This window comes from Cupressus sempervirens, chromosome 6, assembly GCF_028749045.1.
Source record: "Cupressus sempervirens isolate cs-2001-9-10 chromosome 6, ASM2874904v1, whole genome shotgun sequence".
In the NCBI taxonomy this organism is placed as follows: domain Eukaryota; kingdom Viridiplantae; phylum Streptophyta; class Pinopsida; order Cupressales; family Cupressaceae; genus Cupressus; species Cupressus sempervirens.
In genome coordinates, this window is record NC_143123.1 from 47,873,906 (window position 1) to 48,003,200 (window position 129,295).

Genomic DNA, 129,295 nt, shown 5'->3' on the forward strand with positions numbered 1-129,295 from the left:
ACTGCATAGGTTTATTCATCCTTATATATGCATATGATTAACCTTTTCAATATTATTGACCTTCAAAGATGCTTAATCTCTGCCTTAATTCTGTACTAGAAGTTATCACATTGAACTTAGAATGTAGAATGTCCTTATTTCTTTTCCTTCTAGTTAATGCTAGTTCTTGTCCCCAATGGGAATACTTTATTTATGATTAATGCTTTTTATATCTAAGACTTCATGGCTATTATTTGCTGGAATGAATCAATATTAAATAAATGCTTGTCTGCTCTTAGTGAATAGATGAAAAGGAGATGGCCCTTACTCCTTATTTGATTTGCAGAAATAATAATCTTCATTTTTATGATTCGATGCTCTTGTATAATGCCAAAGTTTTATTAGTGTTTGCAAATGACAAAAATGGTCCCTGTTATTGCTATTGGTTGTCTGTGTTGATTGTATCTTGCTTGATATTTTGGAGTTACTATTAATATTAAATCATGTGTTGGATTTACTTGCTAACTGGGAATTTATAATATTTTAAAACAATTCTATTCAAAAGGGAGTAATGGAATTGAATAACTATGGTTTTTCTCATTGTGCTCTACGATAGACTATAAAATTCCTATCTTGGGTGCTTTCTCTCTTCCACATGAATTTTCCCTGACTTTCTTTGTAATTGTTGACTCAAATTATTTTCTATCTTTATGTTTGATTTTTTTTCCAAAATCCCAAATGGAGATCTTATTTTGTTTTTGACTCTTTCTTATGTTGAATTCTCTCCCTTCTCATTAATGGACCCTATTGGTTCTATCTACTTCCTATTCTGATGTTTGGTATCGTTGGTATTGCTAACCAATATATTTAATCTTGCTTGATGATTTTCTTTCTACTAATTGAAATAAATTCTTCACACTTGATCAGATAGGTTGTTACTAACTAGAGGTTATATCCTTTTGGTCTAATTATTCTAGATCCTCATAAAATTTGATGGGCTTTTACAAATTAGTTTCCCTTTTGAAAACAAGTGATCTATGTATATCCTACTACTCATTGAAATGAGTTTAATATTTTATTGTATAATAGAGAAAGCGTTGATCCATCATGTAGGGATTGGCGGTATCTCTTTATTTGTTTCTTGAGTGAATGAATTTATCTTTTCAACCAATAATTGGTTGTTGGCTTGTCTCCTTAATTTCTTTCTTCTGTTTGAATGCTATCTGCTTTCCCTTCCTATTTTCTAAGGAGAATCAATCAATATTCCCCTTTATATGCCATGAGGAAAAATGAGGAGTTGTGTTTTAGAGGACGTGACTTAGTTTTGGTTATTATATACTTATAATATATAATATAGTTTCTATATAACAAATTTGTTATATATTTTTAGATTGCATTTATATAATAGTATACATTTAGCAATGATAATTATATTTGATATATATTTCAATTTATTATTGTATGTATTTTACATTATATATATTTCAAATTATATATAATATTCTATTTATTTATTTAAATATTTTTATCATTATTATTATTTTCTGTTTATTTATTATCATATTATTATATTAATAATATAGATGTAATAATAGTAGTATATTTATTTATTAACATATAAGACTACATACTATATTACTAATTAATTAAAAAATATTATTTTAATTATTATCATTTATTTAGTAAGATATTTCAATTTATTATTTATTCTTACATTTATTTATTAATAATTTTATTAACATATTTAATTCAAATTATTATATTTTATAAGGTATTATTATTTATTTTATTTAATCAATATAATTTAATTATAATTATATATTTTTCCTCACTATTTAACTATTAAATTCTAAAAATGAGACATTATATTGCCTTCGATCTTCTATTGAAGTATTGCATATGCTACTCTTCCCCATGATTTTACTTTTCTCTTCCAACTCTGCTACTTTCTACATCATATATATTGTTCTCACATTGAAGACTTCTCTTTTCCCCTCCACATTGCTACTAATATGAAAGATTTAGCATTTCTAACCATTGTAATATGTTGTTCTCTTGGCATCATCTGTCGTTCCTCTCTAAAAGGAAGCAACTTGAAGGAAATAGCTATCTTTTGATGAAGGAAACTGATTTTTGATTTTTTTTCCAATGTTTCAGGTGATTTGAAGCTTTTGGATCTTCCAGTGAAACTATTTTACCCACAACATATGGCCAATTGCAGCCTCCTTTAGGAAAACATCATCTAAAGGTTTATTCTTTTTCAACATATTTGCATTAGTTGTGATGGACACATAGCAATACTGAGACTATTTTGTGTAGTTGGGGTAGTGAATCAGTATAACAACAAACTTCACTTTTTCAACTTAATATCATAAGCATATAATTTAATCTCAAAGCATGTTCATTGTTGCATATTAACTCACATGAAATCTAACTATCATGTAACACTGACGGGGCATGAAATATGTGTGGAAACATCAATGGTAGAAAACCACAGTAGATTAAGGCTTTTATATAAAATTTACGAAGTTGGTATGCTCAACTTACTAGAGGCACCAACACCTCATTCATTTCTTGAGACTTTTCCTCTCTAGAGGCACCTCCCTCATTCTATTTGTGAGCACTTTCCCACTAGAGGCACTAATCTCTTGTTATTTTAGAGGCACCAACCCCTCATTGGGTTAGAAGTGCTAACCCATTATTCAACTTTCCACCTTATTAATGTTTCTCCTACAATAGATGATGGATAACTTTTTATTTCCGAATTTTTTTTCTTAAACTGCTATTATGGTGACAATAATTTGCCACAAAAATGATTACAATCTACTCAAACATTTATAAAGCTATCATTTTATTTCTCACAAAGTCTTAAGTACACTTCATGACACTGCTCCAAATTCTTTTTTATTTCTGCATGAGATCCTCCTCATTATTATGCTCTTCTAGAATATGATATATCACATATATTTCCTATATTTGGTCAAAAATCTATCATAATCTGCACATACAATCCTTGATAATTTTTCATTACTAGTCTTTTGTATATTCATTATAAATTTGTATAGTCTTTTATATGCTCCTCATATATCTGTCCATACTGGCCTTCATGAATCTGCAATAGTCTTCTATATCTTGTCTTCATTAGATCTACTATCTTACTTTTTAGCAGTCTTCTTGGTAGTATTTGAACTCACACCACTATTGCTCACACTTACTTTGATCTCTATTTAGCTCTCTTGGAGTAATCACTTCAATCTTAATCATTAACTTGGGTGATTCCATACATAGAATATTCTTCTTATTGTGTGAAGTTGCACCTTGGGCTTGCCCCCCCCCCACTCGAGCCCCTCTCATGTTTACTACTTTTATCATGATCATTTCCTTTTTGCTAATCCCTTTTTCTTTCTAAATAAATTGAATCTTGATTACTTTTGTTTTTCTAATCATTTTCATTATTAGTTTTTGTAAGGCAAATCACTACCTAAGGGGGTAGCTCCCTATATAAAGGTAGATAATATAGAAGATTACAGAGAGGATCAATAGCTAGTGAAAGAGGAAAATGAGTCCTTCAGTTAGCTCAAAGATCCTATCCAATTGCTCAGTGTTGAACATTGTATCACTCCCTGCTAGGAAGTAATGAAACTTTCCATATTAGGTTTTATAATTGCCTTCATGAAAAGGGTCTATGCTTTGCCCATTTTAACTTTCTTCTTTCCACTTGCAGGATGAATTATAAATCATTCTTCTTTTATTATTTTTATCCACCAATAATCACTATCTCATAATTGGTAATCACCATGCATTTATTCAAGATGACTTAATTGAAAAATCCATGTTAGTTTGCCAACTTTTTTTTTTGCGAATTGCACTTCTGTTTCTTATATTCAAATATCAATAGTTCTTTTTCAACCTTTACCTTGTAATAGACTAAAATAATAATATAATTTACATTATGTTAGTTAGGAATAATAGATCAATTTTTTTTCTAGATCACTACCCTTATGTTGCTTCTAATTGTCTTTGATTGTTGCCTTCTAAAGTTACTCTTTATGCAAATTTGTTGCATCCATGACGAGTCTTTGCTTCTCTTGTAAACATGTCCACTTATACTACATAATGTTTGTAGTTGATTCTTTCTTTATTCTACTTCTTGTGCTTGTTCAACTTCACTTCACTTTGGCTTATTGTCCTTCACGTCATGCAAAGATAGTAACTAAGATTCATGTTAATGTGGGAACTTTCTAGATGCAAATTATTTTCACTCAATTTTTCTTTTCATGATCATATAGATTTATTTTCTTTATTCACTTGCATTTTAATATTCATTATTCTTTTGCAGGAGGAAAAGAAGCTACAAACAGGTTAGTGATCCTTAGTTTTATTCAAATAATCTTGAAGAAAAATTAAGAAGATTGCAATGCAGTCTCTTTTTTTAAACTTTAGCTATATAAGGATAAAAAATACATATTTGATATAATAAATCATGAAGACTTTGTCAATATATAGATTGTAGAAAAGGAATAACTTAATAAGTGTATGATTCTTGAAAACTTTTAAAATTTTATAAGTTGTGCTTCAAATTTCATTTCTCATTCTAATGGGATTTATGATCCTCATTATTAGAGTGCCAACAAGCTCAGTCGGAGAAGAAATTATGCTACAAAAGAGATTGAATTTGAGGTTGAATCTTGACCTACAATGTTGCAGCAAGTGGAAAAAATTTCAAATTCCATGCAAGAGACAATAGGACCTAAGGTGATCTATGATTGAAAGTTATAGTGATTTAATGCTAGTGGTGTTGTTTAGCAGGGTTAGATTGGAAATATCCATGCTAAGTATTGTGTCGTATTTCTTATGTATTTTGTTGACTGATGAAGGGCTAGATTATGGTTATTGAACAAAGATATGGAGCTCTAAAGATTACAAATGATGACAATACTATAAAAAAAAGTATTGAGCTCAATTACAAATTAAAAAATGTCAGTGCAAGTCTCATGAAGCAAGTTGCAAGTACAACAAATGATGTTGTAGGATATGGTAAATTTGTGTTTTGGGATTTTATTTATTTATTTAGTAAATAATATCTTGTAATATATATACTTGTTGATTTCATATCTAATAATTATTTTTGAGTTAGGGATTTTTTAGTCCTATTATTTAGAAAAAATAAATGACGGTGAGGTGCAACTAGTTGAAAACACTAATTCATTCTAGTATTTAGCCATAGTCTAGAATGTTCCAAGGACTTTCAACCTATAAACACAAAATATCATGTCCCTTTCTTCCAAATGTCTATTTTGGAATGTTCAACCATTTTTTTGCTCTATGGATAGGGACAAGAGGTTCCTCTATTGTCTTGAATGACTAGAGAATATTTTTCCACTATGTCTTGGAGATGTATGGCTTTCCTTAGGTTTTAGACACTTCCTCCATTGTTAATTTATTCATTTCTTTTATTAACCTATTAATCGTCATGACAAGCAGATTCAAACTAATATTACAACAAGAACATCACATTATGACAAAGAAATATATCATCAAAGGTTGGAAAAATTATTAGGAGGGGTTGTTCTTAAGGTTTTAACATTGAATTTTCAAAATTTATAGCCCTTGAGATGTTTTCAATCAATTCAATTTTTTAAAATTTTATGTTCAAGAACACTTTTTAATACACAAATAACAAGAAGTTAATGTTATTTATCATACACATTTTTTTTTGTGTATATTGGTGAAGCCAATGATGTAGAAGTTGGGGAGAATAAATGCAAAGTTAAAAATGCTTTACATGCCACAAAGGAAGCAATAGAAAAGGGTACTTTGGTAGGTGAACATTTTCCTAATTAGGGTATACAAACATGGCTACTTAGAAAATAAAACATCTTTTGAATAAAGTGGTGATTACTTATTTCAATCATTTCTACAGGTGGGTGTTTCCCTTCTTTACGCATCTAACGAACTAGATAAACTTCAAACTAGGTAAAAATCACTAAATAAATGATTCAGATTAACTCAAAATATAATAACCATGACAATGTAGAAAGTTACACATTGTATGATCATTCTTTAAAGGGTGCTAGCTTAATGGAAGAGCACCTACTTTACAAGCAGATGGATGGTGGTTCGATTCCATTGTGCCCTATTATGACCAAATACACTATTAAATATGCTACTAAATATTTGATCAAGTATACTACTACATATGATACTAAATATACCACTAAACATGTGACTAAATATACTAAATATGTGACCAAATATACGATTAAATATGCTATTAAAAATATTGCTAAACATGTGAATAAATCAACTATCAAATATACAACTAAATATGTGATTAAATAAAATACCAAGTATCTGACTAGCCGCATGATTAAATATACTACTAAATATACCACTAAATCAATGATCAAATAAATGACTAAAATTGCTTCGTAGTAAATTTAGTAGTGTTATAAATGACTATATATTAACTACTATTAGTCATGTGACTAAGTTTAGTCACATATATACAAGTTTTAGTGGTTTTTTTAGTCACATATTGTTGTTTTTGTAGTAGTGACCTAGCAGTTCGCACCTGTATTAGCACATGGTGAGGGAGAATTCCACTTTAAGTAATGATAGTTGTTACCACATTCCACTTTACATGTGAGATCCACATTTAGTGTATATGTCATATTATCATCCTTATCACATGACACACACTCCATTTCATAGTGGAGGATGATACTATACCTTTGTGTTGCGATAATGGGTGTTGCACACATTGCATAATATTGTAATATTGTATTATTTTATTTTATTATATAATGTTGCACCTAGATGGATGTGCAACATGTAAAGATTCTTATTGGATATATTTGATGAGTTGTATTGTAACATTGTGATAATATTTCATGTAATTATTTAATATTGGGGAAACAAAATTAAATTTCCAATGATAAATGTGGGGTCAACGGGTTAGGTAGCACATGGTTTATGTAATACCACTTGGTGGTTTTGTGGGACTTGCTACTATACAAGCAGCCACAAGGGTAGTTGTTGTAGTAAGACAAAAGGTAAAAAGGGAAAGAGTCGAGTGGGACAAGGCTTGATAGGTTAGCCAAGGGAGCATTTGTGAAGGTTGGAAGCATGGTATGGGATGTGCGGATTCATGCTTGTTCACATGGATTGCTTGGTTGTGGCTATGGATTTGAAGGCTTCCATGGTTGTATTGCAATGGTATTTTTTGTTGAATAATTCATGGTGATGGATGCTTTTGGAGGCTAGGTTTTTCCCTCAATAAGGGTTTCCCAAGGTATATCTTGTGTCACATTTTTGTGGGTATGTTGTCTATTCTTTTGCATGTGGATTTCAATTACATATTTATTTCAGATCTATTATAGGTTATGTGAAAATAGTTATGTTTTTGTTGCAAGTTTCCTTACAAGTGGTATAAGAGCTATGGTTTTATTATTGTAACCCTAGATTGAATCCATGGGAATGCGTGAGAGGATGAAAGATAGGGCAAGGTATATGAGTTGTTTATTGCAGATCTAAGGATTTTAGGTTTGCTGTTATGATGGGATATTGGTAGATTTTGGGCATGTGAAATTGTTGGACAAATATATTGTTTTGGATGTATCATTTAAATGAGGGCTTTAGGGGGAGCTTGCAGAAATGACCTCTTGGGTAAAAGAAAACCTCACCATTGGATCCGAGTTGATAATTCCATAAATTTGGATATATAATATGCCCTAGATTGGCCATGTTCAAAAGAAATGAAATACTTTTTAGTTTCAGCCTGTAAAGGCTGTCACATTTAATCCCATCAGAATTTTTATCACAAAAAAAAAAAATTGTAGTGAAAATGGTAAAAAGACTGTCTTAGTAAAATGACCATAACTTTCTCTCAAGATATTAGATTCCAGACTTCTTATATGCATTGGAAAGCTAATTCAGAGCACTACAACTTGGTGTGGGTTTGGTTCTATGATTTTGAGATTTTTGGCAATTTTTAAGAGCCCAAAAGTTAGATGTTATTTATTTTGAGCACAAATTAGGGTATAACTTGGGCATGTTGAGTCAAATTTTTTTACTTCAAGTAAACAACAAAAAGCTCTTGGAGAACTCTACACATTGGTTCAGATTTGGTGTAGGTTTGACATGATTTATTTGGTGATGTATTAATCTAAACAATTTATAGTATATATTGACTACGGTAGCATCATGAGTTTATGACATAGTATGTTTCTAGATTTAAGATTTGATGTCATTATACTCAGTTCATATTTTAGATTGGTCTCATGATGATATGGTTATCAATGTTTAGTTTGAATATGTATGATGACTTGTTGGGTCTACAAGTTGTGTAGTGTTGTAAGCAGTCTATACTTACAGGTTGCATTTATGGCTTGGATATGGGTTGTCTTTGCCCATTGATCTTTCATTATTGATGCATATTCAGATTTGTGGCTTGGATTTGGGTTGTCTATGTCTTAAGTCACATGATTTGCTAATTTTTCTTCATGAAGAAGGGATGAGATGTTGTTACTAGGTATAGTCATGTTGGAGGATTGTGGTTGACTATTTTATGCCAACATGTTGGACATATTGAGAGTTAGATGCTCGGTTCATGGATGTGATCATGGTGCCATGAATTTTGGTATGAATTGGATATATAGGTACATCCTTGATGTTCATTGGTTTGGATTCTTGATTTGGTTATGGTGGTATATCTTCTTGGTTGAGGATTATGGTTATTTGGTGGTTTGATGTCTTAGTTGATTCTCATGGTTAGAGGATGGTTTTTTCATCACGATTTCATGGATAGTTTGGATACACAATTTAGTGGGAGCTTGTGATAGTGATGAGGTGATAATGTAGGATTAGTTCCTGGTTTGGTTTGTATCTTCTTGGTTTGGAGATCTTGGTTTCACTTGGTACTAACACATTGGTTGTGTGAGTGTAGACCTGTGGGATCTTCATGTAGGAGATGAGCTTTATGATGCCTTGGTACCATGGTTGAGTGGGATTTTTTTGGGGCATTGATATATTTATTGAGTGTTTGCAGATGTTGGAGATTTGTATTAGATCCTATTGTTGCAAAAGCATCTTTGACATTTGCCTGGTGCACTTGTTATCTTAATGGCATTTGGAGATGGTTCTTCATGGTATGTGGAGATGGTTTTCTTCATGGTTGCTTCTTGAGGACTCATGGAGTGCTTAGTAAAGGTGTTGTTTATGCTTTCATTTGGCATGTTATCCTTCATGTTAGGACAATTTCATTTTTTATGTCATAATATATTCTTGATACATGTTCAGAGTTTTGACATGCTATAGTATGTTCATATGGAGAATTTTATTTCTTTGGTTAAGATGGTTAGATCATGTTTTCATGCTTATGTTCCTAAGGCCATGGTTGGAACATTGACAATGATCTTGGCTTAGTTTCTTGATATTGAGTACATTGATCATAAGTTGGATACTTCATGATATTGTTATGTTGCATTTGGAGTTGGCATGGATTGATTGGTTACAAGTTCTCATGGATACTTAGAGATAGTGGTGATGTTGATTTCTCTTGGATTAGAGAAGTATTTTTTTGGACGGTTGATAATTTCATCAGGAAGTTCGAGGGGCATTCACCTAATATAGACTTGAGAGGAGATTATTCTTAGATGATTCTTGGTTGGAGACTTGGATATCTTGATAAGCATTCTCCTTCCCCACTCTTGGTCTACTCGACAGTTTGCTACTTGAGAAGTATAACCCATTTTTTCTCTCAGGTGCATTATGCTTATGCTTGTCTTTCATGTATATGGATCTTGAGCTATGGTACATGAGTTAGTTTTGGAGGGTTCATTTGAGAGATGGTTTAGCATTGGTTATCTCCATTTGCATATGTTGTTATGTTGGTTGAGTTTGGGAGATGGTTTTATTCTGGGCATATTCCTTGGATTAAGAATGGTTTATGAGTTTGATCTTCTTGTGAGAGGCTTACATCCATGATTAGTTATATGGTATGGTTTGGGTATTGTTGAGGCTTCTTGTTGAGGTTTTATGGAGGAGATAATACTTGCAAAGAATACATCTAGAGGTGTGTTTAGAAGGACATGAAATCGGTTATGATTTTCATGGTTTCTCTTTGGTCTTGGTTATCTTCCTAGATGTTCAATTTCACTTACATTGGATTTGAGATTGGTTGGATATTGTGATCATTGGGTTGTGCTCATGTATGTCACATGAGAGATGATATGGTTATTCCTTTATCTCTTTCCTTTGTTGGTTGTGGAGAGCTTGGAAGACTGTTGGAGACATGTTATGAGAGTTGTTCTTGTAGTTTATTGGTTTGTGTGTTGTGGATGTCCTTGAGACTACATGGATTCACTTCTTTGAGATTTTGTGAGTGGATTGGTTATAGATTTGACATTATCTTTTGCAGTGAGAGTTTTTTTTTATGTATGTGGCAGGTATTGCTCTTAAGGCTTTTGATTGCAAGTTATAGATTAGATATGTTGATGATGTGAGATTCACTTGATATGCCTTTGGAGGTATGGATAGTTGGATGGGTTTGACACTTGTTGTGGGTGCTATTTCAACTATAGATATTTGACAAATACGGATACATGTGATTACCTTTAGATCTATTTTTTGTGCTTGTCATTTCAGTTGATACAGGATTTTATAATCTTCTAATGTTATAGGTTGGGTGGCTTTCTCTTTGGATGACTTCTATGTATGTTCGGTGGTAGTGGCATAATAGGAGGTAAGATCATACATGTTTGAGATGTTGGATACTTTTATTTTGTTGTGGGTACGAGGATGGAGCACTTCGTGTACTTTGATCCATGACAGTGGATGTGCTAGGAGAGATTGTTTCCTTGTTCATTTATGTGGCTACAGATTAACCCTATGCAATGTATACAAGTGGGAGATTGTTAAGATAATGGGTGTTGCACACATTGTATAATATTTGTTATATTGTATTGTTTTATTTTATTATGTAATGTTGTACCTAGATGGATGTGCAACATGTAAAGATTCCCATGGGATATACTTGATGAGTTGTATTGTAACATTGTGATAATATTTCATGTAATTATTTAATATTGAGGAAATGAAATCAAATTTCCAATATTGAATGTGGGGTCAATGGGTTAGGTAGCACATGGTTTATGTAATACCACTTGGTGGTTTTGTGGGACTTGCTACTATATAAGCAACCACAAGAGTAGTTGTTGTAGTAAGATAGAAGGTAAAAAGGGAAAGAGTCGAGTGGGACAAGGCTTGATAGGTTAGCCAAAGGAGCATTTGTGAGGGATGGAAGCATGACATGAGATGTGTGGATTCATGCTTGTTCACATGGATTTCTTAGTTGTAGCTATGGATTTGAAGGCTTCCATAGTTGTATTGCGATGGTATTTTTTGCTAAATAATACATGGTGATAGATGCTTTTGGAGGCTGGGTTTTTCCCTCAATGAGGGTTTCCCAAAGTATATCTTGTGTCACATTTTTGTGGGTATGTTGTCTATTCTCTTGCATGTGGATTTCAATTACATATTTATCTCAAATCTATTATGGGTTATGTGGAAACAATTATATCTTTGTTGCAATTTTTCTTACACTTTGGTGGATATGTAATTTTGCCTTGTATAGGTGATAACTCGTTTGCTCCTTACCATTGTATCTTATTGCCTTTCCTAAATGGGAAAACCTATTATGAACATTTTAATTATGTCCATTATCAATAATATCATTCTTACATCTTAATGTAATTGTCTTACCATCTCATTTAGACGTTATCGTGGTATTTTATTTGATCCTAAGGGTATTGTAGTGTCACCTAAAACTCCAACAAAATTCAATAAAACTTTGGCTTAATACATATCACCAAGTTTCTAGATAGCTTCTTTTTTGAAGACTTTTCATAACATGATTAAAAGAGATATTACCTAGCCTAATCTAATTAGACCCTTGGATTTTTGGTCCACAACGTAATATTGAGTTGTGCACTATGATATATAGGTTTAAATATATTTTCATCAATAACATCTCATGAATTTATTAACAAATCCTTGATCTTTAGCTTTTGCAAGTCAAACTTATCTCAAAAAACTTCTCCTCCTCTATTCACTTGGATGAACTTGTCATTTAAAGAAAATTATACAAAAAGGTCACAAAGTACCTTCTACACAATTTACCACTTAGGTCTTGATTAATTCAAAACATCAAACCCAAAATTGAAACCAAAGGTGATCAATCACTTAATCACTTATACCACTTGTAAGGATGTTAAGTGATATATGAGCATCCAATGGAGTAAGGGCAATCCTGTATCATCCAAAAAAATATGATGTGTTAGTTTATGTTTAATATGTTTGCATTTATGGATACCCATTTGGGCCAAATAGGGATTCCAACTTCATATTCCACTATTACTTTTATGGGTTAGTACTTTTGTGCACCTCGAGATATGTGCAAATACAAAATTTGGGGTCATTTGCTATAGAGACAAAATTACAAAGAGTTGGATGGGGAGGTTGTAATTATAATATCAAGCACTCCAAAAAAAAATAGTTCTAAAGGTTTAATGGTTTGCAAGTTATTGCAGTTTAAAGTTGCCTAGAGACCTCTTAAGAATGCTTTGGAGCCCAATTTGAGGCACTAAATGGCCTTGTACAGTCCTAAAAATGGGGTACAAAAATAGTTCTCCCATTGACATATAGAGTGCTTAGAGATCTTTCTAGAAATATAAATGGTTCATCACTCGAAGTCTGAAATCAAAAGTTATGCCTCCCGAAAGTTGGATTACCATTTTTGGAACCTTCTAATATTGCACCAGCTTCTAATGTGACTTATAAACCCTTCTATTTTGGAAATGGTTGCCAAATGACCTAAGGTAAAATGTATTCCTAATCCTAAACCTAATTTGGGTTACTTAAGGTCAATTCTTGTGATGTAAAGGTAGTTTTTGTGGAGTTTGGGAGAAGGTACTGGGAGAAGGGGTTTTCTCCATAAACTAATAATATTGTAAGCCCATAGGGCATGCAGTTGAGTCATATCACTTCTAATAATAAAAGTCTCATTTCCTATTGTGTCTATTTTGTCTTGGGTTGTGCCCTCATCATTAAGGTAGCAAACAACATCATACACTAACCTTGAGAGGAGGGTTATGGAAAACTATTCAAATCTTACTTAAAGTTGTGAAAACTTAACATAACTAAACATAAATAGTATGCATACCACAACACAATGATATACATGGGAAATCCTTTTGTCAGAAAAACCTCACACTCCAAAAGTCACCCAATATATTATCAATAGATTAACAAAATGATATAATATAAATTAGCATGAGAGTTTTGTTAAGATGAAGAGAGATTGAAGAGATGTTTAGGAAAATCACAAGATAATATCTAAAGAGCTCAAATGAAGTGAATAGGTTAATTTTTAAGATACTAGATCAAATCTTAGTATTGATTGGCAATGGTAGGAGATACTACACTACATGGGTGGTAGTTATGATGTTGTCTCAATGAGTCAATGTACATATATATATTAGTGGGATGAATGCATGTTGTATAAACATGTTCGTGATGTAGATGCATCCTATGTTGACTAGATTATATGACCAAGGATTTGAATAGAAAAATAGAAGTCAAATCATGGGGAGTGGAGGCTTATATGAATTTTATCTTTCAACTAAGGTAGAAGCATCAAATAAAGGTAAATTATATAAATCTATAAATTTATGACATTGCATAAGGTCACTTCTATATACAAATGATCTCATCTTAACTGCTAAAATAGCCCATTATCTAATAGAACACTTGAAACCTTTTGTCAAGAAGTTGGCATGCAAGTGAATACCAACAAAACCAAAGTGAAAATATTCTATTTATAGGAAAAAATAATGTGGAATCACTTTCTTTTCTAAGGAAATTAGTTGAAGGTTGTGGATGAGTATAAATAACTTGAAATTGATTTTCACAACAAGGTTAATTGGGAAACATGGAGAGAAAAAACAATTCAAGGGGGATAGGAATCATTATATTCTCTACAAAATAGATGGAATGTAGAATCAAATTCTTTTTGGTTCATTAGTCACCTTGGTTATGAAATATGGGTCAAAAGCATGTCAAATCAAGGATGCAGACAAGTAAAAAGAATTCAAAAACATCTAATCACAAGTGACTTCAAAATTAAAATAACTATTTTGTGTGGGATCTTATTGATGGAAACATGTACCTTCCCTTTAGAACCATCAACAATGATTCAATTAGTAAGTTACCTATAGAAGACCTAGAGAAATGGAAATGGAAATACACTACTCACATACGAGGATTATGGAGGAAGAGATAAGTAAAATAAATAATATATGGATGAGATGAAATAATAAAGAGATAAAGAAATGTCCAACTATTAATGAGGAAATAAAAAAGTTTGTGAGGGAAGGCAAAAACCTACAACACAACGGTAACTTGCGAGCCCCTCATGTGGGAGATCTTGGGTTCGAATTTACCTTGCTTAACATATATAATAATTAATAATTCCAACAAATAATAATAATTAATCTAGGCTTTGGTCGTTTACTGATCAAAACAAAAAAAGTTCGTGAGAGGAAAATGGCTAATAGGCACAAAAAAGCTCACTGTACCCAAAAAAAAATTAAAAATTGAGGAAAATATACATGTGAGACAAAATATTAAATGGAAAGCAACAATATTGATAGCCCAAGAAATGATGAGTTCTCATCACTTGAGATAAATGAAATAGGTAGATGGATGATGCCTATAGTTTAGTGGTTAGAAAGATATGCCTTATTTTACAACATAACAATAGAGAAAGAATGACAATTTATTGGTGTATGGTGATATTTACATTAGCTATGAGGAAATCTTGAATCTAAGTACATAAGCCTAGATTATAACCCAAGACCTCCTTAATAAGAGGTTCTCAATTTACCATTACATTGTAAGCTCTTGCCTATAATTTGTAGTGTTCTTATATTTCATAAAAAAATCTACAAACAATTTTAATAATTTTACTAATTTTATTTTAAAATATAACTTTACTCTAGTTCTAAATTTAATTATTAAATTTATAGATCTGTCTTGTAACACACAAATTCAATCTTACAAACTAGGGGAGAGGAACCAATAGTTGAGTGGGGTCCAATAATCAATCACCCTCTTGTGAATATATTATCCAATCTTCCAACACATTTTATTATTATTATATATTGTAATTAATTGATCTATTTATAAATATAAAAAATTCAAATGTTGATAAAAAATAGACCAATACTTGAACACATGAAAAGTTATAAATGTTATAGAAAAGGTAAATAAATGAATTCATTAATAAGTGAAATAAATAAACCTTTGTCTCGAACAAACTATCATAGCTATCTAATATATGTGTGTCACTTTAAAAATAATATGCTTACTTGATAAAATAAGATGTTCACTTAAATAAACATTGATATCTTAGTGTACAAATACTATTCTTATGTGTACAACCATTGGGGTAGCAATGTATATGCATAGAGTAAATCATTTTAATAATATGCCTCATCTCAAATAGAATAGGTGAATACTAATAAATGCTTTGTATTTTCTTATGAATGTGTGAGATTGTCAAAAACTTTTAGTGTTCAACTACTAGTCCTATTGTGTTGGAACTAAGTTGTATTTTATATAATAATGTATTATTTTTATAACATCAAATATATATTTTTTGTTGAAATATTTGTTATAAAAGTTATATATAACAAATATTTATGAATAGTAATAACTATTTGGTCCATGTAAGTTGCATATATGTTTTTTTTTAAATCATTAAATGATGGAAGCATTGATTATATTAAAATTAAAATAAGTTGCATATATGTTACATTTCATATAGTTATATAATATTCTATTAACAAAAAATGATATTTTTAAATTCGATTAGTAGAGATTTTTAAGTTAAGCTTTAAACAAATGTTTAAAGAATCATTTTTTGGACACATTTCATTGGGTGCGCAATTTTAACAAGTTGTGTGATGAATCACTAGTTCGTCCACTTTACATATCTTAGAAAAATGAAGATCTTACGACATCTTATATAACAACTACATGTTGACAAAGTTAACCACAACCAATAACCCCTAAATATCATTAAAAGTGAGTGTGAACTCGTTAAAAAGGACCATTCCATATGACCCAAAGCTGTATAACTCCTCCATATTTCTTTCGTTATTTCTTCTATACAACATGCTTGATGACCCAAAGCTGTATAACTCCTCCATATTTCTTTCTTTATTTCGTCTATACAACATGCTTGAAACAAAATCATATGACCCAAAGCTGTATAACTGGTTCATATTTCCTTCCATATGAACCCCACGACAGGCGGGAGGAGATAAAGCTCTAGAGCCTTGAACAAGGGACGGAAGCGCATTGATAATTCGCCAATTATATCGCTAGCCACTAGCAACAATCGAGGTAATTAAAACAGACATGTATCTTGCACTGAGAAGAATTTCTAGGCTTTCCACAGTTAACTTGGAGAGCACCACCAAAATTTTTACTGCTTCTCTTTCTTCTTCCTCTGCAACTTGCAACAATGTCGTCCAGCCTTCTTCACGCAGCGTGGAAGTGTATGGTGGAAAATGGATGAGATGTGACTTGCATGGTTTGGCAGAGGGAAAAATATTGCATGCTCCTATTCGAAAGGACCAGATCAAGAACACCCAATTCAGAAGGGCTCTCATTCAGCAAGTTATTGCTGAACCTGTTACAATGAGACGGCTTGCGGACCCTGATACTGGTAACTACTTTATTTCAGTAACTTTTGTTTGTTGATTGGTAAATTTTTGGTGAGGTTGTGGGCTGCCTTTAATATTCGGTGTCATAAGCTTAGACTGCGTCCTTAAATTATATAACGTTTGTGTGCATGAATGTCATCGCATTACACCACAATCCTCAACATATGTCTGCCGGAATCATAATTGGACATCTCAACTTTGGTGGAAGTGAAGAAGCTGTTTGGTATGGGGCATGTAACTCATCGTTAGAGCACCCCATTATGGTCACTTAAGGTCCTAGGTTTGAGTCTTTCTTGGTGCAGGAAAAATAACAAATCTCAGCATATTTGAAAGGAAATCACAATCTGTTACATCCTAGCCTTACCGCATTTTGAGTGGCATTTTTTCGATCCGAAGTCGTCATTTATCACACTCTAGTGTTTTATAAAAAAACAGAAGAGCAATATACATGAATTTGGAACAGAAATAGAGATTCAAAAACAAGAACAAGACACAGCACAAATTTATAGTGGTTCACCATAAAAGCTACGTTTACTCTCAAACAGGGCAATATATTATTCAGTTGTTTTCAAATACATACAATAATCAACAACCATGATAGCGTTATCTGAAATGTGAGGAGCCGAGAGTTATTAGAGGGAAATGAAGAGACTGTTAGCTTTCACATTCAACAATCTCGCACTTGAAATCCAACCGTAGTGCTATGAAAAATAATTATCCTTGCATGTTCATTCTTATTGTTAAATCAACCTCAGAGAAAATATGTGAAATTTTAACTTCGTCAATATCTATTCATAAACACTTGGGATCAGTATTTTCCATGTTAAGTCAGAAACAACAATTTTCTTGTCCAAATTATATTCCCCGAAATGATGGTTTCCCTAAGTAGAAAACACTTCAAAACCAACTTCAAACTTCACAAACCTGTCTCTCTGCCCACCTTCCTCAATAGCGCTCCCTGCCCCAAAATCATTGGGCAGTAAGGCTGATAAATGACTCTGCTGGATTTCGTGAAAGTCCCTTCCTTTCAGCTGACCCAACACAAGCTATATTCTCTCATCATTGCAATCAATTCCAACTGACTGCTTGAATTTCAATGTGCGTTCTTCTCTATGAATTTCTGAAACAAACCCGTGGACACTTTTATCAGCAAAAGCGTCACCTGTTAAGTATTTTATAATATGAACAGTACTGGCGTTCAGGTAAGACTGCAGCAAAGGATCCAATACCAAACAGGGATTCGCTACCACCATATCCAAATTCTTCTCCTCTGCCCACTTCCATGCAGCTTTTTCCACCACTATTTTGGCATAACAGTACTAGTTCTTCATTTGAATGTAGCAAATCAAATCACCCCAACTGTTTTCATCAATCACGAGGTGGGGATCTCTGTTGGGCTCCGTTGAAACCATATTTGACTGAAGACATCTCTATGAGGCACTTTACACCTCATTCTGTGCAAGCGTCCAACACATCTGCAGTTTCTTTGACAGCATATTCTCCATATAATTGCCAAATCTTTAACACTTTGTCTTCATTGCTAAAGGAACCATTGTCCTGAAGAGTTCTTGACAAAAACTCCCTTGAGAAAAAGGACAAAACTAATATGTTGCTTTCATTATACAGATGTCTTTCTCTTTCTGCTGTAAAGGCTTCTTGCAGGTTACAAGTTCAAACCTTGGTAGAAAACGCATGGCTTGAACTCACTAAGCATTGTGCCTTGTTAGTATTATTGGCATTCATCCTGACAGCAATGTGAGGCTGCTTGGACATTAGGAATTTCAAAATGGCATTGTGGCCCTCACCATAAATGAAAATCAACCAGCAGGACATCTTTGTATGGCTTCAGTTTTTTATTGTCTATCTCTTATGCCCTTCTCAGTGGTTTCAACTGCACAAATTTTCCGCTTCCCCATGTGGATAATTAATTTATGTTCTAACTTGCAAGAGAGGCTCTCTCAGATTGAGGCTGAGCTGGGAATGAAAGAGTAGTTGTGGGATGAACAACTCCCACTTTAGGATGACCCTCTACAACATACAAGGTGCCTTATTTGCTACCCCAAGTGATTACCAAGGTCCCCTTTTTCACTTTATATCTTTTGGATTCACTAGTTGAAATCAAATTTTGTTTCAACTGAGGAATCACATCTAACATCCCTTACCAGCTAGCTGTTTCCATCTTTTAATTTTAGGAAAACATCTCCTTTGCCAATAACACCATAAGAATTATTATTACCAAGAAGTACCTTACCAGAGTCACTGATTTGCAGATTGTTAAGAACTCTTTGCATGGGGTGGCTTGAAACAATGCTCGTGAATCAAACACCTAAACATCAGTTGTAATTTCTTTTGTAGTTAAAATAAAAATACTGGAATCGTCTTCCTTTGCAACATTGGCTTCATCTCCTTTTGACTGATTTTCAACTTTGAAGGACAAACAATTCCCCTTATAATGGCCTTGCAACAATACCAGCAACCAGTTTCTCTATATTTTGATTTTGATCTTCCTTGTGATTTCCCACGACCGCTTGGGACTCTTGTCTCTTTCTTTTGTTCTTCCCCCATCTTCTATTTTCAAAGCATGGCCTGGTGTTGGAGTCTCACTTATTCTCTTCCTTCACACTTCCTCACTTAGGTTAACACCAACAACATTGACAACTTTCAACGTATTTAAACAAAAAACAGATTTTTTGAACTACCATAATCAAGCTTTTTCAACTCTCTGGCAAAGAACACAAAATTGTAAGATCCTAAATCTCCTCATCAAAATTAACATTTATTGAAACTAACTCACTGGTAACTATATTAAAACATTAAAATGATTCACTACAAAATTACCCATAGCCATTTTCATATCTAACAATCACTTCAATAGAAAAAACTAATTTGACGCCAAGGGCTTTTCATAAAGCTCACTCAACATGCTTATCAAATCAATAATTGTGGCTGCCTTGGATATTTTAAATGCTAAATAAGAGATAGGCATAACTGGATGGCTCCCAATGCTTTTCTACCAATATATCTCATTCTTCATCTGATATGACTGTTGGTTTCTTTGCTTTACCATGTAATGGTCGCCACAAATCTTTCTAAACAAGTAGTCCTCCCTTTGCATCTACCATAACTGATTGTTATGGCCTTTGAAGTATTTGATGTTTCCTTCTTCAAGTGACATTGCTCCCACTCGAACTTGAATCTTTCCCACTGTCCGATTGAACACCACAACTTTGATACCAATTGTTAAAAATAAAAGAGCAATTAATAGGAATTCGAAACAGAAATAGAGATTCAAAAAACAAGAACAAGACACAACAAGAATATATAGTGGCTCACCATAAAGGCTGCGTCCACTCTCAAGCAGGGCAATATATTATTCAATTGTTAATTTGTTTTCAGATCCATACAATAGGCAAGAACATGCTTTTTATAAGCAAGCATAACACTGTTATCCGGAATGTCAAGAGCCAAGTGTTTTTGGAGGGAAACGAATTGAATCTTGGGTTTCACGTTCAACAAATCTCTCCACATTTCTGCTGCAGTTGAGAACCTCACATACATCCCTTGGACAGTTCTAGTTTAGGGCATCAATTTGGCAAGGATATGAATCCTGTCGTACATTACATTTGTTTTAGATAAATGTTTTGGTGCTGCAAGACATTTGAGTTTGGGTTACTCTTAGGCATTGAGCACTGATTTCAATCAGATCCAAACCCTTAAGACATTCCTTTTATCTTTTTATCAAGCAAATGTATTGCATATTATGTTATTGGAGATGGAAAGAAATGTATTTACAAGTTTAGACGGAAAATAAAAGAAATTCATGATAGATTGTGAATAAGAGAGATACAGTAAAAACTACTGGAGGGGGGAGAATATGCAGGTATACATACATATGAATGGATCAACTGATTGCTACCTAATCTTAGCTAATGAATGTTAATGTTTTCCCCAGAACTAAGATAAACAACAATAAACAAAATAAAGAACACTATGACACAAAAAGATGGAACAATTTGTGAACTAAAGGCAGAAATAGAAATTACCTAATAAACTAAAGACTAAATAAGACGATCATTAAAGAAACATTATAATATTCCAAGAATTTTTAGAGAAATGAATGTCTGATTTATATCGTTGTGGAAGTCTTTCATAGCTGAAGTTATTTATCTTTATGCTGGCCGCATGTAGTCAACTTCTTTGTTATTTATATATATTAGCTGGAGGATGCCATTGTTTTTATTGTAGAGAGTATTGAGATGATTTGGTGGTTGTAGATAGTTGAAGTGTTGTAGATGACTTGTGGTTGACGATATTGTGTATTGCAAGTAGAAACAACATCTAGGGCTTTGTAGGTTGTAATGTCCCTGAAATAATTGAATAGTTCAGTTAAAATTAATTGTCTGTATGGCCTCGAATTTAATAATAATTCTTTTCGGGACCCCCTTTTATTGATTAGTTGTAAGTTATTGTTTCGAACCCTTTGGGAAACTTCTCAGAGCTCATTTGTAAGGCCGAGTTTGGTATAGTTGTAGGTATAGTGAAACTTATGTTTTCTTTTTATTTGCAAATTCTACTTATAGTTCAACTTGTCTGTTGTTTTGGAGGTGCTAGATCCTTCCTACTCACTTATTGCAGTTTATTTGGGAATCATCCTTCACTCAATTCTACCTACAAATCTCAACTAATGTAATCATAGATATCTTTTGTGTGAAATTATATATTTGTTCTTCTATGCGATTATCTCCATTGTAATTGTGCAATTTATCAAACATTGTGTTCTTGATCTGGCATAAATCGATAGCATTAAGTTCCTTACCTCAATTATGTTTGAATGGTGTCATGTTTGCATCTGAAGGTGTGCCTTGTCCATGTCTGAAGGTGTGCCTTGCTTGCATCCAAAGGGTATCGTGTCCATATCTGAAGGTGTGCCTTGTCTGTATCTATGGGGTGTTGTGTCTGCGTCCATAGGTGTACCTTGTTTGCATTTGAAGGTGTGTGTCTTGTACTATGGGCTAAAAAGACCATATGGGTATTGCAAAGACTGCAAGACATTCCATCGAGCCAAACAAAGTTGGTCATTCACAGGCGAGGGTTCTCAAAGCCACATGCCAACAAGGTGACATTACAATGGTATTTGAGCTGGAGATCCTGCCAGCCTATCGGGTAGTGGATGCGGGTATACATCAAAAGGAGGTATAGTTCTGCAAACAGAATGGGGGAACCACATGATCCTATTGTTGGAATCATGACACAGTTAAGAGAACTAACTAGAAGCCAAGATCATCTCAATGAAGCCATGGTCAAAGGAGAACAACGACAATAACTCATGGTAGAGACGTTGAAGGTAGAACAAATGAAGAACCATTGGTGTGATGATAATTCAATTACAAGAGGATCAAACATTTAGCCTTTACATTTTCAACTATTGATGTCGACATTTCCCTAGAGAATAGGAGCACCTCATAAAGAGCGAGAACCCACTTTCCAAGAATTGCAAGAGCAATTGAGACAAGAATGGAGGGATGTGGATCTTGAGGGAGATATATCCTTAAAGGATTATGTTGATCTTTGAATCAAATACACAGACAACAAGAGTTGTGGTTACTACAATGGTGACATCAAGTAGAAGATAAGCAAGATAAAAAAATATCACCCTTTGATGGGACGAAGACAATACCAACATGAGCATTGATATGGAAAGCAAATACCTACTTCCAACTTAATCTGATGCCGAAGGATGAGGCAATCAAATTTTCAACACTTCACCTAGAAGGAGTCACTCATGGATGGTGACATCATGGAATGGTCACCCCTCGGCCACAACCAAGCAACTGCATATGTTGAATTCACATAGGGGCTTATAAACTACTTTGACAGAAAGATTTCTAAGCTCAACTTCAAGGAGTAGGCTCAACTAATACAATCTAGTCAAGTGGACAGTTACATAACAGAATTCCAAAATTTGTCCATGTTGGTGACAAACATCTTGGAAAGGAGATTGGTTGTGTTGTTCATGGATGGTCTGATGGAACCCTTGAAGGTTTTGGTAAAAGGATTCAACCTCAACAGGCCCATTGAAGCGATTAAGAAGGCATGTGACATGCCCAATCTTCCAAAAATTACACACATTCCCAACCACCTCTCACTTTAGAAGACAAAAACAAGGAACCATTTTAGAAGAAGCCTTGGATAGATGAGGCCACTCGTAGGAGCTCTCAAGGAGGAAGTTTTGTTTTTGTTACAAGGAACTTTGGGAATCAGGTCACTGTTGTCTTGGTAAGGGGAAGACTGACCATCTCGAGGTGGTACCTGATGAAGAGGAAGAAGGTAATGTACCCAAAGTGCAAGAGGAAGAGACTAATCACATCGAGAGGATTACCACACTTGTGTAAAGGGAGGTTCCATTTCTACACTTTCTGCAACTTTTAGATGTAGCATATTTTGGGTTCGTAGCACACTCTAGGGGGAGCAAGTCTATTATGTTTGATAGTAGGGCTACACTCAATTTCATCAATTCATCACTTGATGCTAAGAGAGCTTTACACACATGGTTAAGCATGAAGAATTTGAGGTCAAGGTGGTAGGAGGAACTTTACTACCCTATACTCGTGTGATTCCACAACTAAGTATTACTATGAGGTACTACACAATGATAAACAATTTCTTTGCAGTAGATTTGGATTATACAAATGTCATATTGGACATTCAATGGATGGAGACCCTTGACCAATACCACAAAATTCCAAGTAGATGGAGTTCTTATTTGAGGTGGACGACAAGAAGGTGGTGTTGATGTGTGTTTTATGACTCACCAAATAGTAGAACAAAATACCGAAATATCTTATCCTCTCTTGAATAAAGTCTTGTGTATGCTAAGATTGCTAGAAGATCATACAATGACTTCAAGGTTCCTTTAATGCCAGGTCTTGACTGTGGATAAGATCAGTGGTTGATGTGATTTGCTGATGATCACAAGGGGTCTTACGTGTGTATTTAGATTCATTTCAAGCCATACTGGACGTGGGAGCTATCTTAAGGTTTTGCAATGAAGTGCTTTTTGGAATCTTCACAAAATATGCAAAAATTAAATAAGATGGGGTTCAGGAATTCTATTCTAATCCTAAGGGTAGTGATAACAACAAATAGTATTCTAGTGGACAAATTCCTCAATTTACCGAATTCTGCTTCGCCAAGTTATACTACAACTAAGTGTGAACTGGTGCAATCTTCAAGGGTTATGCCAAGATTTTCATATCACCGTATACACCATCATAAAGAACAATGTATATGAATGATAGAAGTTGAGCATATGCATAGAAGGGGTTCAGGCTAACTTTACACAACAAGTTAGAATCCCTAAAACGTCAAAAGTATGAACCAAAGGAACTCATCAATACACCATCATATTCTTCATTGTAATCACCACACATTGACTATGCTAAACTTAATCTAATTGAAGAAATTTAGGAGAACAAGCAAGCACTAAGACACGTCAAGTATTCACCAAACTTCAATGAAAACTTTATTATCTCAGCAGCTCATAGCAACAATCTCATAAAAATCTCCCTTTACAAATGAGAAATGAGGCCTTTATATAGCTCCTCGATTACAACGGGTGGCCCGGATGATCACAATAACCGATGGCCAAGATCGTGCCACATCAACCCTAATTAGGGTTAGGGCAAAGGAAAGGAATCTACATTAATGCTACAAGGAATCCACTACTGTAGTGGGTAATAAATGCTCACTATGCATGCTCGTTTAGGAAGGAGTGGGGTGTAATAAATGATCCCTAAGCACACCCACTATGCATTTAATGCATCTATCCTTGATTTTTTCGCCTGAAGGATCGAAATCGATCTAACACTGTTTCCAACTCCTCTGTACTGATGCTTGGTGCAGATTCTTGCATGAATTCTAAAACTACAATTGCTCTTTTTGCTTTTCCCAAGCTTTCATCCCAATCTGGTAGTAAGTCCTTGGTAGTGTGCATTGTATTTGAGAAGATGGAGAAGTTCTCAAAATCATCTCTTCCATATACATTTAGTTGAAAGAATTCCTCTAACTTGACTTTCAGATTATCAATTGTCATTTCTTCTTCTGCCAATCTCTGTGATAACAAGGATGCAACTGCATTTGATATTCCTTGCTTGATGTTATCAACAATCTTCTTCCATCGACTGGATTCCCTGGTAAAGCTCTCAAACATTTCCTTAGCTATGATCATTGCACTGTACCATCGAACAAAATCATAGACATCCCCCTCGCTGATAACTCGACCATCAGTCAATTCTTGCTTTGGAGTATCCATCAGATTCTGAATGTCGGCAATCACCTCTTCTTGGTAATATGCTCATCCACCCATGATTCCTCCATGCACTGGATCCTAGAGATTGCACTCAATGCCCTATTGTGCACTTGTACTAATTCTTCTGCATGTTTGAAGGCTACCTCCTGAATTCCTTCGATCCAAATCTTTGCACTCTGAGCAATCCGCTTGATTCTGTCAATATCACCTACCACTTCACTGGAAACACCTGTTGGAGGGACAAATGATGGACCTTCCTCTCTTATTGGATGAGGCAAGTTATTGATGTACTGACATAAGGCCCGAATTTCTCTTTTCTGCTTTTCATACCCTTCTTCTACTTTCTTTAGCCTATCCTTCAAAGCCTGCGTGGAGTCATCAAATTCTTCCAATATTTTCTCTCGGGAGGCCCGACCAAGATTTACTTCCGTAACATGATATTCCTCTGGAGCAATCTGATTTTTTCCTTTGTCAACTGTGGGAGTCGCAATCTGCAAGATTCTGGATCCTGATTCTCCTTTGATGAATTTAGTATATCTTTTTGCTTTCCCTTGTTCTTCTAATCGGTTTGATCGGTCCAAAATTTCCTGTAATTCAATTGCTGGATCAACCTCCCTTTGTTGACGCAATTGAATTCGTTGCCTCAACCACTCTGGAATGGGTATACTTTGGTCCTCTGGAATTACCAATTGTTCTTTCTTTTGGACTGCTCGAATGTCAATCTCCTCTTCACCTCCTGGACTATCCATTGTAACCTCAGGAACTATGGCCTCAGTACTTGGAAGATGTATTGCTACTCTTGGAGTTTCTTCCTCTAGCGGACCATCTCCATCATCAATCATTTGTCGCTCTAAGATCGTAGTGAGACTTTCTTCTGTAGCAATATCTTGATCTCTCCCTCTTTCTTGCATGGACTTCTCATAGGTATTTATACTCAGCCTATCATGAATTGGCCTATCCAATTTATACTCAGCCTATCATGAATTGGCCTATCCAAATTCTCTTCTTGCTCAAATCTCCTTATACTTGTCCCTACATCCTGCCTTTCAAAAGTTTCTATCTCTTGGACACTTGGAGTTTGACTAGGAGAAGAGGGAGCATCTCCATGTTTCTGCTTCTTATTTTGAGGTTCCTGGATGACTTCCTCAATCCTAGGATGCTTTTTCTCGAGGTACCTCTTTCCCTTTCTTGGTTCCTACATCTTCGGATGGAGTTCCTCTTTCCTCAACAGTCCCTTCAGATATTTATCCTGATCTTTCATCCCTAAGTGGTCTGTGGCCAAGCAACCTATATGTGAATCCATTAGCTAGTGCAACTAATTTTTCAAGCTTACGCTCTATCCACTACTTTGTAAAATCTAAGACTGGTTTTGAAAAAGCTTCGAGATCTGTAATTTCTTTCTTCTTCCAATCATATGGTTGAGCTGTCATTTCTGGATTGAATCCCTTTCGCATCACATTTGGGTCCTCCTCCATTTTATCAGGAACCTTGAATATGTTGCATGTTCTAATGATGTTCAATGGTAGTCTTGAATGCAACCTTTTTCTAATCTCGTTCTCGTCTACTGCATTTGCCCAAAAGTCTTCAAGGTGAACCTTGTGTCGGTACTTTGATCCTCCTATTGATGAGATCTTGTTGTAAGGATCAAAATCATTCCTCTTTGGATAAAGCGGAAGGTGGAAGAAGTGGAGCTCATATGATGATTTCTCTGCAGCTTTTAGACATGGGCATACCTCAGTTTTCCCTTCTCCTATGGAAATTGGAAATTGCAATCCCAACTTCTTCTTCCCTTTCTGAATCTTGTCATAGGCTGTAAGTTGTCGAGTAAGCTCTAACAAGACCATCTTATCTGTTGGATACCTGGGAAGTTTGTATGGCTCTGTGGAGAATCCTTGAACTCGGATGTATGAAAAGGTAGGAAACTGAATGAACCAAGCGCCATATTCCTCGACCAATTTCATTGCACCTATTGACATTCTTATATGTGGCCTCTTTAGTAGTGTTCTTACTATGCGCATGGCAAATATATCATTAACCCTCATGTAATCATCCTTTGAATACAAATGCAACTCCGGGTAACATTCATGGACTTTGAGGTGTTGGCTTCCACTTCCAATTGGTCCTTTGCATCATAGTCCATCATAATTTGTCCTCCGTGCTAGCATGTAGATGACATAGGAGCTCATGTAAAATTCCCTTGTATGCTCTAGATTCATCAACTGTTCATTTAGATTATCACTTATGATCCCAGCCCAATCTATTCTGTCGCCTTCCTCCATTACCTACTCAACAAAATACCACATCCAAGATTCAAACCTATAAGAATAAGGCATGGCAAATATGCGACTCAACATCATGACCATGTCACTATATTCCCTCTGCAAGTCAAGCCATACTATTTCCTTAGGAATCTTGGAATGATGTGATCTATTCTTTTTCAACCATCTTTTGTTGATTATTTCTTCACAAAAATTGATTCCAGACGTGTAGATTCTCAGTGCTTGCTCCTGTGTCTTTGTGACCATCCTTGGGTGAGAAGGAATTCCAAACGCTTCAGAAATGGATGCCGGAGAAAAATCTGCCAAAACATTTCGTTCAGAATTCCTGATGGTTCTATCTTTAGGATTGTAGTGTTTGGTACATTCCACAACCAACTCTGGATGTTGAAAAGGAGGGAAACTAGCTGCAGCGAAAATTCCACTTCTCACAATTCTGGTGGCTAGGTGTGTCGGGTGATAGTCACTATATCCGAGCATTCTCCGGTTAAAATCTTTCAAATCAAGGCCGCCAAGACTTGTATCTCCGATTTCTGCCCACTTTGATACAATTTTGGATTCATGATAGAATCCTCTCCTTTCATTCTTTATTAGTTGTCCTCGCGTTTCTCCTGTTCCCCTGGGCTCTGCCATTCTCCTTTCCTGCAAAATAGAAAATATACGCACATAAGACTATGCAAGGAAAGTATAAAAAAACAATAGATACAACTTGTCCATAAGACAAAGATTTTGGATTTTTACCAAAATTTCCATACTCCTTCAAGATTTACTTTTCAATACTTCCGCGAGAAATATGCAATTTTCACAGCTCACTGCAAAAAGAATTCCTTTCTGATAGGATTCAAAATCCTCTGTCGTGAATTCCCAAAAAATTCCTCAACAATTTCAGAAAATTTCCCAAAAATCCACTTCCTTGAACTCCTTGAATCTCACTCCTATTCTCGACTTGCTCTTCAAATTTCTGTGTGAGCTTGAATGAAAGAGAGGGTTTATTATATAAATCATCCCTCAAAAAAGATGCCTTTAAAGCTGTAGACTAAAATTAGGCAGTTGCTTTACTTAGCCATCAAGGTTTCCATCTTTGTGCCACTTGTCGCTTTTTTGCTGTTTGATTCAAAAAGTTGCTATTTTGATGCTCTTAGCTTCAAGATGAAGCTAAGTATTTCTTATCCCATTTTGATTTTTTTTTTTTACTTTTATTAATTAAATATCAATTAAAAAATCAATATTTAATTAATTTCCATATTTAAATGAAAAAATCAAATTTATTTGCAACTTTTTTCTACTTTTTATTTTTTTGGATTATTATTAAAAAAAAAAATCAAATTAAATATTAGTTTTACCAATATTTAATTTTTAATGTAAATCCAAAAAAACTTTTTTGAAGGAACATTTCTTTTTTCACTTTTCGCTGAACCCAATTTTCACTTCACAAGGAATTTCATTCTTTTCGGATTTTTTCTCAAAATTTTTAATATTCCCGCTTTTCATAGTTTGACAAATTTTGTGCTCCAATCATTTACGAGAGCGTGCTTTATAATGAGTGAAGGATTTTGAAAACTTGCAAGATTATGTGTTGTCTTCAGTTTTCCCATTTGAAACCATTCTGACTGTCATATGTAACCTTACTCTGTTTGCCCTTCTTTGATTTACTCTGTTCATACAAGGCCCCATCTAACTTCTTACAGAGATTTATCAACTAGCAAAAACTATTTGAAGAGCTGGTCCTTGGATTTGAATCGAAGTATGTTGCCTTAAATTGCCTTGCACGAGCATTGACGATTTCTTCTATTCGGCTTTCTTCTCTTTCAACAAAACTTGATTCCAAAAAAATAAAAATCATCTGGAACCTTTGTTATACGAGCATAACTACTTCTAGACAAGGATGGAGGAGTATTTGTAAGGGTTCTGTGGTATACTTTAGGATGGCCTTTAGGCACACCGATTGATCTGTTTGTCCATAAAACTTTTTGCTTCTTTGTTTCCACAGTGACCATTCAACATACTTTCTAGAGGTGTGCCTTTGGAGCTTGTAGCAAAACCATCTGCATTGCTTCTAGAGGATTTGCTCATATCACTGAAAGAGCTATCATTCTTGTCGCTGGAAAAGATGGAAGAGGTTGAAGAATGGCTTTGTCTGTGAAGAGTTGAAGATTCAAACGCGGGAGCCATTGTGATGGTTTATTGAATGCATAGATGACCACTTCGAATTCCCTTGCCCTGAGAATGTTTTCTTCGGAATAGAAGAAGAATGGTCTCGAATCATCTGCGCTTCAAGTGAATTCTTCTTTGGGTAATCACTCCCTCTTTTCGAAAAGAATTGGCCAGAATGTTTTGAAATCAAGCTTTTAAACCCCATAAATAAAAGATTTCACAACAAAAATAGCAAGTCAGATTTGTCAACAGCTGAAATCAGAACTACATCTAGAAAGAGCGCCCCAAACTTGCTGGAGCGGTTTTTTTTTTTTACAAACTGAAGGATTTAATTCTTTTTCACAATATTTCCCTGCCAAACTAAAACTGTGCTCCATGATTTGCGGGTCGGGCTTTTTCAGACTGGAGGATTTTGCCCTGAAGTCTTCTGTTTCTCATGCTTGCCTGACTACTAGAATTCCTTAATCTTCTTGCCATCTTCTCGACACTCAATCAATATTCTTGCAAATATGGTGATTTAAACTCGAAGAAATACCAACTACAGATTCCAAAATCACACTTGTTTCCACAGTTTGTCCCGATTTCTCCTGTTTATTATGCTTACCAGACTCCTGGAATTGCACTCCACGCTTTATGGAAAGCGGGGTTTTGATGGAATGAAGGATTTTATTCTCTTCAAAATATTCCATGACTCCCTTAAAATTGCGCTCCAAGATTTGCGTGGTCAGGATTTTTCTAAAATGAAGGATTTTGTCCTTTTCCAACATTCCATGACTATCTCAAAATTGCGCTCCACATTTTTCAAGGTCGGGGTTTTTCAAAACTGGAGGATTTTATCCTTTGCAAAACACTCCATGACTCCTACTGACTTGCGCTGAACAGACTGTTGACATCACAGTTTTCAAGGAGTTGGGGATTTCATCCAATTGACCATTCCTAGCAAACAATTGACTTGTGCTCCACAGAAAAAAGGAAACAGCTGGCAAATTAAAACAGAAGGGGGGTCCCAGGCTTGGGCGTGTTGTGACTGGTGGTCACAACATCTGGCAACTCCACGGGTGAAATGTTGCAAACATTTCCAGGATAAAACTTAATCCGAACTCAGAATCTTTGGTTTCTCAATCTTACGTCACCAATAAGAGAGAAAACAAGCTCAAAAGGGGAGAATAATCATATATTGGATCAAAACACATTTACTTTGCGACAACCTGAGTGTGTGCAAAATGTATTAATTCCAACTTGACAAGACCATTCAAAAATCCTAGGATTGATCATGACAAGTTATTGGTTCCTCTTGACTTCAAAAGCATCCTGGACATTGCCCCGCTGCCAGTCAGGCGTCCATAGCCCCGACGGAGTTATCGCTGTAAAACCAACGGAGATTGCTCCACTTCCGGCGAATTATTCTTTAGAACACCTATGGAGATTTTTGCGTACCCCCAAAGCCAATCTTATTATTTCATCATTCTCTTTATTTTTATTTTTATTCCTTTTGAATTGGTATATCAATTCTTTCTTTTCTCTTGGCTTGTAAGCAATGAAGCTTACCATGGGTTTAGGAGTTACAGTGGCGCTGAAGCAAGATTTTAAAATTTTCACAAGTCATGACCTTTCCTAAAGACACATAAATGGACTTAGAGCAATAGTTAAGAGTGTGAAATATGTGGCAACCTCAGAGTTCACGTGTCAAGACACGATGTATGATTAACCTTCCAAGTCAAGTATGTTTTCTAACCCACTAAAAATATATGAAGGATAGCCAAGATTCTAATGCTCTTCATAACAATTATCCAAGAAATGAAATAAACAATACTTGGTGAAATCTTCAGATGAAGTAACCAAATCACTACACCACTCTACTTGCAAAAAGAGATTCTTATAGCTATGAGCCACCTAGAGAAAGCCAAAACCTAAGACAAAACCAAAAGAAGAAAGAAAACCAAACCACCTAAGGAAGACAACTCAGGAAAAAAGAAAACACAACAAACAAGGGAAAGAAATCTAAACTATGCAAAGCCAAAACTCCTGATCAGGAGAGGGGAGACAGACCAAAACCCCCACCTAACTAAAAGGGAAAAACAAAAACAAAAACACACTACAAAGGATAACCTAAACTAGTTTAGGCTTCACAAAGAAAACCTAAGGGCAGAAATAATGCTTGAGGAATTGCCCATTGACGGGCAATTGGACTTCCTTTCCTATTAGAGTCTTAAGCTTGAATGCATTATCTCCCAAAATTTCAGAAATTTGATAAGGACCTTTCCACAGATTATCAAACTTGTCATGTCCACCTTTCTTTTCATGTGCCTTATCCCAGCGAAGTACCAAATCTGAAATTCGAAATTCTTTAACCCTTGCCATTTTGTCAAACCATCTCTTAACAACTCCTTGATGTTTAGCAAACTTTTCCAATGCTTCATCCCTCTTTTCTTCCAAGTGCAATAATTGAGTCAAACGTGTATGCACTCTATCTTCTCCTTCCATAAAATCTTGCATGAATCGTAGTGTTGGAATCCTCAATTGGATAGGAAAAACTGGATCTTGTCCGTAGACCAAATGATATGGAGATGTCCCCAAAGAACTCTTTATTCTGATCCTATTTGCCCAAAGTGCGAATCTCAGCTGTGTATGCCAATCTCTAGGATTATTGTCTAATAACTTCTTCATTGCACTCAATAAATTTTTGTTTGTTGATTCTGCCAATCCGTTCCCTTGCGGATAGCGATTTGATGAAAAGTTTAGTGTGATCCCATAGTCAAATGCCCAGTTTGAGAACTTCAAGGATCTAAATGATGGCCCATTATCACATACAAATGCATGGGACATCCAAACCTGGTAATGATAATTTTTTCAAGAAATTTGATAACAACCTCTGTTGTGCAATTTTTTAGCGATTGAGCCTCCGTCCATCTGGTGCAATAGTCTGTAGCAGTCAGGATATACTGGTGGTGTCCTGATGATGGCAGATTGATGGGACCAATGAAATCCAATCCCCATTTTGCAAATGGTTTTACTTCAATAACAGGTTGTAGTGGCATAGTAGGGTTTCTTTCACGTGTCGCAGCTATCTGACATGTGTGACAAGTCTTCACGTGTTCATAAGTGTCTTTAAACAAGGTTGGCCAATAATACCCTGCTCTTGATATTTGATGAGCCATAGCCAAACCACTTCCATGACTGGTTCCATATTTACTATGAAAATGCTCGATGATGTGTCCAACCTCTTCCTTTCCAACACATCTCAAATAAATGCCATCATGGTTCTTTCTATATAGCACAAATCCTTGAAGCATAACATTTTGACTCTTCATTCTCAATGAACGCTTTTGAACAGAATTCAAGTGTGATGGAGACTTATGGTTCAACAAATAATGAACAATATCATCATAACACTCATCCGGGGATACTTCTTCTAACACATATACTTGTTGCACTAACCCAGGACCGGTTGTGGACAGGGTTTGAGCTAGAGCTTGTCCTTGTACCAACTTCATTGGTTGTATCTCCATGTCATATTCTTGAATAATTGCCATCCACTTTCCTCTTCTTTCTCCCAACTCATTTTGCATTAGCAAAGTCTTTACTGCTGCATGCGGAACTATTGCATAAACCTTTTGCTTCTTAGGATGTAATGTTGGAATTTCTTTATTGCTTTCACCAAAGCATAAGCTTGTTTTTCAACATTCGGATATCTCAATTCTGCATCTTTCAAGGGTGAACTCATGAACTCAGATTTCTTCTATTCGACTTTCTTCTCTTTCAACAAAACTTGATTCCAAAAAAAAAAAAAAATCATCTGGAACCTTTGTTATACGGGCAAAACTACTTCTAGACAAGGATGGAGGAGTATTTGTAAGGGTGCTGTGTATACTTTAGGATGGCCTTTAGGCACACCGGTTGATCTGTTTGTCCATAAAACTTTTTGCTTCTCTATTTCCACAGTGACCATTCAACATACTTTCCAGAGGTGTGCCTTTGGAGCTTGGAACAAAACCATCTGCACTGCTTCCAGAGGATTTTCTCATATCACTGAAAGAGCTATCATTCTTGTCGCTGGAAAAGATGGAAGAGGCTGAAGAATGGCTTTGTCTGTGAAGAGTTGAAGATTCAAACGCGGGAGCCATTGTGATGGTTTATTGAATGCATAGATGACCACTTCGAATTCCCTCGCCCTGAGAATGTTTTCTTTGGAATAGAAGAAGAATGGTATCGAATCAGCTGCGCTTCAAGTGAATTCTTCTTTGGGTAATCACTCCCTCTTTCCAAAAAGAATGGCCGGAATGTTTTGAAATCAAGCTTTTAAATCCCATAAATAAAAGATTTCACAACAAAAACAGCAAGTCAGATTTGTCAACAGCTAAAATCAGAACTACATCCAGAAAGAGCGCCCCAAACTTGCTGGAGCGGTTTTTTTTTTACAAACCGAAGGATTTAATTCTTTTTCACAATATTTCCCTGCCAAACTAAAACTGTGCTCCATGATTTGCGGGTCGGGCTTTTTTTCAGAATGGAGGATTTTGTCCTGAAGTCTTCTGTTTCTCATGCTTGCCTGACTACTAGACTTCCTTAATCTTCTTGCCATCTTCTCGGCACTCAATCAATATTCTTGCAAATATGGTGATTTAAACTTGAAGAAATACCAACTACAGATTCCAAAATCACACTTGTTTCCACAGTTTGTCCCGATTTCTCCTGTTTATTATGCTTACCTAACTCCTGGACTTGCACTCCACGCATTATGGAAAGCGGGGTTTTGATGGAATGAAGGATTTTATTCTCTTCAAAATATTCCATGACTCCCTTAAAACTGCACTCCAATATTTGCGTTGTCGGGATTTTTCTAAAATGAAGGATTTTGTCCTTTTCCAACATTCCATGACTATCTCAAAATTGCGCTCCACATTTTTCGAGTTCGGGCTTTTTCAAAATTGGAGGATTTTATCCTTTGCAAAACACTCCATGACTCCTGCTGACTTGCGCTGAATGGACTGTTGACATCGCAGTTTTCAAGGAGTTGGGGATTTCATCCAATTGACCATTCCTAGCAGACAGCTGACGTGCGCTCCGCAGAAAAAAGGAAACAGCTGGCGAATTAAAACAGAAGGGGGTTCCCAGGCTTGGGCATGTTGTGACTGGTGGTCACAACAGGTGGTACTAAGAGGGATGCTCAATAAAGGTCCAAGAGAAGTTTCAGCAAAGAAAGATGGAGGCAATTTTCAGACAAGATAAGATTCAAGCATATAAACTTGACACTGAAAATGCAAAAGGGAAGAAGACTATCTCGAGGTGGTACCTGATGATGAGGAAGAAGGTAAAGTACCCAAAGTGCAAGAGGAAGAGACTAATCATGTGGAGAGGATTACCACACTTGTGCAAAGGGAGGTTCTATTTCTACACTTTCTGCAACTTTTAGATGTAGCATATTTTGGGTTCGTAGCACACTTTAGGGGGAGCAAATCTAGTCATGTTTGATAGTGGGGCTACACTCAACTTCATCAATGCATCACTTGTTGCTAAGAGGGCTTTACACACATGGTTAAGCATGAAAAATTTGAGGTCAAGGTGGTAGGAGAAACTTTACTACCCTATATTCGTGTGATTCCACAACTAAGTATTACTATGAGGTACTACACAATGACATGATTTCTTTGCAATAGATTTGGATGATACAAATGTCCTATTGGACATTCAATGGATGGAGACCCTTGACCAATACCACAAAATATTAAGTAGATGGAGTTCTTATTTGATGTGGACAACAAGAAGGTGGTACTAAGAGGGATGCTCAACAAAGGTCCAAGAGAAATTTCATCGAAGAAAGATGGAGGCAATTTTCAGAGAAGGTAAGATTCAAGCATATAAACTTGACACTAAAAATGCTAAGGGGAAGAAGACTATTGCGACCAATGTTTTACCCAAGATTTCTACCATATTCTACTTGTTTCAAATATTAGAGGATGGGAGGGCTGATTTGTTGGTTAAGTTCTCAAAGAACACCTTAGCTCATCAATCGATGGACAGATAGATTGAGGATAATAGGTACAAGGTGGTTGATGATGTCATCTACTACAGTAATAGAATCTACTTGGTACCTGACTCAAATTTGAAGAAACCAATCATAAGAGAGATTCATGATCCACCTTGAGCAAGATTTCCAGGATCAACTTTGCGATTGCTTTATAGCAAGCAATCTCTAGGCGGGGAGGACTGTAATGTTCCCAATATAATTAAATAGTTCAATTAAGATTAATTGTTTGTATGGCCCCAAATTAATAGTAATATCTTTTGGGCCCTCCTTTTACCAGTTATTTGGTGTCAGGCCCGTTTGTATCCCTTTGGGAAACTTATCAGAGCCCATTTATAACGCCGAATTTGGCATAATCGTAGGCATGGTGAATCTTATGTTTTCTTTGTATTAGGGAATTCCAATTGGAGTTCAACCTGTCTGTTGTTTCCTAGGTGCAAGATCCTCCCTACTCTGGCACTTTGCAGTTTCACTGGGAATCATCCCTGACCCTATTCTGCCTGCAAATCTCAGCTACTGTAATCACAAATATATTTTGTCTGAAATATTATATTTGTCCCTCTGTGCAATTATCTGCATTATAACTGTCCAAATTATCAAACGGTTGTGTTCTGTATTAGGCATAAATCAATAGCATTAAGTTCCTTGCCTTGATTGCATTCAAGAAGTGTCGTGTCCGTGTCCGAAGGTGTGCCTTGTTTGTGTCCGAAGGATGTTGTGTCCATGCCTGAAGGGTATTGTCTCAAGGTATGTGTCTTTTACAGAAGGCTTAAATGATCATATGAGTGTATCACAAACTACAAAACATCCCAGCTAGCCACACAGGGGAGTGGGGGGTTCTCAGAGCCGCACGCCAACAAGGGGACATTGCATAGGCTCAGACTTGTACTGTATTATCAGAAGTTGAGGTTACAGTTCGAGGATATGTTTATATGTTCAGATTATATGCAATACTTAATTTGGATTATCTATTTTATATGCATAATGTGATAACTTATCTAAAGGGTTGAAACATTATTGTTTGGTTTGTGAGATTCATTGTGAAACTGATTATATTAATATTTCAGTCATTAGTTTTTATCTGTGTGCTCTGTTGAATGCATTGCATTGCCATAAATTTTCAGTCATCCTCATTGTAAAAAGAAGAAACAAAAAGCTAGAACAAAGGTGCCTATTATAGGTTTGGAGAACCCAAGGAGGTTAGGGATAGTGCCCCAAACAGGGGTCAGAGGGCAACACCCCTAGTGGGATCAAAGGGGAACAACTCTTGTGGGATTCTGGGGGCAATAATCCTAACAAGGTCAAGGCACAACACCCTTTGTGGGGGTTTGGGGGCAATGCCCCCGATGAGGTAAATAGACAGTGCCCCTTAGAGACCAAATTAAGGACTCTACTTGTGAGTTTTATAGGAATAGTCACTGTGATTGTTTCAAAAACTTGTCGAGGAGTTTTTGGACATCGAACTCACCTGACATTTTGACTTGGGTATACTTGAGATTTATACAAAAAACTTGGTGAGTTTTCATCTATGGTTGCAATTATGTTAGATGCAAGATGCAAGAGTTCAATAGTGATTGCTTGACCTGTGAAATTGAATCAGAGGCACTCTATATACCAAACAGTACAATTTGTTTGGACTTTTGCAAAATTTGCTTTGATTTTAAAATTTTGTTTGCACTAAAATGACTTATTTTTGCAACACTTAAAAATCATAGAAAACTCATATATGAAAATAGTTTTCGGATTTTCCTCCTACAAATTTAAAATGACTTAATTGAATATTTTTCAAAGTTGGAAGGAAAAATACTGCAGCTCCCCTGAAAAAAATGAAAGGAAAACTTATCAATTATTTGCAAAACTCTGTATAAATGTGGCAGCTATGAATTGAAAATTGCAAACCAGAACACTCTACTACACAAATGACATGCTGTAAGAGCCATGAACTGAGTTGGGATTTCTCGCAGGGATGCAGTTTTAAGGCAGAGTGCATATATCAATAGGGAACTCACTAAATTGAGTGCAGAAGTTACAATTTTTATAGTCAGATGGTTAATACACAGATGATAGGTTGATTGTGCACAGAGGACATGTCAGGTACACAATTTACAAGGGTAATGGAAAATGAACTTGAAAACATGCTTCAGCACATGCAGTTAAATGCTAGGGCATGGGTATTGTGGGAAAGGATGAGTTGATGGATTGAACCTTTGACCTTGCTGTGCTGAACAGCTGTTTCTGAAACCCTGGTTGCTGGTAAAAATGTGTTATCTTTTTGAATTAAAAATGTAATGTCCCCAAATTCATAATAATATAAGATTTAATTAGTTTAATTAAATGAACTGAACCTTAAAGGAAGAGCTTACATTGTTCGAATGAGCTATCAAAGATTTAATTTGTTTATTTTGAAGATCATAACATGTTGCCATAATACTAATTATGATTAAAATATTGACACTGGAAAATGGAAAAGATTCATCAATTCTATACACAGCTTCTTTATATCATTATGTAACCTCAATTAACAGTGGGTAGGATAATATTGACTAGAGTTTATAGTCATCTTAGTTGGGATCACATCGGGTAACAATGAGACATTGGTTCCAGAAAACTTGTCCAAGCGATTAAGGCATGAATGAAAGTATCGAGTCATGAAGACCACTGATGTTGAGACTATCAACACCATATTGTGCCTAAAGCCTTTGTCCAACAGCAGATGTTAGTGGGTGAGTCATCAATATCATTGCTGACCAAGACTACACTTGGAGGAGACCAGTGAAACGGTGATTAAGAATATTGATACAATCATAGATGTAATACCCCCTCTTATATTAAAATCTTAAGGAACATCCCTATATAAGCATTTGATAAATTAAATAAGCAATTGATTAAATGTGTAATAGCATCATTAACCAATTATTAAATAGATAAATTATTAATCATAGATATATTATACAAACCATATTAATTAGTAATTAAATAATTAAATAAAATAACTAAAATTATTATTAAATTGAATAACTTGATATTACATAAATAACCAGAATCATAAACTAAGTCCTACACTAATCAAAATCATTGCTTAAAAGTATTATTGATTAATATGAAAAGGTGGAGAACCCACATAGCCGACAAGGTGGCGATTCCTAAGTCGTGCCCTTAGAATATGATTATATATATTCAATGGGGTAGAATATAGGTTTGGGGAGAGTAGAAAAGGAAAAGTCCAATCAGCAGTCCAAAATTGTCTACATGAAAATTCAAACACTTATAATACCAGTCACCATTGATGTTCGAAAAACATAATATTATTATATAAATCATGAGCATTTGGGCAAATTCTAAGGGGAGTGTATTATATAAGATAAAGGTGGGAAATATGGAGTCATAAAGGATCACCGAATATGAAGGAAGTAGCATTGAAACCCGAAATTATAGGGGGCAAAATATGTGAGGTATGTAATGTAAAGATAATTTGTTTTATTAATTAGAAAAGTTGTGTTTATTTGTCAAAGGAATTTATCATGTAACATTTTCTTTATATTATCATATGTATAATATATGAACATATTTAAATGTGGAAATTTATAAAAGATATATAAGTTCTGATCTTATTTATATTAGAAAAATGATTTATAATAAAAAAAATGATAATTAAAGATATGATATTATAAGAGTAATGAATAAGTTATAAGATATCAATTTAATTTTCAATAGAATAAATAATTAATATAATGTTTTAGATCATAATAGATATTTGGAATATTAAATTAATATAATCTTTATGATCCAAGTAATAGTTGGTGGATGACATTTGTTAGGAATGTCATGACATGATCCAAGCATTATTGGCGGAGAACATTCATTGCGAATGTTAATTATTCCAAGTTCAGAAATTAGAGAAAGATTTGACGACCTTTCAAGTCTATATATATATATTGATAAGTAATAAATACATGTGCACATGTAATATAGATTAGAATAATTTAGATAAGATTTATTATTTTGCAGTTGTTACTGTCCCAATCTGACATTACAATAGGTTGGCATCAATATACTTGTAAAAGTTAAATTGATAAAAGTCTCTTCGATAAGCAGTTAGTAACTACGTCTCCAAGAGATACAATACTATTGATGGAGTATTGCTGCATTTCAAGGTGGACTAAGAATCGATAAGGGCAAGTTTTCTCTAAACAATGTACAGAACGATATTAAATAATATTAGAATCACCTGTGTAGACGAAGGATGGTGAAATTGGTAAATACCATGACCGTAATTTATTAAGGAGAGTTATCATTGATATGATATAAAAAGGGTGTGATTAACAAATAGATGTGATTAGAAGACCAATGACTATCATCAATTTACAACATATGCGCATTGGTTACTCTTCTGAAGAAATGCAATCTTTGGCAGATGTATACAAAGCAATGAACAGACATTACTTTTGATTTCTAATAAATGCAACCATTCTGTAATTCAAGGTATATAAAGAGGTTGGGATCAATCACTCAAAGATGATTGATTATAGATATGAGAATTTAAAATATCATTGTCCCTTGTGGATCACTCTATTTAGAGCAACGGGTTGCTTGAAGCAGTTGAAGGTGCATATCTCTCTCTCTCTCTCTCTCTCTCTCTCTCTCTCTCTATCTATATATATATACATATATATACGAGAGATGGCTTCATTGTCAGTTCATAGAGATAAAGATTGATCAGAAACAGCCTGTGTAATATCCATTTATTATTGTACCATATAATTTCTGCATTAGAGATAACACTGCCATTATATCAGACAACCTGTAAATCAGCTTGGATAAATTGCATATATCAGAGACAGCATTTGAGGTTACTGTTGACACAAAAGTCTGCACCCTTGCTTGAGGTACGGCCCTCAAGCGACCTTGTGTAACATGGAAACAACTTCCAAGTTTGGGACTTGCGCTCTGAGCTTGAATCTCCGGAGAAGGCCGGCTTCCTTACAATTAGGATGCACCTAAACTAAGACTTGGAAGGAAAACGGAGAAGGAGAACAGAAATTAAAATGCTGAAAGGGAAATATGGTGATGCACCAAAGTAGCTTTTTGATCTACTCCTTCCAATCATTTGCACTTAAATTCAAAAGAAAACCGCAAACTATACTACCGCTTGTAGCTTATCAGCTTTATCCGATTCCGATTCTTGTTACTTTGGCTTTAACACAAGATGAAAGTTAGAAGACAATACAATCAGGTAAGGAACACAGATGTTCACTTAACAAATTTACTGAATGAGATTAACATAATCATAGTGATACAAATGATTAAGATACATCCAAACAAACAAGGCAAAACAGATTGCACAAATTTACTTTAAACAAGGCAAAAAAAATCAGAAAAGAGACATCCCGAGAATAACTACAAAACTTGCCTTTATTGGGTGCAGGCATAACCCAGATCTAACTTTGAGTTCGAACTTCATCCACAATGGAGTTGAGGTTACAGAGTACACAATAAATGAAAAATTAGATGGAAATCTGATTTCCATTACCATTTGATTCTTGGAAGTGACAGAAAGGGGCCAAAGAATGCATCTGATGGCTGAAAGGACAACCATTCCTTTGCATAAAACATTAAATGAGCATGGAGAGGCATTGACATTAGCGTTACAAGGTTCAAGAAGCTATTCTGCATTAAATGGATAGTCGTTGTAATGTGTTGTGGCTGCAACAAGTCAATTCGCACCGCTGTCAAAAGACACAGGATGGGATAACATGCACATTAACCCACCCACATACACCTATACAGTTGACCCGCGTGGAAAAGATCATATTTGCTCAGAAGAAAGGTGGACCATGGATTGAGATTTCTCATTTGAAATGGACGGCCCAGAGGCTGCAAAAATCTCCCCAATGAATGATTAAAACACAACCATCGATGTAGATCCTTTCATTTCAAACAGACGACCGAGATGCATCAAAGAGATCCCTAAGATGAGATTAAATCCAACGGCTATTGCATCTTCGCAAAAAGTAAAAAGTAGTAATGCGAAATGCGGATAACACGCAACTCGGCAAAAGAAGAAATTGAGTTTACTCGGTCAAAGAAGAGACCAAGCTAACTTGATCAAAGAACAAACCGAGCCAACTCGACAAAAGAAGGAAACGAGCTCATTTTTAGAGGATTGGATCCTCTTCTATTCATTTTTAGTGATTTCTATTAAACAAGGCAATAACATCTACAAAAGAGATTTCTGTAGAAAAAATCAGAAAAGAGAGATCCGGAGAATAACTACAAAACTTGCCTTTATTGGGTGCAGGCATAAACCAGATCTAACTTTGAGTTCGAACTCCAACCACAATGGAGTTCAGGTTACAAAGTACACAATAAATGAAGAATCGGATGGAAATCTGAAAGGGGAAGTGACAGAAAGAGGCCAAAGAATGCATCTAACGGCTGAAAGGACAATTATTCCTTCGTATAAAACATTAAATGAGCATGGAGAGGCATTAACATTGGCATTACAAGGTTCAAGAAGCTATTCTGCATTAAATGGATAGTCCTTGTAATGTGCCATGGTCGCAACAAGTCAATTCGTGCCGCTGTCAAAAAGTGCGGGATGGGATAATACACACATTAACCCACTTGCATACACCTGTACAGTTGATCTGCATGGAAAAGATCAAATTTGCCCAAAAGAAGGGTGGACCATCGATTAAGATCTATGATTTGAAATGGATGGCCGAGATGCTGCAAAAATCTCCCCAACGAATGATTAAAACACAACCATCGATGTAGATCCTTTCATTTCAAATGGATGACTGAGATGCAGTAAAGAGATCCCCAAGATGAGATTAAATCTAACGGTTGTCGCATCTTCGCAAAAGGCAAAAAGTAGTAATGTGAAAATGTGAAACGTGGATGACATGCAACTCGGCAAAAGAAGAAACCGAGTTTACTTGGTCAAAGAAGAGACCGAGCCAACTCGGTCAAAGAACAAATTGAGCCAATTCAGCAAAGTAAGGAAACGGGCACTTGTCACCAAAACAAAACTGTTACTTGGCAAAAGAAGGAACCAAGCCAACACAAAATGTTAACTGCCAACTGAGTGTGTTAACCCACTGCAAAGAATCCAGCCCATTGAAGATCTCTTAGACTGGTTATCAATGATGGGCTGAATGGGGGCAAAAATAGCCAATAGTTACCAAGGATATATTTCATTGCAATACAAGATCCAACTCGTCTATGACTATTGTTACGTGATAATTCTAATTGATTGGAAGTGTATGCAGTGGAATTAATACTATTTCCATTGTATTTAGCATATGCATTTGGAATTGATATTCATTCGCATTGTACTTAGCATTTGCATTTGGAATTAAATATCAAAATAAAGCATTTTATCATCTTCAAATTGAGTTAGAGTTATACAATTGTGGAAATTCAAGTAGTGTCTCAATTTAGATTGAAAGGGACAGTACAAATTGGTATCAGAGATAAGAACCTCCCAGCTTGTAGGATGAACATTTAGATTAGTAGAAAGCGGAAGTGTTTGAGGAATTAGTTTAATAAGAAACTTCAAAATATGAGAAAATATGAGAATTCTGCAAGCACGTGCTTCAATGCATAGTCAAGAAACACAGAAGAAATTAGATCAATTATTGGTACTGCGAATACCATCCAAAAACAATCACAGAAAACAAGGAGAAAAAAGAGAAAGGATGAATATTCAAAACATCATCTCTTAAATTTAGACCAATGCTCCCTACCTTCCTTCCAAAAGAAGAAAAACATGAAAGCAAAGAACCCATTATAGTCAGCCTATGAGATCAATGTCATTAGATTGGTTGAAAGGAAGTCATCAAGATGATATAGCCCTAGAGGACTACATAGGGATATGGCGTGAGACTCAGCTTTTCAAATTCAGGATGAAACAATAACAGCATAAGGATACACTCATATGAATGAATTAGAATTCAATTTTTTAAATTGGGATCCAGAAGTCTACATGACTAGTAAATTGCATGAGGAGTTCAATGACATCCAGGTGGAGTTACAGATATCTGCAGAATTCTTCCACATTTTCCCTTGGGATTCAGGAATCGTCACATCAATATAAGAATGCTATTGGGCAAGCATTTTCCAAGATGGGCAGCCTGTAATGTCCCGAGGACATTCAGAACAACATAAGATTTAATATGTTTGATTGAATGATCTGACCATAAAGGAAGAGCTTACATTCTTTGAATGAGTTATCAATGACTTAATGTGTTTATTCTGAAGACCATAATGTGCTGCCATTATGTTAATAATGATTATGATATCAACGTTGGAAGATGACATTGACTCATCACATCTATACATGGTTTCTTTATATTATTATGTCAAAACCGCAATCAATGGTGGCTACGATATTATTGACTAGATGATATAGCTATCTTAGTTAAAGGATCATGTCGGCTAACAAAGAGACACTATTTCTAAAATTCTTGTCTAAGCGACTAAGGCATGAATGAAACTATTGAGTCATGAAGACTACTGATGTTGAGACTATTGACATTGTATCATGCCTAGAGCATTTGTCTAGAAACAGATATTAGCGGGCGAGTCATGGATATCATCGCTGACCAAGACTAGACTTGGAGGAGACTAGTCAAATGATGAATAAGAATATTGATACAATCATAGATTGGCATCGATATTCTTGTACATCGATAAAAGACTCTTAATAAGCGGCTAATATCTACGTCTCCAAGAGGTACAATACTATGGATGGAGTATCGCTGCATTTCATGATGGACTAAGAGTCTATAAGGGAAGATATCACTAACCAATGTACAGGATATTAAATAATATTATAATTACCTGTGTCGATGAAGGATGGTGAAAGCGGTAATTACCATCACCATAATTAAGGAGAGTTATCATTGATATGATATAGAAAGGATGTGATTAACAAATAGATATGATTAGAAGACCAATGACTATCATTAATTAACAACATACGCACATTGGTTACTCTTATGAAGAGATGCGATCTTTGGCAGATGTATATAAAGTAATGAACCGACATGACTTCGACATGACTTTTGATTTCTAATAAATGCAACCATTCTGTAATTCAAGGTACATAAAGAGGTTGGGATCGATCACTCAAAGATGATTGAATGTAGATTTGAGAGTATAAAATGTAATTGTCCCTTGTGGATCACTCTGTTTAGAGCAACTGATTTCTAGAAGCAATTGAAGGTGCAAGCATATATATATATATATATATATATAGCAGAGATGACATCATTCCAGAAGCACAATCATTTACAGATATATCACAGATGTCTTAATTGTCAGTGCATAGAGATAAAGATTGATCAGACACTGCCTGTGCAATATCCATTTATTATTGTAGCAAATAATCTCTGCATTAGAGACGGCTGCCATTATATCAGACAACCTGTATATCAGCATGGATAAATTGCATATATCAGAGACAGCATTTGAGATTACCAAGCATATATTTCATTGCAATATCAGTAAAGCTCATCTGTGATTATTGTTGTGTAATCATAATAATTGATTCGAAGCATATGCATTTGGAATTAATATCCATTTCCATTATATTTAGCATGTGCACCTGGAATTAATATTCATTCTCATTGTATTTAGTATATGCATTTGGAATTAAGTATCAAAATAAAGCAGTTTATCATCATCAAATTGAGTTATAATTATAGAGTTGTGGAAATTCAAGTAATGTCTCAATTTAGATAAAAGGGACATTACAAAAAAAAAAACATGAAACACGAAACTGGAGGACTATTTTGTAGCAAAAATGGAGTATGGATAAATGAAGAATCTGTGCTTTGATTTGAGTGTCAGGCCATCAATGGATAGAATGGGAAACAAAAATTTAAAAAAGCAGAAGTATAAACCTGAAAATGTATTCATCACTTTAAAATCAGATGCAGTCACATATTTAACAACATCAAGTGACTATTCAGGTCATCTTCAAGATAGTGTTCCAATTCCACAAATAAACAAATGAAAAGAAAAGCTATAACTTCAGGATGATTTACATAATTTTCATATTATGAAAAATTTAAAAACACAATTTTTTCTATTTTCCATTATGAAGAAAGCCCCAATTCTCATATGCTAACAAAAAGACTGAGATAGTTGAATCATATATTTGGGAAATTATATTAGAAACTATCATTCAAGGATGTTGCCAAGAGTGATTTTAAATCATTCTTTGTTCAACTGTAAAGCACACGTGGAAAAATAACAATTTTTATTTGTCCTATGACAATTAGCTCCCTTGTGATAACCTTTTTGGTAATATCATTGAATTGATATTTTATAATTCATTATGTGCAAACTTACCTGGGCTCTAAAGATTAACTCTAGAAGTTTCTAATATTTTATAGAGATATCAATTTGATTCTACATTGTTGATATTTTCTTTTTCTTAAGGGAAGCCAACATCTTTTCCTTCTATTGATAATTAAATACGAATGCATATGTTTGTGTTGTTCATCAAGAATCTTTACTGCATATTTAATTATTATTTTTGTTTGAGCTATAATTAAACTTACTTCTAATTTTGCTCCCATTTGCTATGTATAGATTAGTAATTGTTACATAATCATCTGTCTTATTCTCTTTATACATGTGACAATTCATATGATTTGAGCAGTAATGGGATATTCTAGAAATTTATCTAATGGCAAAAATATCAACTTAGATCTTATCACAGACTATAAACTTAGAATCAACACTTACAGTTGTCTTTCTGATTATGAGCTATCACATCAGTTTTCAATACAAGTGATGTTTTTGCAGTGAATCAAATTCTGTAGTATGATTTTTGCATTTTGGCTGCATGGTTTTAAGTCAATCTGTGTTAACCTATATTTCATGAGTAGTTATTTACAAGAACACATCTCATGATTATGAATGGTCCACTTTACTTTTTTTGGATTCAGATAATGCTGACAGGGACAAAGCACTAGGATTGGTGAATCACTAGCACTAACACACTTAACTATGGAATTTTCCCCTCAAATAAACCCGTAATAATGAAGTGTGGGTTAAATTGTGAGTTACACTCCATGGTTGTGCTGGAGTACTACCAGGATGGTGGATCACTCAGAAAGCTCCAATGCTTGAGCCTTGTGACCATCAACAGGACGAAGTCAGTGCAAAGGATACTTTTAATGATCAGCCAAAGGATAGGGGTGAAGCACTAGCACTAGCACACCTAACTATGGAGTTGTCCCCTCAAAGAAACCCACCATAATAATGGAGTGTGGATTTAATTGTGAAGCAAATTTCATGGTTAAGCATGGTTGAGCTAGAGTACCACCAAGATGGCTGTCACGCAGAAATTTTCAATGCTTCACCCCTGTGACCATCAATTGCATACAGTGAGTGCGAAGGAGACTAGAAATGATTATGAGATGTGTTCTTGTGAAAAACTACTCAAACATTTATAATTGAATCCTGAAGATCATATCATATATATCAAATTTTATTGAGTCTCCTATATATAATGTGTTCATTCACAGTCCTTGGTTGGACTCATAATTGTCTTGCATGCCAAATCATGGGGTCAACTTGTTCTCTTGAATTGATAAAACTTGGAAAACATTGCGAAAAGAAAGCTTATTAATAAAATTTGGAGCAGTGTTGTCCAAAGTGTATTTTATTTTGTTTATGCAAATTAAATTGTGTTGCTGCCGATTATTATATTAATGATCTTTTGAACTTAATTGATATGTGGTAGGGATCATTGAGGTGACTTTGGATAGGCCTGCAGCCATGAATGCTCTAGGGAATGATTCAGTCAAATGTTTGCAATGCATCCTTGAGACCCTGAATGAGGATATTTCTGCGCGTGCAGTAATCGTGTGCAGTGCTCTTCCTAAAGTATTTTGTGCAGGTGCTGATCTAAAGGTACTCAAGGTTTTAGTTGACCATTGCCCCTTATTTTATATTCTACTCAATTCCCTAGAAATAACTGAAAACACTATCAAGATATCAATTTTGGGTAGCATAATTGAAACAAATACAAAGTTTAGTGGATAGACTTGGTTTGCAAACTTTCCAACACCTTGAGCTCTATGGTTTGCATTGGATGAAAGGAAGCACACAAATGTTACTTGATAAGCAATGTAGATTGAGTTTACTATTGGTTCTATATATGATGAGATTGTGCTAGATGCTGGTCTTACAGATATTTGTTGTCTTTTACAGCCCCTAGTACAACCAAAAGATGTATTACAATAATAGATAAGACGTCTATTATTAGTTAATGGTTATCTTGTAAGTATCTTTAGCTTTAGTTTGCTTTCGTTTTTTGCTTTCTCTGGAATAGAATGTTTCTATTCTTTACGATCGTTTCCTAAGGAAACATCATCTCATTCTTTTGTATAAATTGACCTTTCGGTCTCTGTTATTGACAAGCAAGTATTTACCAATTACCTCGTAATATGGTATCAGACCCTGTTTCTTAATTTTTTCGAAAATTATAATTTCTTTTCCGAAATTATCAACGCTAATTTTCGAAATTATTTTGTGATTCTTGCTTTCTAAAAAAAAAAACCTCTGCTTCTCAAACTATCCGTAGCTGATGACCAGCTTTCTCAGATTCCATCCGGCAAAACAGCTGCCGAAATCTGGACACATCTCAAAGGTCTTCATGAGACTTCCGACAAGAGCAGAGCCTTCTTTTTGAAAAACACCCTGTTTTCTATTGTCATGGATGAGCGCACCTCGCTCCAGGCACACCTGAATCGGATTCAGGAAATCCGTGATCAGTTACTTGCCATCGGTCGCAAGATGGAGGAAGAGGATATTGTGGTAATCACTCTTCGGAGTTTACCAAATTTCTATGAGCATTTTATCGAGACTCTCAACATCACATCTACTGGTGTTGATCTAAAGTTCACTGATCTCTGCACCCTGCTGCTTTAGCAAGATCAATGGAAACAACAGTTCGGTAGCAGCTCCAATTCCACCTCCACTGAGCAAGCCTTTGCTGCGAAATCCTTTCAGAAGGATAAGGGCAAGTTTCAACAACCATCTCAGCAGAAGTCTTCTGCTCCAGCATCCGATGGTACCAAAAAGAAGAACATTCAATGCAACTACTGCCACAAGTATGGTCACATGAAGGTTGCATGTCGGAAACGCTTAGCTGCCCAGTCTAAGCAATCAGGTTCGCAACCCAAAGCGAATAGTGCAGAGCACACTGAGCAGGCGGAATCTGCCTTTTACGCCTTCATGGCTAAAAGACCCGCAGATCATGTGCAGTCATCTACCTGGTACATTGATTCAAGTGCCTCTCGACATTTCACTCACCGCAGAGACTGGTTTACTGACTACCAACCTTATTCAGATTCTGTTATCTTTGGTGGTGGAGAAGAGTACACGGTTGTTGGTAAAGGAAACATTCAAATTCAGTCTGTTGGGAGGAAGCTCATATTCCTTGATGTGTACTACGTTCCAGGGATGGAACTAAATCTACTCTCGATCAGTCAGTTGCTGCGACATTCTCCACACTTGGCAGTCACCTTCAGTTCACATCAGTGCACCATCACTGATCGGGCGACTAAGTCTACTATTGCAGTTGGTCTTGAGGATCATGGTCTTTTCAGACGTACTGATTCTGGTAATTCTCAGGACTTAGCTATGGCTGCTCGGCGATCTTCCATCAGCACACTTTGGCATCAGCGATATGGGCACTTAAATGTGCATTATCTCTCACAACTTGCTCGGGATGAGCTTGTTCTTGGTTTGCCAGAGATTCAAACCCAACACCTTGGAGTTTGTGACGCATGTCAGGCTGGGAAGCAACATCGCACACCTTTCCCCAGTGGCGATTCTTGGCGAGCTTCTCAAGTACTTCAGCTTGTTCATGCTGATATCTGCGGCCCTATGGCCACTCCTATTCTTGGGTACAGGTATTTTCTGTTGTTTGTAGATGATTTCAGTAGAAAAATGTGGGTGTATTTCCTTAAAAAGAAATCCGATGCATTTACTGTATTTCAGAAGTTTAAACCCTTAGTTGAAAAAGAGTCTGGGAAATCTGTTATTACTCTTAGATCAGACAATGGGGGGGAATTTTGTTCTAATGTTTTCTCCAGCTTCTTGGATACACATGGTATCCAACGCCAGTTCACCACACCCTACACGCCACAACAAAACAGTGTAGTTGAACGTCGGAACAGGACAATCACCGAGATGGCTCGTTCCATGCTCGAACACAGACATGTTCCGAAGCGTTTTTGGGCAGAAGCAGTTAATACTGCAGTTTATCTGTTGAACCGGTCACCCACAGTGGCGGTCAAAGGTAAAACTCCGGAAGAGGCCTGGTCAGGTCGCAAGCCCAAAATCAGTCACCTGAAGGTTTTTGGCTCTCTTGCTTTTGTTTGGATCCCTAATGCTTCACGCACCAAGTTGGATGCCAAGAGTCAAAAACTGATGCTTGCTGGATATAGCAGTCTTCACAAAGCCTACCGCCTTATTGATGTTGAGACATCTCGTCTCATATACAACCGCGATGTAGTCTTTGATGAGCAGCGAGGACCATTCATGCCTGTTTCTGCTGTTCCTGATCCAGCAGACCAGCCTATGCAGGTTCATGATTTGGGAGTTCGGCTTCCATTAGGTCCACCTGATGGGAGGGCTCTAGTAGCTCCTACAGCTCCAGTCCTGCCAGTGATACTTGTACAGACACCTCCGGCTTCTCCTGCAGGATCACCTCGTTTTGAAGATGCTTCAGCTGAGTTTGATCCAGATTCTTCTGATGAGGATCCTGCTGATCAAGCATCTCCTAGTACTACTGTTGGTCATTCTCCTCTCCGGCCTAAGTGGTGGGCTAAGACACTTGCTGATCTTCATGATGATGAGCTCATTGATGGGAGAACTACTCGAAAAAAGAGCAAAACTACAGATTCTGTTAACTTTGCTCTTATGGCCAACATTCACAGTGTGTTTGAACCTCAAACATATTCCAAGGCTAAAGGAATTCCAGAGTGGGAACAAGCCATGCAATCTGAACACCAGAGCCTGTTGAAGAACAACACTTGGGTCCTTTCTGGTCTTCCCCCAGGGAAGAAACCCATTAGCTGCAAATGGGTCTACAAAATCAAATACAAATCAGATGGTACTTTGGATAAGTACAAAGCTCGTTTAGTGGCAAAGGGCTTTTCTCAGTGTCAGGGCATTGATTATGAGGAGACCTTTGCTCCTACTGCAAAGATGAGCACCATCAGATTAGTCCTAGCCATGGCAGCACAGTTTGGCTGGAAGGTCCATCAGATGGACGTAAAGAGTGCTTTCCTGAATGGTGATCTCCATGAAGAGGTCTACATGACGCAGCCTCCTGGTTTCAAGGTTGCTGGTAAAGATCATCATGTTCTCAGATTGGTAAAAGCTCTCTATGGTTTGAAGCAGGCCCCTCGGGCATGGTACATCAAGATTGATACGTACCTCAGTGATCAAGGCTTCAAGAGGAGTTCTTCAGACTCAAATCTGTACATCAAGACTACTGATAGTGACATCATCCTTCTGGTTATCTATGTGGATGATCTAATCATCACTGGCAGTTCGACATCTTTGATTCAGGGAATCAAACAACACTTATGCCAGTCTTTTGATATGACTGACCTTGGGCTCATGCATTATTGCTTAGGTGTTGAAGTTTGGCAACAGTCTTCTGGTATATTCATCTCTCAGTCCAAATATGCCAGGGCCTTGTTAGACAAATTCCGAATGCAGGATTGCAAACCTGCATCTACACCTATGGAGAAAGGTCTCAAGTTATCAGCCAAGTTTGATTCTCCTTCCATTGATGATACTACGTATAGGCAACTAGTAGGCAGCCTCATCTACCTATCTGCTACTAGGCCTGATATCAACTTCGCAGTCAGCTATATTTCACGCTTTATGACAACTCCTAAGGCTGATCATTGGATGGCAACAAAGCGTGTGCTTCGTTATGTGAAGGGCACTTCTGATTATGGACTTCTGTTCTCAGAGTTCTAATCCTAAACTCAGTGGGTTCATAGATTCAGATTGGGCAGGCTCTGTTGATGATAAAAAGTCAACATCTGGATATGTGTTCAGTTTGGGATCCGGTGTAGTCACATGGACCAGCAAGAAGTAGTAGGCAGTTTCTCTCTCTTTTACAGAGGCTGAATACAGAGGGACTGTTAAGGCAGGATGTGAAGCTGTCTGGCTTCGTCGGATGCTTGGGGATATGCAGATGTCACCAGCAGGACCGACCACTCTGTTTGTTGATAACGAAGGCGTTATCAAGTTAGCATGGAATCCAGTCTTCCATGAACGAACCAAGCATGTGGATGTTCATTGTCATTACATACGACAGTTGGTTGAAGACGGGACTATAGATCTGCAGTATGTTCCTACCACAGATCAGACTGCAGACATTCTCACCAAGCCTCTTGGTCCTGATAAGTTTGTCAAATTCCGAGGACAGCTTGGTGTGTTAGATAGATTAACCATTAAGGGAGGGTATTAAAATAATAGATAAGACATCTATTAGTAGTTAATGGTTATCTTGTAAATATCTTTAGCTTTAGTTTGCTTTCGTTTTTTGCTTTCTCTGGAATAGAATTTTCTATTCTTTATGATCGTTTCCTAAGGAAACATCGTCTCATTCTTTTGTATAAATTGACCTTTCGGTCTCTGTTATTAACAAGCAAGTATTTACCAAATACCTCGTAATAAGATGGTCTTGTGTAGTAGGGAATAAATTCTGGGTTACCAAGAATGGAAAATCTTTTATTTTGTATGATTTTCATGGCAGGAAACAATTTTCCAAGATTTGGAATCTCCATGTGAAGATGAGTGGCAACATGGAAGTTTAGGTTGAAAATTTTACTCCATGTTCAAGCAAACTTTCGTGGTATCTTTTAGAGACTTGGGAGGAAAATCTGCACTAAGGATTGCATTTGTATTGTGGTGCAAGTTGACATGGTACATGTGGTTTCAGTTGAGGGTTCTTCTACACTCATCTTTGTAGTCTTTGAGCTTTTGGGGCCAAAAAGCTTTTCCAACTTTTGTGAATTGCTGATTTGTACAAGAAACTGTATAATTACCATGGTGAATTCCTCAGCTACTGAGACAAATTCACATTATTGTGGTAAATGAATGATTTCCCCCCTAGTGGCAGTAGTGAACTTGAAAATGCCTCTCGACTGAAAACAAAAAATTCAACACACTTAGTCTTTTGAGTCTAATGATGTTCCGGATCTCAAGATTTTCTACTTTTCCTTAATGGTCACTTCAGCTTCCAGAAGGCAAGGGAGTCTATTTGATTTTAACATTTTAATTGTCAAATTTGGTATGTTTGAGTCTTAATTCTTTTGGTTGAGATTCTCTCTTGTATTGTCTCGTGTTCACGACTATTGTAGAAGTTGTGAGAGTGGAGTTCTTGTGGAGTTTTTGCTTGGTTCTTAGAGAGTTAGACAAATGGTTGGAGCTAATGGGCAATGGGCTGTGGAATCCATCTTGTGAGCCATTGTGAGCACCGAGTGAGTATTGTTGAATACAATTGTTCAATTGTGTGTTGTCTTTTATGTTACACAAATGTCATATCAGTCATCAAATAGAGTCTACCGAGCTCGGTCAACAAGGAAAAAGACAGAGTCCACCGAGCTCAGAAGGGTAGCAAAGAAGGTTTACAGTGTCTACCAAGCATTCTCAGACTTTACCTTGTGCAGACAGTTGTTACTGAGCTTTCAAGGTTAGCAAAGAAAATTCAATTGTTACTGAGCTCACTCGGTCATCAAAGGAAAATAGTGCAGAAAATAGTTCTTACCAAGCTCTCATGGTCAGCGAAGGAAATTCAATTCGTACCGAGTTCACTTAGTAGCCAAAGGATTTTGCAGATTTTGCAGTATTAACCGAGTTGAGATGGTTAACTCAAGAAATTGTTTCTGGAAGTAGTGCTTACTGAGCAGGGTCGGCCAATGAAGGATTTCATTGTTTTGTGGAATAAAGTTTATTTGTTTAATGTAATATTTGTAGCCGATTGATGTATGGTTTATTGGTAAATGTAACGCGTGAATGAGTCGACTTGATAATCTAAATGGTATATATATAAGAGGTCAAGTTGCCAATTCTTAGTGAGTGGTGGATTTGATGTGATGAAAATGTGAAGGAGGACTGATTATTGTGAGAGCGAATTTTGAAGGATGATCAGAAATCATTGAGGAGCAGCAAAGCTATATTTGATCGAAGAGGATCTAATGGTGCAGAATAGAGATCTGTAATTAGCAAATTCACTTGCATCATATTCAGGTCAATTCATTGTTACTTTCTAACCATTGTAGCAATGATTTCAAAATCTCTTAACAGAGTTGGTTTAACAGTCATTTTTTAAATCCTCTAACAAGGTGACAGTTCAGTTGAATTGTTCTAAAGACCTCTAGCAAGGCCACTCCTAACAAGGTGATTAAATCCTCTAACAGGGTCACGCCTAACAGTGTGTATTGTAACCTTTAACAGGGTTGGCTCCTAACAGGGCTCACTTCAGAAGAGTGAAAATTGGTAGCTAGTTACTTGGTGGTTTTTCTCATATTGGGTTTCCACATTAAATATGGTGTCTCTTGTGTTCATGTTATTTACTGTTGCATGCATGCTAACAATTATGAATGCTTAAAAATCATTAACCAGTTAATCTACCGAGTTACAGCATTTTTGTAAAGTGTTTACCGAGTGACAGCAGTAACTAGTTATTTAAGACATCTAAGGGATCAAGATTTGTTTTTGTGGTAACTGATTCACCACCCCCCCCCCTCCTCTCAGTTACTTCATCTATAATTCCAACAAGTATACTCACATTTTAGCTGTAGTTTTGACTCACAATGGGTTTTTTTCCAAGGTATCTTGGTCTCATGGTTATGTTGTCCAAATCTCTCATAATGTCTTGTTTTATGTTCTGTTTGCTTAAATATTGCAGTGATTCTCCTTCCACTTTGTAAACCTAGTTATGTTTATCAGTGACTGTTTGTGTGGCATAGCCATCCTAGCTTATAGATCATTGATTCTCAAAAGCAGTCTTCAATGATGATACCTAAGTAGTTTCTATATGGACAAAAATACCTGACTTGGATTCAGCAAGCCTCTTTGGACTTGGATGCAAAGAACACACTGATGACTTAGATAGTCTTATAAATATAGTATGTTGTAACTAAGAGCACAGGCTCTTCCTTGGAGGTCATTTATTCTTGGCCTTATTTCATACACTTTAAAATAATGATCTTATCCCTGAAAACAATCCTCAAAAACTACAATGGAGATCTCTGCGTCAATGATATGTAAGAAATCGAATGTGTAAAAAGTACAATCAGGTTTTGGGGGTTTGTAATGGTGATGGAAAGGAATTTTTGTGGGGTCCAATCAAGATTCTTCAAATGTGATACCAGTTAATAAGAAAGGAAAATCCATCTTTTCAGATTCTCAAGTTGATATTTTATATCACAGAATTGGATGAATCAGATTACAACAAAGATTTAGACAGAAAAATGTAAGGCAAGAGAAGAAGAATGATATGACAGTGAAATCTAAGATTTTTTATGAAAGAAGTTCTGTTCATCATTTTCTACCTATAAAATCCTTTGTAATTTCATAACACGTTCATAGACAGGTTTGACCTTCAAAAATCCCATATTTTACCCTCTTCCCTTTTCTACTTGAACCTCATAAAATTGGTCAAATGAGAAATAACATGGGAGAATATAGAAGAAACTTAGAAAGCTTCAAACACCATGATGAATTTGCACAGTCAAAATGTGGGATTTAAACATAAGAGTTTGAAGGGAGTTCAACCGAATCCAATGACATCAGTAGTAATGGTCAGGAGAAGGATCTATTGTTTGAGTCCTTGGGGATTTTTCTAGGGATGCAATAGATCATCATTTTTGAAGTTAATATGTGAGAGAATGTCAATAATGTGAAAAAATGTCTCATAAGTAGCTTGCAAAACAATGACTGGGAAAACTAACCAATAATTATAGCATTTTTGCAGTGTGGATTACGTTCCTCTTCTAGTTAATGCTTTCCCTTGATAATTTTCTCTTATTTGCCTTTGCCTCTTTATACAAGGTTAGATGATAAATTTAGGGATCTTTTAATCCTTATATTGACTCCTAATGATACGCTGGTGCATCCTTGAAAAATCTCCATAGGGCATAAAGTTGGGTACAAAGCCTCTCGATTAATTAAATATGCTGTGTCTTATATTTGTAATCTCTTAATAGATTAGGCATGATAATTCGTAACATTATCTTGGTCCATGTATATGGTCTTCTAGATCAAAAGTTCAATTTTTTTTCAAAGTTGATAATCTTAATTTCAAGATTTCAAGCAATATGGTAGGTTGAGGTTGATAACACGAAAGAAATTCTCGAAGTAAGATGATCATGGGAATGGCTTTTCAGTTTTCACATAACCCAAAACTATGTTTGGGATGATTTATTTTACTTATGTAAGCATACCAATCTGAGTATTTTCAGATATTGAGATGCAATGCATCTATAAACAAATGGATGAGTATTAGACAATTTGTAGATGTTCGTGGTGTTTGCATTTCTAATCAATTTACATTTTGTATCTATGGCTTCAGTTACGTAATGATCCCGTCCTATAAATAATGTATATCCAATCCTTATGTTTAGTTTCTAGGCTTTTCCAGGTCTCAAAAGAGTGCCAAGATATTGTTTCATTTGCAAATATTCTATTTTCAATAGGATGTCTCCAAAAATGGAAATTGTGTTAAAATAGGTTTCTAACTTTCTATCCTATTTCCTTGTTCTTTCCTCCGTTTGGTATTGACCGCAAATTTATGTTTGTTTATTGCTTATGCGTTTGTTAATATGTTAAGAGTAAGACACAGAAAAGGCAAGTCTAAGTTCTAACAATGATTAGAATTCTTTTGTCAATTATGGAAAATTAGAAACTAAACATGTTCTTTAATTTATTTGTATCTATCATTATTCAGGTTTTTAAAGTCCAATAGTTAACCCTTATCTATTCCCTTCCATTGGACTGTTTTTCACAGGAGCGACGAAAGATGACTGCTCAAGAAGTCAAAATATTTGTCAACACTTTGCGAGTGACCTTTTCACTTTTAGAGGTTTTTAATTCTTATTTTGATGCTTTTTTTTATCCAATTGTCTTGATTTTTCCTTTTGAAGGTTTGCAGCTACATGAAATTTGAATCTGTTTGTGTGATTCAGAGCACATCTCTCATTGATTAATTTGTGAAATTTCTCGCATTCAAAATGATTTGCAGTTTCAATAATCATACAACTGCTTCTTCCACCTTAATGTTAAGTCATTGTTGTGGATATTATGCAGTTAACCAAATTATTGAAATTTAGCTGCAAATTATGAAAGGAATGAATTGTCCACCTATGGCAATCCAATACATTTTGCTATTTTTGAGAGGAAATCTTGTTTTCTATACTTTTCTGCTTTCACATAAGAAATGTCAAGTCTTCTACACAAATTTATGGGTTCTGCTTTTGTACTTCAAAGGGTTAGGTTTGTTTAGTTTTTATTGTCATTATCAAAATGTTAGCATTGATCTCCCAATTATTATTCATTTCTAATCCTTAACGAAATGTGACTATTGCCTGAGGAAAGTGACAAAAACTTGGGGTGACTATATCAGAAAATGATTCATGACCTTTCTCCACATTTGGGAGGTGTGGCATTCTCTTAATATATGATCTTTTGGATTTTCGTCAACTGTCAGGCAGGAAATGGTTACAACTGATAATGAAAAGAGACTATTAACCTGAATGATAAACGATATGGCTGATAATAGCTCCTGGAAACTTAGGAGAAAATAAAATGAAATGTTTATGAATAGAGACGGATGAAAAACCTTTGTTGCAACTTGCAATGAAAAAATGCTGTGAACCTTGTATCAAATGTCTTCTGATTGTCGAGAAGACTAGCTAGGTTTAGTTTTTGTTTTGTTAGCTGAGCTTGACTGTAAAGAAGATGTTTGAGTTCTGTGTCTCCTAAAGTATCTTATATGAGTTCTAGATATTAATGAAAACAATATATGTTAATCGTTGTTCAATGTTCGATGCTCATGTGTCAAGGGGCTTAGTTTTAGTGTCCCCATGGGCTTGAGATCCCATCAAATACGTGATCCTGAGATAAATATTATGCTTGCAAGCCAAGAGGCTTAGTGCGCCCTTGAGCTTGAGGTCCATCAAGTATGCCACCTTAGTTTTGGATGGCTAACCTTCCATGCCCATGGGCCAAGAGGTGGAATGGACTTGCTTTGCTCTTGGGCTTGAACAACGAGAACGGCCAGCCTCCAAGACGAACTGAGGGATGCAAAGGCAACCCACCCTTCTATGCTCTCGTAGTACAAGGGGGACCAATTTTAAGACTGGTTTGCAAACATATCAGTGACCTCTTAAGGAGACTATTATAGGAACCTACTTTAAGAAGGCATTGACCTATTTCAAATTCAATATGATTGATGTTTATGGATTCCATGGTGTTTACTGTTTACTGATGACTAGTATGATATATCATATTTTGGCTTATGAGTTAATGTCAATTTCCAGTAACTAGTATTGTATGCAAGACCTAGACCAGGTTTTTTTCTTAAAGAAGGCATTTCTAATGGTAAATTTGTATTCATAAATGTTCTATATATCTGATCCTAATTGGAATTGTGGTTTTAGGGCAAAGAATATGAATATCCCCAAAAGGGACATTACATGCAACTCTTTCCCCCATCTATACGAAACGCAGTGAAATTAATAGCTTTAGTTTCTTGAAAGACAAGTGAGTAGAAGCTACAAGAAACATTCAATCTAAAAAACTCATTTCATTAAGTGCTGATCACTAGCCCACAACAACCAAAGTTTTAATATTTTTAACTTTAGTCCTAATATTAATATTTTTTATGTGATTCTACCTAATTGATATTTTGAATATTGGTCTAGAGCTAGGTCCTATACTAGGTGTTGGGTCAGTTCTCCATTGGGTTTGTTTGAGGGGACCCAAAGACTGCCCAAATACTTTAAACAGAAATTCATATTTTAAAACATTTTTATAAGTAAACAAGTGTTGAACATGGTGTATGCCATAATTGTGAAAATGGTGTATGCCATGAAGGTTTATGTTCTTTTAGAAGACCTTAATTTTGGGTTGGCAGTGAGGCCTCGACCCTTGGATCTTATGAAGGGGCACTGCCCATCAACCTCATTGGTGTCTCCAGTCCCAAATTCCCAGTAGTTATCGTGGTCTCTTCTCACATAAGAAACATGATTGCAATGATGGGGTTTGATTTAGTCATTATTGTTACACATCTTGCCCAAAATCTGGGTAGATGAGGCAGCTTCTACCAGTGTAACACCAGCATGGGGGAGTGCTGGGAGAAGTTTCCGGGACAGGAAAAAAACGGTCTCAATTTGCGGATGGCAGGGGAGTGGCAGGGGTGGGGGGGAGGAGAGGGCAGGGGTGCTGCATACGATACATACAGAACATGAAATGGTAGTTACGAAATGATGCTTCGGTATAACATACCAAATTGAATACTTGCACATAGAAAAATTGCAACACGAACTAGAACTATTGAACATTCAACATAGTAACATAGTAGTATAGTACATACCTAATACTAAATAGTAACATTCAAAAATCAAAATTCAAATAGAAATCCAAATTATCAGCAAATAGGATTTATATTAGTTATATCAAATATCAATTGTATCATAAAGATTATCACAATGAGTAGCATCATGCATGGTATGAATCATTATCAATATGAAAATGAGTACAAAATCATGTCAAAATGACAAAATGTAGTGATGGGAAGCCTCTAATCATCCCCCAAGCTGAATTCCTGGTCACTCGAACTACTGGACTGCTCACGCTCAAGTTCTGCCAAAGGAACACCAACCAACCCTACATCTGTTTTTTTCTGCAATCTCATCCTCGTCAACCTGAGATGGACCCATTGGCTCTACATCCCATCGTGTCATTGGGTTCTCTTTGTACATGTGTGTCTTGCAATCTGTGATATGCAAGACATTGTGTACAACAACTAACTTCTTCGCTTTCTTAAAGGTAAGTCTGTTCCTCTTAATAGAGTGGATGAAAAGTACTAAGTTTTCTGGATTCGATTGTGTGTGTTTATTTATCATCAACGTTTCAGATCACACTACATGATCCATCATTAGGATGAGAAAGTGCAGGATAGTAAGATATGCAGATTGGACCTTTCTCAAAGTGGATGAAGCACACAAGCACCCAAGTACCCAAGCACCTCTGATGTCCCCAATCACCCAAGCGGTGCGGCGATGCTTGGGTGGTGGTGGAGGTACTTGAGTACTCCAAGCACCCATCCCCGGGATGCTTCCACATTGGGTACTCCTACATTTTCGGTCAGGTGCATATCCCAAGGTTTCATTGGCTTCTACATATGACCTGGCTAGTGGAAGTTTGATTGTTACTTAATGTGGTGCAAACAAAACTGAACCATCTGTTGACTTTGATGCTTTTGATGAAGAGAAATGTGAAGATTATTAAATAATAAATATTTATCATTTTCATTGTGTATTGACATTTTCTTTTTGTTGTGTTGTCATACCTGGTAATTGTACCCATACTAGGACCAGCAAATTAGATCTTTTCTAAACTTATAAATAGTTATCTTCATGCTTTTTTTTATTTCTTTTCACTGTCTTTGAAAACCAGGTTGTAAGAATATAATAACTGGAGGGATTTAGATAAATTGCGCTTGCTGATTTATTGGAAGTCTTTTAGCAAGATCTAAATAAAGAAACAATGCCAAGTAAACATGCTAGCCACAGCCAATAAATGCTAGAAATATCTGCTGTCTTAATTGCTTGGCTAGATACAAATTTCACATTAACTAATTAGTTGTTTCCAAGATTGGGCCTATGTGGCTCCCTTGGTCAGCCAGACTAATAGAAATTTCATGCCAATTTAATTAGCTGTTGCCATGATTGGATTATACAGTTCCTTTAGTCAGCTATGTACCCTTTGTAGCAAGAATTGGACTTGTCAGCCAAATGCAATTGAGCATCTTTTTATAACAATCAAGTTTACCTTGGATGGTTTTACTTCCCTTATATGTGATCATTCTGCAATAAAATACAGAATTAAATGTTGACCATTTTTTGTTTCTATTACTAAAGGCACTATCTGTACCTACAATTGCGGTAATTGAGGGAGCAGCACTAGGTGGTGGATTGGAGCTAGCTCTTTCTTGTGATCTGCGAGTCTGTGGTATTCTCCCATCATATTCAATGTTACAAGTTAAAAATGCCCAACGTTTCAGCAAACATTTTGGTTTTTAATTTATGTTATAATCTTATTTTTGTGACTGGGGTGAACACATTGCTTATGATAATGTAAATTGGTTCCTTATGTACAGGAGATGCAGCCTCACTTGGATTGCCAGAGACAGGACTTGCGATAATTCCTGGGTAAATAGAAGACCTTGTATTTTTAGATATAAATCATGAAGAAAACGCTCTCATATGGTCAGTAAGTTGTAAACTTCTTGCTAGAATGTCTTGATCTTCCAATTAAATGAGCTTGATATTGGTTAAAATGCTTCAAATGATGACTGTGTAGAAGATTTTTACATCAATGTTTAGGGTCACAAACCATGATCCGTCAACAAGATGAGGAAAAGTTAAAAAATTAAATTAGACTTTGCTCTCTAAATAGGAGAGTAAGTGAAGATGGGAAAATAAAATATTATCCTACATAATCTACACTTCTTATTATATTTATAAAATGATAAATGGATTTTGATTGTTAAAAATGATTGAAAACAATCCCTAGATGCAAAATGACATAAACAAAACAATAAACTTGACTCCTTAACATGTTTAATAATAAACTAGAATTTGATATTGGTAGAAAACAATTTTTTTTTGCAGGTTAAGTCATGTTTGTTTATGAAGTAATAGGGTGAAGATCAATAACTTGTGAGCTTTTAAAATAAATGTTCCTTAGAGACTGGTGCATAGGGGACACAAGGATACATTTTTAAAGGCAGAATTTTATTTATTTAGATTTCGGAGATGATGAGATGTGAATATTAATATCTGAAGACAATTTACAAAAGAAAATTAAAAGATGGTGCAATTTACCATTTATGTAAACAAATAATTGAAAAAGATAAAATTGACATCATGTTTAACAATTTGATAATCAGTTGATCCAATGATCAATGAGAAATATCTATTCTATAGTATTTATAGTGTTCATCAATCTCACGATACGAAGTGGAAAGTATAATAGTAAAATTAAAAAATGGCTAATCTTATTGTCCATTATGTGGCATACACATTGGGGGATTTGTTACTCTTCCAACTTCAACAATTAGACTGTGTTCAACCATGTATGCACAGCTTGATCCTCATTAATCTGTATCAGATCCTCAGGTGTTTCAATTCACTATGTTTTTGGACTCTCCAACTACCTAGTTGTGCTGCAATCAAAGTTGCACGGACATGGATAGAAATAAAGATACGGTATCAAATACAGATATGGTTATTTTTTAAGACCCCCAATATGGATATGGATTAATAAAAAAATGACATTAATAAAAAACAGATACATATACATTCAACACCATTTTCTAAGTTAATAGAGGAGATTTTCTAATTTAAAAGCAATATAGATGCATAAATGCTACATAAATAATTATATGATAATTTAACATTTTACAATATGAAAAAATAGTTGAGTTGCATTGGAAGATAACCTAAAAATACTGATCACTGGAAACAGAAAAACATTTCATTTGTCTTTCTCATTTGGTGTAGGTTTTTTTTATACCAAAAAAAATTAAAAAATTGCATGAATGGAGCTATTTTTTAAATTTGTGAAGATCTATGTCTACTTTTTACTAAGTTACCGGCTTCACACCCTGGACCCTCCAACTGAGTCCGGATCCAGAAATTGGTGCGCACTCGGTCTGCACAAGTGTTCGGACCTCTTGGTCTACAGACCCAGACAGACCCATAGGTCCGAATAGGGATCCTGTGCAGACCCGTAGAAATCCAGCAAGGAACTGTACAGACTACCGGGAACCCATGACATCCAAAAGGGAAAAGTGGGCCCACACTCACTTTAAAATCTTTTTTTTTGTCCAACCCCTAAAATGACCCTAATATGGAGCCTCCAAACACAGTTCATTTCACATTTGCTCTCTCCATTTTGCAAGTTTGAAGTGAGGTGATTGTATTCAAAGGAGGTCGATTGTGGAATAGCAAAAACCTTCCAAAATGCAGATTTGAGTGTTTAAGTTATGCATTTCAACTATATTCTTTAGTTTTTTGATAGATTGTTTCAAGTTTTTGAAAAGCTATAAACTTGTTTCAATTTTTTGTAGAAGTCTCGTATGTTTTTTTATTTCATTTTTGTTATAGATTTCAACAATGAGTAGTCAAAACTCAAGGGGTGGGGAGGGGTCTCAATAATTTAAAATTGATAAAGGGTCTCCTTTATGGATACACACTACAAGAATTTCTAAATATCCTATAGGTGGGGGGTTCATTGGAAATGCAATTTTTGCAATATAGAAGCTCCTATCTCAAGTCAAATTTCATTTTTTGTGCCCTGGGGGTAAAGGGATTAATAGGTGTGAGGGCCCAAGTGTAGATAAGACAGGGTTGACAGCTGTGCATATAGCAACATTTATAAAAGAACAAAAAGATGTAGACAAATTAATTGCAGAAAGGAAACAAGGTGGTTATACTGTTAACAAAAAAACAATAACACCACCCACTCAACCAAGTTCTAGACATCCCTTGTTGCCTATGCCTTCTAGGGACAATGAAGTAGAAAAACCACAAACTATGAAATGATTCAGGCTATGATCAACTATCATGCATCATAGATTCATACTATGAAATGATTTAGTTTTACAATTATGTATATTTCTCTCTTTTTTGTATATATAATGCTTATATATATATACCCATGCGTGAAACCATACAAGCCATAATGAAAAAAATCACAAACCTACATTGAACCCAAACTGGTAACTTAGATTAAATCACATAGTATTTGACATGGTTGGAAAATCAAGGTTTTTTCAGCACACATAGGTACAATATTTGACATGTATTTGGACCATATCATGGTATTCAAATTGGATACAAAGATATGCATGCCCAAGAAGGGACAAAGGAGTTTCCAGCCAGTTTGGTTGCAATCCATGAAAGGCAACATACCAGTTACGACCACAAGCTTCTTCACTCGGCAAAGCATGCTCCTCTCGATAAAGTAGATAAAATTGTATGTAGATTAGTTCCTCTTGGGAACAAAAGAACATAGACCCTATGATAAGAGCTGAATGGCCAATGTGCATATCAGTGATGGAACTGCATACTAGGTTCTTCTTTGCCAAAGTTTATGTATCTACCTTTGTTAAACTAGATGCAATCAACATGATTGATTTATGTAAGATCAACGTGGCTTCTTTGTCAGCCGACTGGATGATCCCGGTGGTGTTTCTGTAGCCGACGGAATGACTGTCGTCGGTGTTTTGTATTTTGTAGCCGACGGGTAAATAGTTTGTAGCAGACATAATGTTTGTGGCCGACGGACTCCTTCGGGAAGGTTCGGCGGATAGAATTTATATCCTGTCTAGGATCATTGTAAATCATCTTCTACCATCATATCTGATAATGTAATGTCTGGCATATGCGAATATAATAAAAGGAGGTTGCTGTTCGCATTCCATTGTCTGTATGCATTACTTTATTTTACCCGTACGATAAACATTTGGCGCTGTTGCTGTATGAATCTGGAAGGCGAGAGGAATGAAGATTAATGCCAAATCAGCTTAACAAGGATCGAAATAAGGCCAAGGGAAAAGATGGAATCTGTACTGCGCAAGAGAATTTAATTTTGGCACAGCAAGCCGAACGCCGACAGAGATTTCAGAAGATTGCCGACGGAAACCGGAACGCCGAAGAATTGTTGGAGGAGACTCGGCAGCGGGTGGAATTGGTGGAAGAAGCACGGGAGTTCTTGAATTTGTGTTCGCCGAGGGAAGAAAATTCAGACGGAAGAGCATCAACTCGCACGGCTCGCAATGTCGAGGGAGCACGAGCGTGGAGTGACCTCTTCGTCCGGGATAGACTTCCGCGGGAAACAACTTCAAAAGATCCTTCTTCACCAAGGTTCGCAGTTGTCGAGACTGCCGATGTGGGAGTTCAGACTGCCGGTGTGGGAGTGCAGACCTCCGGTGTTGGAGTAAATAGCACCAATGTTGCAGGACCCAGTAACGCCTCTCTACCAAATTCAGTTGTGATGGCGGGACCCAAAGAAAAGTTGCCGAAGTTTGAGGGCGACGGTACAATCGACCCCATCCGACATTGTAAGACATGTTAGACGATCTGGCGGGCAAATGGAATCACAGATGCTAACGAATGGGTCAGGCAATTTTCGGCAACCCTACGGGGTGTGGCGATTGATTGGTTTTCGGATACGGATCCACAAAAGCTAAATAGCTGGGATAACATTAAAAAGGAGTTCCTAGCGGAATTTAAACTCTTGCGGGATGATAATGAAATCGTAGCAGAGATTTTCAATACCAAATAGGGGAAGCACGAGACTGTCCGCTTCTACGCCAGGAGATTAAAAGACTTAATAAACAAAATGGAAAGCAAGCCGGCGGACGGATTGCAGAAAAGATGGTTCGTGGACGGCCTACGCTCGAAGTTGCTGAGGAAAATGAAAATTGTGCCACCGTCATCATATGCGGACGCGTATAACAGAGCACTAGACCTTGAAAGTGAGCAGAAGACAAAGAAGAAGAAAACTAGCTCCTCTGATTTTGATGACAACGAGCTTGCCGGAGATGATAGCAACGACGACGAAGGCAACAACAAGAAGGTTCGTGCCCTACAGAAGGATATGGTTCGCATGACGGAGGAGTTTAAAAACATGTAGAAGGAGCCAAAAGGCAGTGAGTTGTGGTGCACGGACTGTAAGACCAACGGTCATACTAAAGGATTGTGTCCAAAGAACCAATTCTGCGACATTTGTCAGATCATGGGCCATTCGACAAAGGAGTGCCCCTTTAACATGAAGACCAGAGGATCCCCGCAAGTACTTCTTACGCAGGAGGCTTCCCCATCGGGTAGTAGCGGAAACACGAATACCACCAGTGCTACATCTAGAGGATACAGTAATAATCGGCGTGGACAGAACAATAACAATACCAATACGAGCAGAAGCCGGATCCAGTATGATGCAAATGGACGGCCGATTATTCAGTGCTGCGCATGTAACTTGGGGCATTTTGCGCAGGAGTGTCCAACGGCGAATACACCTCAACTATTGTGCCGATGGTGCGGACCCGGCAATCATGACGACTCAAAGTGTCCAAAATCCGGAGTGAACTTGATCACTGTCGGGGCGGATGAGAAAGTTCTGGCAATTACGCGAAAACAAGCAAAAGAATATCCGAACCCCGTTGAAGAAAAGAGGAAATTTGTGGAAGCACGGGCGGAGGTTGGAAAAGTATCCCAAGCAGTAACACCTTCGGACACCGTCGGCACTTCAGCGAGGAATTCCGCAGAACAAAACATAGTACGGCAAATTTTGCAAACGGAGGTGCGAGTAAAGGTAAATGATTTGCTTCTCACCATGCCTCAACTTCGATCTGCTCTTTCAAATATTGCAGGAGAATCAAGTCAAGAGGAAAAGTCACCGAGAGAACCAAGTCGAGGGAAGGAAAAGGAGATTGCTGTAGGAGGAGAAGATCAGATGTTGCTGGAGCTGACATCCGGACGACACCCTGCAGTCGTCGAGATGGGGATCCTTGGACATGTTCTCACAGACACAATAGTTGACGGAGGGTCCGGCGTAAACGTATTGCTGGAAGAAACCTGGAGGAAACTTGGACAGCCGACATTGTGGCCTCTGAGATTTCAGCTGCTGACAGCCGATCAACATGGCATTAAACCACTAGGTATTCTCATGGCACAGTCGGTAACCATTGGCACTCAGTCATTCCTGATGGATTTCGTGGTGATTCCGTTGAAGAGGAAAGGCTATGACGCCATCCTGGGCCACGAGTGGCTTATCGAAGCAAGAGCCCGACACAACTGGAAGAAGAACACCTTCACTGGAAAGTAAAGGCCGCTGATTCGTCATTGATCTGCATACCCGAATGGTAGGGGAAGAGGCCCTGTCATCAGATTCTAACAGAGAGAAGGATGAAGGCAGACAACGGATGGAACCGGATCAGGAGGGCATCTGTCGATTGGATGGGGGATCAACGGATGACGACTTGGATTCCGTCAATGGTCTCTACCACTGGCAAATGGAGGATTATGAATTATTTCACAGCTGCAATGTTCTGTCGATTGAGAACGAATATCCGAAGGAGTTTAGTGAAGTAAAGGAGGGGGAGGCACCGTTGGATGTTACACCCGCCCATGCATTCAGTGAAGGGGAGACAATCAAGTATAATGAAGCTACACTACAGACAATGAATTTGGGGGACGAGACAGAGCCAAAGAACATACTAGTCGGAGATAACTGGGATCCAGTACTCAAGGCCGCGGCATTCAAGATATTTCTGGAATACAAGGATGTGTTTGCATGGACACACAAGATCCTCAAGGGAGTACTGTCGGAATTGTGCGTGCACCACATTCCGTTGGTGGAGGGAGCCGTACTTCTATGAAAGCGACCCTACAGGATGAACAAGAACTATGCGGCACGGGTTACGGAGGAAATCAACCGAATGTTGGAAGCTGGCATTATCTTCAAGGTGCAGACCAGCGAATGGGTGTCACCGATAGTCATCTCATTGAAGGATACTACTTAGATTCGGATATGCGTCAATTTCAGATGCCTGAATGCAATGACGATCAAGGATCCTTTTTTGATTCCATTCACAGATAGCATTCTGGAGGAGGTCGTGGGACATGAAATTTACTCCTTTATGGACGGGTTCTTCGGATACAATCAGATTTCTATAGCGGAGGAGGATAAGTTGAAGACAATGTTTGTCGTCAAAGATGGGGTCTACGCGTACAATCGGATGCCATTTGGGTTGTGTAACGCGCTGGCCACATTCTAGCAGATTATACTGCATATCTTCGACAGGATGTCCGTGGGAAACTTCAAAGCCTTCTTGGATGATTGGTCAATATTTAGCACGGAGGACGGACACCTGGCAGCACTTGGTGAATGCATGGAGAGATGTCGCAGAGCCCGGCTAGTGTTGAATCCCAAGAACTGCAGATTCATGGTTCCGCACGGAAGACTGCTCGGACATATTGTCTATAAAGAAGGGTTAAAGACGAATCCCGACAAGGTGAGAGTCATTCTTGAAATGCAGCCATCTACTAATGTGACGGAGGTAAAATCTTTTCTCGGGCATATAGGTTATTACATGAGATTTATTAAAAATTTTGCCAAGGTGTCCCACCCATTGGATAAGTTAACCTGCAAGGAAGAATCATTTAGATGGGATAAAGAGCAGGATGAGGCATTTGAAGGGCTAAAGGTACGACTAGCTACGACACCCATCCTGGCATATTCGGACTGGAATAAAGAGTTTCATGTTCATGTGGATGCCTCCAACTATGCGATCAGCGCGACCCTGGCACACACTAGTAACCACGGACTGGATCACCCAATATACTTTGCCAGCCGGTTGTTATCAAAGGCTGAGCAGAACTACAGCACGACTGAAAGAGAAGCGTTGGGAATGGTCTATGCTGTGCAAAAATTCTGTCATTATTTGCTCGCTACACCGTTTGTGTTTTATGTTGATCGCCAGGCCTTGTTGTACATGATTAATAAACCTGTCATCCAAAGGAGGATCAGCAGATGGCTACTTCTGTTGCAGGAATTTACTTTCAAAATCATTGTCTGGCCAGGAAAGAAACATGTCAGTGCCGACCACCTGTCACAGATCAAAACAGGGGAACCAGCAGAGGGTGTGAATGACGACTTCCCTGACGCGCAGCTGTTTCAGATTGGGGTACTGCCGGAATGGTACAGGAGTATTGGCGAGTACCTGTCAATAGGACAGTTTCCCACTGGGATGTCACCAAATGATAGGTGCAAGTTGATAATAAGGAGTCGCACGTTTCAATTGATCAATGGATTGCTCTACAAAATGGGGCCGGATCATATTCTTCGGTGGTGTGTTGGAAGAGGAGATACTGTAGGTGTTAAAAGAAGCACATGAGGGTCCTGCAGGAGGACACATGGGGCCTGACACCATTGCACGGAAAATATTGCTCGCAGGTCTCTGGTGGCCGACGGTGTACAATGACACGCGGGAATGGGTGGTCGGATGTGACACTTGCCAACGGGCAAGGAAGCCACTCGAGAGATTTTATGCCACTTAACCCCTCCCATGCGTAGGACTTTTTTGAGCGGTGGGGATTAGATTTTATTGGACCACTGAAGGTGAGCAAGACTCGATGGTGCCGGTACATCATCGTTGCAACGGAGTACCTGACCAAGTGGGCGGAGGCACGTGCGTTACCAGATAACTCGGTCGTCAGCATTCCAAAATTTATTTATGAACAAATCATTACCAGGTATGGAATTCCGTTGCAATTAACAAGTGATAGGGGAGGGCATTTTGTTAATCATGTCATTCGTCTGCTCACCACCCAGTTCAAGATTTATCATTCACTGTCGAGCTCGTACTATCCAAGAGCAAACGGATAGGCGGAGGCTACCAATAAAATCTTAGTATCCATCATCTACAAATCCTGCGCGGTGGAAGGTGCTAACTGGGAGGAAAACTCACCTGCCGCCCTGTGGGCTCACCGCACAGCGTACAAGGTGACGACAGGGCACACACCATTCCAGTTAATGTTTGGATAGGAAGCAGTAGTCCCAGCGGAATTCATAATCCCGAGTCTGCGAATAGCGTTGGAAAACAAGCTGGATGACGACAGAAGCTTACAAGAGTGGTTAAACAATCTGAATAAACTGGAGGAGAAGCAATTGCTGGCACAGTGGACGACGGAAGTGGCACAAAACAAACGCAAGATCTGGCATGATAAGCATCTGAAACGTAGCAGATTCCAGCCAGGACAGTTAGTATTGAAGTATGATGGTTGCAATGAAATCAAACCGGGAAAATTTAAGGTGCGGTGGGTTGGACCATTCTAGATCCGGGAGGTTGGCGACAATGGAGCAATCAAACTATCGAAGTTGGACGGACAGGAGGTGCCTTAGTCAATTAACAGATCTAAATTGAAAATATACCGCGCAAAAAGGGTGTCGTCATCGCCCAGTGCTCACATGAATCTTCCGTCGTCGTCATTAAAGGACGGTGAGGCGGCGACGCCAAATGGAGGTACCTTTGTAATTTAATTTTTGAATTTTTTTTTTTAAAAAATAAAATAAAATTGAGAAAAAAATCAAATCAAATCAAACAGAGCCCCGCAGGCAGTCTGTCCACGGGTTTTAAAGAAAGGCCCCGCGGGCAGTCTGTCTGCGGGTAAATGAAAAGCCTTGCGGGTAGGGTTTGTCCGCGGGTTGAATAAAACTCTCGCGGTCAGAAAATTATAAATTGCTTCTTTTTTCTGCGGGGATGCTTATAACAGCGACCTAAGTCTCACGAGTTTGACGATTCTTGGAGTTACGCCAACACAAAAGAATTTGGAAATAAGTTGTTTTAAAACAGTTTTATATTGAAGATCGCAATGGAGTAAACAAAGAATGTTGTGCTTGCCCATATCAATGTCGTTGTGACAAGAGAAAACATTTATCAGAGTCAGAAAGCGGAGTTGCTCCTATTGGGTAGTGCCATCTTGCGATGGTAGACTGTTTTTAGTGGGAAGGAGTAGTAAGTTTGGTGTGAGTCATTGTTCAAAGTCTGTTAGCAGGGCCTCACAGCAGCTGAGGGGTACTTTGGCAATCAAATTCATGCGGTAACATTCTCCTCCGGCCGGGAATCATCACTAGACACTTCAAACGCTCTCTGCCCGTATTTCCCTTCCGTGGATGGGCTGGCCGGACGAGCTTCTCTTTTCTCCTTGGACGGACTGTCTTGCCAGACGGGGTTATTAACACGCAGTGCAATGGCTTCCTTTGGCTCTGTGATATTTATGTGAACATAGTTGGTTACTGGCAGATTTCTTGGGATAAAAAGTATCATATTCATTCTAAGCAAGGAACATCATTCTCGTGGCTATCTTTTCTCTCCCATGGAGGAGATTGGGTGGCAAATTTTCTTCCTCGGAAGGTAGTCTAACCAGCACTTTATGTGCCCTGCGGGACTAAGGGGGAAACTAATAAGAAAAAGAAGCAGTTATTGCATGGAATCAGCAGGCAAAGCGGAAGCCGTGGAAGAGTCAGCTGGCGGCAAATATGGAAAAGAATTCAAGGGTTTTGGCATCGGGGATTCGCGTTGCAGGCCCCACTGGTTCCAATAGCAAGAAACAAAGGACCAAGGAGGACCTCACTTATCTCACCGTCTAGTTCGAGAGTCTTAGTGGAAGCGAATGCCGGAGGTGGTGGTAGGAGACCCCGGAGGCAGACCAGATTAAGCAGATTCTGATGCGGGCACAGGTACACTGGGCCATCCAGCTTCCCATTTTCTCCATCCGTTTGTTCGAATCAGTATTGCGTACCATGATAAAGACATATAGCCTGCGGAGCAAAACAAGTACATTCATGTACAAGCAGCAGCAGATGACGGTGTCCTTTAAACCTAAGGATTTCACTAGGGTTTTCGGCATCCCTGGCCCAGATGGTAAGAAAGTGGAGATCAAGAACCATAAACTCTCATGGGAACGGAACGAGCATTGGATAGATCTAGTGTGTCGGGATCTTACACCCGTGGAGAGGGATGCAGTGGTTTAGGGGTCAAAGCGCATAGGGCTTCGCAAGGACTTTATTCGGGAGGGACATTGGCGGTGCATCATGGACGTCATCAAGAGCAGGTTGACAGGTGCCACTTGAGCTTCAGATATAACATTGCCGCAAGTTGTGTTTATGAATGGTATCATGCAGGGAGTGGTATATGATTGGGCCTCAGTCCTGGCTGACAGGATGAAGGAATTTATGACCTTTCAGCAGAGAACATTTTTTATGCCGCACCATGCCATCGGGCTGTTTTTGGAGGCTGCAGCTAGCCAGAGTCCACTGGATGATTTTGAGGCTCCTCCAAGGGGCAAGTTGGCAGACAGGGAGCCTCCCATATTCTATTGGCGACACTTGGATACAGGAGGATCAGCAGTAGGCCACAATAAAGTACTCTGCGGACTGGATGCTTCCAGAGAGACAGATAGCAGACGAGAGGGCACTTCGGTGAGTGACGGGGCTAAGTCTGTGGAAGAAGAGGAGAGCACTTGGGCGGAAGTTGGCGGTGAGGCAGCGGGTAGTGGGCCCACATTCTTTACCCCTCCTCAGTTGTCAAATTCGGCACACTTGACTACCTTTCCGATAGTCATTCCGCCATTTGGCCAGCGCCATGCCTCGATCCTCATGACTCCTCCAGCGGAGGCAAATGTCCCACGGATAATGACGGAGATGGTCCCACGGACAACGACAGAAGTTCTTCCATAGATAGCGACAAATGTCCCGCGGACAGTCGTCGAGATATTGCTGATGGTTGTAGCGGAGGTGATTCCAGTTGTACCAGCGGAGCAAGTTTCACAACCAGATGTCGTTACTGCCGCAGTCTCACAGAGCACAGTTGCCACCGCCGGAGCCTGAGCCTCAAGTTCGGTTGGATGTCATTGATTGTGATGCAATTGTCACTGTCTCGTCATCTTTTTTAGCAGAGGCCAAGTCAGCCTAGCCAGTACAGGAGGAGAACATGGAGCTCGCGCAGTCAAACCAACTAGAGGTGATGGATAGAGCTAGTGTGTTTTTGAGGTAGCAGTTTCGGCTCACTCCTGCCAAGCGAGGTCCGTCCATTCACTCCTAGGCGTTCAGGAACATCACCGGCAGTACCAGAGCCTCAACTTTAAGAGGGAATGCCACATGCCGTGGTTGTGCCGACAGCAGAGGAGGCGGCATCAGATGTGGGCATAGCTCCCGCTAATGAGGAGGAGCATAGTGATGCAGAATGGTCATTGGAGGACTTCGCCAAGGAGGATTACGGGTCGGATGAGGATAGGTGCAGGGACTACCTCAAGACTATGAAGTCTGCGTTGAAGAAGGGACATGAGGTGGCAATTCAGGCTCTAACTCGACAGAGGGAGTGGCATTTGATCAGAGCATATATTCGTGGGATTTGTCCTCTACGATTTCAGACTTGTTTTGTAGACAAGGGTTGGCCGGCGGTGGCGACAGCTGAGATGTTGGCAGATTGGGCTACTGAGCCGGAGTTGGGACCCAGTGACACCCCTCTAATGAAGCTGGCACATGAGATTTTGGGATTGTACAAGGATGTTTACTATGCTCGTCAGCGTGCGGAGGCAGACAAGGTTGCAGCAAAGAGATCATTGGCAGCTAAGAGAGAGGCTAGAGAGAAGCTAACCGTCGACTTGGCCAACCAGCAGGTAGCATGGGCCGCAGAGCGGGCGGCACTACTGGCAGATATGGCAACAGTGGTACAGGAGAGGGACATGGCTAGGCAAGGTACAGAAGCGGCTGTCCGAGATAAGGATGCGGACGAGCACGAGATGCAATTAGCTAGGAGGCAGGCTATGGATGTTGCGCTTCTTCTAAAGGAGGCCGTCGAGGTTAATTCTCAGATTCAGACAGATCTCCGCATCAGGACAGAGCAGGTGTATGAGTTACATCGCCAGTAGCACTCTTCTGGGACGCCCCCTTCTCTCTAGTATTTCTTTTGTTGTCTGTAAGTTGTCTCCTAATTTTGTTAGTCGTCAGGAGACAACTGTTCTTTTTGGGGGGATGGTGTCAGCCGACAGGATGGTCCCGACGGTGTTTCTGTAGCCGACGGAATGACTGTCGTCGATGTTTTGTATTTTGTAGCCGACAGGTAAATAGTTTGTAGCAGACATAATGTTTGTGGCCGATGGACTCCTTCGGGAAGGTCCGGCGGATAGTATTTATATCCCGTCTGGGATCATTGTAAATCATCTTCTACCATCATATCTGATAATGTAATGTCTAGCATATGCGAATATAATAAAAAGAGGTTGTTATTCGTGTTCCATTGTCTGTATGCATTACTTTATTTTACCCGTACGGTAAACATCCTCTTTACCATGCATCTCTAAGTGAACTTCATAAGGCCCTCTTCTCTGCATCATATATGCAAAGAAATCTAACAAACCTTTGCACATGCCACTTTGGGTTCAGTGCATAGGTGGCCATGTGTAATGTCCCCTTTTTGACAAGCACTAGCTACTTGTTTTTTTTTTAGCCTTTAATTTTCCCCGGAGGCTAAAAAGGGAAGAAATAAAGGGGAAAAAATATATTAGATTAATTACTTATAAGGTTATTAAAAATAAAATATTAAAAAGTAACCTTATATTTAATTAATTTAGTATTAAAGTGACTAAAGTAATAAAATATCAAAAAAATCACTTAAAAGAATAAAGTAATAGATTATTCTAGAAGTTTCTTGAAGTTACTTATGAATTCTATATAAGGAGCCTTTGGGGGGGCATTTGAGACATCTTGAGTTGCATAATCATCTATTGCGCTGAGAGCTTTAGGCGCTGAGAGCTTTAGGGCTTGCAGGTTTGCCTGAGGGTTTGAAGACTCTAAGATGCCAATTTTGGTTGTGAGATATCAACCCTAGTTGGAGGAATGGAAGTGGTATTCAACCATTTCAAGTTGAGCGTAATTTGTATACTCAAACTACCTGAGGGTTTGAGATTTTGAAAGCAGTATTTAAAAAAAGATCCAAAAAAGCAGTCCGAAAAAGCAACCCAAAAAAAGCAAAGCGAAAAAGCAAGTCCGAAATAGCAAAGCAGAAAGGCAGAATTGGTGAAAATTATTACAGCCAGCTACAACCAGGTTCTTTTGTTTATCATTCATGTTAGCATTGCATTTTAGGTGTTATAAGTTTCAGCTGTAAGTGTGCATTATACCAACATTATCATATTTTGTAATCCATGTAAATGCCAAGAGTCTTAGCCATACTTCATGAGCATTGTATTAGAAATTTCATTGCAATTAAGGAGATAATAGTTGCTGGTGTCATTTGAGCAATTCAATATCATCTATTATCAGCTAGTTAGTTTGCATACCAACTGTTTGTAAAAATGTCAATTGGCTGTAGGTTCTCTTTTTGGCATAAATAATGTTATAATTTTGCATCCCAAGTGTTTGTCAAAATTATTAGTTGTTGTAGCTGCATATTGCAAGTAGTTTCAGCCACATATATGCATTGAATATTGTCAAAATAAGTTGCACATTCATTTTGAGTCATTGTTTAGTCAATTTAGAGTTTTCTTGCAAGCATTCTTATTGATGCTAAGTGAAGGAAAGAGCCATAAAAGCAAACTGAAATTTTATATCAGTCATGACCCTTGTATGCAAAGTTTTTTTTCTTGAACCTTTATTAGCATTTTGGGATCAGATTTGAGCAGGGTCATTACAGTGGTATCAAAGCGGTTTCCTACCAGCCTGATTGGATTATTTCAGATTGAATTCAATTATCAGTATGGCTTTAACAGGAGACAAGGATTTGGAAGAAAGAATGCACAATGTAAAGAAGAAATTAGATTGTCCATTTCGGCAAACAGAGGACCTTCTAAGAACTTTGGAGGAGTTGGAAACTTATTTAGGCAAGTTTGATCAGTCAAGACCCGATGCTATGCAAACAACTTTATCTCCAGCATTTGGTTCGTTGGTTAAGCTTCGATTATTGAGACATCATGATGAGGTAATAAGACTTACAACTCTCTCTTGCATTAGTGAAATCATGAGGATAATAGCTGGCCTTAATTCTTGTGACGATCAGATTATGAGAGGTACTTCATGCCATGGTAAAAGCTTCGAAAAGTTGGACAACATCCGGGACCCTTATTTCACAAAGAGGGCAAGATTACTTGAAGTATTCGCAAGGTGTAGATTTGAAAATATTATGCTGGCAATAGGTTGTATTGGTGACATTCGTAGGATGTTTAATACATTTTGGAATATTATGGACAAGTTTCATCCCAACAGGGTATTGGCATCGATGCACTCCATCATGTTCACAATCTTGTTTGAGGAGGAGGATGAAATTTCTAAACTTTTGGCAGAAGACTTATGGTATGTTTGGACAGAAGAGAGGAATTTGTCACCTATGGCATGTAGGTGGTTAAAGAGCCTGATTGATAGGCCTAACGATCGTACCTTCCATATGACAGGCATAAACTTGTATGAGGAGTTTAACAAACATGCGGATTCGATACAAGGAGACATTAGCACATCTTCAGGTAATGGTTTATCTGCATCATCTTCACAGGCAGAAGGGGTTACAGATGTTGTGCAGGTTGAGCCAGTTGCATCAGAAGGTGATATCACAGGCACATCGGATTGCATGATTGACATAGATAATGGTTCCAGTACAGTTGGGCTGGATGAAGTTACAGTAGTTGAGGATACTGTCATGTTTGAGGATAGTATAGTTGTTCAGAAAGTGAGCATTCAGGACTTTGCAAAAAATGAGTATCAGGCACAATTGGATGCTTCTTCACATGAGATAGAGGTTAGTAACTCTTTAGTTGGTTTGGCAAGCCAGCTGAAGACAAGGGACAAGGATATTGTCACGGCTTTATCTCATCATGACAGGATGCATGGATTGATTGAGAATCACATTTGGATGATTCAACTGCCGGAGAGACAGAAAGGAGTCGCAACAGGTTCTTCTTGTGACGACTAACAACAGATCAAGGAAGGCATGGAGGCAATGAAGGTAAGTTACATACACCTACTTTCAGATCGCGATCATCTCCTTAATCTTGCAAGCATCTATTTAGATGCATTGAAGGAGGAGGAGGTTGACCGGCTTTCTCATGAGCTGGAGGATACTCAGAATTCCTTGGTATGTACTCAGTTGGCTCTCCAGGATTCTGAGAGACATGTGGACGAGCTTTGTCTTGAGGTGAGCTCAGTTCAGGAGTTAGCGCGTATAGCAGGGACTTAGTTTTCTTTTACAGTCGAGTCACATGTTGATGATGATATGAGTATGTCTAGCACTCACACTCCAAATTCAGAGATTGTAGACAGGTGTGTGAAGTCAGTTGGTATTGATCACATTACTCAAGTGAGAAGTTTACTTGAATTGCTAGTTGGTTTTCGTTCATGGATTAGATGTTGGGATCCTTATCTTAGTACTTGGGATCGTTTTGACCGGAGATATCTATCATTCTTTGGTAGTAGTATCTATTGCACCATCATGGACTTGATTAGTAGTTTGTCAAGTGTACTTGTCATCCATGCTAGCAGCGTGTTTGATGCTGGAATTAGTTTTTACACACCTGTGTTGGGCATTGTTCATGTATCCAGTCGACCATTCTTGTTGGAATGGGTTGATGATCTCTCAGATATGACAGAATTTACAAAAGAGCCCCAGGATTTGATGTTGATGCTTCAGTTGCTCCGTTTGATGATATGAGTTCAGCAGTTGGTCTGCAAAATTTGGATGGCAGTATTGTAGATGATAGTTATTCTGAGATTACTCCTTTGGACAGTGTACCAAGGGTAGAGTATAGGAGTTCGACCAGTCAGCACAATCATGTATCTAGTCAGCTGAGAGTTGGCGAGCGAGACATTTCTATCGCTTGCGAGCATTTCGATGCTGCTCATCAGTTGTTAGCAATTTATGGATGGGGTTCTCCTACTAGCGATAAGCGGGGAGGCAGTTATCTTTCCTTGACAGAGATCCACTCTTTATGGGAGGTTATCCGGATTCTGAGACAAAATTATATGCAGTTGGTAGCCGACAAAGATTATCTTATGGAGTGGGGCAGTACAACATATGATGCATTATTGGTCAAGGAAGATGAGGTGAGTGAACTTACTCAATAGCTCGAGGTGACCTCTGAGTTTCTTGAGAGTACATAGTGGGCTTTTGAGGAGTCACAGTTTCATTTAGCTGAGGTGACCATAGAGTTAGAACGACTTCAGTCTTTACCAGATTCTGTACAGTCACAGACCGTGTTGTCTAGTGATTCGAGGATGTCCATGGTCGAGGTTGATAGAGGCAGTGGAGATGAGGATATATCTGTCCACGACACTAGTATTGGCATATTTGGTTCGTTTCCACTGGAGGCAGGTTCAGCTGAGTTGGGCGCTGCAGCTGAGCATTGTGGTATGTTTGACTTGGAGGGCACAGAGACTAGTGATGTTGTTGTTGATTCTGCGCCCTTGGCTATATCATCCTCTGACTTAGCTGATGATCAGTCACAGTTGGTCGTATCACGTCTGCAGGATGAGTCTTTGATTGGGATTGGTTCTTTTTACCGGCATTATACTGCAGGATATGTTCATCAATTTGCTTTTGATCCATGTGTTGAGGAGTTGATGCTAGATAGGTTTGGTCTGGGCTCTCGTTTTTGCTATCTACCGTGTAATGACTATTCACCATCAACAGTGCATGGGTGTTATGGTTATGAGACAGTGGCCGGTGATATGCAAAGTTGTGTTAACTGCAGTAGATGTACAGTGTGTGGATTCTTTGTATTTGGTGCAGTTTCAAGTGGGAGTGGTCACCATTGTAGCAGAGTTGGAGTGTGCATTCCGCATAACACGATGGGTCGTGCGGATGGTGTTTATTATGTTGATAGTTTGGGTGATCTACTCTACTTGGGGTATGATATTTCGAGAGTTTGTGCCTCGTGGGTTCCTCACTGTGGCAGTAGTGGATTTGGAGTTCAGTTGCACAATGATTCACGATTCATTCATGGATTCCTCTTGGTTATATTTCAGAGGTTGTTGCAGGAGCCTATGTTGACTGACAACAATATAGTTCATGACTACATTTGAGATCCAGGTGGAGCAACTGGTTTGTTGTTTGGCCATTGCTTGGGGACAAGCAATTTCAAGAAGGGCGGACTGTAATGTCCCCTTTTTGACAGGCACTAGCTACTTGTTTTTTTTAGCCTTTAATTTTCCCCGGAGGCTAAAAAGGGAAGAAATAAAGGGGAAAAATATATTAGATTAATTACTTATAAGGTTATTAAAAATAAAATATTAAAAAGTAACCTTATATTTAATTAATTTAGTATTAAAGTGACTAAAGTAATAAAATATCAAAAAAATCACTTAAAAGAATAAAGTAATAGATTATTCTAGAAGTTTCTTGAAGTTACTTATGAATTCTTTATAAGGAGCCTTTGGGGGGGCATTTGAGACATCTTGAGTTGCATAATCATCTATTGTGTTGAGAGCTTTAGGGCTTGCAGGTTTGTCTGAGGGTTTGAAGACTCTAAGGTGCCAATTTCAGTTGTGAGATATCAACCCTAGTTGGAGGAGTGGAAGTGGTATTCAGCCATTTCAAGTTGAGCATAATTTGTATACTCAGACTACCTGAGGGTTTGAGATTTTGAAAGCAGTCCAAAAAAAAAAAAGATCCAAAAAAGCAGCCCGAAAAAGCAATCCGAAAAAGTAGTCCGAAAAAGCAACCCAAAAAAAGCAATATGAAAAAGCAGGTCCGAAATAGCAAAGCGGAAAGGCAGGATTGGTGAAAATTATTATAGCCAGCTACAACCAAGTTCCTTTGTTTATCATTCATGTTAGCATTGCATTTTAGGTGTTATAAGTTTCAGTTGTAGGTGTGCATTATACCAACATTATCATATTTTGTAATCCATGTAAATGCCAAGAGTCTTGGCCATACTTCATGAGCATTGTATTAGAAATTTCATTACAATTAAGGAGATAATAGTTGCTGGTGTCATTTGAGCAATTCAATATCATCTATTATCAGCTAGTTAGTTTGCATACCAACTGTTTGTAAAAATGTCAATTGGCTGTAGGTTCTCTTTTTGGCATAAATAATGTTATAATTTTGCATCCCAAGTGTTTTGTCAAAATTACTAGTTGCTGTAGCTGCATATTGCAAGTAGTTTCAGCCACATATATGCATTGAATATTGTCAAAATAAGTTGCACATTCATGTTAGGTCATTGTTTAGTCAATTTAGAGTCTTTTTGCAAGCATTCTTATTGATGCTAAGTGAAGGAAAGAGCCATAAAAGCGAACTGAAATTTAATATCAGTCATATGACCCTTGTATGCAAAGTGTATTTTCTTGAACCTTTATCAGCATTTGGGGATCAGATTTGAGCAGGGTCAGTACAGCATGTCCAAAGAAGTCTTGAACTTCACCTTTGTTTAATAATAGGCTGAATTTTCTTGTAGTAGAATAGCAAGTTGGGGTCTATATTGAACAACCTTAATTTGCTTTAGCATAATATATTATAAATGCACTCTTATCTTCCTTAGGAATGTTTGGAATGGCCACCCGCAGATTGCAAAGTTTACTAATTCAGATATTTTTATGAAATTTGATGTGTTTTATTTTTTCTGATATTTTTGTGGTTTGTGCTCTTTTGGATTTTTCGTGTTTTTAAAAATATGATGATTTGCAATGCTTAAACAAATGAAACTAATGCTAACAGCTTCTTCAAACCCTAGATGCCAATTTTCTGAAACAATTTTTATTTCTTCAATTTTCAAAGAACAATACGCATGGAGCAGTACCAGATAAAGGCTTAATATTTTTGAATGTGCCCATTCTTACAGTCTCTGTGACTGCTGGTAATAGTAAATTTTCTGTAAACGTCTGATAACTTCTGGTTTTTGGTAGCTATTTGCTGACTTAGTTCCCCAACATCCCACCCAGAGTGGCTGGATTAATTGTTGAAAATTTATGGCTAAGCGGAACTGCCTGGAAGCTTAAACACTTCTCTGATTTTTCACTGTCAATGCCCTGGTATCATCCAATCTGTAACAGGAGGAAATTTTACAAAATCTGATGGCTTATTCTGTGACCCCTAACATCCAGCTATAGGTCCGCTATTGGTTGTGCAATGGCAAGTATGGCTGGCTGCTTAAAGGTAGAAAATTGATCCTCAAAGCCTCCCAAATGGATCTATGAATTGCTGATGTAATTTTTGCCCCAAAACTAATTGGATCCAATAATTCTCTCCTCTGATTCAAATTGTGAATGCAACGTTCCTGAAGAGTAACCTTTGGGTGGTCTCTCACACTTGTAGGCATTCAACCTCTGAGAGATTTCATATGCTGAAAAACACTTCTCAGAGCTCTCACACAATTGCGCAAGCTTTAATTCTGAAATCTGCATAATGAAAATGGCTCCTTCCATTTCCTTTTTGGTTTTTTTCCCGCCAAAACTCAGTTGATCAATTTAGAGTTTGATTAGTTTTATTTTAATATCATCAGATTTCCACAATCCATTAAAGTTCTTTTTATGTGTTTCTGGCTTAAGATTGTGGATGAATTTTTTAGCCTCAAAAATTTTCACAGGTTATGATCCGAAATGTTGATGCTAAGAAAATATATACACAATCTCAGCCAGAAACACATAAAAAGAGTTCTATTTTAAACAACAAAAATGTTTAATTTTTTATTTACTTCCTCGCCTAGGGATCGATCCAAATGGAGGCCTAATTTGCCATGATAAAATGGCCTTTTTAAAATTATAACTTACCTTATTTCCTAAGGAGTTGTGCCATGACCCCCTTTATTATAACTTATTAAATATAATAAAGTGATTATAGTAATCACCTTTTTATTATTATTTTATTAACATCTAACTTGGAAATAATTTAACTATATTCCAATTTATTTGTAACTCGCTCATTTGGACCCCCATCTGAATTTTAACTAATGGCACCTATCCACTGATGTTGTCCTAACTGACAGTGTTCTCCTAAAAATAGGAATTGCGCTAAAAGTCTCTAGGCTAATCCCAGAGGTCTCGTGATGCACCTCAGCCAACCCCCAGTCCATCCCTTAAAAATAGAGATTTCTCCTAAAGTACAGGAGACTGTCCCAGATTGACCAAACTGGCTCACAAAGCTCTGATATGTCTCCATAACCCTCTTACTGGGTCCCCTATGCAATCGACTAGCGTACAGGAACCGTATAATAGGCGAAACTCAACTGTCAACTGACCTGCCTAGGAGGGGACATTACAATGTGTAAGTCCCCATAACATCAGAAAAAGTGGGATATGACGTAAGTTCTGTCTCTAGCATGTACTTGAGGCAGCTTCAACCAATTTATCAGCCACCCTACGTGCATTTACCAGAATTTTCCAAAACTGACCAAACTTGCTCACAAAGCCCTGATATGTCTCCATAGCTCCCTATCTGGGTGCCCTATGCAATCTATTGGCCTACAGAAACAGTATATTAGGCCAACCTCAACTGTCCACTGACCTGCCGAGGGAGGGGACATTACAATGTTTGAGTCTCCATAACAAGTCATTGTAAAAGTTGGGGATATGACATAATTTCTGTGTCTAGCAAGTGCTTGAAGCAGCTTCGACCAAATTATCAGCCACCCTACATGCATGTACCAAAATTTTCATGACTTACACCACAATTCAATCCAATCTCTTCAATGGCATCTCTAATGATCTAAAGCTAGAAGTGTGCATTTCCTACACAGTCAAGTTCCTTAGGAAGACCCCTCCTAATATGTGACCATGGTTTTGAAGTGTGGATGGTGTTTAAGGTTTGTCAAGTTTCCCAGATAAGAGCTAGTAAATTTCCACAATCCATAAGATCCATCAATGTAGTTTCTGGATTTGATTGTGTAAGTATTTTATTGCATCAACGTTTCAGATCACACACTGTGATCCATCATCAGGATAAAAGAATGAAAACTTTCTCCTCTAGTTTTCATTCTTTCATCTTGATGATGGATCACAGTGTGTGATCCTAAACGTTGATGCAAAAAAACCTTAACACAATCAAATCCAGAAACTACATTGACAGAAGTTATCCAGATTCCAGAGTAATGTTTTGTCCGTGCAAGATTCATGCGACCTTCGTTCTTCTGCAATAAACACCCCTGGATATGGCCTTCAAAAATTCTGATTTTTTCCTCCAATTTTTTTTCTGATTTTGTGTTGTTTTTAAAAATATTAAGATGCAATGCAAAGTACAAATGCTGAGAATGACTGATAACTAAAACTAAATGCCAAGGAATAGAAGATTCAAACTTATTCAATTGGGAATTAAACTAACATAAAATCGTACCAGACTGCTACAGTTCTGGAATTATTGACGCCATACTAGGATGAAGAACAACTTTAGTAACTTCTTATCTCTAAGCATTTTTTCTGCCTCCAAACTTACTGTCCAACTCTAGGTGAAATCTGGAACCAATATGAGGTGGTACAGCTGTCGGTAGTTAGATCTCCTTCCTGGTAATTTACTTTCTAATCTCTGCAGTCTGTAACCACTGATTCCTGCCCCAAATGTTCCTGTATGGTGGACCTATTGAATTTTCTTCCTCATGTCTAAGGTGGGAGTGAATCATCCAAGCCCTAGGTTGTATGGCTGCTGCGAGGAATCAAGGAAATTCTTAAAATCGCCCTCCAATGCACTCACCAAGAGCTGGGGCTACATCCAATTGTAGCCTGACTCCAATTTCCTCCAGGAGATTTCATTCTTGAAAGATGAATTCTGACTCAAACCCTCATGAAGGCCTAAATTCCAATGCTGCTGTAAAAATAATAAACCTGGATGTGTAAAAATGAAGCCCATACCATCTTTTATTTTTCCCTCTATTAAAGGGGATCGAACCTCTTTTAGAGTTTCACCTTTTGTTTTAATAAACACAAAAAATTCTTTATAATAATTAAGTTTCACCTAGGGGGTTAATCCATCTCAAGGCCTCATTATTTATTTTAAAATAGCCCCAACTTTAGTTTAATGGCACCTGTCCGCTGATGATGTCTGACCATTGTGACTCAACTAACAGTCTCCTAAAATGTAGGAACCCCCCCTAAACATAGGAACTACACCAAAAGTGTCTAGGCTGGACCGGGAGGTCTCTGGCATGTCCTGGTCAACTCTTAGTCAATCCCCAAAAAATAGGGAATCCTCCTAAAATCTAGGAGACTATCCTAAATTGGCCAAACTGGCACACAAAGCCCTGATGTCCCAATAAGCCTTTGAATGGGTCCTCTACACAATTTTCTGGCCTAAGGGAATTCGTATAACAGGCCAATTTTTTTAGAAACTGACACTAAGAAAGGCACAAATATGGGGACTTTACAGTCCACTTTACCCAAAGATTACTGTACGACTCCCAATCAACAAACTGATCCAAACTGAAGTCAAGAATGATTCCAGGGTGCCACGTCAATATCAGAAGGAAACCACCATGCTGATGCTGGGCCACTCTAACCACAACTGAATAATCATTGTGCAAAAACTGCATGCTCGTCTCCTGGAATCATCATATGTAGATGAAGAGAGCTTTCAAAATCAGCTCATATGGATGAGAGCTTCAACAATCGTACCAAATGAATTGGAAAAATACTTTCAAAACCATGGATCAGAGAATGCTCTGATACCCAATAATATGGAAAATGGAAGCCAATTAAACCACAAAAGTGTCAGAAAGCATATTCAAGCAATGACATTATTCTCTGCAAACGAATTTGCAAACTTGCATTTCATATTATGCTACAGAGAAAAACAAAATATTATATAGGCCTGAATATGCCTAAATTAAGATTTGTAATTACTAAATGCCATCTGAATCTTTAAGTATAGTGGATCTGATAATAATTTGCTATCTTATTAAACTAATTAACAATTAGCTAAATAAGACTAAACTCCTAGCAGTTAGGAAACTAACCTTTACTTAACTTTCAACTTTTTGCATGGGATGAAAGATAATAAAATAATAATCCTTTGTTAAAAGCTTATATATAATGTATGTATGCCATATGAGTCCTCTTCAAACAGGTAGATGGAAAAGGTCAAAAGGGTGTGTGATTTTCATACAACTGGAACATGGGAGCCAAAAAAGGTATTTTAATTTGGAATGTCAAGCTTACAAGTTACAATGACATTCAGGTCAAATTCACAATTAATTTAGTAACAACTTCATTTCAAGATTTATTCAGTAAGGAGATGGATAAGAGAATGGGGAACTTCATTATTAAATTGAGTAATAGAAGATCAACACGTGAAAACCAAAAATGTTAGGGTTTATTATCCCCATATGCTAACTTTGACCTCATGGACACTAAAATTCCTTTACTCTATTATACATGGGATAAAAGACAATAAAATAATAATCCTCTCTTAAAAACTTATATATAACCTATGTATGCCATATGAGTCCTCTTCAAACAGGTAGATGGAAAAGGTCAAAAGGGTTTGTGATTTTCATACAATTGGGACAATGGGAACAAAAAAAGGTATTTTAATTTGGAATGTCAAGCTTACAAGTTACAATGACATTCACATCAAATTCACAAGTAATTTAGTAACAACTTCATCTCAAGATTTATTCAGCAAGGAGATGGATGAGAGAATGGGGAACTTCATTATTAAATTGAATAATAGAAGATCAACACTTGAAAACCAAAAATGTTAGGGTTTATTATCCCCATATTCTAACTTTGACCTCATGGACACTAAAATTCCTTTACTCTATTATACTATGTACTTCTCTTGTATTCTCTTCCCTTGTCTTCTACTCCTGGTGAAGGATCATGGAATAAGATATAAAATATCAAAGAAAAAAACACAGTCAAAAGCAGATTCTGCAAAGTACATAACAAAATTATCTGTTTTTGGTGTGCGTTCTAATCACAAATCTGAAATAGAATTATTTTTAATTGGAGCAGACAATCTAAATTTAGAGGATGCTATGCACAATCAACAAAATAAAAAACAATAGAACTAACTGACAAAAGGCTAATTTTCAAGGTTACTCCAAGTTTCCCATATGGGGATGGCAGTGGAAGTGTTTTCGAGATGGAATTTTTTTTTGTCAATTTTAGGGATGGCTTGGGGATGACAGGGGATTGCTATATAATATAAGGGAAATTTAAAATATATAGGGAAGTTTCAGTATGGGCATGGGGTTTTCAGTTCCGGAGATGCATCACAGGGTAATGCAGTAAGAAATTTTGGTTTGTTTAAAATTAAAGCTCTTCAAATTATTATCTCCAATGACATATTCAAAAGTTGGGCACTCAACTGAAAGCTACCTGTGAAGAAAAACTGTGGCTAAAATGGCATTTCTCAATATTAGGTTATATTGTAATCATGTATTTGAATGTTACCAGAGAATCTGAAATATTTTCACTTTTTCTGAAGAGCATTTCACAATGTGACACCATGTAATAGGCTGTAGACATAAGCTGGCATTTTAAATATCAGCAATGCTACCTTTTTTGTTCTCATCAAAAAAAAAGTTCAGTGCAGGTGGAACACAGCGTCTTCCAAGATTAATAGGCAGGTCACAGGCAAAAGAGCTTATTTACACTGGTCGCAGGGTTGATGGGAAACAGGCATTGGCCATGGGTAAGACCTAATTTCTCAGTGAGTTTGGTTTTAAGTAATATGAAATATTGTCTATTTTTTGTCCATTAGTTTCATAGGATAGATATGAAGTAGAGAAAAATGATTTTTTTTTTCATTGATGAGCATTTGTATGGAAATGCAGGACTTGTAGACCACTGTGTCACAGCAGGAGATGCATACTCTAAGGCTCTTGAGATTGCTCGAGATATCAAGGAGAAGGTAAGAGGCATGTTTCTGTCAGTTGTTGAAAAGCATCTTATCAAATGTTGAATTCCCATTAAAAGTAAGGATCCATTTTTTCACTGTAGACAACATGCTTTGCCTAATATTGGGAATACAATCCAGGGGCCCTTGGCTATAAAAATGGCCAAAGTTGCTATTGATCGAGGTTGTGAAGTTGACACCTGCTCAGGAATGTTTATTGAGGAAACTTGCTATGCTGAAGTATTAAATTCAAAAGATCGACTTGAAGGATTAGCAGCATTTGCTGAGAAACGGAAGCCAAACTACAGTGGTGATTAGATTTGTGTTTGGGCTTGCATAATTTGTATCAAATCTGAAAAATTACTTTCATATAAGATGCAATTTTCTGAACCCTGTGCAGAGTCATATTATGACCAGTTTTTATATTTCCATGCTTTCAAACAATGAGAAAGGTTGGAATTTACTGTTATGTAAAGAATAATGCGGGCAATAAGCTTATAGCCTTTTGTATCCTCATTAATTTAATAATGTCACAACAGGTTAATGCTGCATGATGTTTTGATTATTCTCAACAATTGCCACTATACTTCGCTATTATGCAGTTTTAAACTTGCTTTATACACAGCTAGCCATCCTCCTCTATTTCCATCCCTTTTTTCTTATGTCAAGAGTCTCTGCATATTCCATAACTAGACAGATAAATTTGCAGCTATGCATGCAACCGACATCAATCGTACAAAACCACAGTCATGCAACATATTTAAACTGAGCTTTTATTTGTGTAAGACATTTCAACATGTTTAAGGCAATGTAGATTCTAAGAATACAATCTTGTCATAATGACATTTCCCTGGGAATCAAGATAGAAATCTGACAATTATATTCCATGTATAGGAATCTACCAACTGCTTAAAGTGAAGCACAGATATGAACACTGGGCATCACATCAATTCAATTTGTGAATCTGCAATATTTGCCTCTCCCGTAACTAGATCCTGCACTTAGGTAGTCTTGTCATTTTGCTATAATCGTAAGCACTCCATCAGGAATAGAGAGAGAGCTGCATTACTTAAATTGCAAATTGTGTATTCTTGCCCAATATGTTTAGGATTGCTCGTTATCTGGCAGATTAGCCCCCAGCAGATCAAACAGTTAAGAATTTCCAACCAGCGAAATAAAAGTTATGTGCAACAGATCATTCCTAGGTTACCAATAGAAGGTCCAATTTGAGCATATAAAATTTTAAAAATGATAATGACTTTCAACATCCTTTAGAGCAAATCAGTTTGTATGGCTTAACCAATAGCATCCTTGAGTTATACAATTTAATATGTCTCAAGATTTTGTTGTACAATTTTTGTATTGGTGTTGCACTTCTCTTTATTTAAATTGCTCCAATTAAATATGTGCGCACAACACACGGAAAACATACAATTCCAAATTGAATTTTAGCCTCGGACATGGATGTGGCAGAAATTTGGTTGTACTTTATGACTAGCAAACTAAAAAAATGTAAGTTCTCTATAGATATCTTGTAAATTGGAGTGTGCAGTGGAATGGTTACACACAAGTTTGTTGCAATGTCTCCTATTAGGGACTGTTTAACATGCCTCATTATACCTTACTATGTTTGTGACTTAACTAGATTAAGTAATAGTTACTTTGCTCATAATATAAGTCATAACTACTATATTCAAACCCAATCTTACTTCTTTCCTAACCCATATGGAGGACGGGGAATTACTGTCATAAAGCACTGAAACCACTTGATAATCAAACCCAAGGGTTTCATGAACACCCGTCAATACAACCTCTTAGGAGTCACCTAATTTATGATAGGATTACTCAGCCCCACCCTATACAAACCAACCTATCCTTCCAAAGACATTAGTGAAAGGTTTAAGGCTAGATCACTATAATAGTCTTTCATTGCATTATAGATATATATGATTAAATTTACAAGTGTTAATGTCTTACGAATATATATATACTATGTTACCATCTCTTCAGCCTTAAAAGTTTTATACTTGTATTTGATGTTTTATTACCACCCCCTTTTTAGTCTAAATTGAACTTGATCTTTGAACCAATTGGTTCGGTTCAAAGTTCAAAGGTTCAAGTTGTTTTGGCCTTATCGGGACACCTTAGTCATGTTTACCCTGCAATACCTTTTTCTTTGAACTTGAACTCTTGAACCAATTGGTTCAAAGTTCAAAGTTCATTAGTATGGCTCGTGCGTTGGTTTAAGTCCCAACAAGACCTATAACATCAGCTAGATTTCGGTGCTCCCCTTGAAGTTGAACTTTGAACCAACAAAGATTCAAGTTCAGAGTTCATCATTGCTAAGCTTTTTCTATCATGATGAGTTGATTTACAAGCATCAAATCCCTATATTCTAAGACTATCGAACTTGAACCTTTTCTCCATGGTTCAAGAGTTCAAAATTCATTGGTCTGAAAGGCGTGCAAATAATGACAAGTGGCAATACGGAGATCAAATCTTTTCTGAAAAGGTAGAGAAGACATGCCTTGATGGCTAATTGGTGCAAAAGGTGATGAAGTGATTTGGTGTGTGCGGAGTTAAGCAATGCTCATCAATGATTAAAAAGCCCTATCAAATTCGTACTTGCCCTATTCATCCACAATGTGCTTCCCTGTTTAAACTGATAAAAGTTTCCTTTCTTGTTCATTATGTCATCACCATATGAGTTAAGCGTTCTAATTTTCCTGGACATGCAAGCAGCTTGCAACGTAGTCTTTTTCGTCAAGAGATTTGTCATCTCTTCTTCCCAGTGAGTCTCAGTCCTTTTCCTCATGAACTACTATTAATTCTTTTTAAAAGCAAAGATAGCTATGTTGGTCCTTTTCATTTTGTCTTTTCCTTGTGGTTAAAATTGTAATCTTCCTTCTGCCATGGCCGCTTCTCACCCTAAGTTACCTAAAGAAAAGACAACCACCATCCTAACTAGTTTCTTACTACAACTAGGAGATACCTTTCTTGCTAATGAGGATATCGAAGAACTAATGACAAGGTTTTCAAGACCTAAGTTTTGATCTATTGCAAAAAAGGTAGCTAAGAGTGGGTTGTTGCAAGTTGGCGGTTTTCCAAAAGCAGTTTGTTGCCCAGAGCTAGTTTTGGAATGTAGAGACAAGTATGACACTACCCAAAGGTGCATTAGAACACATACAAGGGAAGTGTAGGTGTATGTCAACAAAGTTACGGTAATAGGTGCCTTGAGGATCCCTTCATGTGAAGAATATGAAGCCTAGACTATCAATCTCTCTAACTCCCAATTTACTATCGACGCTAATGAATTTAATAATGCCATAACTAAGAATTGGTTGCTCAAACTTAAGAAGGGAGGTTCTTGTCTTCCTCATCCCCTGACATGAGAACATATGATTCACGCGATTAAAGATATAATCACCCTTCTTAACAGAGTCAAAGGGAATAAGAATGCCTTTTTCTAGGAAAATTGGATGTATTTCTTTGTTCAGTCCATTTTAAGTGAAGGAAAGTATATTGACTAGGCTGAAATCATAGCAGACCAATTGCATGAAGAGCTTTCGCAAGCATCCAAGGTTTCTAGTTTTTATATGGCTTCTTACCTATTTATATTCTAGCATGTTGTAAAGAGTGGGAAGGTTTTCCCCACCTAGATTGGGTAAATGACATGCACATCTATGCTTATTTTCTCTTGTTGCAAAAAGAGAAGAATCCCAAGGATTTCAAAAGGGTACAGGATACTTTTCTTGCTAGGTTCGTTTTTGAGCTCCAAGTTAGAGAGCATAGGAGATTGGCTGAAGAACTAGCTCAATTCATCACTATCTATGGTAGCTTCTTCACCCAATTTCCCAAATTTACGTACATAAGAGTAGGCGGGTATGAAGGTAAACCTTTGAAGTTACTTGAATATTGCTTAGACCACTATTAACTGATTGAAGTTTGCAGGCAAGTAGCAAAAGTGGATAAAAATTGTGAAGCTAGAAAAGGTTCTGGTTTTATTTTCCCTATTGAGCTCAGCCATTATTGGTGCAAAAGCACTCAAGATGCTTTCAGTCTTGAAATTGAATTGAAGCTATGAACTTGGCATTCCATTTTGCCCGCTGTGGATTTGATAGTAAAGGCTTTGCACAATCTTAGTTTGAATTGCATCCATCTTTTACCCACATTCCTTAGATATAAGAATTTTGGGCAGATTGTGAGGAAGACTATGAGATAAGTAAAAGATGGTGGTCAGAATTCACCTTGAAGCAAATTAAAGAGTTCAAGCTATAGATGGATGTTAAGGAGGTAGAAGAAGATGAAAGTGAAGAAATAGTTGATACCTTCTATGCAACTTAGGTTGAAGCTTTTCCCCTACCTAAAATAAACTAGAATTTACTCGAGGAGGATGATCTTCAACCTAGAACTCTTCCTAGCATTGAAAGAACTAAGAACTAGCTAGTAGAGAAAATGAGGTCCAAGTTGGGGTATGTTGAGTTACAACTTCATAAAGGCTTTACCAGTTCTAGAGCATAGTTGTTTATTCATTGTATTGATAAAATTGCCACATTTTCCTCTACAAGTGCCTTGAACCCTAAACCTGAAATTGAAATTGGAACTATTGTGTAGAGTTCAGCACAACCTTCAACTTCGGCTAGGTGAACTCTTTCCCGCACTAAGAAGAATAGAGCTCAACAAGCCGCCATAGTAAATCCAGGCGTAGAACCAATTGAAATTAAAGTCACAGTTCAATGTATTGGAGAAAACTCGATTGAAACCATGGATCAAAACAACCAACAAGCAGTGGATGAAGCTAATGCCTTGAATGCACTGGCTGACAAGACTTCCCATGTTCTTCAAACTCCTCCACGAAAGAGTGGCTCTTCTACACTGAATTGGTATGATCTATTTGTGAGCAAGAAAAGAAGCATAGTTTTGGTCAATGTCTTAGTGGAGGACATGGTTGGAAAGTGCCTAGGTAAAACCCCGAAAAGCAAAAAGCCCAAAATAAAGACCTTATTAGAGGTATGAGAAAACAAGACACTAGGTAGTTGACGTTTATAAACCATCTATGGATAAGAACTTGGGTGATATTACACCTCAGGATTATATAATGGAGAAGACGGTTCTTGGGCCAACCTCTAAGGCTGCTGACATGAAAATCCTTGATGTTGGTCTCGCAAGAGTCACTGACCGAATCTGGAAAGATTGGAAGAAGAAGGAACTAAAGCAATCTATTTGTTTGCTGATGGAATATATCCATACTCTGCAGAACATTGAAGTTGAAGCTAAACCCCATGCCATTTCTATGGTTGATGCGACTTCTCCTACGGCTCAACAATTCATCGACCAAGTGAAGAGGAATAGATCAATTTCTTGTGCATTTGACAAGTAGATTGAATTAGTCGTCTCTCTCTAAGTCAATTACATTGCCTACCTTGCCGAGACAAGGACAAAATTTGATCAAATGATGGTAGATCTAGAATCAAAGTTGAATGCTTGGGAAGCCGAGAAAGTGAAATGGGACGAAATGATCATCCATATGACTGAAGTCCAAGAGTATGGAATAGATAAGTTCCTCGCAGAGAGACCGAGGTCCAACTTTGATGTTGATTTCCTATATGTATCGAAGACTAATCTAGAATGGAGAAATATGATGATCAAACAATGCTTGGATGAGTGCTCATAATTGGTTAAGGAATTGGAATGTCTGAAGCAAATTCTAGACAAATACATAAAATGCATTGATGTGGAAATCATGGGGAATAAGGATCAACCAAATAAGGATTTGAACGATATACATGTTGTATGTCAAGATAAACTGAGGGCCATGAAAGAAACCAAAGAGGTCTCTATCGGGAATTTCATTATCACAGCTTGGGCAGATTCCGTGATTATCATTTGTGAAGATCCACCTGATGGTTCAAGACAAGAAATTGGAGCACGCTCACAAAATGATTACTATTTGGCAATTTAGAATAGAACAACTGGGAATCCCACTGTAAAAGGAAATCTTGGAGTTGAATGTCACCTATAAGGAATGGAAAGAAGCGGGTGGAAATGTGCCTATAGATCACGAACAACAAACTGCCTCGTTCAACGTAGTTCGCAGTTAGATTGAAACTAGGGGCCTCGGCCAATAGTTGTTCTTATTTTTTGTTAGTCATGTTAGGCTTTAAGTTCAAAACTTTTTAATAACTCCTTATGGAGTTAGTTTTATAACTAATTTCAAAGGCTCTATGTGGCTATAAATATTAATTTATTTGATAATGCAAGAATTGATACTCTAGATATTTTTTGTAGTAATTAGATATAAGACTTGGTCAAAGGAAATATTTTGATGGTGCTACTTTCATATGAGTTAATAGAAAATAGTGGTGTATCTGTTGGTTCTTCTCATGATGTTGTCTCTGACTTGAAATCTTATGGTTCTAAGTAATTTGGATTGGTTTCATAAGGAATGCAATCTTGATTATGGTGATTGATTGTCTATTGTTTATGTGAATGACATTTGGATCAATTATGTTTAGTGGAATTGACCAATTTGTATGACTCTCTTTCATTTTATAAGTCTTAAGACTTATTTTTGGATCATTTACCTATTAGCAATGCTTTTACATGTTTATGGAAAAGTATTTTGAATGTCTTTAGTTCTTTCTAGTTAAAAGAGCAGTTTCCATTTCTATCTTTTTAAATAAAGGATATTATTGTTGAATTTATCTTGGAGGGAGTTGTACCTCTATGGAGAGTTACAAATGGAGAACTCGTTTGTTGTGGAGTAGTTTTTCTAGCTATCAGAATATAAAGAATGCATATCAGTTAAAAGAGAAAAACTTCACTAACATATTGATTCTTTTAACATAATAGAATTTAAATATGATACGTAGTAGTGTTCCATTCACAGAGGCTTGCTAGCCCTATATAGATTACTTCCTTTCTTGTCTCTTTCTAGGGAGCATAATATCTATTACACAATCTTTAAAATTTGATCCATAATGAAATAACATGGGTGATGTTCGATTCTTACTCCCCTCCATACTAAATGTTCTTTATACTCCCTTATTCTTCCATGATTTTTTGATTCGACATGATCCATACCTCTCCATGAGAAGTGCAAACTCAAAGAGACATCTTGTTCATACCAAAATTGTTTGTTATTAGTCTTAAGAATACCCATGCTCGGTCGGGCTTTGATTGCTTACCTGTCTTAACATGAAACACATCATTCTTATGGTAATCGTTGTTTCTTTAACATAAAACATTACCATATTTAACATCATCTTATGAAATGTCTTTGTTAATGCCGAGAGGCATCCTACAATGGCAGAAATGGTGGAGTGGGATGGTGTGAGTGTGTTAATGTTAATACTTATTTTTAAGGTTAAATTTGACAACCATCTACACGCCAAAATTTTAATATTTATTATAAACAAAATATACTTTTAAAAATAATTTAATAAACACCACACTAAAATGAGTACAATTTTGGGTTTAGTCAATTAAATTTTAATTATTTTATAATAAATATGTATCGGCAATTCTTTAGATAGATTTATTTAAGATATTTTACAATATGAAAAAGAGATATACCAAGAGAACTAGCTCAACAAATTTACTAGATTCTACCCACCCTTTTCCATCACCAAGAGGTGATGGAGAAGTAAGGAGTGGCTAAGAGGCTATGACTGATCTTGTTGAGCACGACCTAGTTAGTAGTAGTTAAAAATTATTTTTCTTATTAATAGTTGATATTTCTAAAATTAATTTAAAGGTTCAATTATTTCCTTAAAGTATATTGATTTTATATTTTATAGGTAGTAATTTTTATTTTAAGTAATGGATTGTATGAATTTATTTTTGTGAATTCATTTATGATAAAAGATGAAGTCTACTTACTATTTATTTTATTACATTTAGGTGATACTCACTTGAAGAAGTGTCAAGATTTTCGTCAATTGTAGTATGACTCAAGGTTAATGTTTAACTGAGGAATTCCACCTGAACTTTAAGCTTTGTTAATTTGCTACTCTATTTGCTAACCAAGCATTGTGCCTTGTATAACATTTATTATAGATCTCTTATCCAATAGTAAAATATATTTACTAGTTGATTAAATTATGTTATTTTATTAAGAATAATTTTGTAATTTTTAAGTCAAACTACTATTACCTCAAATAGTAATTCACTTATTTATTCTTATACATAAATATTTTTAAAAAAATTTAAATCATATTTTAATATGTTCATGTTTCATAACATATGATTCAATATTAGGACTCTTGATTTGTTTCAAAACTACATAGTGAATACAAATAAATTGGCTCTAGTTGGAGTCGTTCAAGTTGTCCTATTAGGCATTGACCATTTATTATTAATAATAGTAAGTCTTGTCTCATACATATGACTTAGTAGAATAGATGTGAATCTTTTGAAGTTCAATAGATCGATATCTCTTATTTCTTTTTGTAGAGAATGAATTTGAATTTGTGATCAAGTGTACTTACAATAGAACAACCTTGGCATGTACCTTTGGAAGTTCTTACATTAACATCTATTCTTGGAAGATTGCTTGTTTGTTTAATTGCAAATCACTTCTTAATCCCTCCAAACTTTTAAACAAATTATAATTACTTTTTATTAATTAGTACTATTAACATATGTCTTGAGTGTGTGCCTATCGATTTCACCAATGCACCTATTAGATTTGCTTGTGTACCCTTGTTTGTTTGTGCCTTGAAACCATCACCAAATTTGTTGTCGCTAGATCCTTATTGGCCAATGCACATCCCATTGTCACTAACTATTTAGTTTTTGTTGGAATTATATTTGATTCACCTAGCCACTTGTTGAAGGCTTTTGTGCATGACAAACCTATTTGATCTTTTGTGTGTGTGCCTTTTGTTGGGTCATTCTCTCCTAACATTGATCTCCTGACTATGCATCATTTTTTTACCCTTATTTTTGTTTCCTTAATTTTAGCCCTACCCCTACTCTGGTGCTTATAACTTCTATGAAGGCTTGTAGCTTGGCTCTATTGACCAAGTTTAATCTTGCTCATCATCTACCATTGAACCAACCTCTTTTGTGTGCCAAAGCACCATAAATAGTGGTTTAAAAATATAATGTGGTTGAAAGCAAGAATTTCTACTTGTGTTGATGTTTGGTGTGTCAATTCTTTAATCTTTGGCCTTCTCTTTTGGACTTCCACAAGGTGGGTGTGGCCTCGCGGAGGTCCCTTGTGTTAAGAAAACTCTTTTGTTGTGTTAAGGGTTTTTAATCTCTTCCTTTTCCTATTAGGAGGATAGAAACTAAGTATTGGGTAAGCTTTGGAATTAGGGAGAACACAATCTCTTGGTCAAACTTTAAACAACCTCCTTTAACCCCCTCACCAAACCACTTAATGTACATCTAATGTGGGTTATAATTTTGACTCTTTCATTCTAATATGGGCGGACTCTTCTTAGAAAGCAGTTGGAAAATATATTGGTCACTTTTAAAAGATTGTTGAATCCACTTTCTACATGGAGCATTATGGTATGCATTGACATCTTCAAGCCTCTTAACAAGGAAGTCATTTTGATGGTTAAGGATAGGCTCTAGACTCAACCACTTGATTATTAGCTCCTCCCCTTTAGATGTCATTGGTACTTCTCAATTGGTCACTTAGCTTTGGATTGTTCTCTCACATTGAAATGGAATTATTAGTGGAAGAATATTAATGTTAATCACTCAACTATACAGACTCAATTCTCTATCAAATGGTTCCTCTAAGGTGACAACAAGTTAAAGTTCTAGTGAGGCCTTATTGCAGCTCGTAGATCCTATTTGAATCATCTTACTTTGTGTTTGCAACTTAGTTGCCCTTTCATAAGATTTCTCCTACTGCACCTTCTTGTAATGTAGCTTTATTTGATAAATTATTTGGACTATTGTAAACTAAGGAAAGGTCTTTCATTTTCCTCTTCCCAAACTCAATTGAAAAATGGGTGAAAGGTAAACTTGACAAGATGTATTATTGTAAGGAAATTTTATTATAGTTGTTCTTCTATCTATGCTTCTACTTGGTTTGGCTTGTGAGACCCTATTTCTTCTAGTCATTTGGTGACCTTTGTTACTTCCCTCAGTTTTGTTCAAGGGTTGAGTCCCTTTCAAATTATTTCTTGTCTTAATAAAAAACATCTTTGTGAAAGAATGAATTTCTATAATGTCCATGACACCAACCAATCTTAGGGACCAAGAGATCCAATGTTAACCCATTTTGAAGTTTTTTAAATGTTGTTTTTAATGTATCTTGATTAAGAAACTTGTCATCTTGTGAAGCTTTTTCTCCTAAGCATCTCATTCAAACACATCTCTTACAAATATTTTCAAAATAAGTACATCTTCATTCATTACACAATCTAGGCTAAAGAGTTGTTTAGTTTCAACCATGTCTTTGTTGTAGAAAATGCAATTTTTTTCTTCTCATCCTTCATTGAAGATGTCCACCCACTCATTTGGCATCAAAAATATGATGAGAACTATTCCTCACTCAAGCAATTTTTTTTTCCCTTTTCCATTAAATAAGGTTTTTCATCATGATCTTGCATGGGTTTGAACTCGTTAGAATACGTTTTTAACCAATTATTTTATCCACATGGCATTCTTGAGTTTTTCTAACACAAACTTTTGTTTATTTGTTTTAGTATATTATTTCAAATTAATATCCCATTTATTAATCCACATTATTTTTTACTTCATTTAGGTTTTCTTCCTACAACTAAATCCTCTTCAACTGTCATTTTGAGCTAGATATGTTTAGCTACATTTTCAACTTTCTTAAGAAACATAACAAGTGATTTATCATTGGAGCTTCCATTAGGAACATTCATGCTTCAATCAAAAGGATCTCATAGAGAATCATGACTTTAAGACTACTAGTGATGTTTTATTGGATTGTGCCTAGTTGTCTCCACTTGAGGTTTGATATGCTACTCCCACAAACTTTATGACCATAATGAACAACAAACACAACCAATGACCCAAAAAGTGGTTTCTTGGCTTTCCAATCCCATAAATCTACTTCATGTACTTGTTCTAAAGTAGATAAGAAGTTTTCCATCCTCTTGGAATCATTTTTATTATGTGTGTCTCCTAGATCTTATTGTGAAAACCAATTCTAAAGTACTTGTATCTTCCATATCTTCAATGAGTGTCCCTTAACGATGAAGTTGATGTGTCAATTTTTTTCCCTTTTCAAAGAGAGATAATGACTTTGGTCTTGTTACTGTTCACTTGTGTCCTAACCTCTTGGAAACATATTTCTAAAGCCTTCGAATGTTCTCTCAAACTATGGGCAAGTTTTGCAATTAGAATAAGATTATTCAAATACAAAAGTAACTTTACCATGAAACATGCCAACTAAATGCCTCCTATTGTTTTGCTTACCATTTCTTCTATTTTGTCAACATATAAGAAATGCAATGTGCGAAACATAGGATATCCCTATTTTGACTCTAATGTTTCTACCAAAGCATTCAAACATACCCTCTTTATTTATGATTTTAGATAGAAAATGATCACAAGGTTTTTGGATTTATACTTTAAATTGATTTGAAGTCTCAAGTTCCTCTAATATTCCTAAAGCTTTTCTCTATAAGTACTATCGAAGGTATTTTATAAACTAACAAAGTGACGAAAGGATTATCCTCCTTGGGTGACCCAAACATTTTTAATGAAGTGTCTTAATGCAATGATCAATGGTAGGGCATCTTGGTCTAAAGCCAACCTACCATTTGACCCATTTCTATTTTCTTCTTACCACTTGACAATTCTACATTCTATTACCATACCCCCCAAAAAGATTGAAAATAGAGTACTAACCATAGTAGTATGATAGTTGGAAGGTTTACTAATATGTACACCTTTCTATACAAGGATAACAACACTAGTTGTCCATTCAATTGGAAAGTTGCTTTCTATCATTCCAAGGTTTAATTGGGAATGTATAGACTTTTTCATAGGTCAATGTATTTTATACTGCTTAGAGTTTCATGGATCAAAAGGATCAACATATTGTTGCAAACGTGTCATTTTCTTCTCTTTATTTCCTTGACCCTTATCTTTTTTTGTTTTTGATAATCAAAAGCAACAAACTAGTAGCACATCAAGTAACCCACATCATAAGAACAACACAGTAGTATCAGAAAGGGGGAGAATGGGGGACCACCCAACAATTTTCCTTTTCTGATGAATAACTATCAAGGATTTACTTTCAGTAAGGTTCTCACCATCAGGGGGAGGTGGTAGAACCCCCTTCTCAAGAAAATCGACACTAGGAACATATTGTTAGGAATGTTGTGCCTCTATAGTCAGAGGTTGCAAAATATCAATATAAGTTGTCAAAGGAGAGTCTACACAACAAGAACGAATTGTACTAGCAACAAGAGCTGAATTCAAGTCCATTCGATCTAACAAAATAAAAAGAGCATAGCCTTAGGGGGAGTCATCATGATCCTGTGAGGAATTATTAGATGAAGAATCATAGGCCAAAATGGTCAAATGATCACCATTTTCATCATTGCACCAAGTGGTGGCACCTTAGCAACACAAGAGAGATAAATTAGTAGCCAAATGACTAGTAGAGAAGCATTGTCAACGAAAAAATGGAAAACCCTCATAATCCAACAATTAAATCTAATGTCCATTCATAACCATGAGAATCATATCCCTCAGAAGAGGTGTGGAGATGTCAATGTCCACCAAAATGCGAGAGAAGATAGAGAGGCTTGTAGTTTTCGTAGCCTCGTCCACTCTAAGAAATGACCAATAGAGTTTCCAATGGCCTCAAAGCAAGAATTATCTCACAAATGAAGAGGAAGATTTGGGAGACGAGCCAACGGTGGACATGCATTAAGAAGTTTGATAAGAGGGTTAAATATGATTGTTTAAGGTTTGGTAGAGAGAGATTTATTCCTCTGATTCCACAAATTAACACCAAAATATGGTTTAGAAGAAATAAAAATAGAAACAAAAAAACTTTTTGTACAAGGAAAAATATCAATGTTCCCAGAGACTAAGGATATATGAGAATTGAAAACCTAATGACAGAGATTCAGAAAGGAAGGTTGGTAGAATCCACATGCTCCACCACATCCTAGTTACTGGAGATGTCTGAACACATGCAAGAGGTTGAGATTTCTCCATTAAAGGAAAAGAAACAAAAAATTTGGCAACGTGAGAAAATTTAGATCTATATTTCTAGATTTGAATGTGTATGCTAAAACAACATACACAATCAAATCCAGAAATCTAGATTCACATTTCAAATGGATTGTGGAAATATAATAATATTAATGTGAGAAAATCTTTGTTCACCATTAGAAGTCTTTACAGGGGGTGGGAAACCCTTCCACTAGCAACCAGTACAAAGTTAAGTCACCAACATTGGAGTATGAATCATACATTAGCTTGGGAAAAGAGGGTCCAAGGTGAGCCCTACATAACCCAAGAAAATGATCTAATGTAGTGCAACGCAAGAGAATCCCCAAAGGAGATGTCCTAGCTTCCAACAAATAACCACATAGTGCAAACACAATAACAATGCAAGATCGGATACCAAATTACAATAATTTATTCATAGATATAACTGATTACATGCAATGTGTCGGGCTGTTAGGCCTTCCCGGTTACAGCCAAATTCAAAGCAAGTAATAGTTATGCAAGATCCCTCAAGATCCAATCCAAACCCTAGCTAGTCCAGATCCACACTCTGGTAGAAACCACCAAGATCTCAACTTGTACTCACAAGCCACCAAGAAATCTCCTTGTTTCCCAAGCCTCAGCTACTACATCTCTTCAAAATTCGCTCCTCTACTCCTCCTCTTGTCCAAGATGGATGAATGAATGACTGAAGACTTCACCACAACCCCTACTTATACCAATCCAAGCCACAAGTCAGCCTAGCATACTAAAAACTAAATATCCCTTACATTAACTACTTGAAGAGCCATAAGTTGGTCGTCAACAAGAATTAAATACTAAATGCCTTTAAAGTCTTACAATAATAATTAAATACATCAAAATTAACTACCCAAGACCCAAATAGGTCCACTAAACCCTACCAAAATCCCATAATCATGCAGGATAGCCAACTACCCCAGGATGCTCCTGCATCAGACTCCCCAGGTGCAAAAAGATGTTCTTAGTAGCTAGAAGAACATCTTATACGGTTCAACACATAAATCCCAAACTGGTTCTTTGCATACATGTCCTCCAAGTCTTCAACTTGTACACTCTTTCCTTTGCTCTTCTTCTGCTTTTCCATCCTTGGTGTTCCACAGGTTTTCTGTCCACACTAATCGCTAACCCTTTCAGAATCTGCCAACTTAACTCAGCTGCAAATACTCAAGTTCCTTCTACCAACCTCTTCATTCTGTAAAGGAATCAAGGAATGCTTCATGCCACCTTTCTCAATTGTAAATACATTCTTGACACAATCATGCATAGTCTTGCAATCATGCTGCCAAGGTCTAACAAGTAACATGTGACAACTATTCATGTGCACAACATCACACAACACTTCATCCTTATACTACCCAATTTGGAAATCAACAGGGCACTACTCCCTCACTTCCAAAGTGTGTTCACCTTGCAACCAACAAATCCTATAAGGATAAGGATGTCTCATTCTCTTCAAACCAAGTTTTTGAACCATCTCCTCGGCAACAAGGTTATTTGTACTACCACCATCCACAATCACATTGCAGACTTTACCACCAGACTTACAACGAGACTGGAAAAAATTACTCCTCTAACAAGATTCTAGTGCCCTCTGACCAACCAATACTCGCCAAGCCAATAAACTTTCCCCTTGCTCAGGCTGATTGTCTAGGACTACAACCTCATTCACAACAACAGTTGTTCTTCCAATCAGACATTCAAAAGATCTATGCCCTTCTTGATCACGCCTGAAACAATTACCTCTGAACCCATGTCCACCTATCCTTTGTTTTTGTTCAACGAGTTTTGGTTCATCTTCTGCATTCAGTTTAGCTTGTGTCGAACTATCTTGCTTCTCCTTCCCTTGGGAACTACCTTGATTTTTCCTCTTTAGCTTCTCCTCTACTCTCAAAGCATACTAATAAGCATCCTTGGCCGAATAAATATTCAACATACCAACCTCATCCTAAATATTGAATTTCAAACCATTAATGTACTGCGCTACTTTCTCCTTTGACAATTCTCTATGCCTAGACTGAATAGTCAACTTGTAGAACTCCTCGGTATAATGTTTCACAGTCATCCTTCTGCTTCAAATTTTGTAACCTTTTAAACAACTCAAGTTCATAATCAACAGGAATGAACTTAGCTTTTAACTTAGTCACCATCAATCTCCATCTAGTGATCTTCATTTCACCTTCCTCTTCTCTATCCCTTTGCAGTTCCTTCCACCAAAGAGCAGCATGTCCTTTCAACTTAGTTTGTGCCAACCTTACTATGAGTGGATCCTTAATATCCTCAAGCTCAAAGTAGTTTTCCAATTCACCAATCCAATCAATTAGGTCTTCAGGATTCAAAGTACATGAGCAATTAGAAACCTCCATCTTATGCTTCAACTTCAACTGAGATCCAGGTCTAGCAAACTGACCAACCCTATTTCCATAGGTCTCTCCACATGATCAGTTTCGGCCTCACCACTCAATCCAAAAAATTCAAAGTCATCAATAGCTTTCTCATAACCATCTTCAGTACCCATATGCTAAGGTACACCACCTAAAGCACTCACAATTTCAGCAATCATGTCACTCTTCATCAATGTCATCTCAAATATGAAAGTGGCTTTAACCTCCACTATTTTAGATCTAAAATATGCTTTAACCTTTTCTGAAATCCTTTCTTCCATACCATCACTAAGATCATCAATAGCCGTAGGGTCCAATCTTCTCGGAGGCATCTTTCAAGATCTTCGCAAACCCTAATAAATCCACTTCACAAAACCCTAATGCAAACTACCTCAACTTTGGAACTCTGTCTACACGCTCAAGAACAACCTTCGCTTTGATACCACCTGATGCAATGCAAGGCAGGAGAATCCCAAAAGGAGATGTCTTAGCCTCTAGCAAATAACCACACAGCAAAAATACAATAACAAAGCAAGATCTAATACCAAATTACAATAATTTATTAATAGATATAACTTATTGCATGCAATGTGTTGGGCTGTAAGGCCTTCCTAGTTACAGCCAAATACAAAGCAATTAATAGTTCTACAAGATCCAATCCAAACCCTAGCTAGTCCAAATCCACACTCTGGTAGAAACCACCAAGATCTCAACTTGTGCTCACAAGCCACCAAACAATCTCCTTGTTTCCCAAGCCTCATCTACTAGCTCTCTTCAAAGTTCGGTCCTCTTCTCCAAGATGGATGAATGAATGACTAAAGACTTCACAACAACCCCTACTTATACCAATCCAAGGCACAAGTCAACCTAGTATGCTAAAAACTAAATATCCCTTACATTAACTACTTGAAGAGCCACAAGTTGGCCTCCAACATGAATTAAATACTAAATGCCTTTAAAGGCTTACAATAATTATTAAAGACATCAAAATTAATTACCCAAGACCCAAATAAGTCCACTCAACCCTACCAAAATCCCACAATCATGCAGGATAGCCAACTACCCTAGGATGCTCCTACATTAGATGGCATGAAAGAGGTAAGAGAACAAACTTGTCTTCCACTTTTATAAAAGAAAATAGTAACAAAAATGAAAACTATCAAATTCAATGACATAAATGTGGTACTTTTGTTTGGAGTTTGAAAATGAAGTAAGCTAATGAAATGTGTAGAAATGTACGAAACTTATTATTATTTTTTTTTATAATTTTTTTGAATAAGAAATTGATATGTTTTTGACTTTTTAAAGATAATTTTTTAGTTGCTAAAAAATGTTAAAAATCAAGGGTCTAGCTACTATTAAAAGCCAATATGTAAATAAACCTTCTTTCCTTTAATTTCAAAATATGTTCTAGATGACATATATAGCTAGTGCATAAAAAATTTGGTTTTTGACCTATCTTTGTCTTTCATAGCAATTCAAATTCCAACTTGCCTAAAATCAAAAGTTCTCATCTACCACCATATATTTCACAATAAATCAATAAAATTATAAATACTCAAAGACAACTCTCTCCTCTAGTGAACCATATTTTTTCAAATTTTTTTGATATGATTTACTCTTTGTTTTCTTTGTCTGAATCATCTTCTCGACTATTAAAATGCCTACTTGCGGTATTTTTTAATTACAATATACTATGTCTAATTAAAACACTTTGAATCCAATATAAGCATATTCTTGATTATGAGATCTACAAAAAGATATTTTTTATATTTTTTGTATGTCATTAAAAAGTGTATGAGTTATTGAAACATCATTTTTCTAAGATGACTTTATTTCTTTGGTAATTTGACCCAAATTGGTATAAAACATGCATTTAATAGACATTTCCTATTGGAAAAGTTAAAGCACTCATCTAACTTCTTGAATGAATCTAGCTAGACCATATGTTTAACCAAATTTAACTTTTAGTTATAAATACTAAAATTTAGTTATGTTGTTAAGTTATCCTTAAACATGAAATGACTTTATGCTTTTACCAAAATTCAATCATGATAGGTGAAGTAGTTGGATCAACCATAGGACTAGATGGAAAAGTATACATTCTAGCATCAAAAGCCTTTAAACTCTTTTATTTTTCATGTGTGGAAATACTATTTTGCACATATGCATACAGTATCATTTCTTGTTATCTAAAGGTGCTACTCAAGTTCAACAACAAAGAGTTCTTGATTATTCTAATTTACATGAATTTTACCTTGGTTTTAACCTTCATGTGCATGTGCTCATCTTTCTTTCCTTTTAGGTTTTTTTTATGAATTTAAAACTTTAGAAGAAGAGACATATGATCAAATTTTAACTCAATAGAACAACTCCTAATGTTGAACTCCAACACCCTAAAATGAAACCCCAAAAAAAGACTATATAAACCACTGCAATTTTCTTGTTTTAGATTTTACAAGTAAAACCACTAGATCTCAACCATGCTCTTGTGCCAAAAAATTACCCAATCCTTACAAGATGCATAGCCCAAGCAACTCTAGACCAAAGTATTACACACTCTCATTTCCATCTTGTGAATCCATTATCTACTCCTAATTTGCATTTTCCTCTAGCCATAGAAATTTGTTATCCTTTCTTTCTTTATTGTCCTTCTATTTAGCTTGATGATTTTTTGTCCTGGCATTAAAGACACCAATTAGAACTATGTCTCCTAAGGTTTCAAAAATTGAGATGTCTTCTTATAATGTGCAACATATTGATCTTCACTATCTAGATTTATCTTCTTGTAGAACTTCAAAAAAACTAGAGCAAAGTAATAAGCAACTAAGATAATTATAACCTTATTTTCATTTTCTTTCAGCTAAAAGAACTATATATTTGGGTCCTTTTGTAACTTGTATTCTTCTATCACATGCTTCTCTTATTAGTACTATAATTCCTCCTTGATTCATACCTATCTTGGTCCATTCCAAATTTAGATTTGCACTGTATCCTTCAAAATTTGGAATCGTGCATCTATATTTTTTGTGAGTGTTTCATAAGATCATTCCCTTTTTTATTATGAACCCCAAACCTTGTTCTTTTCTCAATGGGAAACCTCTACAATTCCATCTTACCATGTGTGTAGATACTCTTGTGCGACTCTGAAACTCTATTTATCATATTATAGTTGTTTGTTTATGGAACTTGAAAATAAGAGAAGGTAGAAGAATGACATCTTCCTACATAAATAGCATGTTTACCATGATATAGTGACTTACATGGGGAAAAAAATTTAAGATAAAAATCTCATACTCTAAAATTACCTATTGTGTTATTCAGAAGTAAACAACAAATTACAATATACTTCCAAAGAACGCTTCTCATAAAAGTATCATTGATCGAGATAAAGAGGTAAATCAACAACTATAAAACTCGCATACTACATCATAATACAAAAGCATAATACAAAGCCCTCATGAAATAGGATTGCCTCTAGGACAAGCAAAGCACACAAAATATCCTTTGTTAGATCTATGGCCTAATGATAAATTGATAAAATGTATAGTGATAAATTACACATAAAAATGGCTTTCAGGGGCTTTCCCTTGAAACCCACATTAGAGAACATGACCCTATCATCCCTTGTCAAGGCGGCATCCCCACGAACCTTGTAAGAGAGATACTCTACATTGTGACCTTCATGCTCATATATCCACAATAATGATTTATTATTGCAAGGTTGATTTTTAGCCATTTATTCCAACTCTTTCCTTTTCTCTTCTTTTTGGTAAAATATCATGTATGTGTATGCATACGTGCACATCTCCAAGAAACCCCTTATTTTTTATATTTTCAATTTGAATCATATTTTGTTGTTTAATAAAACCTACTCATTTGAACTTGCATATGGAGTCTCTACCTCTAACCAATCTACTTTGATCCTTTCATGATGATATTTACTCCCTTGTCATGTTTATCTTTTCTTCTCTTATGTATCTTTCGATTTTCTTCTTTACTTTACTTTTTTTCAATTCATGGTCCATTTTAAAAAATTGTCCCAAGATTCACTTTTATCTATTTGTTTTCTTAGTTCCAAGTTATCCATTGTTGTCTAAAACTCTTCTAGTTCCATTTACTTTCATTGTCTCTTAGCTCTTATTTGTTGATTTCAATTTCTCTATTTCTTTTTTTATATTTGTAGTTTCTCCTAAGATTTTCCCATATAGTTTTGCAAATTATTAATTTTTATTTAAGCATTTTTTTTCCCTATCAAAGTTCCAACTAAACTTCTATACTTTCCTTTAATCTAATATCTTCATGCTACCCCTTTTCTTTTACAAGATCAATTATCATTTTTATGTACATGAGCTCATTTACATATAACTTGGAATATTGTATTAATAGAGTGGTTATGTATGAAGAATATATAGGATCAATGAGAGGAACTAAGTCCTAGTCATATTTTATAAACTCAAGCCCTTGTATTTCTTTGCATTTGCAAAGATCGATATTCTTTTTGTACCAACTACATTAGATTGAAGAAACCTTGGTAGAGAAGAACTCTAAGTCCTAGATATACTCATTGCATTAGTATTGGGGTATGAATTTGTAATTCATCATTATATTTGTAGAGTGTAATTCAAAGGAATGTGTGAACCCCCCATAATACATCATTGACAAAGAACTCAATGTCTATATTTGAGAACCACTTATCTCAAATCATTTGACATAGATTTAAAATTTGCATTTTTCTGCCATAATAATGTCAGGTCTCCATATTAAGCTACCTTGACTACTATCTTGGTGGTTAAAGAACATTTTAATGCGCAATTTTTTGCAGAGCGTTGGACTATTGATTCATAAAATAAGGCAATAAGATAACTACAAAAGTCTAAAGCAAGGGTATAAAAATATGTAGGTCCAAACTTTTCATGTAGAACCTTTGAATTATTAGTTGGGTATGCCCCATTTCCCCAATATTCTCAACAATGGCCCCAAAGGATCTCTCAAACCAAATGCTACTTCTCATTGTTACTATAGGTAGGTGTATCCTTTGTTGTGACTATATATTTTTCATTCATGATTATTGTTTTGCCTCCTCTCAAGAATTATTTTTTTCCCTATGAGCCAACTCCTATTATGTACCCTAATCTAAAATATTATTTATTTTTTATGTTGTCTACCTACCCTACATAAATGGGTGTGTTGGTATCTTAGAAGCCCTATTTTTTAGCTTTATTTCTCCATTTACAGTTCTATTGGGTGGGTTTGAAAAAATGACTCGATTATCTCAAAAATTGATGACACTACCTATGCTTGATTTTTGGTGGAAATCAAAACCTTGAAGGCATTCCTAGGTGATTATTTTGATGGTGGAGAATATGGCTTGGCATTAAGTTATTTTCTATGATCTGATGTCTTAAGTTAATTCATTTTGCATTTGGACACCTTGCTTTTGGTTGTCATATATATTTTTGTAGTGATTTTGAATTTTTTTAACCTATTATTATAATGATTGTAACAAAAACCAAAAAATTTGTTACATGATATCATAATCAATCTCTCTCATTTCTTTTGTCCGGTGGTCGATCATGTGAGTGTACTTAAGATGGTTTGGGTACTCTAATTAAGTTTGATTTTAGTGCATGTCAATAGATCTAGGCATTATATTTTCTTTAGGCCCCTACTCTCTATTTTGTAATGTGTTATTATTAGAATATGTAAATAGATGCATACATTGGATCTAGTACAAATGAAATCATTATAATTATAAATGGAGATTATTTTGAAACCAAAATTCCAAAATAAATTAAGTTATAAGATAAGATAAGATCAAATAAATGTATTAATGTCCAACGAAAGAACAAAAAAGGCCTATGGGACTAAGAGCTTACAACCAAAAAAGCAACAAACATAAAACTGAAGATTTCTTTGAGAAATGTAATCTCTTAGAAAGGATTTCTTTGATTACTAAATAGTAACGAAAGAAAGCTACAAATATACAGCCTTAGTTTTAAAATTTGATGAGGCTAACGATAAGGCATAAAACAAAAGATTGAAAATTTATTTATCCATGTTTATGAATTTATGAGGATAAAGGGGAAAATGTATAATTCCATAAAAGTGTAACTCATTATTGCATCCTGTTGGAAAAATGTTTAGCACTCCTCTTGGTATTCGTGATAAGGGCTTAATCGCCTCCTATGTACTATAAGTTGAGTGGTTGTATCAAGAATTGAAAGATCGATCTTTTAGTGCAACGAAAACCCCACTCTAACAAGTGGTATCAAATCTTGGTCACTAGTTCGAATCCTTGGGCCCTCGAGTACTGTTGAGGGGGAGATCGTTGGAAAAATGTTCTGTTCTCCCCTCGCAATTCATGATAAGGGCTTAACCACCTCCTATGCACTATAATCTGATTGGTTGTGTCGGGCATTGACAGATCGATCTTTTGGTGCAACGACAACCCCACTCTAACAATATGTAATTAAAATAAATCTAGAAAATAAATATATTATCCTACTGTAAGGAATCATTGGAAGCCATAAAAAAAGTGACACTGAAATGAATAGCAACAAGAGGAGGATTCATAATGTCATCCATTGTTCATGGGGTATCAATATAAATCTATCAAACGTGTCGATCATCCATGAGGATGTATCCACATAAGAAGGGGAAACATAAATCTTTATAATATGTGTACTTGTTAATCCAAAGAGATGTCACTCAAACAAAGATTTGTATTCACCATACGACTATTGAATGATAGTATAAGCAATGAAAAGGTGCTCAATGTGATGAAGAATATCCTTTAAAAATAGTAAGATGTATTAGTTTGTATAATAGGCAATCATTGTTAAACCATGGATTTTAATGTTCATTGTCACTTGGCTCACAAACAAGTCCAAAGAGATAGGGCAATATATTTTTCAATAGAGGGTGGTATTTAATACAGAGTTCCATGATGACAGCTTATCAAAAGTGAAACTTGATCTTAGTGTTTGGATGCATAACAATCTTGTATAAGCATCTCATGACTAGTATATTAAATTGGCACTTAATTGAGTGCATTAACATTAAAGCCTTGTCAAATTGTTTGATCTTGACACTCTTAATTAATAAAACAACCCTTGAACAAATATAAAATTTAGTATTTTATTTTAGTGATATTATTGTTAGAAATACTATCCAGCATCTCAAGATTTATTAAAAAATGCTATTCATTGTTAAAAACATTACGTGTCTTCTTAAAGATGATTCAACAATTTATTTATCATTCTTACTCCCAACATTTAAATATGGTAAGATGTACATGAAAATGATGGTGCTCTAACCTTTTTTTATATAATGAAAAGGTTTGCTTCGCTCACAAATGTTTTTTATGATAATCTACCTTATTCAAGCATTAACCCCCTATTTGCTAGTATAACACACAACCTCCACCTCTAACTAAACAAAATTATTTTATTCTTCTCTTAAACCCCTTGAATGCCTTAGAAAGGCTAAAATTACTTATTATAATTCCCCTTTAACTCTAACTTGATTGTTGTTATTTGTTGGATTTATTGAATCATGTAGGATCCTTTATGTTTCTCTTGTTACTAATGTAACTTTGATTCTACATTGGGTGTTTGTATTGAGATACTTGTCTAATTCATTTCATTAGCTTATTTGTATCGATTGCATAATCTAGTTCTTGATTTTGATTCTAGGGATAGATATGTTGATGCTATGTCGGTTATAGTTTATGGTTCCCTCTACGTGTGGTCATCTTCAGTTCCATGTTAAGAATCTTTCAAGAACATAGTATATGTGGTTAGGAATTTAATGTTATGTGTTAGGATGGTCACATGACATATCCATGTGATTATTAATTATGATCTCTTCTCTATGAACATGATTACTCTGAACAACTATTAATCTTGACTTTAGGGTCAATTATGATGCTATGATATTTATGCTCTATTTGATACATTATTCATGTTCTCATTACTTATTCAAGACTATGATTTCAAGATTTCTTTAATGATTAATATTTATGATTATTGGACTAACTCTTGATTATGTTACGATTTTGAGTTATATTATTGTATCCATTGATTTTGCATATTATTATACTCTATCCCTTTATTGTGCTTTCATTATCCATTTTGTATTTATATATGATTTTTCATATCTATGACTTTCTTGTATGACTCGAAACAAATTTGTAGTCACTCACTTGGTAAAATCTACATGATGTATTAATACCTATAATTGTATATAGTCTTATTTATACATGCACATCCACATTCATTTTGTGATGCAATCTTGTAGGTATTGGGATCAACTTCACCTGGCTCCATAGGTATGAATGTGCCCTTAAAATCCACGATGGTTTTTGTAACGCCCCGCCAAGGGATCCAAAATAATTAACCTAAAGTTTTACTAAGTTTGCCAAACATTTTTTTTTTTAAACAAGTAAGTATAACATGCACTTCAAACACATAGTAGCGAAAGCAATAACATACGATCATCTAAAGCATACATAACAGGTTACATTCCTTAAGGATCCCATGACATTGAATTACATTTAAATTTAATATAATACTTAGTCCATCAACTATCCTCATCCACATGAAAGAATAATGAAAAGTCCAAAGTCCATAATATAAATTTTTTCTGAATGCCTCTTGGCAAATTAATTTGGAATGCTCAATCATCCACTGTACATGTCATAGGGTATGAAATGCTAAAAGAATATACATATGAAGAAATATAAATACAACATCCTCCTCGGATCCATGATACAAGTACAATAAAATAAATGAAACCATCAACCATGCAAGATACATCCATCCATCATAAAAGAGATAAACATCCAACATGAAATACAACTATCCATCATGAAACACAACTAGCTAAGTGTGTGGTTCCTCCCAATTGTCAATAGCATCATTAGACCATCGTGGGCCCTATCCATCCCCCGTGCATAACATCCCAAGCCACCGATCAGATCATCGGTACTATCATAATAGGGACGTCACTACTAAAACATGCTACAACATATGCATAAAGAAATCTAACATGCTAGAATAAAGCATAAGATGATCCTACAAAGTAGATAACATCATCTATCACATGCTAATCATCAATATGAAGAAATGCATCAATAAACAACATCACCTAATCATGATAAACAAGTGTCCCAAGAAGTTCCAGCCACGGTGACTACGGATGGATCTCAATGGTAAGAGTGTAAAAAGCACTACCATCCAACCATGTGGAACCTAAATGGCCCACTCCCACTGCGCTAACGAGATAGTCTCAAGTCCCAAACAGGATATCAAATCACATAACACAAATACTCTAAGAAATCCTAAAAGTATACTAACTCAAAGATTCCAACACATAGGTCGACATCTAGACCCAAAGGCACACAAGACACATAGGAAACCTACTATGTAAGTGGGCAAGTGTCATCGCATGAATCATGTAGGAGTTACCCTAGCAATTAGCTTAGGACTTTAGGGTCCCTAGTGATCTCTATGCGACCACTAGTATCCTCTCATACTGACGAGGCATACTACAAAATGCAAGGTCATAACCAAGCCTTCTCTCTACGCACTAGCACTTGAGGCATGGACGAGAACATACAATTATCTTATTAAGTTCATTTTACTCTCATTTAGTTTAATGTTTTCACTTCCCCTGGCAACCACTTAGGGCCCCATCCCCCATTGCAAGCCACTTCCGACACTACATGTAGATTACCTACCCTAGGCTCAATAAAAGAACAAATCAATAATCACATAAGATCACCTCAATCTTGTACAAACAACTGGAAAGCATCAAAGATAATCCACAATAATCACACCAGTTCTCCACAAGCAACTAGAAAGCACCAAAAGATAATCATAATGATCACAACAATTCTCAACGAGCAATTGAAAGACATCAAATAATAAATCACAATATCCATCAGTTCTCAACAAGCAACCGGAAAGCATCCCAAAGTACATCACAATATCCATTGGTTCTCAACAAGCAACCAGAAAGCATCCCAAAATAATATTGATCGAAGACTCCAAAATGGTCAAGTCAAACATGTCACAACATGACATCATCAAGAACAAAGCAAACTCTTCAGTCCTCTCAACATGACTGGAAAGCAAATCAAATATAACTGATCGATGACTCGAAAATGGTTAAGTCGGGTATCTCATTTACATACACCTCAGCTTCACACAAGACTAGAAAGCAATAATAATCAATAATCCACACACATCATAGAGCATGTCCTCGCATTACCATGGTTGAGTTTTAAAAAAATTGAGAACAAATCATCATAACATCACAATTGCACAACCCCCGAGCCTCTGGTAACAACCTAGGACTGGTCAATGCTAGGACAACCCTGAAAAAATCCAAAACACAGATAACACATAGACAATAGAAAATAGTCTCACAATTTGATTTAATCTTGAAAACACATAGTGTCAGTTCACAGTAAGGTTTCAATCTTCATTTCAATGTAAGTTTTCGAATTTAAAGGGGTACATCTTAATCCCTATAGTTTAACCCATGTCCCATATTTGAATAGAAGTCCAATTATCCAACTTGGTTTAAATCAATTTTCTAAAATGATCTAAAGGCAAGTTATTTATTTAACTTATTAAAATAAATAAGTAATTCTGATCTAAACAATATTATTAAAAAGAATGTTACAATAGATCTACAATTTTCATTTAAAGTAAATTTATCATGAATTAAATTTAATTAAAACTATATATATATATATATATAATGATTATAAAAAAAACCTAATTACTTATATTTATATCTCAACAATGGTTAGTTATAATTAATAAATAAAATTATTAATAATTTTATTAATTAAAATTAACTATATTAAATCCATTACTATTTTAAAAATAACAAAACTTTATTAATAATTACTATTTAATTAATAATAAAGAATTATTAAAATCTTATTAATAATATTATTTAATAATAATTAATAATAACATTAAAAAATTTAATAAATATTATTAATTAAAATAATAAATAAATAAAATTAATATTATTAAAAACTATTAACAAATATAATACTTTAAAACTTTTATTTTAAAAAATGGTACTCATTTATCTCCCCTCTCTTACCATCGAGATAATGCGATAAGGTACGCTCATCCTGGCAATTCAAGGAAGTTGATACTCAGTACCTGCAACCTACATAAAATCCAACCATGTGCAAACACAATATTCTAAGCTAAACAAGCAATGGCAGGAAGTGGTGCACTGTGTAGATCCCGACTAGCAGGTGACTATGACTCCCTTCCTTAACCACATCAGAAACGCCATACATAAAGAAAACAAACACGCACACCATACACATGCAGTATGGAGTAAGTATCCATAAGAAAACACATATGATAATCAACCATCTAACTAATCATCATCAATAATTGAAAACACTATAATAATCATCATGCATATATGAAATATAGAGTATCAAGTAGTCTTATCATAAAATTAACTGAATATGAAACAATATCTAATAATCTTAAAACAATGCCACTAATCATAAGCATAAAACTGCATAAAAGAGTTTGGCAATGATAATAGAAATGCGAACTAGGGGCAGGCACTACAATTGTTGACTAGAGATAATGTAAGGCCTACCTAAGTCATTCATTTTCGTCATTCTGATTGAAGATCAATGATATTCATGTTCATTTTGATGGCATGTTAGCATGCTTAGCTCTAGTTTTTTTAGTTCTTGTCTTAGCATAGTTGTGATGTAAGCTCATGTTGTGGTCCTTTTATTAATTTAGTGGTTTTGGTTACTTTTTTTATTCATATTTTTGGATGATCGCCATGAGATTGGTATGTTTAGCTGCATGAGATCCTTACCTTAGGAAAGAGTAATTTCCTTGCATTATTATGTTGCCTTTGGATGAGTTTGATTGATTATGTGGGTATGGTGATGTGCTTTGTAATTAATTTAATGGTCTTTAAATTTATTAGATTAAACGATCTTATTGGGTTAGTTTAGATGTATGTGATTATATTTTACTAGAAAAATTATTGGTTATTGTGATAATGCATAATTATTATATATCACTACAATTACATTATTATTGTGTGGATTGATAATACTCGTAGCATATATATGGGTGTGCACACACACATATTTGAGGATCGATATTTATTAAATAATATATGTTAGCAAGTAAAAACTAAAGGTTTTATTTACTTATTTATTAAATAGTAATGAATGCCTCCATGATATTGTATTAGTAATTTTATAAATAAGGGTTACTATTAAATGTCATAAGAAATACTAAAAACTATGGTGTTTAATTAACTAGTAGTTTATAATGATTGGTTATAAAAGGGTGGTTTCTCTTATGCAACTCCTTCCAAGGAAAATATGTGGAATTGTTTTTTTGTCTTCCATATAGTTTTTGCCAGGAGAAATTGGAGGGAAGTTTGTAGAGGATTGTTGATGATTTCCATTTGAGTGTATTTGAGTTGGAAAGAGAGTTTGAGAGGAATCTTTCATTTGCTATACCTTGTGTGAGTGCTCTATGAAATTGAGAGAGATTTTGATTATTTCTAAATTAGATCATTTTTGGATAAAGTTTCTTTTGGAGTGGGTTGCTTCCGGATGGGATTGTTACTAGATTGAATCTTCATTCACTTCCTCATTTGTGAATTCTACACAAGACCACGAGTAGGATCCAATTCTAGAAATGAAACTTTTTGTTTTTGTTTGTTTAATGAATACATTATTGTTTGCTTAAAATGGAAAAAGAGTTGCATTTTTTATGGAATTTTCTTAATTTTTCTACTGCCACATGCATTCTAGAAATAATATTTGTTCAAATGGATTGTTTTATGTGTTTATCCTCCTTCCTCTTTTAGGACCTTTTGTTGTAACCTTAAGTTTGCACATGTCAAATATTTGGGTGAGAAAGGATTACATTTGTTTCTAGAAGGGAGTCTCATAGTTCTCAAATGGTCTTCCTCATATTCCACTTCACAAGTCCATATAATATCCAGATTTGATTGTAAAGGAATTTTGGTCTTTTTTCCTTTTCTTTTTGGAATTTTTGTTAATCAAAAGCATAGTTTAAACTTACATGTGATCTTTAAACATAAAAGTGCATAGATGTAGTTGTCATTTGTGTAGCTTTCTCTGAATATATGTGTGCCTTTACTAAATAGTTTTGTAGCTCTACCATACATATGTTTAACATCCTTATTTGGTCAAAATATGTAGTATTTAGGGTTTTAGGACAATTGTGAGAAGGTGTCGATTGAGATAGAAGAATCAAACAACCTTGTCTTAAAACCCTAAATACTACATAGAATCCTTATTTGGTCAAAATATATGATGTATTGATCATAAATTCTATATATATATTAATGGTTGATCATATCCTATGATTTTAATACATTTTATGGTTCTATGATGTGTTTTGAATCAATTTGAGTATTTATTTAGGGTTTAGGGTTGTCCAATAGATCAAGGATAAAAAATGTTTTCCTAGACCTAAATTTGACGTCTTCATTTGATACTAGGACTCAAATTATGTTATCATTATGATATGCAATTCATGTATACACTTGGTATGCCTTCACTGTATGGGTGAAGGACTTAGGTACAATAGGTAAGTGTGCTCTTACTAGGGGTTGGGGGACTAAGTGGATAAGCCAAGATAATCCATTAGCAAGTTATTTAATCAGGTGTTAATCTAAATTAATAAATTGGGAATGGAAGAAATATACATCAAAAATATTAATTAATGTCTCACCCATGTCTATAGCACTACTAGAGGCTAGAGATGGGAGTGAGAGAAGGTGTTGATTGAGATAACACAATTGAAAATTTGTGTCCTTGTGTAAGGTGTGTTGTTCACATATGCCTACTTAGGGATCAAGGTCCAAAGTGACTAGCCAAAATAATCCAAGGGGTAAGGTTCATCCAATGAAACTCGCCTTACTTGTAGCCTAGAGTTTTGTCTTGCCTCGAGCAATCTTGTTTTTCTTGATGTTTACTTGTTTTTAAAACCTTATGGATATTATTTATCACCTTGTTGCTCTTCCTTGGTTTGTTTATATTTGTATGGACACTTGTGTGTATCTTTCAGCTTAGGGTAGTGGGCCTATGGGTAGCGCGTGGTTGGTTGGTTAATCTTTTCTTGTCAATGTTTAGCTTGTGATTGTACTTATCATTATAATGTGATGTACTCTTGTATAATGAGTTATGTAGTTGTATACTTCTAGAAGGAGTTTGATATAATTATGACATATGGATGTAATTTGATTTGGAATCAATGTAAGAGGGTGAAAGAAAAGGGAAAAGGGGATTTTTTTTAATTAGATTTTATAATGAGAATAGTCAAAGAAGAAGTGTTTAATTTTGTTATGTCATGATAATTTTTTAGAGCAAATGAATCTAGGAGAAACCCTGTATAATATTTTTTAAATGATCATATGAAATGAGTAGAAATTAAGGGAATTAGATAAAGGTTAATTATCTTATGATTGAAATGTACTTATTATAAAAGGTTTCTTAATTAATATCATATAGTCTAGACATCTAAATGAATGACTAAGATTCAGTAATCCAATTAGTCGATGAATATAATGGAATTGATTTTGTGTAATGATACAGTATTAAGGAAACTAAGTTTCGATGCCATATGTATGCATTGTTGGAATGTAAAGATTGTGAAAAACCTCTAGCTCTAGTTGAGCCTAGAATTGATAGATGATTCATCTTGGATAACCACTAACTTTGGTTGAATCATCATTGTAAACCACCTTCTAATCAGAACTACAACTCGGTTGTTTTGATTAAGTAAAAATAGGTTTTGAAAGGACCTGAAACCTTGTACAAAGGAAGAAGAAAGATATAACAATGAGGAACATAAAACAACTATAGAAAATGACCCGACAAACTAGAGGGACACAACCAAGTTCCCCACAAGAGGGCAAACAGCCCAAGAAACCAAAGACCATTAAGATTTACATTTTGGTCCCAACTTTTGAGAACGTAAAGACATATCAAATGAGGGTTTGGTGGACTTTTTTTTTTTGCCTTAAACTGATGTCCAACCATCCTCCACCTTCCCAGTCGCCTTTTTCCAATCCCTACTAACCTCCAAAACCCCTACTATAGGAAAAGCACCAACAACAGAGTTCTAGATAGAGTCACAGTAGTAGAAAAAGGGACAACATCAACCTTTTGACTCAAATCCGCCAAAGGGACAATAATTGAATCAATAGAGTCAGCAGAATGAGAAGTGTCAACAGTTGAAGGGACGACATTCAAATCGCTAGAGATAGCAATAGAATCCTCATCTGAATCAACAAGAGGAGCAATCTAACCCATCTACCACCGTGGACACTTTTTGAACCGTATAGATATCATCTGAAATCCCCAACCACTAAGAAGGCGATTTCTTCGAATGAACTTTGTCAGAGGAGCATCGTGCAGCAAGATGGACGATCATATGACATTTTCTACATCTAAAGGTGATACCCTCATAATCAAGAAGTTGAATCCAAGACCCATTTGGAGAAGCCAACTTTATCTTTTCCAAAAGCCCCTTTGAGACATCAATCTCCACAAGGATGTGGGCATACGTCATCCTATAAATGTTGGAGGAAGCCACATCAACCATCAAGAAATCCCCAATGGCCTCCTTCACAACCTCCAAGACTGAATCCAGCCAAAAGTGAAGGAGGAGGTTTGGTAGTCAAAACCAAAGAGGAATCTTATTAAAGGTTTCAGTATTTGAATGAAAAGTTGGATACCAAGGCTTAGTCATTAGGGGGAACCTTTCCTCCCAAGAGAAGCCACAGTCCAGGATGGAATTTCTATTATCAGCATTAGCAAATTTCACAATAAAAAAACCCCTTGCCACAGGGTAAATATGAGTTGGGTCTAAAATGATTGGTTCCCAAAATTTGGAGATCCAAGCATGCAAAGCTAAAAGAGAAGGCCAAAAACCCCTAAACTTAAAAATAGCATTAGTGGAAGAGTAATCTTCCACGTATGTAGAAACCTCATCAACAATATATGAATCTAGTTGAATCACAATCGGTTTACTTATAGGAACAGGCATTGTCTAATGACCAATAGAGGGCACAATTGAACGAGGCCCCAACTTCTAAATAGAAGCGAGGGCACAATTGAACGAGGCCCCAACTTCTAAATGCAGCCACATCCACATAGGAAATAGTTTATCTCCCTACAACAACCTTTGATGCAACAGGAGAAGAATCCTCAGCAGCAACCAGAGAACGAAGGGCAGGAGAGGCAGCCGGATGAGCCCCAGCAAGAGCAGCGAGGTTGAAACTAGGTGCAGGAGTTCGAGTAAAGACAGGCACAGGAACCCGATCAGAAGCAAGCGCATGAGCAGGAGCCGAAGCAAGTGCAAAAGCAGGATCAACAGGTTTAGGTTCTGCGGCAACGACCCTAGCCATAGCAAGAGGATTCACCAGGGCGGAGGAAGCCATGTGAGAAGATGCAGCGGGGAACTGGGCCGCAGCAAAAGGATGGGTAGCCTTCTCACCAGCACTGGCCGAAGAGCAATGGGCGGGAGCAGGAGTTTGAATCACCGCACGGGCGAGAGCGGAAGCCATTTTGACTATCACTACAACTTGGTTGTGATATGCAACTTAGATTCATGTTTGTTCATTTATTTTGAACATATGAAAATTCCTAAGAAATAATATTGGGAGATATTTGACTGTGGTTTTTTATTGGTATAACTTTTCTAGATCTTTCCATGCAAAAATTGGTGTTATGTGATTTTACTCCTCTCAATAATTTTCTACACTCGTTAATTTCCTAACATGCATTTGTATCAACAATTTAGTAGGATGGAACTAAAAACATCATTAGTTGGATTGTGATTATGGAAGACATGTAGAAATGATGAATTACAATTGCTTAAAAGGTTAATCAGAAGGTTTCTATAACAGATTTGATTTGTGTTCTAAAATATGCTTTAAAGGAAATGAAAAAGGATAATTAATATGTGCATGACTTAATGTAAATCTGATTATTCAATGTGGAATATGATATGATCTTGATAGAAAACCATATAATTTGTTAACTTGAATAGAATACACTATTAGTCAAAACTTACTACTTAATGGGTTGTTGCGTATAAGATGAATGGTATGAAAGGTTAAATATGAATATAATCTTAAGAAGGGAAATCAAGATCAAGTTATCTCTATTTGACTAATTTTGTTGATAAAGAGAAAATGGTTGTGAGATGGAGTGTTAAAGCTTTGAAACAAATCTAATGGATGGCATGTTATATATTTCTCATGTTGTATTTATTTTTTGAATGACAAATGATAGTTATGTTTTAGTTGTTTCTTTTAGTAGCAACATTAGGGAATTTGAGAGGACTTTGGTTAAGAAAAGACTTATTATTGCATTCATGAAATGTTCATTTAGAAAATCCATTGTTACTTATTCTTCCAACTTGTGTACCTTGTAAATAATTAAGATAATAATGTCAAGTTCATAATGCAATTATGTTTAGAGAGTTTGCATTGCATTTTTAAAAAATTGCATGTACTTTAGGGTTGGAAAAGTGTTTCCTCTTAGGCTCCTTGTTAGAGCATTACAATTATTGGAAGAGCTACAATCACTAGAATAGAGAGGAACATATGCAAAATCCAAAAAGAACTAAGAATTTTCACTTTTTAAAAATCTCTTGATCAATTAGAATATTGTACCAATTTTTATAATTTGCATAGAAATGTTATTAATCCTCTAATATCTTGATTGTCTCTTGTTCTCTTCAATATGAAAATTATCAAAACTCTTCTAGCAATAATAGCTCTAGCACTATGTTAGCATTTGTAAACAAATGTGTAAACCAGACTTAAATGTAATGTATAGATCAATTAAAGTATAAATAAAAAAGGTATTGAAATCAAAAATCCAAATTAGAAAGACTTAAAAAGAAATTCAAAAGCTCACAATAGATTTCATTGATTACGAAACAAGAAAAAATGAGATCTACAAATATATAGCCTTCTAGTTTCCAAATTTGATCACAATGAAGATAAGATATAAAACAAAAAATTATGTATTTCTTATCTAAGTTCCCAAATATCTAAGAGAGAAAGGAAGGGTCTCATTAATGTGCAATTCATCATCCTTTACTATCTAAGTAATTAAAATGAATCACTTAAAAAAAATGTACAATATCATATTAATTTTTTTTTTTTTTTTTAATTATTATTTTTTTTTAGACTGCAGGAATCGGTGCAACATGGCCCCCCTATAAACTGCAGTGCACCTGGTAAACTTTTTAACATGACCGGTAGCGCTGGCGCGACATGCCCACTGGTACCACAAGGACAGGGGAACCCGTGATAACATTTCTTAATTAATAAAAATATTTCGCTAAAAATTACTTCCCCTTGAGCTTTATCTTCACTCCATTAAAATAACTTTAAAGACACAAAGGTTGCCATGTGCAACTTATGTTACGTGTCATTATTTTTTTACGTGTATGTGTTGGTTTGTGGGGATTTTCTTTGAAACCAACTCTTTCATTTCCTTTTTCTGTTTGTTAGTAATGTTCAAACCTATATTTTTACCTATCTTAATCTTTGTTCCTCTTTTGTGATTGTTTGTGAGCTTTATTATGTTTTAGTGTGATTTAGTTCATCTAAAGAACGATTCAAGATTTTGAGATATCTTTCTTCACAAAGTTTTCACTAGCCAACAAGGCAATATTTGATTGCTCGTCTCCCATTTCTCCTTAGTAAAATGTATCCTACGACCTAAAGATATAGACTCTTAGATATTCTAAAGTTAATAGGTGATTCTTAGATGCACTTTTTTCATGGTGAGGTTCAATTATAGGCTTGGACTTCCATGTTTTTTGGTAGACTCTATTGTTTCAATATTTGTTCCTTTTATAACAACTTGAATTGGCTTTCACAAGAAATATTTGTCATGTTGTCCACTATAATTTAGTTTTTTATTCAATTTTTTAAAATCTAAAATCATTTTTATATTCTCACAATTATGAGGGCTTCTAAGTTCCAAAGCACCTCCTAATTATTATTTATAGTTGTATGTTAAAGGCTATGAATGCTTTCCCTTGTATTATTAAAAGATGGCACCCTTAACAACCTACTTCAAATATGAGAAAGTTATTCATAGAATAACTACCTTTATTAACTAAATATACTCTTTTTTATTTATCTACAAAATCTTCTCCTTCTATGGAGAAATTGTTCTCATAATAGTGATCTATCAAGTGGGTTGTTCTCTTGTCAATAATGATGGAATTGAATATTGAGGTGTACCAACCCTACCAATCATTTTTGTTGTTGTTGCTTCCTTAAATTATGTTTCTCTTATGGAAGTGGTTGATACTATAGTCAATGTGATTTCTTGTCAATTCAATTTTTCATATGTTTGTAGAGCTAAGACTTTTTACTAAAATATCTAATATCTTGTACATATTTCTATGGTAAAAGCTCCTAAAAACACCTTAATTTTGTTTAAATCAATATTATCATATCGATATCCCTTAAGACCTTTTATATAACTCCTAAATGTCTTCCAACACATAAGTAGGTTCATCGTAGATGATATATTTTGTCATCAATTGCATTCCAATTGAGTTCCTTGAGTCAACTCATAGGCCAATACTAGTAACTCGTCACAATCTTGTACTTGTTCTTTGGTGTAGTCTTGCAATAAACCATATCCTCTTCCCATATCAGAAAGGGTATGCATCAAAAAAAAAAAATCTAGCTTTGGCAATGCACTCCAAATTGCCAGCTATTATCTAATTCATTGGTGACAGAAATCATCTACATAGAACCAACATAGGAAAGACTTTTTTTAAAAAATCATCAACGTGGAACCAACATAGAAAAGACTTTTTATACTTAGAATCCAAATTCCATTTCTAGTCCTTCCAAATATATTCCACCCCAAATCTGAAAGGAGGAAAATATTTTAGTCACGTTCATATATTTGGCTTTGTTTCCCATGTGAAGCCACTTGTCTTCTTTCTCTTTGACTCCACTAATTTCAAACTATCTAACTCTAAGCATAAGAAGCAAACTAGTGAATATCTTTCAGCCTATAATCTCTTGGGAGATTCAATACTCACTACACTCATTGAATTTGAATGATTAGAATTTAAATCACTTGATTCTTCTTCTTCATAATCAACATCATCTTCATCTTCTTCATCATCATCCTTCTCTTTGTCATCATCATCATCATCCATTTCTAAGTTATCGTTAGCAAGTAAAGTATCACGAGTGTGAATTCAACCTTAGCCTAACCAGATGAAGTACCATGAGTGTGACTTTAACCTTAGCCTAAGCAACCATTTGTTTAACAACACATTTTGCCATTTTCTTTCATTTATGTCATCATAAGGCATAATTGCATCTTAAAGTTCCTTATGTTGCCAAGTGACTAGATATAAGGGTATGAAAGTTGCCATCGATGGCAACATATTCCTTTGGTAAGGTCACTTAGAATGATGATCAATTTTTGTTTTGGATAATCGTGAAAAATGACTAAGAATAACACTCAACAATTTGATTTTTTTATTAGTGAGCTCAGCAAAGTAAGTTTTATTGGCCACAATTTTGGATACAACTAGAATAAAGTTTGAATATGATGAAATTATGTTTTCCTATGTTAAGATATCATTTGGTATATGTTTTGGTTGAAGAATATGAAGAGAGGTTTATATTACAAAGTATATTGCAAGTGATAGAGATTGGGAGTTTTGGCCAAAGGAATTGAATTGCCTTGTCAATTCAATTACTTGGCAATGTAGGGACAACACCCTAGATGTTAACCCTTAGTTTGAAAGTATTAATATTCTATTTTGGAAATGTGCTACACATTTTATCATTAAAGCCAACTGGATAAAGTAATTGGAAAGGTATATAAAGGCATGAATTTTCATATGTGAAGCATGATAGTGGTATTCCTATGATATGTGAGCTTTATGAATGATGCTATGATGTTGTTTTGATGATCATATGTCAGTTTTTTATGGTTGGTTAAAATCAAATATAAGATCAAAGGAATAATTATATATTGGAATATTAGTATAGTCATTTTTGGTATTGTATCTATTACTCATTGTACAGATTATATATCATTGTAGAGCAGTGAACTCTCATTGCAATACAATTCCTAACTAGTTTGAGACCTCTAATAATGTCTATTCATATTACAAGGACTAATGTGCTAAATATATTTAATGACTCCTAGCATAAAACTTTATGATTAGTACATAGTTGTGGGTACTATCCCCACTGGGGTTTTCCCTTGGCCAGGGTTTCCTCAAGACAAGTCATGGTGAAATGAGTTTCGTATTGTTGTGTTGTAGTTTTAAGAATTGTTATTTGTGGATGCATATGGTTAAGTTTTGAAATATACAGTTGGTACAAAAGTTCTTCAATACGGATTCACAAATGCCTCGCCCTGTCCACAAGTATTGTCTATTTGTAACAATTGGTGTCAGAGCCTAGTTACTCAAGAAAAAATTCACACCTTGAGGTGAATCTTGATGGATACAAATAATTTGGAAGACAAATTTGAAGCAACATTGGAGGATCTAGACATAGCTAATGAAGAAAAAGAAAGATGAAAGATGAATCTCAAAGATGCACATGACTACATTAAGAAGCTCAATGATCACATTGATATTTCAAGGATAAAAAGAAAGGATATAGTTGAACAAATCAAGAAACCTAAATTAGACAATAACTTGTTGTTAAACTCAAGAAGGAAAATCAAGCACTCAAACATGAGCTTAAAGTTACAATACTTTAGTTGGCTAGGGTAGTTGAAGAAGGCAAATCTCAGAAAGAGAAATTTGAAGTAGGTCTAAGAGGTAAAACCATTGAGTGCAAAGATTTTAGCACTAAACTTGGAAAAGTAAAATATGAACTTGATGGTTCAAATATTAAATATAAAGAACTTGAGAAATACAACAATATTGTCAAAAGTTACATCGTGAGAAGTTATATTCAAATACTAGAAAACTTGATGAGAAACTGATGCAACGGATTATTAAAGGAGATGTGAGATGAATTGGATATGTTGAAGGTGAAATGTCTCAAACAATCAAAAAACCTAGTTATGCAAGATCCTAATAAACCGATCAGATTGAAAAAACAAAAGAACAAAAGAGACCATTCAAAGAAAGAGGTTATGCATGCAATAAATATGGACACATGAAGAGAGATTGAAAAGGTAATAGAAATACTAAAACATTTGTTGGATATTGTTTTAATTGTTGGCTTTATGGACATAAATCACATGAATGCAAATTACCTAATCAATAAACTAATGAAAGAACAAGTGAAATATCTAACATGACTGCAATTAGACCTTTGGGAATCAACAATATTTTTAATTAAGGAAAACAGGTTTGAAGGGTGCCTGAAATCCTATTAAAAATCAAAAAAAATTCAATGAAGCCCAACACAAACTGAACTACAGACCAAATGTGAAACAGGTCACCAACCAAAACAAGGTGATCGTGGTGGCAATACAGATAACACAATACAACTTAGCCACAAAAAATAGGTTTTGACCGAGCACCTAAAACCCCATGGTTAGCAAAGGATATACATTAAGTCCCTAACCATAAAAAACTACAACGGATAGCAAGACAAAAAACCATCAACAGTGTTATAACCAATGGTGTCACATGATGTAAGTGTAATAACTTTGGACATGTAGTCAGAGATTGTAGATTGCAAGTGAATCTGAATGGACCAAGGTCTGGAACTATTACATATTATTATTGTAATAATTTGGCACATACAATTAGATATTTCAGATCTAATGGATTTGTAAACAATGTAAGGACTCCAAATGTTAGATAAAATAAGATAAATATATCAATTTCTGACGAGAGACCACAACACAGGTCTATGGGACTGAAAGCTTACAATCAATAAGATAGCACTAGACGAAACACCAAACGATGCCAATAAAAGAACACCAAATGGTATTTGCAAAAGAACAAGAACAAAATCAAGCAATAGACAAAGGGGAGAGAGAGAGAGAGAGAGTGTGAGGGAGCAAGGATATGTGTGTGTGGCGAAGCTATATAGACTGTGCACATCAATTATCCTTAGAGGTCAACCTCAACTCCCAACCTGTAGGAAAAGTGTCTTGAATCATCGCCTTGAGGTTTCTGATCACTGCCCACTTACCCTCTTGTTGGGCAGCCATAACAAAAACCCGAGCCTGCTTAAGTTCTGTCACTTGTGATCTAGTAAGATCCACGTCAAGATAAATCTTGGTAGAGAAAGGGAAAAGCTTCCTCTTTTCCCTAAGAACCTGAAGGCGATGAACAAGTGAGAGGAACCGAATAAAGAGGGTGCTATCATACCCAACCTAGGCACAATCTAATGTGATGTCAATGATATCCAATTGGTCCTTGAGGAAAGAGTAACCCACCGCAAGAGGCTCTGAGAAAGAAGAAGTAGAAGGAAGAGGGAGACCATGGACTCACAAGTTGAGCTCATGGGCGCGCCTAACCCTTTCATCTACATTATTATTTTGGAAAATGTGTTAGCCATGGTGTATGCACCTCTCTCTCTCTCTCTCTCTCTCTCTCTCTCTCTCTCTCTCTCTCTCTCTCTCTCTCTCTCAAGCTTCCCATTTTGCGGGTCCAATGTTTCTCGGTCGTTGTCTCCCCAAATCTTAACACATGATGTTGCCTTATTGCAAGTTCCACAAAACCCACGAGTTGTGACTATGCCTTCAATGCTTTGGTGTTCCCATAGCTTGGTGAGATCGTCACCCACTTGTCTGCTTTCACAAGTTGATAACTTTTGACTAAAGCTTTGAAACTGTGGGAAGTAAGCATCTGCCCAATAGAGAGTTTCTCAAGGTGTATTCATCATGATGTCACTTTTTCATTAAATGAAGCAAATCATGGTGTGATATCTCCAATGGGATATTTTTTTGAACTTTGTGAAAACAAATCTTGTCATGAGGTTTTGAAGTAAACTATTTAAAACTCTTGTGCACCGCCCTCATTAATAAGCTAATTGGAGCTATTATAAATAAAGTAAATATTCATTTCTTGGACACCTTGTTCTCTGATCGCCATCTTGCAAGCTATGCTAACTATAATTTCTCCTATGCCACGACAATAACTTCTCTCCCAAAAGGATATAATAATGAAGAGATTGAACTTGTGTTCATCTCAACCTTACAAAGGTCAAGATGGAGCAATTTGACATTATTTATAGCATTTTCACTCCCACCTGGGATGTAAGAACCAGTCGCGCTCAATATGAAAGTGATATTTTCAAGATGGAGGGGGAAAGAGATTGTGCAAAATTTGGTTGTATCCTGACTGAGGTAGAAGACGAAAGAGATTTGGACTTCATGATAGACCTCCTTAACCTGTTGCATGTGGACGTGGGAGAAGAAGGTGGAGAAAATATGAAAGTGGAGCTAGATGGAATCTAAGTTGGTACCTCTCTTGATTACGGAAGATGAACCATTTCCAATTTTTTTTATAATGGAAATAGGTAGTTTGTGTTATATAAAGGAGATCTCTTGTAAATAGTTGGGGGGAGGGGGGATGAATATGAGAAGAAAGGAATAGATTTTGGTTTTTATCTATTATGTAAAAGATTGTGTTCTTTTCTGCTTTTTATATGAATGCATTCTAAAATTTTGTGTTGTCGTTCTCTAGACCTCTATATCTATGTTTTTTTGTGAATTACTTTCAAATAATGTGCAAAGTTATGTGTTTTGTCATCTCTAAAATAATTTCTATGAGTGCTACAAGGTTTATTTTCCATGGTCGTACTATGGAATGGCTTATATAAATCAACTTTGTTTCATTTGTATTGATCATTTATTTCACTGGTAGTATAGTTTATTTTCTTTACACACGCTCCTTCACTTTGTGGTTAAAAGCATATAGATTTTATATTCACTACATATCTTACATGACAGAGTTGTACCTCTAAAATTCAGAGATGGGTTTAGTATAATCAGGGCTCACATCTGTTTGTTGCAAGCATTTTTTTATATTTTCTTGGATTTGTGGAAACATTTGCATATTTTAAATTAAGGTATCAAAACGTTCACAAATAGATTTTCTGGTGACTCATTGGGGAATTGAAGAATTTATTTGGTTTTGTGTTATTTTTCCTTCTTCCTTGCAATATTGCTTTTTTGGGATGGCAAATCTATTCTCAAGACCACCATTCACACCAGCCCTAAATGAATTTTCATAAAGATGCCTCTTGGTTTTTAAAATAAATTAGTAGTATGCATGATAAGGTGTTTCAATCTTGTTGGAATGTCTTGAAAGAGAGCATGATTGTGGCCAAGAATCTTAGGTTGCATCCTTATGAAGACTACCAATCCTCTTCCCTCCTAACTCCTAACAGAGAACTTTCAGATTATTACATAGTTGTGGGTATCATCCCGACCGTGGTTTTCCCTTGGCCAAGCTTTTCTCAAATACAAATCATAGTGTTATGAGTTTCTTATTGTTATGTGTTTTACTTTTCAACATTGTTATTTGTAGATGTATATAATTAATGTAAAAATATTGCAATACCGATTCACCCCCACTCCCCTCTCAATATTTCCTATTTCTAACACCACCTTCACTAAAACCAACTCATCTACCTCCATGTGTGCATATATGATTCCGTTCCTACTAAACAAATCAATACAACAGAAAAACCTTTTCCCTTTGTTCCTCGGCTAATATGTCAATTAAATTTGTCGATTTTGAGAAAATCTAGGTACATGCTGATAAAGCAGCTTTTAAAATCGGTTGAATCCGAGAGTACCTTCATCAAAAGGAATTTCACCCGTTTGCAAATGGAAATAATATTCTTCATTTCACTGTTCTTAGCCGATACATAGGAACACGAAATACTTCATGCATCAACTAAATGTGGGACTCGGACAAAATTCGTATGTAATTTCTTTTACATCACTAAAACATCATATAATTCACAGATATATTTTCCTCGTCATTTAATTAATATAATACAAATTTATTGAATTTCACAAGTTCCTCCATAAGGTAGTAAGAAAGCAAAAGGGCGCACACTAAAGCTTCTGTATGGTTCTTTCATTCGCTAGACTGTGAGTGCTTGTAAAAAACACTACAAACTCAATAACAGTTCTCTGTACACGGAAATAGTTACTATTTTGGCCAAAATCTGTCTCTATCATATCCCACATCTTTAGTGCTGCCATGCAGGCTTCTTTCAATTCTTTGCTTACAAATTTGGGGTAGATTTCGAGCATCAATTATGCCCACCTTTGGAAAAAAATGAATTCAATATCTTTTGCTATCCAATATTGATGTAGAATTTTGATCATAAATATCCTCGCGCTGTTGTCTATTTTTTTCGCAGTTTCAATATGGAGAATTGATGAGCTAAGCATCATAAATTCTGTGAACCTTCTCGTAATTTTATTTTCTGGGTTTTAAAACTATGTAGCTACAGGCCAGATTTGAAAGAGTGTAGGACACGCTAAAACCACCTTGCCACCATTCAAGGATTCAGTCCCTATCAAATCATATTTTTCTTGATTTCCCAAGTTAATCCATTTTGAAAGTTTTAGTATCAAAAATCAACTTTTGTTATTAGTCCCTGCCTTGCATAAGGCAGGTACTAGTGCTTTCGGCAATGGACACGATTAACTTTTTCAAAAACCAAAGCTGCATATTTCGAATCAGTTTATTTTTTAATTAATTTTGAATGAGTAATTTCTATTTTGTGATTGGCTGTAACAAATATGCTAAGGGGTAAAAATATTTTTTTGGTATCCAAAATTGGGAATTTTTTCCTCTGGAAACTTCTTTCTCTTTTCAACTTGAAATTTCAGTCCAACTTCATTGGTCCAATTGCCACGTTTTACAACAATCGACCTGCAATGGTTCAGGGCATTTCTACGTCTGACAACTTTATTAACATATAATATTTCAGTTGGATACTAGTCGTATGTGAACCAAGGAGTGCTTAATTATCAAATGCAACTCAATTGAAACATTAAAATTTGAGAAACATAGTTGCAAATATAAAATATAAAATTTTAGATGTGTAAAGAGAGGAAGTTGTATGTATAATTATTAATTGTTATTAAAGTTTATTACTATTCTATTTTTAAAAGTTATTATTACTAACTATATTTAAAATTCAAAAAATAAATAATAATTTGTATTAAAAAATCAAAACAATTTTAGTAATATGAATAAAAGATTAAATAAATTCATTTTTTTTTATAAGATATTTAAACGTTTTGTGTTTGATTTTAAAAGAAAATTAAGATTTTAAATTTATTAATTTGTATATTTTTTATTTCGATTTCAAATCTTAATTCTTATTTCAATTTTTGGAACTTAATTTACTAAACAATTTATTTAGTTTTATAACTGAAAACTATTTAAATATTAAATTTATTTTTTCAAATTACATAATTTAGTATTTTTTCTTTTACAAC

The 129,295-nt window shown here is 36.0% G+C and overlaps 1 protein-coding gene across 4 annotated transcripts; it reads left to right on the forward strand.

The window, feature by feature from the left end:
• The first annotated feature begins 16,206 nt into the window (after positions 1-16,206).
• On the forward strand, positions 16,207-86,745 carry LOC149551061 (ATP-dependent caseinolytic (Clp) protease/crotonase family protein). 4 transcript variants are annotated; one of them, XM_089786633.1, is made up of 9 exons: positions 16,281-16,446; positions 16,579-16,771; positions 47,294-47,463; positions 56,597-56,671; positions 60,732-60,822; positions 60,971-61,022; positions 85,887-85,990; positions 86,133-86,209; positions 86,336-86,745. In XM_089786633.1, the coding sequence occupies exons 2-9, from the start codon at positions 16,618-16,620 to the stop codon at positions 86,510-86,512; spliced, it is 900 nt and encodes a 299-aa protein (XP_089642759.1). In that variant the 5' UTR covers positions 16,281-16,446; positions 16,579-16,617; the 3' UTR covers positions 86,513-86,745. The 4 variants fall into 4 exon arrangements, with proteins under 4 accessions (XP_089642757.1, XP_089642758.1, XP_089642759.1 ...); XM_089786631.1 differs by having other exon boundaries at positions 16,207-16,771; XM_089786634.1 differs by lacking the exon at positions 56,597-56,671 and having other exon boundaries at positions 16,300-16,446.
• The last annotated feature ends 42,550 nt before the right edge of the window (positions 86,746-129,295 follow it).

Excerpts from the sequence above, each read along its gene's own strand:
- LOC149551061 (XM_089786631.1), top strand. The coding sequence starts at position 16,462 with ATGTATCTTGCACTGAGAAGAATTTCTAGGCTTTCCACAGTTAACTTG. Across the intron at positions 16,772-47,293 it reads GCTTGCGGACCCTGATACTG|GGATCATTGAGGTGACTTTG; the intron begins GTAACTACTTTA and ends GATATGTGGTAG. Across the intron at positions 61,023-85,886 it reads GGACTTGCGATAATTCCTGG|TGCAGGTGGAACACAGCGTC; the intron begins GTAAATAGAAGA and ends AAAAAAGTTCAG.